The sequence below is a fragment of the Vipera ursinii genome (assembly GCF_947247035.1).
Source record: "Vipera ursinii genome assembly, chromosome: 2".
NCBI lineage: Eukaryota > Metazoa > Chordata > Lepidosauria > Squamata > Viperidae > Vipera > Vipera ursinii.
Genome location: NC_139513.1, coordinates 246,116,692 through 246,260,870, shown reverse-complemented (window position 1 = coordinate 246,260,870; position 144,179 = coordinate 246,116,692). Strand labels below are relative to the sequence as shown.

The window sequence follows — 144,179 nt, the reverse complement described above, 5'->3', positions numbered from 1 at the left end:
TGGCACATGTGCCAGAGGCAGCACTCAGAGCCCTCTCTGTTGGCACGCATGCCACTGCCACCAGCAGCAAGTCCATCAGGCCACCCAGAGCAGAAGCCCCGCCCAGTACAAAGGAGGCGAAGCAGCCGATTAGCAAGCTCGAGTAGAGGTGGTTGTGATTCAGGGTCAGCCTGTGGGTTCGGCAGTTGGGTCGGACGACTCAGAGGAGGAGGGGGGTGTTGAAGAGCTTGCTGAGGGGGTTGAAGAGCTTGCTGATGAGAGCCCTCAGCCAGGCCCCTCCCACCTGGTCACGACGGAGACCCAGCTGTGTGAGCCTGACAGCGTGGATGAAGATGACCCACAGCTGGCCCTGTTCAAGGACGCCCGACGCAGGAGGCAGTCAATCAGGAGTAAACAGAGGAAGGCAATGGGGCACCTCGGAAGGAGGCAGAGAGAAGCCACGCCTTGAACTGTATAAAAGGGGAATGCGTGGGAGGGCTGGTTTGCTGAAGGCAACCGCTTGTATAGTTCCTGTTTCCTAGCTCCTGTTTCATGGTTGGTGTCTTGTTTTGCTCTGTTTTATGTTAATAAATTTGGCAGGCTTAATTCCAGCCTCTTGCCGTTTGTAAAGGGGTTGTCCCTGCCTTTTCTGCAGGGCCGGTAGCAGGCTGGTACAGAACAGTGGTAGAGCAGAGGTCACCAACCATTGTCGATTGGTGGACTGGAAGAAAAGGGAGGGGGAAGCATTTTACATGCGTGCATGCACGCCCAGGGCCACAAGCACACACGTGCTGCAAATGGGGTGGGGCTAGTCTCTGCGTGATATTCACTAGCCCTGCCCTGTTCTTGTGTGGTGCAGCGCCTTGTATCTGCACCCAGTGGCATGGCGGTGGCCATTTTTGCACCTTGCAGCACGGTGGCCCATTTTTGCACCCCTGGTTTTTGCATGCCAGAGGCGGCACTCAGAGATGCCTCCCTGCCCCCCCATGGCACCACAATGCTGATGCGGCCCTGGCACTTTGCGATAAATAAGTGGGCTTGGGGTTGCGGTTTGGGCACTCGGTCTCTAAAAGTTTCGCCTTCACTGATCTATGTAGTTCTTCGATTACTGCTTTTTGCTTGATTTTTTTCTTTAGTATTAATCCCTGTTTATCTGGATATTGGTAGCTGGAGAGGATGTGTTCTTGTCTTTTTGTTTGTTATTTTTTATTGTCTCTTTTGAATAATGTATAAAATGTAGTTCATTTCTATTTATAACTGATTTGTCTGAACTTTTTTTGGTTTTAACTTGGTCTAAGATGCTCAGTTCCCCGGCTGTAACTATGGTGAATCTGTCAAAGTGTTGGGCGATTAAGGAGTTTTCATCGTGTCTTATAAATGCTGGTCAGTGTTCATGGATGCAGTCTGCTAGATTTCTTCAGTCATAGTGGCTGTTATAGTCCTTACACTATATAGATGGCTCCTAGTTTTTCTTCTTAGTTTACTGGATCTTTTGGTTTACTTATGTTTGGGAGAGCTTTGTATGCTACAGCAATGCCATGTAATTGTGATGGTCTGTTGATATTTTGTGCGACATTTTTGATGTATGGCATAGTTATCTTTTTTAAAGCTTGCATTTATTGTGCTGTATTGGATTGAATGATCAGGCATTTTCTGATAACGTTGCATTGGTATCCCTTTTGTTGCAAGATGTTGTATAGGTGGTCTGTTTATCTGGTGTTCTGGGTTGCTGCAATGTATTTGTACTGGTCTGAATAACGTTCTTAGACACAGCTCTTCTTATGGAAGTTTGTGTTGTTACTTTGGTAATGGAGCACCTTTTTTAGTGCAGGTTGTGGGTTTTCTTCTTTTGGAAAAACTGTCTTGTTCAAGTGCTCTTATGTAATCTGTTGAATCTGCCAGTCAAAGTAGGGATTGTTGGTTCTCTTTGATTTTTAAATTTGTTTTCTTTTGGTTTTTACCTCTTTATGATTAACCAAAAGCAACAGAACGTTAAAGTGATTTTCTTATGGTCTCATTAAATTAATTTTGAAAAATGTTATTTACAGAATACATTTTGAAAGTAGTAGCAAAAAAGATTTCTCTGTTTGCCAAATTATGGTAATATGTAGTCATAAGCCAGTTTGGTCTAGTGCAGGGGTAGGCAACCTCGGCTCTTTTATGACTCATAGACTTCAACTCCCAGAAATCCTGAGCCAGCTATGCTATGCTGGCTCAGGAATTTTGGGAGTTGAAGTCCATGAGTCATAAAAGAGCCGAGGTTGCCTACCCCTGGTCTAGTGGTTAAGGCACTAGGCTAGAAACTGGGAGACTGCATTTTACCACCATTTTAGGCACGAAAGCCAGTTGGGTGACTTTGGTCCAATCACCTTCCCTCAGTTCAACTCAGCTCAGACAGTAGTTTTGTTGTAGGGAAAATACAAGGAAGAAGGAATATTAAATGTGTCACTGCCTTTGGTTCTTTATAAAAATAATAAAGATGATAAAAGCATAAAAAAGTAAAAAATAATTCATCAGTAATATTCCAAAATAAAATACTCAATACAACCCACTAACTTCCAAACAGTGATAGAAAAATGTGAAAAAAGTACACTATCAATCCTCAAATTTCTTGAAGTGGGTCCTCAGTATCTATGGCAAGTATTCTGTGTCAAAGAAACAATAACTTCTGGTAACTGATTTCAACTTCCCTGCTAGAAAGAGAAAAAGATCATACAATTTTCACATGTTCCAAAATTCATGAACAGGAAAGTAGGTGGATAAGCACACACACATATACCAACCATGTTAGTCATCAGCCATATATTCAATATGGATAAGAAGCAGCCTATGTAATGTGAAGCATCATGAGAAAAATATTGCCTGAGATACAGGATAAATAATTGTACTTTAAACACAAGTACTAAGGGTCTAGATCAGGGGTGTCAAACTGCCAGCCCCTGGGGCGGATGCGTCATGCAGAAGCCACTTCCACCCCATTGCTGGGGTTTTGGAATGGTCCCTAGCCCTTGCCTTTCCATGCTGCCACAGAACTGAGCCCAGAACGGGCTGTTTGCTGGAGGAAGAGGATGTGTGGGTTGGGTGCTCATGATCGTCGCTCCAGATGGTGATTAGGTGGGCAGGGGGCGGGTCCAGGCAGGGCACAGTATCCATCTATTTAGAGCGCTGGGAGACAGTAGCTCCCAGTGCTTTGTTTTTGCGATTGATGGTTAATGCTTTGTAAGCCAAAGTGTGCCTTTATTTTCCCAGCCTGAATAAACCAGGTTTTCCTTGATCCCAAAGTGACTGTTTTTCTGTTGGGCTCAGGTCTGGTGTGGGACCTTTGACACCCCGGTCTGTGGACTGGCACCGGTCCACGGCATGCCAGAAACCGGTCTGTGCAAACAACCAAAGCCCCATCCACAGGATGCAGGCAGCACGCAAAACCACACCCCCTCCAGTCCGCAAAAAACCTCTCTCCACGAAACTGGTCCCTGGTGCCTAAACGGTTGGGGACCTCTGAACTTTATGATTCCATGAATGAATGCTTTTCAAATAATATGTGTGGTCTATAATCTTCTTGGCTTTTGAATATCTTTTTTTTCTCAGTATGCCTAGCTCCCTCTACATTAGGAACAATATTTTACAAGTTCACTTGGCATATACCTGCATATACTTTTTAATACTTGAATACTTTGACATCAGAGGGAAATTTGCTTGTCTTTAAATAAGTTTCCACTTTATGCAAAGTACTTTCTATGATCATTTCCCCAAGATATGGACTATTCCTAGTATACTCACAATGCCACAATTCACTCAAAAGCATTGCACAAGCTCCTCTGAGACCAACATGTTAAATGATTAATCTGCAAACCAACAGATGATAGCATGCCATCTTGCCTTTGAGTTAGATTATTAATCATCTTCTATTTATAGAATAAAAACATGGCATTTGCACAGAGAATACTAGTTAAGATCATCAATTTGTGTTGATATTAACATAGATCTTAATTATAGATTAATCTTGTGTTAGGAGTTTATAAAAAACTATAGCAACAGCTGAGTCAATGAATGATTCAGATACAATTTCCACTGATGACAACATCTTTTACTTATAAAACTTCCTAAATTTAAATCAGGGAAAACCAAAATTATACTAAAAAATTATATGCTAATTTGTCATCATAAATTATACTGAATGTTAATTCTTCTTCTTCTGCACATTATAGACAGCCATCAACATTAGCAATGATTGTGTCAGCGATTTCTCTGTAACTTGAAGAAAATCTTCCCATAAAGTATCTAGTCATTTGTGGGAAGTCAGCCCCCCAAAGAAGGAAATATTAAAAGGGCAGAAAAATATATTTCCTCAAAGGATCTGAAAGAGGTAGGAAAGCACGCCCAATTTTTCTTAACAGCCCCAGGTCTCCCTCCTGCAAGCAGAAATCAGCTCTATAGAAATGCAGATGTAAATCCAGGCAGGGTGGAGCTAGAAGCTTAGGAAGACAGAGACACCTAAAATCTACATACCCCTCCCAAAGTCTAAGACAGGACATAATAGGATTAACCCACAGATGCCAAAGGGACACAGGTCAAAATACCTGACACAGGAAATACAAAACCTCAAACAGGAACAGGAAATAACCTCCAAACAAAAAGCTCAAGAGGGTATAAAAACCCACTCCCTAAATGTGCTCACCCCTTTTCCTCCTTTTTCTGCCAGAGCCAGCTTTCTGACTGGCTCTCCTCTTCAATAAACTGCAACCCTCTTTCTAAAGCAATCACCATATTTATTCCAAGCTTGGACTAAACCACAATGAAGACTTTTCTTCCAACACATTTCCAGCCCAACTGTCTGGACATGATTGCCAGAAACCTATCTGAGAGTGATAATAATTTCAATTAAAGGCTGAAAAATATCAGGAATTCTACACTATGCAAGACACATTACAATAGCAATATGCAAAACATTTTGGTTTTTGTTTCTATCAGTGGACACATTAAGCACTCAAAAAAATTGAGGTGGGTAAATTATATAGATGAGGTCTGTGGATCAAATATTCTTCCCTTTTATTTACTTATTGGAGTTTCTTAGACCATAAGGGTTATTCTGAAGTTGATGAATTAGTAATAAAATCCAAGCAAATAGAAAAGTAATCTTTTAAAAATTTTTAACAAGAATAAAACAATCTAGATAATCACAATCATGACATCAAATGGTTATTTCATGATTATTGCTGGAAATCTTATATATAATTTATGTCTGCTTTTATAAAGATGTAGAGAATGGCTTGCAAGGTAACACAATCCAAGCAGTAAAGGAAAGGAAATGTCTTGGCTATGTATATTTTAACTTTGCAGCAGTTCAAAGAAATTGAATTGCCATAATAGTCCCTTGACAAATTAAAATCTGCCATGCAATGTTTGTAAAAATGGAGTCAAAATGGGAATGGTGATGGACAAAGAGAGTTGGCATCAAGGTTGCTTTTATCAAAAAAGAAAAAAGGGAAAGAGTTACACAATACTGCCAGGTATTTGCTCAAGTCTAATCATTTGGATGTATAAGAGAACCTCAAGAAGAATCAAATTTAAAAGAACAAGTTGTACTTGATGTGTACTTAGTTTTTACACCGATGTCATTTTGGCTGTACTAGAATCATTATTAGCCAAACAGTGTATCAAGGACACTGGAATAAAAAGGAAGAGCAGGAAAAATTTAAAGAATGGCTATGCATATGTTTAGTCACTAAATTGTCATGGGAGTGTCATTCATGGAATGAAAAATAAGTGAGGACCCATCACAGCTCAAATTATACTTTTTTTTCCAGAATAAATGTGGAAGGAGTAAAAAAAAGAGAGAGGGACAGAAAGCATCCCAGATTATTTTACTGGTTTTATTTGGTATGATGGCCCAGGGATAGGGAAGAAATGCATATGGAAACACCTTTGCCATTCTTAGGAGTGAAAAGAAATTTGTTATATTTAAAGTAATGAATGTGACATAACATTTAATGAGAAACTGTAAGATAGTGAAAAAGCACATTGCACATTTGTTGATTTAGGGAAATATATGATAGTAAATGAGTAAAAATAAATAAATAAATAAATAGTAAATAAATATATGATAGTAAATGAGGGATGTGGTGGCTCAGTGGGTTAGGACGCTGAGCTTGTCGATCAGAAGGTCGGCAGTTTGGTGGGTCGAATCCCAAGTGCCGCATAACAGAGTGAGCGCCTGTTACTCGTCCCAGCTTCTGCCAACCTAGCAGTTTGAAAGCACGTAAAAATGCAAGTAGAAAAATGGGGACCACTACGGTGGGAAGGTAAGGCGTTCCATGCGCCTTTGGCGTCTAGTCATGCCGGCCACATGACCATGGAGACGTCCTCGGACAAGCGCTGGCTCTTTGGCTTTGAAACGGAGATGAGCACTGGCCCCTAGAGTCGGAAACGACTAGCACGCATGTGCGGGGGAACCTTTACCTTTACCTTTTTATGATAGTAAATAGGCTTAGATTTTGAAGAAATATGAAGATTGGTTGCTGATTCCATTAAGAACAGTGTGTCATGGAAAAGCAGGCAGTAATATAAATGGAATCTAGCAGATAGCTCAAGATTGAGCAAAGATAGGACAATAATGTGTGATGTCCACTTGAGTGCTTAATATTTTAAAAAGACATATATAAGCAATCTTCATGGTGATAGTGAATGCAAAAAAATGCTGAGAACTCAAACGATTTGTAGCACATGTTACATACATTGTACTATGGCAGGGGTGTCAAACTGGCAGCCCATGGGCTGGATATATCACATGCAGGCCACACCCATCCCAGCTCCGCAAAGGCAAAAAACATCACGATATGTCACGATACATCACGTGATGCGATCGAGTTTGACACCCGTTAACTATGGGATGAGGACTATGGATATGAAAATTAATGTATTGAAAATCAAAGTAGTTGTATCTGACAGGGAACTATTGTATATAAATAGTGAACAATTAGAGCAAACATTGCACTTAGTGTTAATCTCTTATCACGACACGTAGGCAAAGTAAAACAGTTTCATTGGACATGTGTTAAAAAATTATTGAGATACCCCTAGCATATAATTTAGAATAAAATTCAACAAAAGCTTTTTTGATAAGATTTTGCTGAAACACCTCTTTACCCTTATATTCTATCTTATCAATATTACGTGATCTTTGTTTTTCCCTTAATAAATAAGCTAACCACCTAACCGGCTTTTAGCATTGTTAAAAGTATTATGTTTGGCATATTGTAAATTAGTTGCTACTTGATCTGTCATTAACATATCAAACTGTCCTCTTAGCAAATTAATTACTTCTTTCAACCTCTTATCAAATGGGTTCAAAATAAGAGCTTTCTCTTTCAACTTTATTTCCTCCTCTATTTCTTTACGCTTATATTCCAATCTATATCTATGTTTATTATTCAAATACATTAACACTCCTCTCATATAAGCTTTACTTGCATCCCAGACCATTTCAATGGGAGTACCCTTATGCATATTCATAATAAAAAATTCTCGCATATGCTTTTTACATTCTACCACATTTTCTTCATATCTAAACAAATTTTCATTTAGCCTCCATGATCTTCTATCCCCCTTGCCCTTGTCCAATTCCATCCAAACTGGACTATGATCTGATACAGTTCTTGGGCATATCTTAATCTTCTTAATCCTAGAAAAGAAATCATTAGTAGTTAATACAAAATCAATCCTCGAAAAAGATTGATGTCTATCAGAAAAAAAAGTAAAATCCTTTTCTTCCAAATTTCGTTCTCTCCAGACATCTCTCAATTCCAAGTCATCTTTCAAGTCAAAAAAAGATTTGACAATCTAGCATGGCTTGGAGTATTTTTAAAAGATCCTTTTTTATCTTTCTGAGTATCCAGCACTCCATTCCAATCTCCCATTAAAATACACGATTTATAATCCCATTGAATTATTTTGTTATGAGGCTTTCAGAGCGTTTCTTGCAAATCCACAAGCATCTGCCTCTTTGGCCTAGCTCCTCCCACTGCTTCACTAGAAGTAGATTCCTGACTTGTAGTTATAGAAGACTGTTTCTGTTGCTGTTGTTGTTGTTCCTTACGTCTAGATGCAGCCCGTGTCACTCTTTGAGTCTTAGATTCTTCTAATAAAACCAGGGGTTGCACGGTTTCTGAAATTTGCTGTATTTCTTGTAACTGTCATTCTCCTTCTTCTTTTCCTCTTTTAACTTCTGAAGATGGCGGTGAACCTGATTTCAATACATTAGAATAAAAATCATGTGCCTTCAGGACTGTATTAAGACGATATCTTACTCCAGCATAATTCACCACAATCCCCATTGGTATCTCCCATCTGAACTGAAGCTGTTGTTTTTTTTAATTCATCTGCCAGAAAAACAAAATCTTTCCTTTTTCTCAAAATTCTTGAGGGAATCTCTTTCAGAATCAAAACCTCTTGATTAGCCACTTTAAATCTATTATTGTAAAAAGCTTGAATGATCTCATTTCTGATCTTTCCCTTTGTAAAATACACAACCACATCTCTTGGCAGTTTCCTTTGCCTAGCAATCCAAGAATTAACACGCAATACTTTATCTATCTCCACAAAAAAATCTTCTGGTTGAATTCCCAAAATAGGCACCAGAGCATCCACCAACATCTCCTCCAGATTTTCCTGTGGATTTTCTTTTAAACCTCTTATCCTCAGGGCAAACTCCATGTCTCTATATTGTATCATCACCACTTCATCATCAATTTTATCTATTTTATTCTCAACTTCACACATTTTAGCCCCCAGCATCAGATTATTTTGTTTCACTTCTTCCACACGTTCATCCAGACTCTCAATACAACCTGAGAGCCCCTGAAATGCCAACAGAATATCCTCCCGTATTTCCTTATTTTTCTCTTCAATAAGTTCTGCCACCTACTCAGATATTTTTTCAGACTGAAGTTTTAAAGCATCTTTTAAAGAATCTTGTAAATCTTTTAAAGTCAATACAGGTGCAGAAGCTGCAGAAGATGACATCAAAGATTGAATTCCAGATTGCTGAACAGGCGATGCCCCTGGACTTTTAGAAATGGGAATTCTAGGCGGCTTGGAAGCCATTTTAACACCTAATTAACTTTCGTTACACACTTTCACTTTTCCGCCCCACTTGCTATTGTAGTTTAACTATTAAATATCCAAGTCGTATAATCACTTTTAAACAGCTCCAAAGTTAACAAAATCTTTTAAAGTTTTGAGAATCCACTTTGCATATTCCTCCTCAATATCCAGACAATCACTTTCACTTTGAGAAAAAAAACACCAACCAAACACTTTCAATTCTTGTTACAAAAAAAAATCACTCAGGTGCCATCTTCCCCTTCTTTTTTAAAACGATCGTTGAAACATGAAAAAAGTTGAAGTTCCAGAGTTAAAGTCTTATACTTGCTATTTATACAGCTCCCGCATCTGCTCTGCCTGCTTCAGTTACTCAAGATAACAATCAAATCCAGCAGGAGTGGATTCAGCAATTTGTTTTGCTTATAGCAGAGAAGTCCTCCCGATCCGGAGTATCTCCGGGCTTCGGGGGGGGCTCCCAACCTTCAAGCCCCAGAATAAATATTGTAGGGCTCTAGGGGAGCTCTACCCCTACCCAGATCGCTCCCCTTCCCCTCTTTGCCTGAGGGGAAGGGTTTTCAAGCCGCAGAACAGCTGATCATCGCTGCTCTGCAGCTTTAACAAGATCGAGGGGCTGGCGGTCGATCCCGACCATCCGCGCCGCTGAAGAGCCACCCGGAAGGAAGATCAAGATCTTGTTCAACTTAAAAATTATAGGCCTATATCGCTTTTAAATAATGATTATAAAATATTTGCAAAGTTTTTAGCAAATAGATTAATGGGGGTTATGCAGCAAATGATTTACTCTGATCAAACAGGATTTATAAGTGGTAGGCAAATGAAAAATAATGTGAGACATATTGTAAATTTATTAGAATATTTGGAAAGAAATAATCAAGTCGCTGCAGCACTGATTTTTTTGGATGCTGAAAAAGCATTTGATCAATTGAATTGGCAATTTGTATTTAAAGTTTTGGAGAAGATGGAGTTTGGTGATAAGTTTTTACAACCTATTAGGGCAATATATCAAAAACAAACAGCTCAAATAATAATCAATGGTAGTTTAACAGAAGCTTGTAAAATTGAAAAGGGTACAAGACAGGGTTGTCCGCTGTCGCCATTATTGTTTGTTCTAACATTGGAAATATTGTTGATCAAGATACGTGATTCAAAGAAAATAAAGGAAATTAAAATTAAAGATCAAGATTATAGATTGAAAGCATTTGCGGATGACTTGGTCATTACATTAAGCCAACCAACTCAATCGGTTGTAGATTTAATGGAAATAATTTTACAATATGGACAAGTTTCTGGATTTAAGGTAAATAGGCAAAAAACTGAAATATTGTCTAGAAATATGACTAAAGAACAAAAAGAAGTTTTAGGGAAATTAACGGGATTTGAAATAGTTAAGAAGATTAAATACTTGGGGGTATATCTTTCAGCTTCAAATGTGAAATTATATAAAAATAATTATGAATTGTTATGGTTAAAAATACAAAAAGAACTAGATAGTTGGAAAAAATTACAACTGTCTTTATTGGGAAGAATTGCAGTTGTGAAAATGAATGTTTTACCTAAATTCTTATTCTTGTTTCAAATGATACCTATACTTAAAAAAGACTAAAATTTGGAGGAATGGCAGAGAGGTATTAATAAATTTATTTGGGCAGGGAAGAGACCGAGAGTTAAACTTAAGATAATGCAAGATGTACATGAAAGAGGTGGTCTTAAAATGCCCAATTTTGAATTATACTATGAGGCTGCAGCATTATCATCAATTAGTAATTGGTTTAACTTAACACAAGGGAGATTATTGAATATTGAAGGATATGATTTGTTATATGGTTGGCATGCTTATTTATTGTATGACAAAAATTTGGAATGGAGAAGATGGATTGATTACATTCAGAATAAATATGGGACTAAAAAGTTTCATTTAGCATTTGAATAAGTATTAGATTTATAAGATTTATTATTATTTAGTTATTTTTAAGGAGAGTTAAAGTGTGATAGGATTTAAAGTGTTATTATGGTTAGTTAGCATATTATAGTTTAGGATTGTTAGGGTCAATACCCTGTATTATGCTCTGGGAAGTTGGGGGGGAGGGGGAGGGAGGGGAAATTGGAAAATGTATCTGTAAAACTCTTTAATTAAAAAGAAAATTATTGAGATACTTAAAACACACTAAAAACATAAAGTTATTATTAGAACCGACACATACTGATTATGCAGAGTTATGTTGTTATGCAGATTCCGATTGGGCAAGCAATAAGAAATCACGTAAGAGTACTTCAGGTTATATGATATTCTTGAATGGATGTCCTGTGTACTGGCATGTGCGTAAACAGAATTTTGTTTCTTGTTCATCTACTGAAGCTGAATATGCTTGTGTTTCAGATGCTTGTAACTCTCTAACGTGGTTTGATGCTTTAGTCGCAGATATCTGGACACATCTGATTCGACCGATCACTGTGATGGAAGATAACAAATCTGTGGTTTATATATCTGAAACACGGTTTACAGGTTCAAGGTCTAGACACATCGACATCCGTTATCAAAATATAAGACAAGTAGTTAAACAGGGTTTTGTGGAATTGCAGTATGTGCCTACACATAATCAGATTGCTGATATGCTTAACAAGCCACTTCCTGCAGCCCAGCACGAGTATCTGCGTAAGAAAATGTGTCTTATCTGAGTTCTGCTTTACTGACAAAGAAGGGGTTGTCACTGCGTTTTTATGTGTTTGTCAGCTAAGCACGTTACAGTCTGCTCTTTGCCAGCTGTGCTGTTATCTTATCATTGTAACCATGGTGAGTGTCACATGTTCAACCATGTTTTGGTTTCATGTCTGGCTCTACTACCGTGCACGCATGTCCAAACAAAAGGTTTTTCTTCTTTTTTTCCCCTCTGTACTGTCTGGTGAGATAGAGCATGTGATCAGTTAAGAGTCTTTCTTTGTTTTTCTGATTAAAGTTTTTACAGTAGAATATGTTTTGGGTTTTCTTTCTTTTACCTGCTGTGCACCATGCATCAAATGAACCACGGTTCATCGACTTCAGATATGGAGTTTTTGATTTACTCCTTTGACACCTCCAAGGGACAAGATATTTTTCTCTAAGAGATCAAGATAGTTTTTCTCTAAAAGATCAAGACAACTTTTTGCTAAGAGATCAACATAGCTAAGAGATCAACATACCCATACCCAATGCGTATTTCACTTAATTTACCTCAGACAATAATAACCCTATGAGGAAAACTGGGCTGAAAAAAGTGAGTGGCATAGGGTTGACTGAAATAGGACCATCTGGATCCTAAACCAACATATTAATTACTATCAAGTAAAATAAGTAAGGCTAATAAATCTATCATAATTAAATAGGGATTTGAATATGGGACTGCCTAGACTTAGTGTTCTGTTCCCCCTCCCTCGAGGTACAAACAAACAGACAAGCAGGAACGAAACAAAAGGGTTAAGTCTTTATACCACAATATAATTGCTGTCCGATGAAGTCTTGGCAGCAAGCTACGCACAGTCAGCCAAAATAGGTTAGTTATCTCAAACATTCGCTGACATGAGATAACTACCAACAAGAAAGTACAAGGAAGTCCAGACAAACAAACCGAAAAGCAGAGAAGTGTAGGCATGAAATCCAGACCAGGGTTCACACAGGTAGAGAAATCCGACAGACGTGACCAGAAGCTATGGTGAATTAAATTGTTCATCACAAAGTTCTGAGAGCAGCCACACCCCCTTTTGTACCTTATGGGGTGTGGCTCAATGACTCAGCCTCTCCCTGCCCTCCTACTCGACCTACGTTGCTGCAAACACTTGGCCCTGCGTCTTTCTCGAGGGCCTAGCCATGAGTCATCTTCACTAGACTGTATTTGCTGCACTTGCTCGAGCTCCCTCCCAGCCTGGCTACTCCCAGGCTGCTCCTCTCGGCCTACAGATGGAGACGGAGGCCTTGCCAGAGAGGAGGGCCCCAGCAAGGGAGGCCTTGCCAGTTCCTCCCCATCATCCTCAGAGTCCTCTTCCTTGGTTAGGACAGGTGCGGGGGTCAGGGCCACAACACTTAGTCTGAAATTCTAAACAATACACCACATTGATTTGGGAAAGTTGCAGGACAATATTGTGTTGCAATTCAATTAGCTGCAAAGAGTTAAATCCATTTCTGCTAAATTTCTATTGATAATTCTGTAATAATTGCCTTTATGTTTATGAAATGGATTGTTAGCTGTCTTTAATATATAAATCAACAACACTGTCAGTTTCAAGGATACTGTTAACTTGGTCAAAGAACTTGCAGTGAACATCATACAAATAACATAATTTAGGCGCAGCACTAGCTAGAGATTAGCCAGCATAGCTGTAAACCAATGGGGATTTACAGAACCTGACCATGCATATTTTTGTTAGTAATGTGTCAAGTCCACATTCATTTCAGAGAGCCACAATTTCCAGGTTACCATACAGCAGCTGTCCCTCCCCATTATAATGAAAAATAGTGTACACTGGGAAAAACATTTTGGATTCTCCTCAGCTTTTTCATTTTACCATGCCTAGCTCTGTATGGTAAATCTCAGCCTCTTAGCTTTCTCTAGAAAATAAGACTGTCATCTTCTGAAACAAGATTGTAATCTTGGCTTTGATGCAGGACTTCAGCTGTGTGATTCTACAGAAGCTCCCCACTTGGTGTAATTAAGAATGAAGAATTAGTGGATCTCCAGATACTGCTGAACTACAACTCCTAATCTGTTCATTATCAGCCAAGCTGGCTAGATCTGCTGAGAGTTTGATATCACAGTGTCTGCACAGCCATAGATAACCCAGTTTTATATCACAGAAAATCAATAAAGTTTGATAGTGTATAAACAATTATGTTGTCTATAATTTTGATTACCACGAAAGGTGTGAGGCTCTATAGAGTAAGACAAAGAGGTAAATTTCAGTGCCCCAACTACACATGGCTTAACTTGGCAGCTAATTTTAGAGTTGGATGAAGCCTCTTAGGGATATACCACTGTGTGGAGGCTAGATAAGAGTCTTTACTACAAATTAGAATGAAACTACACTGAACAATTGATTAAATTCTGTCACAATGATAATGGAGGTCCCTTCCTAAGGCAATTTAAACTTGCCTCTTATTCCTGTCTTCTCCATATTTCAAAAGACTTTTGCCTTATACTTCATGACCTTGAAGTTGAACAGTTAGCTGTTACAGGTCTTCCCTGCCCACTGATCTAATAAACTTTGTTCCAAGCTTCTTAGAAATCATGGACACAGCCATGTGTCAAGACTGAATTGCTGTTATGGCCGCTAGCTTCAATTGCTAATCAACTTGCCACAGAAAAAGGGGGAGGGGTAGAAAGCAAAGGGAGAGAATGGAATGCCAAGAAGCCGTTCATGGACTGTGAGAGCCTGCACCATGCCAAGGTAACTACCACAGGTGTTCAATGGAGAAGTGAACTGTTCCCATAACAAAAAGAAATATTACAATTGGACAATGTGAACACCCGGTGGGTGGGGACCATGAGAAACTGCTTTTTAACTAAGCAAGCTTTTGTGTGGGAAAACTCAGAGCTGGTTTAGCTTCTTCAGTTCTAAGATGGTGCAGCCAATAAAGTTTTACCTTATGGGACTCACTTGCCTTGAGTAATTCTTTTTTTGGGTCCCCTGGTCAGATTGTTGACACCATGTAATCTTCAATCATCTACATTGTTTAAGACAATCTTAAACAATGATGTGATCCCCCAAACTAAGAGATGTTTTTCCTGACCATATTATGGGAGAGCTTAGCATAATCCAGTTATGAAGGCCTGAATTTCTTAAAAGAATTGGGGGGGCTTCTGGGAAGGGTGAGGGCCAGAAGACTCTGCAGAAGGTGAGTGAGTAGATAGATGGGGAACTCATCAAATTTGCAAACGACACCAAGCTGGCAGGAATAGCCAACACTTCAGAAGATAGGCTTAAAATACCAAAGGATCTTGATAGACTTGAACATTGGGCTCTATCTAACAAAATGAAATTCAGTTGTGAAAAAAGTAAGATTCTACATTTAGACAAAAAAACCCAAATGCATAGGTACCGTATAAGTGGTACCTTGCTCAATGTAGTAACTGTGAGAGGGATTGCAGAGTCCTAGTGGACAATCACTTAAATACAGTGTGCTGCAGGTGCCAAAAAAAGCCAACACAGTGCTAGGTTACTTTAACAGAGGGATAGAATCAAGATCACATGAAGGGTTAATATCACTTTATAATGCCTTGGTAAGGCCACTCTTGGAATACTGCATCCAGTTTTGGTCACCATGATGTAAAAAGATATTGAGACTCTAGAAAGAGTACAGAGAAGAACAACAAAGATTATTAGAGGATTGGAGGCTAAAACATATAAACAACAGTTGCTGGAATTTGGTATGTCTAGTTTAATGAAGAGAAGAATGAGGGGTGACATGATAGCAGTGTTCCAATATCTCAGGGGTTGCCACAAAGAAGAGGGAGTCAAGCTATTCTCCAAAGCACCTGAAGTCAGGACAAGAAGCAATCGATGGAAACCAATCAAGGAGAGAAGCAACCTAGAACTAAGGAGAAATTTCCTGACAGTTAGAACAATTAATTAGTGGAACTACTTGCCTCTAGAAGTTGTGAATGCTCTAACACTAGACATTTTTAAGAAGACACTGGACAACAATTTGTCTGAAATGGTATAGGGGGTTTCCCGCCTGAGCAGGGGGTTGGACTAGAAGATCTCCAAGGTCCCTTCCATCATTGTTGTTGTTGTTGTTGTTGTTGTTGTTATAAAATAGTGGCCATAGTTGGCTTAAAATGGTGTCAACTGACTGGAGGATGAACCAAATAATTGTAAGTGAATTCCACCCTGAGAAAATAATTTAGCCAATTGTCTTGCTGATTATTAACAATGAGATGGGTGGCAAACAAATTTAATAAATAAAAATAGAATTATTATTCAATCAACGGATCAGTCACCTTAAATGCCATTGCAACTTTAGGCAGAATGCTATAAATTAGTGCGGACATTTAAAAACAAAGCAAGAAAACTTTTACATCAATATTAAATACTAAATTGGGAGAAAACAGCTTCACTACAAAAAAAATGAAAATATCTAGGATCAAATGCAAGTTCACAAATCAGCCTGCCTCAGAACTTGCTGAAAAAGCCAAGCTTTGAAAAATTTCATAAAAGATAGCAATTTTATAAGTCTTGCTTCACAATGTTCATTCCAAAATGTCAAATAAAAAAATTAATTAAATAAAGTGATAGGTTATTATATAATGATATTCTTGAATATCTAAACCTGACAAAAAGGACTGTCTGATTTAAAACCTCGCTTTTAAAAGTGATGAAAGTTGTAATAGGCATTGGGAAAATGTATTATATTCTTCCAACCTGAGAGGATCCCTTATTTAAAAACTCTTTACTGAGTAGCAGGCACAATCCAAAATCTTTAGATTTGGAGACAGTACTCTCTCATTTAAGTAAAATAAGAAGTCTATTTATTCATTATTCTTTCATGCATCCTGGATATTTTGTCAAACTGTAATTTATGGACTTAATCCAGTCAAATCATTTTTCTTCAATAAAATTGACCTATTTAGGACCCAGGATTTCAGCAAAATTCAGTCCATTTGTTGTTATAAGAATGATCAAAAGAAATCACCTTGCAGATGCTCCACTATGTGTAATTATTTACAGATAAAACTGACTGTTTTTGAATGGAAAATTATACGCTGCTCTGCTTATTTACATTGCCTTGACTGTCTGTCATATCTCAGTAGTCTCTCCGCTGGATCCATATAACACAGGCTTTTATGACATTATATAATTAGACTATAGGCAGGATATTTTATCCTTATACTGTAGAGAGCAGCCATGGGTTAAGTGAATCTCACACAGCAACAGCTACATGATTGGTTAATGGGCCTCTGACTTTCTCCAATACGATTGAGGTATGCTTTTGCCTCTGTTTTGGAAAAAGACAGTTTTGCATGGAGCTGAGAAAAAGAGGCTTCAGCAGACTCTGTGCCTGTCTGTCTGTAAATGTTGTTTTTATTTGCTTTTTGTATTCTGTAATCCCATGACCTCTCTAACTTTTGCTTTATTAACTCAATCTGTCTCATAGTATTATTTGATTTGGGAGTACTTAATGCACTTGTTTTAATATTTATTCAGGTTCATCCTACCCATCCAGGAGAGAGGGAGGGGATGCCTTTGAGCAGTCAAGCTGTATAGACCAGGGCTTGTTACTAAGCTTAACACTATTGGATTCAGCTAGGGAAAAGGTGTTTGGGGGACCTAGTGGCAACCTGAATCAACTATATTGACAGCAGGTACTGCCAGGATGAAGCTTGACCAGAGGGAATTTCAACTTCTAGGGCCGTGGTGGTAAACCTATGGCACGGGTGCCAAAGGTGGCATGCAGAGCCCTCTCTGTGGGCACGTGCGCCGTCGCCGCAGTCCTAGGCCTTTAGCTGGGTTTTATAAAACCTTTTTGCTTTCGGCCTCCGATGCCGTGTGCACAAAAAAAAGGTTCAATCAATCAATCAATTTCAACTTCTCGCGGGGGAAAAAAAGATCTCGCAAAGTTGGAATTGATTGAACTTTTTTAGTCCCACCCAGTCTGATGTTACCACTGCAGCCACACCCACCCAATGGGCCACGCCCACACAAAGGGCCATGCACACCCGGCACCCGATGATATATAAGTGGGTTTTGGGTTGCAATTTGGGCACTTGGTCTCTAAAAGGTTCACCATCACTGATCTAGGGAATCTAAGACCAGCCTCTGTTCCCTGGATAGAGCAATATGTCTTACTAGGTTTTGCTTCTTTTCATTAGGAGTTGTAGAACTTCTAATCTAGTCTTTTCCAGATAAAAAGTTTTCAATATATCCTTCTGCTACATAAAGAGTCCTGAAATCTGAATCATTTGTAAAAGAAAGCTCCATCTTCCTATCAGATAAATACAGCAATTATTCACTCGTCTTAGAGTTTATGATAGCATACTTTCATCCAAATCAGGCTATCAATCATATGCCAAATTTCTACATGTTGCTTGATGTAGAATAATAGAATAGAATAATAACTTTATTGTCACTTTGAATGTACACTAATTGGCATACATTAAAATGAAATTTTTATTATCTCATGTATCAGTACTTCTTGATTTTTTTATATTTAAATTTAACACTGAAGACATTTACATTGAACAATTAAAGAACTGACCATTCAGGAAAGTGAGTCAGTGGAAACTAGTTATGCAACTTTCACTGAAATGAATAGCATAGTAAGAAATTGTCTAGAACCTTCCATTTTAATTGTTTAACTTTGTGGTAGGTTTTGCCAAGTATCATAAAATACTTAAGCCTTAATATTTAACATTAAGCATGTACATCTGAAGAAATGTTGCATGGCCCCACTCCGCACCAATATTTATTAATTGTTAATTATTAGAAAGAAGGACTAAAAATTATTAGAAAGGGACTAAAGGCACGGAATTCTCTTGTCATCTAGACTGTAGATAATATTTGTTTACTGTTTCTGTAATTGTCCCATTGCAGATCATGGCTTCTGAATTTCCCACCTTAAATACCCAAACATCTTTGAGCTGTTCCTAGAAAGATCCAGGAAGCAAATGCAGAAAAGAATTACTTAAAATGTTGTTCTCTTGTTCTGTTCTAGAAGTTACTTTTCAACTGCCACATTCTGAAACAGTGGAGAATCATGTGATTTAACAGTCTTCCCCCTCTTTTGAAAATTTTACATTTTGGCAGCAAACAGAGGCTCACTTGGCAGCCTGAGAACTAAATGTTAATTTCAGTCTTGCTACAGATGGAATGCATTACATTTAGAATTGTCTCTGCCCTGAGAACAGTATTGAACTACAGCCAGAAAACTATGAATAACAACCATAAATAAAATAAATATTGAGATTTTTGTAAGTTTTTCTTTTAGAAATGTTCTGTTTAGTGTGACCCTGTGCAGGTATATATAGAAATAAGTCCACTTGCTTCAATGGAACATTATCCCTGGTAAATATATTTAAAGTCCTGTGGCAATTGGTCTACTGAAAATTAACTTTGAGTGTCCTTAGTGAGGTTCATTCTCAACTACATTATGGATAACTTGTGGTCTTGGACTCTGTGGAGTTCAGGATTTTACATTCTCTATTTCTTTTTTTTCTATTCTTTTCTCAAATAGGAAACAATTCTGGATCATTCAAGTAATAATATGCAATAATTAAACTATTATAAAGTAGATAATATGGATGGAGCCATCCACTGTGAATTCCTCCATCTCAATCTATGTGACACAACTTTCAATTTTCAAAGTAAAAGTGCATTAATAAATAATAAAAGCCATTCAAAATGTGACTGACTGCTAAGAAGAAGGTAAAGGTGAAGAAAGGAGAGAAGAAGAAAAAAATGAAAATGAGGTAAACTTCTAAATCATGAGAGACACCAAACGTTATCTGTTGATCTGCAGGAGAATTTTGCAGCATGGAATGTTCTTGCTGTCGACAGGCATCTCTTCCAGAACATCCTTCCAATTTCCCTTCTCTCTGGATTTGCTATTCCCTCTAACTCTTCATGCCAAATATGTTCCATTTTCACTGGAAGTGGGACAGGGAGAATTTAAACAATTCCGAATCTTGGAACCTCCAAAGCCTGTTCTTATCTTCCTTTCAAAATGTTGTTTTGCCTTCAAGGTTCTACAATCAGAGAATGAGGATTTAATTATGTAGTTCCTAACGTATTTTATACACTTATACAAATTAACCAATATGCTATTGATGCTAGGCAACAAAAGCTTATTTTATATATTTTGATGAAATAAGGTTTAAAAAAATGATAGGTGTTAAGTCTAATCATTACAGAAATAACGTTATAGTTATATTTTCCCCACATATATTGCAGTAAGTGTGATGAACTTAGAAAATAGCTATTTTAAGTCAGGTTTCCCATCTGTTTCTCTTTTAAATCAATGAATTACAACAGACTGACAAGACACCATTTATCTGCTGGATGGAAGTAATGAACATTGTAGCCATTGTAGGTAGTGGATAATCTTGCCACTCACTTAATTGTGGTACTATGAAAAATCGTATGTTCCAGAATCTGATGTTTTACCTTAAAAGAGATGCATTACAAGACTGCCAGATTTGTTTCTTTTCACATTCCCTCTGAATAGCAATGACAAAAGGTGAACCTGCAAACTGACCAATGTATTCATTGGTCTGCTTGGAACATAACAACTATTATCAGAAACACTTGGAGAAGGTGCTAACATCTTGATCTTTACACAAGAAAAGAAAAAGAATTCAAGAGCAGCTCTCTTGGATCAGATCAAAAGTCTATTTGATTCAATATCCTGCTTCCCATAATATCCAGGCAAAAGTCTTTGGGAAGCTTGTAAGCAGATCCTAACACCATTCTCCCATCCCCATTAATAAGAAACAAATATTAATGGCTTGTTGCCTCTGAGGTTTGCTTTGCCTTTCAAATGAGATCTATTCTGTTGTGTTACTTTTTTAAGTAGAATACTCCTTTTGGGAGTTGCAGATAGCTAACATGCCCTTTCCCAGCCCACAAGGTCAATGCATTTGGTCCCATCTGGAAAAAACAACCCCTGTTCTCTTTAGTTACTAATACTCCTGATTTGATGGCTGCCTGGTAGGCTCAGATTTTATGATAATATATATACAGTCTTTTTGCAAGTGTCAAAATTTGAGAGAAATTGTTTGAATTTTTAATAATAAATGAAGGTGCAAATGATACGTATTTATATATTTGTATCCCACCTTTATAAGCGAACATATCTAGTACTTCTTCCTCCTTTTACTTTCCCCACAATAACAACCCTATGAGGTAGGATGGGCTAAGAAAGAATGATTGGCCCAAAATGACCCAGCCAGCTTTCATATCTAAGCAGGTCTAGAATTGATAGTTTCTAGCATGGTGCCTTAATACTAGACTAAACTGAATCTATATTAATACTATCTCCTTCCCCTCCTTTCAAGGAAGGCAGCTGTGAAAGGATTAATGTTTATCTTTGTATCCACAATGATACTGCTTTAATAAATTTATGGTTATGGGATTATCTATACTATCCACAGTTTCAAACATCTTTGAGTGTTGGTTTATGTTATAGATTTCCCCAAACTCTTATGCATGAAATGGGACAAATAGTGATTATAATGTTTGAAAGCTGTTTTCCATCCAGTTTAACCTAACTGCATGGAAACTCATCACACTTGTTGCCAGAACTATGTGGTATATAATGGAAACTGTGGTGTATAATGGAAACTGTAGATAGAACTAAGTCAAACCATGCTGAATTTTTGCTTTCAAACAGAGCTGGCAAGGAGCCACACCTTGCAGAAATAATTAGGGAGGCTTGAGAGCCAAACTAGAAGTTAATAGAATCAACAGACCTTTTTGCTGTTGTTTCCCCTATCATCCCCTGATGCAGCTATGAACCTTTGGGTTCCTAAAGCTTGTTGATCCTTCTTGTGGTACTGTTTCAGTTTCAAGGCATTGCACTCCAATAATGATTTCATTATTACTATAAAAATATTGCAAGTCCCTATTATGATGTCATATGGTCAATACTGAGCTCAGGTCATATAAGTTATGGGATATTTTTGTTACATTTAAATAATCTTAAACTCTCTTGACTCCAAACAAAGGTGATTACCCATTGGTGGGATTAAAATATATGAACAACTGGTTCTCTGTGTGGATGCCGTTTCCGGACATCCATTCTGAGCCTGGGCAACAAAAAATTGGCTATCAGTTCTGCCAAAGTGGTGCGAACTGGCTGAATCCCACCATTGTGATTACCCATCATATTTCTATCTCTTGCATGAGGGAGAGTGTTCTTATTATACTCATAAACAGCCATGCAATTTGAAGTCAGCATGCAATAGTTAATGCCAATACACTGGTTTTCTTAATCTAACTCAATATGCATATGACAGATGAACTCTGTTGCTTAGGCTACAAATTTGGAGTGTAGTTTATTGTGCCCCCGTCTTTTCTGCTGCTCTCAACACTCATAATCACCACAGTTTCCTCTCTCTCTCTTTTAATTCTCAATAGTAGCATCTGCTACAACCTAAGTAGCTACTATTATTCCATTAGTGGAGCATCATTATTGGTTTAATAGGGGAAAGCTGGACTAGAAGACCTCCAATGTCCCTTCCAACTATTCTATTCTATTCTATTCTATTCTATTCTATTCTATTCTATTCTATTCTATTCTATTCTATTCTATTCTATTCTATTCTATTCCATTCCATTCCATTCCATTCCATTCCAATCCATTCCATTCCATTCCATTCCATTCCATTCCATTCCATTCCATTCCAAATTTGTGTTGTAAGAAAGATGTATTCAACAGGGTGGTCCAAAAAGCAGCCACCAGTTTGCTGCAACAGTGTCTGTGATTAGAAGCCTTTGCTTCTCCCTCATTAGTCCGAATGGCATTCTGGCGAAAGAACAGGTTAGCATCTCCAACAGTTGACTGCCCAACCTCAGATTGGCTTGGCATCCACAGACACCAAACTGGCCACAATTCCATCATTACACTTCCAAAGCAAAGTGTTTTCTTACTCTCTCTCCTATAACATATCCTTAAAATTGTTTTGGCTAATAACTCTGATAGACTTGCTGACTGACTGACTCTTTAAAACTTTATGCGAAATGTCTCATTACTGCCCTGTTAGGTAAAGAAAAAACAGTTTGCTTCACAATGTAATGCTGTTTTCCTGGTTTATTCCCTGTTTTAATTTTTTTTCTGCCCTCTCCTTTTGTAATTAGTTGCATTCTTCTGTTTTCTTTATTTTCGCTTGTGGTTTGTTCTTGTGCATTTTTTGTAAGTGTGAATTTTTAAATATTTTTCACTTTGTTTTTAAGCTTGAAATTAAATAAATAAATGGCTTCACAATGTAGTGCCATCTTAAATCCTACTATATGTTAGCCATTATCATCACTGAATGAACAGCATCCTAAATTCAAAATGATTCATATTGGCTGGCCTAGCAGCTCCTGTTCCAAAGGTTGTTGTTAGCTGCAAAGTCATGTCCGACCTATCGCGACCCCATGGACAATGTTCCTCCAGGCCTTCCTGTCCTCTACCATCTTCTGGAGTTTAAGCTCATGCCTACTGCTTCAGTGACTCCATCCAGCCACCTCATTCTCTGTTGTCCCCTTCTTCTCTTGCCCTCAATCTTTCCCAGCATTAGGCTCTTCTCCAGTGAGTCCTTCCTTCTCATTAGGTGGCCAAAGTATTTGAGTTTTAGCTTCAGGATCTGGCCTTCTACTGATAAAATAATCTCACAATGAATGAAAACAGACTTTTGGAGTTTTCCTTACATCTGCTTCTTCTCTAGTTTATGTGCTTGTTGCATAATTTCTTTATCTGTTTAGAGGGTTTATTCTATCTTACAAAATATAAATTCTAATTTATATTTCAGTTTTCCTAGGATAATTAAATAGCAATTCACTTTTATAACATGATATAACATATAACTTTTATAACATATATAACTTTTATAACATGATATAGGTAGAGTTTATAACATGATATAGGTAGAGGGACGCGGTGGCTCAGTGGGTTAGGACGCTGAGCTTGTCGATTGGAAGGTCGGCAGTTTGGCAGGTCGAATCCCGAGTGCCGCGTAACAGAGTGAGCGCCTGTTACTCGTCCCAGCTTCTGCCAACCTAGCAGTTCGAAAGCACGTAAAAGTGCAAGTAGAAAAATAGGAACCACTCTGGTGGGAAGGTAACAGCGTTCCGTGCGCCTTTGGCGTCTAGTCATGCCGGCCACATGACCACGGAGATGTCCTTGGACAAGCGCTGGCTCTTCGGCTTTGAAACAGAGATGAGCACCGGCCCCTAGAGTTGGAAACGACTAGCACCCATGTGCGGGGGAACCTTTACCTTTACCTTTTATAGGTAGATCACAGTGCTGTGATCAAGAGTACGGTCTTCTTCTGGTAGCTCTCTAGTTATGAAACTCTGTCCTGAAAGATTTTTTGACTGCCTCCTATTTTCTTTCATCTGTTTCCCCCAAATATTTATGGAATATTTTTAAAAATATGATCTTGCTTTATTGGGATAGCTTTATTTAAGGTTATTTTTTACTATTCTCTTATAAACTGCCTGTGTTTTCTCTGTATGAAAGAGCAGTATTATTATTATTATTATTATTATTATTATTATTATTATTATTATTATTATTATTATTATTATTATTATTATTTGGATTTATTTACCGCCCCTCTCCCGAAGGACTCGGGGCGGTGTACAGGGAAATTAAAACACTATATACAACACATAATATACAAAAATTAAAATAAATTAAACCAAGTAGTATAAGGGGGGAGGGGGAACCAAAGTAAAACTAGTTTTATGTACAGTATAAGGGATGTATATTTCAATGAACCAATTTTTTTCCTCTCCTTTGGTGCCTGCTCATTTCTGATTTTTGTGATATAGTTCTCCAATAAAAGGCCTACAATTATTTTAAACAAGTTTAATACTGCTTTTTTCAGGTAATCACAGAATGATTTAGCAATAATAATCAAAACTGAATAAAAGACATTGAGAAAATATAATAAATGCTCTCTAGCAAACAGAGGTAAATGTCAGATGGAACAAAGATCAGGGTAAAAAGAGTGTCTTAAACCATTGATAAAACATTGAAACTGAACTTTAACCACATCCATTCTGTGATAATCAGAATTATCAATATATGATGCTAAATTATAAACTTTCTGCCACCTAGTGGTTGAGTATCACTGTATGATTACCAAATTGCAAAGGAATCAATTAAAACTCAGATTTATTTTGGGCTGCCTTCTCAAGGGCAACCTAATGCAACACTACATTTGGAAGCAAGTCTGACTAGGTAAACAACTTTAGATTATGTGCAGCATCAAGACTAACTAAATTAACAGATATCCTAGATAACCTGGAGAGGGAACAAGAAAACAAGTAAAAAAAATTAAATGTATCTATCAATCAGTTACTAATCAATTTTTTAGGCTTCCCATCTCATCACAATTTAGGGTGGCATATAAGTTAAAAACAATATTCAATGCAACAAGAACTGTAGAAAAGAACACAAAAACTAAGGGACTAGAACAATTTATTGATAAAACCTCTCCTTTTAACCAGAACATGTACAAATGGAGCCTTGGTGGAGCAGTGGGCGAATGCCTCCTTAAGTAACACCAGCTGCCTGCAATTAGTGCAGGTTCGCATCCCACCAGGCTCAAGGTTGACTCAGCCTTCCATCCTTCTGAGGTAGGTAAAATGAGGACCCAGATTGTTGGGGGCAATAAGCTGACTTTGTAATAATGCCGCTTGGGGTGTGTGTGAAAGCCCTAATAAGCAGGCATATACATAGAATGAAGGCTACTGCTAAGCTTGTAAGCCGCCCTGAGTCTTCCGAGAAGGGCGGGATATAAATGGAATTAAAATAAATAAATAAATAATGTGGTATTCTAGAGCACTGTTTCTCAACCTTGTCAATTTCAAAATGTGGACTTCAACTTATTCTGGCTAGGGACTTCTGGGACTTGAAATTCATATATCTTAAGCCTTAACAAGGTTGAGAAACACTGAATTAGAAAAATAGTCAGGTCTACAAGGTTTATTTAAAGGTGAGAGGTTTGGAGCAACTTGACCCTAGGGATGAATGCTGTTCCCGAGGGCAAGGATCATAACAGGAAAGGTGCACTGCCTACATCCTATCAGATGGCAATGTTTTAAAGAGAGAACGTGAGCATGCCCACTGTACTAAATGTTACTGCATGAGCAGAAAGAATGGGAGAAAGGTTCTGCCTCAAATAGCCAAGTCATATATGCCATAAAAAGCTTTACCTTATTGGTTAAGACCAGCACCTTTACAGTATTTCTTGTGTAGTGGGTCCGACGCAAGGAAGAGACGCTAGCCAGAGTGTGAGTTCGGCTCTTTATTGGAGGGGATGGCCCATTGGGGAATGAGGGTTACCTGGCCTCCTTAAATACCTAGCCAGGTAAGCGGACAGCCAATGGGGTTGGCCCTAGGTTTCCAGCCGAAACTGGGTTTCCCGCCAAAAACCGTTCAGGCCAACGCCCCCTGGTGGCTGTTGCTATGCAGGTGCCTGCATACATAACAGTATTCACACTTAGAAGCTTACTGGTGACCAGGGCAGATCATGTAGCAGATTGCTTTATACCAGGGCTTTCTTCAATATTACCACCTTGCCTTGGGTTAATTTCTATAACTTATTTTTGACTTAGAAAAGGAAGAGGACACGACATTATATTCTTTTAATTCTAACACAGACCTCTCCAACCGGTGTGTTGGCCAGGCATGAGGATTTCAATTCCCAGAATTTTCAGCAAGGTCACGCTGGGTGGAAATTCTGCAAACTGAACCCCGCATATCAGGAAGTCAGTCAGATTCTGGAAAATCCGCCAAGCATTTACTTTACTTATATTTTTCAGAGATAAAAAAGGAAACTGTAAAGTCAAGGCATACACAAATAGAATGCTGCATATCTAAGTTTCTTCATAATACATTGGAGAGAGAGAAAAGCTTTGGAGGAAAGAACTAACAAATTTATCATATTTTAAACAATCAAATTTCAATCTACCTTCAGAGGTCCAGTAAGAACACTGTTTCTAAGGATTTGAGGTAAAGAGCATCTTTGATCATTTAAAAAATGAATACTATTTTAAACCACAACTTGATTAAAAAAGCAGAGGAAAAAGATACTCCTACATGCAGTTTAGCAATGCAGCCTACAAACACTGTCATTTTTCGCATTTTATAGCAAAATCTGGATAACCATATTTCAACTTGTCTAAAAACAAACTCTTTGAACAACCTACTCTTAAGCTAACTGCATTCATCTGTAATATTAAAACCTGCCTACAAGTATTGCATTGAAACATTTATTCTGACAATGATTACATAAAAATAATTTATTTATTGTAGACATAATCCTCTGGTTCCTGGGACAGCATCTCAGATGCTACAGAATTTCTTGGATATTACCCTTTAAGAAACAGTGGACCACCTTTTAAGAAAGATGCCAGTTATCCCTGTCCTTGAAAAGCCCCCCCCCAAAATACGTGTTAGACTTTGGCAGCAAGTATGGAGGTCCTTGAACCCTCTTCCATGCATCTGAATAGCAAGATTATATTTCTTCCCATGAGCAGAAAAGGGCAAAGCAAAACAAAATTTTCCAAGAGAGCAGAGAAATACAAACCTCTCAGTTCTTCTGTGTCACTGCTTAGCAGCTAGACAGATATTTGTTAATGGCAAGATATTCAAAAGACATAACTCTGATTTTAGTCACAGGCTGCTCTGTCAGCCATTAAATATAATACTGTTTAACGCTTCTTGACATAAGCATCATATTATTTTAATCCAATTAAAAATACTATACCTTGTCTTTCCTCTCCAAATAGAGGTCTAAAATGGCTAACACCAATGAACCATAAACCATACCAAAATGAAAGAGCAAACTCAGCACCAAAAGTAATTTTAAGAGATACAGTTTAAAGCTACTAAATCAAATCATCAAAAAACCCAAAATCCATTCAGAAAAAACTGTTTTCAAGCATGGCAATGATAAAAAAGATAACAATTTACCCTTCAGAGTAGGGTCTTGGACATACATTATACAGAAAAGCCTCTGTCAGCCTTTGCTCCAATTCAGCTCAGAAGGCAAACTCATGCAAAAGTGTTCTTCGGACAACTTTAGGAACAGGAAGACTCATCAGTGGCGTAGCGTGGGTTGTCAGCACCCAGGGCAAGGCAAGTAATTTGCGCCCCCTAACCTGCTGGGCGGCCGCTGCACTGTCCCTCCCCCAGATAGTCCCTCGCTCTCTCTCCGCACCGCATCGCACGCCTGGCACCCCCCCTCCACAGTGGACGGTGACCCAGCGGCTCGGATTGGATTCGCACAGCCAGCACTGCTGTGAGAGAGAGTGAGCCAGGCAAGGGCAGAGAGCTGCGAGTGCGAGTGTGCTCCCCCAGATGTTGCGGCCGGTGCGGCCGACCCCCCTTGCACCTCCCACGCTACGCCACTGCAGGGGTCGGCAACCTTGGCTCTTTTATGACTCGCGGACTTCAAGTTGAAGTCCGCGAGTCATAAAAGAGCCAAGGTTGCCGACCCCTGTTACCCAGGGGAATCTCCTTTTGTGAGGAGGACTCATCCCTTCCCAGGCCCAGATAATTATAGCTCTCTCCGCGCTGCAGTTCCCAACCCGCGGCGAGCGGCAACGGGGCGCGCTTCCCTTCTCTAGCGCGCTCCGGAAGCCAGGAGGAAACTGACCGGCTCCTTTTACGGCGAGGGACAAGCCGAGACAAGCCCGGTCCTGCTCCGAGGTTGTCCTGAAGCGCGTCCCCGCCCCCCCTCACCTTCCTGGCCTCTCCGCAGGGCTAGCGCTCGGAGAGGAGCTCTCTGGACAACCGGCGGCTTCCGCCGGGCAGAAAAAGCCGGTTCCGATTGGGCGGGAGAGGACCGTGGGGGGGGGGAGGAGGAGGAGGAGGCGGAGAGGAAGAGAGTTGGGCTTGCAGCCATGAAATGTAAACCCAGGCGGGGGGGAAAAAAAGCCGCTCCGGTAAGTTGATCGCCCCTGCCTTGGCGAAGGCTGTCTTCGGCGGGACTCGGCTCGCCCCGGGGACCGGATGACTTCAGGCTCCAGCCGGGCCTGGCTCCCCGGAGCCTTCTAGGCCGGGCAAAGAAGAGCGCCTCCGACTTGTGGCCTATGGAGTTTCCGGTCGGAGCGGCCCGAAGGAGGAGTCACGCTGTGTGTTTGTGTGTGTGTGTGTGTGTGTGTGGCGCGCCGTGGGGCATCAGGCCCTTCCCGGCTGGGGCTCCGGTGCCTCCGCCCTGCCGGATCCCGGCGCCGTCGAGTGCGCCCCCCCAGATGTTGCGCCCGGTGCGGCCGGCCCCCCCTGCACCCCCCACGCTACGCCACTGAGACTCATGCAGGAGGAAATTAAAGTAATTTGATCCCAATTAATTATTTAAATCTGAAAAGATAACAATTAGCCATTTGGATTACATTTGCAAATTGATTAGCTGTGTAGCTGAGCATAATAAAGGCATGACATAATCCCTGAATCTCACGCATTTTGTTCTAACTGAACTTCTGAAATACCTTCACTAGCTCTGCTATATGTGGACTATACTCCAGTTTTTGGCAGCGTTGACTTCTATCCACTGACACAATTCAGTGAGGACCTGGGGCTCTTTGAAAAGCATGTTCCCACTATGCTGCATTCAAATATCCATTGGGATTATGTATTTTCTGGGGCTTCATCCTGAATCTGGCAGAGAATTTCCTTCTCCTGCTCAAGAATATTGCTGTCCAAATGACTGCTCAGTTTGCTTTTCATTTATAGTGACCCTATATGATACAGGAAATAAATATAAAACCTTTACTCTGATTCTAAAGGTAAAATTCTTTTGCAGCCATATACCCTGGAGTAGCAGTACAAGTAAATCTCCCTTAGCTTCATCAGGATCTTTGGGCACTAAAGTAGCCTAAACTGTTTTAGAGTTCGGGAAAGCCATTAGCACAGACATGTCAGACACAAGGCCCAAGGGCCGGATCCGACCCGCGAAGTGGTTTCATGTGGCCCGCGAAGCCATCCTGGAAACAGTGAGGGAATGGCCCCCACTGCCTTGGCCCTGACCCAGAGACCCTCCTCCTGCCAGAGACCCTCAGATCTGTCCCACTCCTGCCCAGGCCCCCATAGGCACCCTTGATGCGAACGATGTAGAGCTGGCCACGCCCACCCAGTAGGCCATATGCACTCTAGCCACGCCCACCCAGTAGGCCACGCCCACCCTGGCCATACCCACCCGGCCCCCTGAGGGCAACCGCAATGCTGATGCGGCCCTCAATGAAATTGAGTTTGACACCCCTGCATTAGCAAGTCTGCAAGAAGTAAAATGTAGATGCTCACCCATAAAAGATGGTGCTTGTTTTACTGGGGTATTTTGAGGTGTTTTGTGGCACCTCTAGATGTGGCTTGCTAATATTAATTTTTTATCCTATAATAAACTCTGTTACCAAAGTCTGTGGTTTAGAGCTATGGTGGAAGAAGGCTACAGGCCTAAGAAATAAAGTATTATGATTACCCACACAGTGGTTTTAAAAAAGCAAAAGAACCTTACAGTATGAAAAAATGAATCTGAAAATCATTTAGCCCAGCCCTTGCACAATGCAGAATTATATCAATGCAGCATCTCCAACAGTTGACTGCCCAACCTCTATGCTGACAACACCATTAAGGAAAAGTACACCAACTCTGCAAAGTGTAATCTCTTGTCAGTTTGCACCATGAAAAAAGTTTTTGCTAATTTTCAGTCAGTGAAATTTCAAAGGTCATTATCTATTTTTTATTAGTTATTATGCTAATTTACATACATAGGCTGTAATGCTTTCTTCAAAATACATATACACAGGAGTATATTCAGTACATGGACTAGCACTTACCACTCAATATTACTGGACTCATAGTACACTTTGTTGCATACCAATTCCGGCAAATTTCCAGCAATAATTAGCTAGAGGTTTCCATGACAACATTTCTTGCTTATCATCTAGGCCTATGCAAAAAAAAAAAAAATAACTATATATGGAACTGTGGTTGAACACATCTGAAGCCATGGTAAAAATATACAGAAACAGTAGATTATTTACAGAGCAGTACACAATAAACAAGGAATTATTTGCTCAAAAAAGGTTCACTGCTAAAGAACTGAATGGTACAATATAAACTATTTAAAACAAAACACCACACACACACACACACACAACTATTATAACAATTTCATATCTTAAGTGACTGATCATAACTGGCAATTCTAACATTTTTCCTATTGCTCAATAATTTCAATGATATCTAACCATACTTAAAACATACGGAATGATGAGATGAATTATTTCAAAGTAGTGTTGGGAATCTGTTATTTTATTGAATCTTGAAACACATTACCAATATATTCTGTGTACAGTAGCTCTGCTTTCTCAGACTTTTTTTAAAAAACAGCAGAAAGCCACAATCAGACCAGAACGTGTAATGTGACTATATTAACAAGCTATTATTTAAATTGTTAACATCAGTTTTATATTTATGGTGAATCTATATTATGGATGGGGATGGAATGGATGGGGAGGAACAGGCTTCAACTGAACCCGGACAAGACTGAATGGCTGTACGTACCGGCAAGCCAGGATACTCAGAACATCCCATCCCTTAACATCGGGGACGAGTTACTACCCCCTGTTGATAGGGCCCGCAACCTGGGTGTCCTCCTAGACTCGCAGCTCTCCCTGGAAGATCACATAGGAGCTGTGACCAAGGGGGCCTTCTCCCGGGTTCGACTAGTTCGCCAATTACGGCCTTATCTGGACCTGGATGCCTTACGTACAGTCACCCATGCTCTTGTGACCTCTCGCCTAGACTACTGTAACGCTCTCTACATGGGGCTGCCCTTGAGATCCACTCGGAAGCTTCAACTGGTGCAAAGTGCAGCGGCACGGACACTCCTGGGAGCCTCCCGATACTCCCATATCACACCTCTCCTCCGTGCGCTGCATTGGCTTCCGGTTGCCTTCCGTGTGAAATTCAAGGTGCTAACAATGACATACAAAGCCCTACATGGCATGGGTCCGGACTACCTACGGGAGCACCTTCTGCCAATGTCAGCACCCCACCGTCCTGTGCGCTCCCACAGAGAGGGCCTCCTCAGGGTGCCACCGCTCAAGGAATGTCGGCTGGTGGCCCCCAGGGGGAGGGCATTCTCAGTGGGTGCGCCAGCCCTCTGGAACAGCTTACCAACCGAAATCCGGATGGCCCCCGACCTCCGCACCTTCCGGCGCGACTTAAAAACTTACCTGTTCCAGCAGTCCGGCCTGGCCTGATAGCTCTAATTGGGGTCCCAGTTTGTTTTTTACTATTGTTTTTTTTCACTATTGTTCATTCTGTATACCTACCTTATTCTGTACACCGCCCCGAGTCCCTCGGGAGAAGGGCGGTTTATAAAAACAAATAAATAAATAAATAAATAAATATTAACGGAAGCTGGATTAGAAGAAGATTAATGTGTTTTTAAAATTGAAGGAAGAAGCATCAATAACTCATACTATGCTGATGATGTTTATAACAGCAAATGCAAAGGGTCTACATGCCTTAATAATAGAAGTCAAGGAGCATAGTAAAAAAAGTAGGACTAAGATTAAATAAGAAGAACACATTAATTACAAAAGGTACAACAATCTATTATTACTAAAGTGATAGATAGCTTTTGTCTTTTAGAATCAACCATCAGTGGTAATGGAACAAGCAGAACAAGAAATATGCTGCAGACTGGCACTTGATAGAGCAGCCATCAATGCATTGGAAAAAGTATTCAGATGCCATGATGTGTCTATACCTACAAAGGTTAGAACAGTGCAAATAGTGGTATTCTCTATGACACTCTATAAAAATGAAACATGGACTTTGAAGGAGCAGGATAGAAAGAGTAATAATATTTTTGAAGCTTGGTTTTGGAGAAGAAACCTGAAAATAGCTATAGCACTTAGATTTATATACAGCTTCATAGTGCGGTATATAAGCACTGTCTAAGCAGTTTAGGGAGTCAGCATATTATTAATACTACTACTACTACTACTACTACTACTACTACTACTACTACTACTACTACTACTAATAATAATAATAATAAGTTGGAAGGGACCTTGGAGGTCATCTAGTCCAACCCCCTGCTACGGCAGGAAATCCTATACCATTTCAGACAAATGGCTCTCCAGTCTCCTCTTAAAAACCTCCAGTGTTGGAGCATTCACCACTTCTGGAGGCAGGTTGTTCCACTGGTTAGTTGTTCTAACTGTCAGGAAGTTTCTCCTTAGTTCTAGGTTGCTTCTCTCCTTGACTAGTTTCCATCCGTTGCTTCTTCTCCTGCTTTCAGGTGCTTTGGAGAATAGCTTGGCTCCCTCTTCTTTGCCCCCAATAATCTGGGTCCTCATTTAATCAACTTCAAATGGATAGAGGGCTGAGTCAACCTTCAACCAGTCAGAATACCATGCTTAGCCAAGCTAACAAGCCAGTAGTTAAGTGAACAAATCAACCCAAAGTTCTCAATAGATGGCTAGGCACAATTATCCTACTTTGGACACATTACACAAGAACCTAATTCTCTAGAGAGTGGAAGGAGAGCAAAGAAGGGAACACCAGCAGCAAGATGGATGGATTAAATTACAGTGGTGATAGATGCATGCATTAGGATCCTGCTAGAGACACATCCTAATAGAGGATATGTATGAGGCTGCTAAAGTCAACAATGACTTGATGGTATATAATCAATCAAAATCAAACAATGCTGAAATAAAACTATTAATAATAAATATAGTTACATATGGCTAATTACATGCCAGTTATGAATTTAATGTGAATGAACACAGTGAACAAAATATATAGAATGATATGTAGGTTTTTTTCTGTAAAGGAGTAGCTGTGCCCAATATAAAGCACCCTCATTCATCAACTGTAATTATATAAGCAGAATAAATTAAGTACTGCAACACTGACCAGCTCAGAAAGTCATTCCAATGTGCAACCTTAAAATAATATAGCCACTCTCTCTGAGAGACTACTCACAGAAATTTAAGTGTAAAAGAATTTGTAGATATAAAGGCTCTCACTTACGCCCTGTGGTAGATTATTTTTTTAAAAAAATCAGAGATTCTAATACCAGAAAAAAAATGTAATATCACCAATACAAACTTTTAAAACCAGAAAGAGAAGAGAAAATGGAGGGATGGGGGGGAGGAATTTAAAAAGTAATAAAGAGATATTGGTTCCAAAGAACCATACTAAAAATGCATAATTAAATGGTGTGGAGAATGAACTGGCCCCTCCCACAGAGATTACAGCAAAAGCCCCAGGCATGACCCTTTGGGGAAAGCATCATTTTAGATGCTGATCCCTTGAAAGGTCATCTTCCAAATGGCCACATGCTTCATCTCATCACCCAAGGACCTAAGCAAAGGCTTATAATATTTTTAAACAATCATGTGTGTTTTGTCCTGTGTAAAATATAGAAGTCATTGCAAATTTATAGAAAAGCACTTTCATTAAAAAATAGGCTTCCCACAAAACTGATCATGGTCCAAATAACAGTAATTATCATATTTCTTCCTGAGAATCAGGTATCCCACCCACACAGTTCATTATTATAATGTTCTAACCACCTTGATTATTTATAGCATGGCCATCTGTTAAAGTCACAGCATTCTTCCCACTTATAAGATGATACATCAGTTCCAGTAACAGGTAATTAAAAAGAATTGTGGAAGCTCTCTTACTTATCCAAAGGTTTCTTCCTGCTTCTCAGGAATACCATCTGCCTCTTTCGCTCTCTTTAACTAAAACCTTTTGACCCTGAGTTATACTGACACATGGAAAAGTTATGATACAGTAGATGCCAAAACAACAGATGGCCCAGTCAACAAGCACCTACAAAATAGATTAATACACCATGCAATGTCCAAACATGTTGCAAGAGAAGGCAACAGAAAGGCACACTAGATAAAAATGTTGATAAACCTTCCCATAGAAAACTGGGCTAAAGCAAAATTGTGGTCTAATGTACTCTGGTTGTCCTATGTAAATCTCAAAGGAAATTCATTTTTTAAAAAATATACTTCTAATTTTACATCCATTTTAATGTGATGTCTCAGTAAAAATGAGTTAGTGACTGCAAACCTATTTATTACATTTCTATGTCAGGTAGCAAAAGATAGTATCAAAGGTTTAGTTCAGAATCTTAGTATAAATATCTTAAATAAATTGAGATGCTCTTGGCACCTATACCCTATTTCTATTCTCTTCTAGCTTCTTCCCTCTCTGATGCAATGTGACTATTCCCAAGGGTCTCAAATGAATTATCACTTCTTTTTAATAGCTAACTCGGGAAAAATACACTTTCGAAGAGGTAAATAAGCCAAGAGCTTAAAACTACTCTTTGCTTGTTCTGTATATTTGTTTATTTTTAATTTGGCATCTCTGCTAGCTCAACTGAAAGCCAGAATATAAAAGTAATCTATTTTTTTGCTGGGCCACAGTAGATAATAATAATAATAATAATAATAATAATAATAATAATAATAATAATAATAATAATAATAATAATAATAATAATAATAAGAAGAAGAAGAAGAAGTAGTAGTAGTAGTAGTAGTAGTAGTAGTAGTAGTAGTTGGAAGGGACCTTGGAGGTCATCTAGTCCAACCCCCTGCTCAGGCAAGAAACCCTATACCATTTCAGGCAAATGGCTGGCCAGTCTCTTCTTAAAAACTTCCAGTGTTGGAGCATTCACCACCTCTGGAGGCAGGTTGTTCCACTGGTTAATTGTTCTAACTGTCTGGAAGTTTCTCCTTAGTTCTAGGTTGCTTCTCTCCTTGACTAGTTTCCATCCGTTGCTTCTTGTCCTGCTTTCAGGTGCTTTGGAGAATAGCTTGACTCCCTCTTCTTTGTGGTAGCCCCTGAGATATTGGAACACTGCTATCATGTCACCCCTCACTCTTCTCTTCGTTAAACTACACATACCCAATTCCAGTTATTATTTCCAGTGAAATAATATCAAGATACTTGATATTATTTCACTACCAAAAAAAATGTTGGGGGTATTGAAATGGTGATAATCTGCCATGTATTAAAATGTGCTAATATTATATATGATAGGTAAAAAGATAAAGGAGTCCCTGCGGATTTTATTCCACTAGTAGTCATTGCGGACTATAGGGGGCAGTGCTCATCTCTGTTTCAAGGCCATTGAGCCAGCGCTGTCCAAAGACATTTTTGTGGTCATATAGTCAGCATGACATCACAGAGTGCTGTTACCTTCCCACCAAAGTGGTACATATATATATACTTTCATTTGTATGTTTTCAAACTGTTAGGTTGGCAGGAGCTGGGTGAGGACAAGAGGTCACCCTGTCACATGGAGCTAGGCTATCAAACCTGGGCTGCTTTCCAGCTGACAAACCCAGTGTCTTAACTGCTGAACACTGCATCTCCCCATTATATATATGGTACTACAGTAAACAACAATTATAAAGTAAAATAAGACAGATCTATTCAAATTACATGTTAAAAGTCCATTTATTAAAGGGAGAGTCATCTAAATCAGAAAAGGAGGGTGCAGGTAAGAAAACAAAGCTAGAGAAAATTTGAATAAAAATATAACATTTTCATCTGCACGATTCTGTGGGCATCTCACAAGTTGTAAATATAGAAGCAGTTCTGCATACTTAACAGGTAGACCAAAATTAAGACAATCTCACACCTTACCTCCTGGCCCTCAGAAACATCCACACTGACTTAAACAGCTATATGTGTAATGTAGTGGGTCCGACGCAAGGAAGAGACGCCAGCCGGAGTACGTGTTCAGCTCTTTATTGGGGGGGGGGTAGCACACTGCCAGAACAAGGGCTACCTGGCCTCCTTAAATACCCAGCCAGGTAGGCGACCAGCCAATGGGGTTGGCCCTAGGTTTCCTGCCGAAACTGGGTTTCCCGCCAAAACCGTCCAGGCCAACGCCCCCTGGTGGCTGTTGCTATGCAGATGACTTGGATACATAACACCATGGGAGTCAGATATTGAGTCATAAGTAGATATTGGACATCAATCTTTCTACAGGGATACGTTAAACTGCATTTTACATTACAAAGGCAGGAAAAACATCACCTGCTTCCATAATAATGTCCTCATAAGGAATTTGGGTGTGGTAACTTGTCAGAAGTTTTGATATTCCAAGACACTGATGTAGGGAGAATTCTATATTGCAGCCTAAATTGCTTGTTTCCTGTGCTGCTCCCATCTGCTGCTTAAGCCAATTACGGAAATCCCAGTCTAGATTGTAGTGGATTGGCAATTGGCTGGATTAGTGCTTAGTGTGGGCTATGGCCCTCATAAAACCTGACTGGTTATTCCTTTGCTTCTTGCCCTTCCCATTCATCTAGGGAAGGCAAACCTTCCAGGCTGGCTCCAGTGTGGACCATCTACCAAAACCTGCCTTTTTCTTTTAGGAAATATTCTCTCCTCACTAGTCTCATATCCTCCTTTGGTAGATCAACAGATAGTGTACAGCAAGGGAGAACCAATAGTTCATCTTTGTAGAAACTATGTTCCTCTGCTGCAACTTGAATATATAAAAGAGAGAAAAGGAAACTTTGTAAGGGAGGGTGGGAAAGCAAGGGAAGCAAGCTTTATCTAAAACAGGCAGAAACCAAAAGGGCACCCACTGGGTAAAGTAAGGATTGAACAGACCCTTCTAGGATAGTTCATTGACTCAACAGGCCATTGGATAAGCAAACTGCTGTTTGTCAGAGAATACAGGTGCAAAGCAAGCCAGGATAAAATGGTTGCAGGAGGCAGTAACCAGCTATTGAAGGGCTGAGGGCATATCATGCAGTGCAGCAAATTGGAGTTGGAGCTCCAATTGTGTCACATGACCATGTCAGTCAGAAACAACAGTTCCAGCAGTCCTGGTTGCTATCATTAAGCAAGAACCACTTGAGGATCTCAAGTGATCATGACTTCTGATTTCCAGCTGGCTTCCCCATTGACTTTGTTTGGGGGAAGTTGAGAGGGAACTTCAGAAACTATGTTAATGTGACCATGGGGATGCTGCAAAAGGCAGAACTCTGAGGGTTGGTTGTAATTACCACTCATTCAATGCTGTCATAACTTTGAACAATGTCTGAATGAATGGTTATGATCTGAGGACCACCTTTAATTGAACAGAATGAAGTGCTAGAGACCATCTGCTCTGAAGGGCTCAAGACAACTCAGGTTGGAAAACCATTTTCAATCAAAGTTGGAAATCATAGGCACAAGGTCTACTTACAATGGAGGGTGGGAGGGGAGAGGAAGATAATGTAATCCATGGCTTTTCAACCAGTGGTATGGGTACCACCTGTGGTACATTGGCACTTGGCAGGTGGTACGTGACCATCCTAGAAAAGTGGTAGCGGAGGAGGGGAATGAACTGAACCAGTGGCAGCACTGCATAAGCCTGAGTGAGATATGGCTGGAGCTGCAGGGCTGTCAGGGCTCAGTGGAAGTGCCAGGATCACCGCCAGGCTCCAGCTGGAGCTTGGCGTTGATCCTGGCACTTCTGAGCCCAGAAGAAGCACCAATCAGCTGGAATGTTGCAGCATCTCCAGGGTCTCGTGATTTGCATTCAGATGCTTGGCAACTGATTCATATTTATGATGGTCACAGTGTCCCAGGGTCATGTGAAGTGACCAAAACCTGCTGCAACCACCCAGAAGACTCGGGAAATAAAAACCAAACACCCTCCACCCCACCCCCACTGCCAATCCTCAACAGAAATGCTCACAACAATGAAAACCTCGGACAGGTGGAAGAGCGCTGCCGGTTTGGCAGGCAAGTGTCTTGCTTGGCTGTGGCTTGGGGGGCACTTTTTTCAGTGCCATTGTAACTTCAAACAGTCACTAAGCGAACTGTTGCAAGTCGAGGACTACCTGTACTTCATCAACTTTTTCCTTCTTTTTTTTTGACCATCAAGTTTTTGACATCTTGCTAGGCGACTGGTGGTACTCGGATGTTGCCATATCCCAAAAGTGGTACAATGGGTGAAAAGGTTGAAAAGCCCTGATGTAATCTGTTTCTGCCCTGGTAATAGGCCAAGCAAAAAGTGCAGATCTGATCTTAGCCAGAGGACAGGTTGTTCTTTATTTCTAAGTGCTGTTTGTTTCTATAATATTTCCCAACAGATCAGCTTCATAGTCAATAAAAACACAACATTGGACTCACACAGAATAGGAATGAAACCAACATCTTTATTTTGTTGCTTAAATCCTAATTTTAAACCCAGCTCCAGTGCTGGAAATGAATCAACCAGAGGGAAAAAAAAAGGACAAAAAGGGGAGAAGAGTTTTATTCCCATACCGCCCTCACATTCCTTTCAGTAATAAATGCCTACTTTATAGCCAGAATGGTAACCATGTGTTTAACAAACATGCACATGTCTGGCTTAGGCGTTGCAACCCAATCCAATAACCGTTTTAAGGCCCTTGTGGAATAACACAGACTGAAACAGCCTGGGGCAAGCACAGACTGAAGAAAAATTCTACAGCAGCATTCAGTAAAGTTGTAGAAGATATTTTGAAACATGGATAGTCATTACTGTCCTTCAAATGAAACAAACTAACCCTTGTAGATTTGAGCATCACAAGTCATCCAAAAACCTGCAGTTACCTACTGACTAGCTTTGAAACAAGGATAACTAATAAAATAAATAAATAAATAAATAAAATAACATAAAAATCCAACATGGATGTTTATATGCTTGAAAGAAATTCTTGCAGTACGATACAACCTCTTGCAAGTACATTGAACTGTCTACCAAGTAATAAAGGGTTATCCTAACAAAATTAAATGTTTCTATAAATAATTATTCATTTTGAGTACTGTATATGATTTTTGCATCTTCCATTTTCAAACTCAATAAAAATAAAAATAAAAATTTATAGATTTTCTTAATTAGTTTCTCATCGGAGGTTAATAATGTCTGATCAAACAAGGTCTGTTCTTTATAAAATCCATACAGTGTCATGGTTCTGACAGATGAAACCCTTCAAAAGAACTTCAAGGCATTGTTTACCTTAAAGAATGTTTTGTTTGGGAAACAAAGTATCGACACTAGTTGAACCCAAAACTAAATTCCCTTCCCCTGAATATAAAGTAACAAAGCACAATTCCCACCCCCAATAAACAGTCATAAAGCACATTCCCCAATTAGCTTGACGTGCGGGCTTTCTCCCCAGCATTCCAGCCCGCCAAAACGTGATCAGCTCAGGACCCAGTTTGTTCTTGGATTCCCATGGCAGAGTTATTATGATGATTAACTGAACTCTCCTCCCAATCCCCCCTCCCAGCACCAACTAATTCCAAAAGCGTAGAGAAAATTTTCATCTGTTGTCAAAGCAAGAACATCCGATGTTAGCAGCATTGACATCCAGTTTAACATCATATCTAACTTGCATTAATAAGTATGCCCACCATGATAGATCTACACCCTAATTTTCCACCTCTTGCTTAGATTTTAAATTCTCTTCAGAACTTAGAATATCTCTATACGTCCATATTTTTTCAAAGTTAACTAAATTTGGATGTATAAATACTTCCATTGTTGAAATCCATCCTGGAATTTTCAAATATATTTTACATTTTATTTTTCCCATGTTAATAGTAATGTGTTTCTTATAAAGAAACAGTGATAACATGGGCAAAGAACTTCAGATATAATACAGAATTAGAAAAATGGCAAAACTTGTGGAAAAGAAATTATAAACTGACAAGGTCAATTTCTTATAAAGAAAATTTATATAAAAGATTTTTTCAAAGTACTAATGTAACCTTATGGTGATTTATGCTGACCTTGTCATAGGTAACCAAAAGTGCTTTTTCTCCATTTGGCTTGGAAATGACACAATGTACAGTATGTTCAGAATACTTTTGATTATAAGCAATGGTTTCAAAACTATTGTTCATGATTTGATTTGCATAAAATAAAGTGAATGATAAATACATTTTTCCTAGAGAGGTATCAGGAATTTTTAATAATGAGAAGCTGTTCTATTTTTTAAGTGAGAGGGTTTTTTTCCTGTATTTATTCCTAAATATTGGACTTCTGGAGACCCCTGGTGGTTTTGCAAGTAAAACTGAAAATGACAAATTAGGAACATTTTGTGCATAGTGTGTCCTTTTTGTCTACTCATTTGAGCCACTACTTTATTAATTACATAGGAAGCTAATTATTTCAGAATGCAATATTAGGCTCCAGTTCTAGTATACCTACTGAATATAATGCTTATTGAAAGTGGGATTTATATTTAAGTAACTGTGGGAAGTCAGCCCCCCCCCAGAGAAGGAAATATTAAAAGGGCAGAAAAATATATTTCCTCAAAGGATCTGAAAGAGACAGAAAAGCATGCCCAATTTTCTTAATAGCCCCAAGTCTCCCTCCCCCAGGCAGAAACCAGCTCTATAGAAATGCAGATGTAAACCATCCAGGAAGGTTGGAGGTGCCCAGCTAGAAGATTAAGAAGACAAAGACACCTAAAATCTACATACCCCACCCAAACTCTAAGACAGGACATACGGTAATAGGATTAACCTATAGATGCCAAAGGGACACAGTCAAAATACATGACACAGGAAATTCAAAGCCTCAACCAGGAACAGGAAACAACTTCAAGAGTCCCAGAGGGTATAAAAACCCACTCCCTACATGTACTCTCTCTCTTTTCTTTCAGAGCCATCTTCCTGTCTGGCTCTCTTCTTCAGTAAACTACAACCTTCTTTCTAAAGCAGTCGCAATGTTGTTTATTCCCAGTTTGGACTGAACCATGATGAAGACTTTTCCTTCAACATAACTATACTTAGGATCAGTTTACATTCAATTTACATGTAAAACAATGGAACTGAAATAATTTCTTATAAAGACCATATAAAAGTATATACTGAATTGTTTCACGAGGCATACTAAACTGTCCTTTGTTTACCTCATAATGCAAGCCTATCTGGAAATTTAATCCTATATTTTATTTATTTATTTTATTTTATTAAATTTATATACCGCCCTATTCCCGTAGGACTCAGGGTGGTTTACAGGGAAAATTAAAAGCATAACATACAAAAATTAAAATCAGTTAAAACAATTAATTAATTCAAGTCCCCAAAATTTAAAACTAAAACCCAATTAAAATTAAAACCCCTCAGTCTGGGCCAGACAGCTCGAAGAGCCAAGTTTTTAGGTCCCGGCGAAATGAACGAAGGTTTATTTTGTAACTGTTGTAGTGCCAGTGAATCAGGCTTGTCTCCTGACAATATGGACAAGATTGTAATCATCTTCACCTGTCTCCTGGAACAATTTAAAGCTTTTTCATTCACTTTGTCCAATTATTTGTCTTCCTTTTCCTACTTTGGCAATGATGTAGCCTCTAATCTGCCCCATCAGGTATGGAACAGATGTGAGATTCTGCTTGCTGATTAATAAGGGGAAAAATCAGCCTTTATTTGGTACAGGATGAATTGATTAATTCTTTTGTTAGAGATAATTGCTGTAATTGTTCTGAACTTAGTTTCACTTGTATGTGCTTATCCTTTATAATCTTGTCTATCTGAAATTCTTCATTTGGACTTTTTCTTCATCTTCTTTCTCCCTAATAGCACAACATCTTTATTTCTGAGCTGAAGGAAATAAAACTATCATCTTCATTTTTTCCACCAAGTTTAAATTTGCTATGTATTCAGGTTGAGATTATATGTATAAATTTATTTCATACTTCTACACTTCAGTCCTGACTCTTGAAATTAACATAGGGATAGTAAAACATCTATCTGTATGTGTGCATGTAATTTACTCTATTTACCATGCTTGTAAATACTAATAATCCAATTTATGGCACAAAGCTTTAATCAACCCCCTTCAAAAACACAACATATTCAATACAGATGTTCCTTAAGCCTCAGAAGAGCTTGGTTTTTATAATTTTATTAAACAAAATCAAAGTAAGGATAGGTGTAATTTCAATCAGGGGAGTGGGTGCTGCAAATGAAACACAGCAATTGAACTGCAAACTTCTCATTTATCACTTGTTTCTCCAAAACTGACCGTGTTGGTTTGAACAATTCTAATTTGTGGATGTCTTTAGGAGCCAAGCCTCATGGGGCTTTAAAAGACAAACAGCACTTTAAATTGCCATAATTTATTTAGAACACTAGTAGGAGCCAATGCCAATTCTATAGCTGTCAGCCCCACTACCCCCAGACCAGGAAATCACAGGAAGGCTAAAGCTACTTTTATTAAGACGGACTACAACAGAACTTGTGAGTCTGATTGTGCTGTACCTCCTTGTGCTGTATCTTATTCTTCTAATAATTCAGTGAATAAGGAAGGCATCTGATAATACTTTCAAGTTTTAGATTTAAAAAAGTCTTCAACTCCTTTTGCTTCAGTAATAATTCTTGCATATTTAATTTAATTTAATTTAATTTAATAATATTTGTATACCGCCCTTTTCCCTGAGGACTCAGGGCGGTTCACAGGGCAGAATAAAATACTAAATACAAACATTAAAAAAAGATTAAATGATTGCCCAAGTTAAAACAATTGGAATAAAATTCTAAAACACCAAGTTAAAATTAAGACACCAAAAATAAAAAACCCCACCAATCCCCATCAGGCTAGGCCGGCTTGAACAAACAGAAACGTCTTAAGATCGCGACAAAAGGAGCGAAGATCGGGCGCCATCCGGAGCTCTACCGGTAGCTGATTCCACAGCTCCGGGGCGCCCACAGAGAAGGATCTCCCCCTGGGGGCCACCAATCGACATTCTCTGATCGGTGGCACCCTGAGGAGGCCCTCTCTGTGGGAACGCACAGGGCGCAGGGAGCTTGATGCCGGCAGCAGATGTTCCCTAAGGTACTCCGGCCCCATGCCATGGAGGGCTTTAAACACCGTTACCAGTACCTTGAATCTCACCCGGAAGACAACTGGCAACCAATGCAGCTCACGGAGCAGAGGTGTAACGTGGGAGTATCGGGAGACTCCCAACACAACTCTCGCGGCTGCATTCTGTACCAGTTGGAGCTTCCGGGTGGTCCTCAAGGGCAGCCCCATGTAGAGAGCGTTGCAGTAGTCCAGACGAGAGGACACGAGCGCATGAGTGACCGTGCACAAATCATCCCGGCTAAGATAGGGCCGCAACTGGCGCACCAGGCGAACCTGGGCGAAGGCCCCCCTAGTCACAGCTCCTATATGGTCTTCCAAGGTGAGCCGTGAATCTAGGAGGACTCCCAAGTTGCGAGCCCTATCTACGGGGGGTAATAGTTCACCCCCCATAGCCAGAGGTGGAATGTCCGAATAAACCCGGGATGAAGGTATGCAAAGCCACTCAGTCTTGTCGGGGTTGAGTTGAAGTCTGTTCCTCCCCATCCAGACCCGAACCGCCTCCAGGCAACGGGACATCACGTTGAGGGCATCACTGGGGTGGTTTGGGGTCGAAAGGAAAAGTTGGGTATCATCAGCGTACTGATGATACCCAACTCCAAAGCCACGAATGATCTCACCCAGCGGTTTCATGTAGATGTTGAACAGGAGAGGCGAGAGGACCGACCCCTGAGGAACTCCACAAATGAGAGACCTATTTCCGACACAGTTCTGCCACTTTTACAATCAATTCACTGGTTTGTTAAATATGTTTTGGGGGGAAAAATTAAAATGTTTCACAGCCAGGAGATGAATCCGATGAGTGGTATTCCTTACTTGAAGCACTAGGAACAGCTTGAATAAAGATCTGAAATCCATATGAATTTCTACCCCCAAAACAAGATTTGCATCATTCTGTACAACTTTTAGGAGAACTGTTTCAGCAAAACATGTCTTTTGCATGTACCGTAGCTCTGTTCTTACTTCCTCTTTTTCCATCTCATATTCATTTGTCAAATTAAATTAAAACTTTATGCCTGTTCCATAATGCATCTGTTAATCATCAAAAAGACACAAAAAACTTTTCCCCCAGATCATAAATCTCCATAAAAAGGAGACTGTTCCTTGCAAAAAAATACATCTGAAGTTCTCTGTAATCAAAACCATTCTTTTGTGCAACATAAGTTAATTGGCATGACTGCAAGTCACATTTAAAGCCAGAAATTAGGACATCTTTTGTTAGTTTTTCAGAAATGCTTTCTTTTTCTTTTCTGGTTCTTCAAGATCCACACAGGTTTTCCATTAAAACAAGATATAGTTACTTTTGCTGTAAAAACTTGTTTGCCATTGATTTTTCAACTTGCGATATCCTAGGAAAGATAGTAAGCAGGACTTGTGTGATAGAACAGGGGACTCATTTTCACCAAAAAATGAACCAATTTTATAGCTGATCTTAAGAAGACAAAAGGCCGCAATTCAAATTGTTATGCCCGTACAGCTGTTCAATTTTTTTTTCTGGAAGCCTTAGAGCACGGGTCTTCAAACTTGGCCCTTTGATGACTTGTGGACTTCAACTCCCAGAATTCCTCAGCCAGCATGCCTGGCTGAGGAATTCTGGGAGTTGAAGTCCACAAGTCATCAAAGGGCCAAGTTTGAAGACCCCTGCCTTAGAGTTTTGTTTTCCTTGCCACTGAAATCAAAGAAGAGATGATCAATCACGTGGCGGAAAAAAGTATGGAAATTGCGCTCGATATGTTTATTACTTTGAAAACATATATGGCTCAAGTCAGCATTTTTCAAACTTGAAGATGTGTGGACTTCAATTCCCAGAATCCCTCTGAGCTCCATTTTTTTTTAAAAAAAAAAACATATACAGACAGTATAGGCCAGGGGTAGGCAACTGTGGCTCTTTTATGACTCGTGTACTTCAACTCCCAGAATTCCTGAGCCAGCATGGCTGGCTCAGGAATTCTGGGAGTTGAAGTCCACGAGTCATAAAAGAGCCACAGTTGCCTACCCCTGGTATAGGCAGTTTATTACACACAAGAAAAGCATTTCTCTCTATATTCTGCTCTGTGATTTGTCAACCGTTGATAGGAGGCGGAGAAAGCCATCCGTGGCTGACGCAATCCTCACTCCTTCCAGAGGAAAGGGAAGGAGGTTCCGCCCGTTCTGACTTAAGAGGGACCGACCGAGGGCCTTCCTGCCTGCCTGCCTTTCCACCCCCGTCGTTCCGGGCAATGGTTTGTCCTGGAGCAAAAAGCATAAAAGGAACCGAAGACCAGGGCGGACGTCCTTCTCTTTCTGGCGCGCGAGGGGAGCGGAGTTGGCGGTTATGGAGGTAAAGCAGAGCGGGTGAGGAGAGATCTGTGGGCAGCCTGCATTGGCCACCCATCGGTGGAGCCCGCAGCCTGGGAGAGGATGGAGGCAAGACGGTGTTTTTAGGGCCGGAGGAAGATAGAAACCGCTCTGGTAACGTTGCACTGCAACTCGGGTGTGAACAAGCGCGGCGCTTCGGGATTATTATTGGGGGGAAACCCGGCTTGCAGTGTTGCAAAAAATCTCGCTCGCAAGCAACTTGAGCCTCGGGAGTAAAGTTCCGCCGCACGGGCGTTAGGCCCCTGGTCCTTTGCTGGAGCGGAGTTAGGCTTGCAAGGAAAAAGGCGGCCCCATTCCTGCATGCAGCCCCGCTTGAACCGCCGTGAGAACTTACAAGTCTGCGCAAACCTAGCCAAAAAAAATAAAAATTCGCCCGAGCAGAGCCTGAGGTGGCTAAGAAAACGTGCCTCCATTGAGCCACCTCTCCTTTAGGCCAGCGTTTCCCAACCTTAGGAACTTGAAGATGCGTGGACTTCAACTCCCAGAATTCCCCAGCCAGCATAGCTGGCTGGGGAATTCTGGGAGTTGAAGTCCACGCATCTTCAAGTTCCTAAGGTTGGGAAACGCTGCTTTAGGCAACGAAGCGCACCGGGCTAGGCGCATGGCGAAGCCTTGGCGGGTCCCCGGCCGGAACTTGGGAGCGCGGCGACGACGACGACTTCCGGTACCCCTCGTGACGTTGGTCCGGAAAGGCCGCCAGTTGCCAGGCACGTGACCAGTAAGAAGCACGTGGTGAGTCCGAACTCGAAGGGGAAGACCTTTGCATCCCGCCTGATTTTAGACGCTTTGGAGTTACAGCCTCACTTTTCTTGGCAGCGTCAGTATAGTGACGCTCTTGATAAAAAAAAAACTCCACGCACGGAGCAATGTCTTATTTACTGCGTGACGTGCGAGCGTGCAAAGCACCCGCATTTGTGCAGTTTAGTTTCCGTTCTTGCCTTTAGTGTTGCCCGTTCGTTTTGGTTGCTAATGAATGTGGTGTCAGAGAAGGCACAAAGCAGGTTTCCCCTATTGCAGTCTCTTTTCTTGGCAACACAAAGGATTATTCCTTTGGAGTTGGCTGCGTTATGGAACAAAACAATCCCCAAACCAAGGATAACTTTAAATATACCATTGTGTAAGTTGCTTTAAAAAAAATAATGCCATATTTACATATAAAAATAATTTGATTTTGAAAAGACTTCCTAGTGCAGTTTATAAAGTATAAGCTGTTCCATGCTAGGATTGCTGAGGATAAATGGTTGAAAAAGGTCCCCAGTGTTTCACATGCCTACCCTTGCATGTTCTTAATCACATTTTTCCACTTTGAATTTGGATCACTGTACAGCATTACTATAAGGGACGCGGTGGCTCAGTGGGTTAGGACGCTGAGCTTGTCAATCAGAAGGTCGGCAGTTTGGCGGGTCGAATCCCGAGTGCCGCCTAACAGTGAGCGCCTGTTACTCGTCCCAGCTTCTGCCAACCTAGCAGTTCGAAAGCACGTAAAAATGCAAGTAGAAAAATAGGGACCACTACGGTGGGAAGGTAACAGCGTTCCGTGCGCCTTTGGCATCTAGTCATGCCGGCCACATGACCACGGAGACGTCCTCGGACAAGCGCTGGCTCTTCGGCTTTGAAACGGAGATGAGCACCGGCCCCTAGAGTTGGAAACGACTAGCACACATGTGTGGGGGAACCTTTACCTTTTACAGCATTACTATTCATTTTAGATCTTCAGAGTCAGAAAATAATAGGGAAAACAACTGTCCACTTTTACTGAAAAAGCTTGTGATATAGGGATAAGGATTTGGAAAACCTGGATTCAAGAACCTGCTTGTGCACATTATTGTATAGCTTTGGAGCAGTCCACTATTAATATAGTTTACCTCAGAATTGTTGAGTGAATAAAAATGATGGAAGTGCTTCATGTAGACCATTTGTTCACAGAGGAAAGCTGTAATAGTAAATTATTTCCCTGAAGAAATTACTTATGCATATGGCTACTTGCTTGGGCAGTCTTTGAGGGCTCCACCACTAAGGTGGCAATTATATTTGTCAAGGTATTCCTTTCTCCTCTCTCCTTTAAACTCGGGTTGTAACTATAGAATGTTTGCAGCAATACAAACAACTACAGTAATGACCTTGTAAAGATTTAAATTTTTGATGTGCTTTTCAGATGTGAGCAAGAAAAGGCTGCCATTTTGAATGAAAACAATGCTTAGGATGCAGGTATGGATCCTACAAAAACTATTTCTTATCAGATAATAGATTAAAAATTTAGAATTTCAGGATGTAAAATTTTGCCTTTGTGTTGCCCATTCACACTGGCTTTGGTGAATGTGGTGTCAGAAAAGGCATACATCAACTCTAGTTGTAATGTGTTCATGAATATATTACTCATTTTTCTCTGCATTTCAGCTAGAACACACTCCTTTGAAGAATATGCTTCAGCATCTGCAGGAATAGTTAGAGATTTAAATTTTAACATTAGTTCATCTATAGATATGATCCTTATTTTTTGTCTCATTAGAATATATATGAAATGTCTAGTTTGTTCCTATGGTTTTTATTTAATATATATATTGGCATGTAATTAATATTACTGGGGTTGTTTTTTTTCAAAAAATACCTAAATCTTTGGAAATTATTTTTACATTTACAGCTTGTTCTTTTATACTCTTATAACGTGTTGTTCTTTGTTAACATTATACAGTTAAGCTGCCCGGTGGATTCCTTGACCTTTCCATCTTCTAAATTTATACCTTTCGGTGCTATTTGAGTTGGTGATATTAAAAAGTACATCAGGATACAGTTTTGCTGCCTTTCTTTCAGGTATTCTGCCCCAAAACTTTTTTTTTACTTCAGTGTAGTGCTTCTCCTATATTGCTAGCTTTCTACCTATAGCACATACCAGTTGTAAGTTCCTTGACAATCTGCAAACACACCACAGATTTGACTGCCATATGGCGGCATAATTTTGCTACATTTTTCAATTTTTGGATGGATTACCATTTGGAATAGGAATGGTTTGGTTTTGGGAGGCTTTCTACTCCTGTTGCTACCTTACCTTCCTCTTAAACCATTTCCAGGAATGGCACAACATCATGAGCTGTCAGGACTCTGTAATGATCCAGATATGAAGAAAATGTTACTTAGAGTATGCATAGGTATGCCTGTCACTCGTCTTAAATTGAACTTATTTGTCTCCTGAAATTGCTCAATAGGGAAAGACATGTTTAAGGAAGTGCTGAAAATTGTGAAGTGGTTGTTCCTGTTTGCTCCAAATGTTTGCTTTTTTGTTCCTCTCTGCTTTTTCTCGAAGAGGAAATTTTGTATAGGGCTTTTGGAAGCTTAACTGGCTTTCCAATCAGCTAGGTTTAGCTTTGCAAATTCTCTGACAGTTTCTTGGTTTTAACTGTTTCTGTCTGTCTACCCATTTCCTTGCCTCTATTCTCATTTTGGCCTTCCACTGCAAATAAAATTTAGCATGCCTCTTACTATTAAAAGGTTATATTTCTTTTCTAAACATTCACACTTTTTCTTCCTCCCCATACTTCAGATATCTCAAATTGGACATTACTGAGTTAAGTGTGTATTCTTTTTTCTGTTCCTTGTAGTTTGTAGAATGACTGATCCAGAAAATAAAAGAAGATTCATAGCATCTCTGCAAATTTATTTCCCAAGGGGAGGAAAAAAAAACCTTGAAAATGGCTTCCGGTTGAAAGAGGCATTTTTGCCTGTTGCTATTTTCCAAATATAAAGGAAACACTTGCTGCAGTTTGAACATCATACCATGTCTGAGGCATAACTGAGACAATCTTGGACATCAGCCATAAGATACTTTGCAGAAATCTCTTCAAAGATCTGACAGATTTCCCAAGTGGTAGTAAACTTGAAGAAGGTATTCATTTCTGTGAAAGGAGAGCTATTCAAATTCCTGTATTTTTGAAACACAAGAAGTAAAAATAGAATGCTCTGAAAACAAATTTCCTTTTTCACAATTTGACATCTATTAATACTTGAGGGGGGCACCAGCTATGGTGGACAACATTAATGAGTTTATTGCTCTCTGCAACAGAATTAAACATTTTTTATTTTTATTTTGTATCATGAAAAAAAATATTCTGTGCTTGGGTTGTACAATTTATTTTTTTTCTAGATCTTGCTGCAAAAATATGAATTGTACTGGGATACTGAGTACAGGCAGGAGGTCGACCCAATCTGTCTGCTGATACGAGACGTAGCTCTGTAGATAACGCTCCACCCAAAGCCCGACATGCCATTCGTCATACAAGCCAATGCCAGTGACGTTGCAGTGGGAGCAGTCTTACTGCAAAAGAATAGTTGGGACGTTACAGCCATGAGCCTATAGGTCACGAACACTGATGGAGACCGAGGGCCTGGGCCATTTGGGAGAAGGAGGCGTTTGCAGTGCGGTGGTCGCTGTCCACATGGCAACACCTGTTGGAGGGAGCGACGGAACCGTTTGGGGTCTGGACGGGCCATATGTGTCAAATCCCCGTCTACGCTGGGAAACGCAAGCAAGAATGACGACGTAGTACGGTTGACTGCGACAGTACCTTTACTAGCAGGATATCCAAGCAATTGCAAAGTCAGCGTTGGGAGTCACTCGCCCCCAACGCGTCTTTTAAACGTTGCCAATAATTGATCAACAGCCCCACGCAGACCAGCATCCGCCTGAACTGCGTAAAAACCCCACCCCCCTATCCTGTCGCCCCACGCCCTGCTTCTTCCCCTGACGCCGAGGTCCATACAGCGCGAAGGAAGGTGTAAGTCCAGCATCCCCCTCTCCCATACTCTAAAGTCCCTAATGTGCTCCCTTCCACCAACTCAGTATTCCGTGCCACACCCGCAGCCCCCTGGCAAGCCCCATCGTCCAAGCGCAGCTGTAGAGCGCCCTGCACCTCTGCCGGTATGCAAACGGCTGAAACGTCCGGTTGTAGCGGTTGAGGCCCCGTAGGTCTTGTTTCCGACCGCTTTACTATGGTCTCGGCCTGCCGCGCAGCTGACCGGCCAGGCACGGCTCTTGCGCGATGGCCGGGGTCCGCTTCTCGCCGCTGCTCCACTGACTGGGTTGGCGCGGCTCCTGCACGACTGCCGGGGCTCGCTTTTGGCCGCCGCACAGCTGATCGCGCTGGCGCGGCTCCTACGTGACTGCCGGGACCCGCTTCAGGCCGCCGCACAGCTGATCGCGCTGGCGCGGCTCCTACGTGACTGTTGGGACCCGCTTCAGGTCGCCGCACAGCTGATCAGGCTGGCGCGGCTCCTCCGTGACTCGTTTCCGGCCGCCGCACAGCTGATCGGGCTGGCGCGGTTTCTACGTGACCGCCGGGACCCGCTTCTGGCCGCCGAACAGCTGTGCGGGCAGGTGCGACTTCAGCGTGGACGCCCAGGGTTGCCTCCGGCCGCCTTGCAGCTGTTGGGCGCGGTTGTGGCTGAATCCCTCTCCAGGTGTTCCCCTGTGTCCCGTAGTAATGTCGAGCCCGAGGGGCTTGACAATATGAACCTTGTGCTGAAGTGCAGGAGATCCTGGACTTTTGGCCGCCGGTCAGCTGACAACGTGCAGACTTACTGAGCCACAGGACTAATGCTGAGCAGGAGGGCTAACGATATCTGGAAGGCAGGTGGGAGGAGACTGGGCATTTTACAGATGATTACCAGATGCTGGTCTGTGAGGGGAAGGGTGGAGCCGCAGGGGGGGGGTTATTTAGCTCACTGGGAGCAAACCACTCCCAGCGCTGACTTTGTAACCCAGTAAAGCATCTGTTGCAACGTTCCTGTTTGCCAGTCACCTGTTGTTCTGTGTTCGGGTTGGAAGAGACCAGGGACCGGTAAGGACGTTGACAGAATTTTTATTGCACTACTGGAAGATGTTAGCACTGAAGTTGAGAATACCAGTTTCATTCCACAAATGTCAGGTGTTTGGATAGTACTTGGCTAATAAAGGAAAGATAATGGCTGTATTATCTAAATAAATATTTTGAAAACTGATTGAAAAAGATACAAAGTTTCAGCATTGAGCAATTTTGGCTATTGACTTAGCTTCTGTAATTTAATGTAAAACGTTTCTATAAATATGGTCCTGTTTATACAACCACATACTTTTGATTGCATTAATCATTCTGAAGTAAACTATTCTGTCTTATCAGTTAACGTGTTGGATTTTGGTCAGTAACTATAATAATTTAATATTTATAGCTATTTTATAACAGTTCAGAGTTATTACAAATTGGGTGTTTGGCAACCAGCTTGCATTTGACTGGTTGCAGCATCCCACAGTCACGTGATCACAATTTGTAATCTTGCCAGTTTCTAGGAAGCTGGATTCACTTAATGACCATGTGGTTCACTTAATGATTGCTGTAAAAATTATAAAATCATGTCTGACTCAGTTTATGACCTCTGTAGTTTACAACAAATTCTGGTTCCAATTGTGGCAAGTCAAGCACTCTGTATCTACCGGAGAATCATCACTCTGCAAGAAATAGAACTGGAGATCTTAGTTCTTAAAATGGCTCAGTTGTGAAAGCAAATTCAAATCATGATTTCTGGATTCTAGTTAAATCACAAACGTTTCCTTTGCTGCTGCAAATATTAATTTTATTTTTAATTGTTGTATTTGCATGAATCACTTGTCTTGGCTTTAAAATTTATAGTCAGAAAATAGAAAACATTAATTGAGGAGCATCTGGGTGACTGCAAGCTGCTATCTCATATACTCCTAATTGCACTGGGCATGCAGATGACCTGCAGTGTTGATCTTCACAGTCACCTAGGGCTATGTATTTGCAGAACTGCACATCTGTTGTATGTAGAGAAATAATAAACTGATAAGATACAGATTTGGGTAGTCTGCGTAAGTTGAAAGGGAAATTGGTAAATCAAAATCAACACAAATATTTCAATCAACACACATTTCCAGTAAAGCTGTCAAGAATAATCTACATCTATCTTGATTTCCTCTATGCCATGGAATTTATGCAAAGTCCCTTCAGGGATCTTTAGTGTTGTAACTGCATATCAACTTCTGTAATTACCTGTAATAATATAGTGTCAAGTTTTAATTCAGCTTTAGTTACTTCTGGTCGGGTTTAGATCAACTCACTGAAAATTACTGATCAGGTCAGTAGCAAAGGCTGAAAACTACGAGGTTTATTTTTCTCATTTTGTGTGTCATGTTGTATTTATGCACACAGCACAAGCACCCATTCAACATTAAAAAAACATGTTAAATGTGGGTCTTCCATAAATGATCAAACACAAAAACATCTACAAAAATGTACTAAATCATATTTAATAAGCAACGGCAAATCAAGTTCATATATTTTGCCTACTGTTCAAATCAGCACTGTCAAAATTGATGCATTTTGCAAATCTTAATTGGAGACACATCAAAAGTTGAGTTTGCAACTATTTTGGGAGCACTTTTCATGACAGCCATCTTGAATTTGCTGCTCTAAAAACAGCATTTTATAATATCCCTTTCAGATGAAACTTGTATTTTCTAGAATTAATTTATAGTAAGATCTATGCAAAAGCTAGGTTCTCTCCTACATGCAACATGTCTTCCAGTTGGGTTGCATTTATAAATGCTCATCATCAAACCAGAAACGTAAAATAGGTGCATAAGGTAGCAGAATTTTTAATCACATTTCTCTTGGTTTCTTTTTTAAAAAACTCACTTTTCTTCGTATGAAAAGGAAGACAAGTCAACTAATCTATTGGTTCAAGGACATTAAGAAAATGTTCTCTGCATTTTTATTATCTTACCCAACAAGGACTTCAGGAAGATTTTGCACACCATGTATAATCTATTTCTTTCAGTCCCTTCTGGTAATAACCATACTATTTATTTTTGCTGGAGGTGGTCTTGTGAATTAAATAGCAGAATCATTGCAAATATACTCGGGGAATGAAGTATCCACAGTTCTCCAAATCTTTTTGTTATTCCCAAGTGCTACAAAATTGTACTGCCAAAATTCAGAAAGCTACTGATTCTCAGTAGGGAATCAAATTAATTGCAGACATAATATGTCTATCACCCTCCATGACTCTCCCAAGGAGTAAACAGGAAAAAATCAGTCCTTTTTCTTCAGTAACTTCACTATCAGGTCTGTTGCTGAAAAAATTTAGAAATAACAATAAAGTCTGGCTTTACACTTCACTCAAATATGATAACTTGTTTAGAAGGCTGCAACATACCTTGAAGATTTATAAAACTGCAATATATGCTTGCCATAGATTTCAAACAAAACCATGTTCTCTCTATTGGTTACTATTATTCAGTGCTTAGAGAACCAAGTAAGGATATTGATAACTTTGGGAATATACTGAAGTGTATTTTAAAACATTATTTTACTGAGAATTAAAATAATGCATTGAAATAATGCTCTTGGATTAATTCCTTGTATTAAGGATGTTCTATTAGGTAGCAAAAGTTTCAACACTGTTATGAATAATAACGTAGTAGTATATTTGCTAGGCAAGTATAGGCATATGAATTATAGCCGTTATAATAAAAAACATCTACTATTGCACCTTTGAAAATGTACTGTTCCTTGAAAATCTTTACTGATGCTTCCATTTTAAAAAGATATATTTATGCTGTGCGTCTAATACAATCTGGATAATTTGCATTTTAGTTTTATGGTGGCAGCAGCCTTCTTTTACTGAAACTCAAACAGCATCTTCTCCACAGCAATCCAGAATGTTCTTAAAATTATTTTATAGTCTCTTAATTTAAAAAAAATCCACAAACTAAAAGTGTGTATTTAGATTCTTCCACAGTCTTGTGTGTGATAAAAATCAGGTCTCTATCTTGAGCCTTGATGCCGGAACAATTTTTATACTCTTAGCACTGTGTTTTCCATCCACATTGTTGATAGATGTTTGTATTTTTTCTTCTAAAAGGCTGTCCTTAGATCCATTTCGCCGCTGAAGTAAAGGAATATTGAACAAATTAAAACCATGTTAAACATCTTTGCACTTTAAATATTCAAACATGATTAAAAGCCATTACTAACCTGATGAGATACTGCAGTGGTGGGACAATGAGCATCTGAGGAACGGGTAACCAGGAGTGGAGGCACAAGATCTGCTTTGGCACTGGAAAAGAAAACAAATTTCAAAATGCACAGTGCTTATAAAGTAAAAGGAAGGAGCTACAAACCTGCTTGAATTTGTGTAAATCATTCAGTTGCTGATTTTTATCTCTCTTGCTATATTTCAGAGATAACCGCATGTTTTTTACTTGGTTCTATTAAAAATTCTTGACGAGGAGGCCTATCTTTTAATTTGAATGTCTAGCAGAGTATGTTGTTTCTGAAAATGAGGTCCATCACCCACCAATAAGGGTATAGATTCCCTTTCAGTCATCACAGAATGAAAAATTCAGTAACAGGTCACTCCTGGTTTCTAGATCAGAGTGGCCCCTGAATAATTTCCCAGAAAACTAAATATTCCAGCAAATATTCCCAGAGCATTCTGTTGTACTCTGCATGTCTTGTAACTGGCATTGTAATGTTTATCAAACAACCATCCACCTTCCTCGGTGATTAACATGCTTACTTCACTTCTGACAGAACAGATCTCTCCCCATCAGAGCACTGGGATCGTCGATAATGGCGATAGCTTCGAGGAGAATGTGAGTGTCTAATGCGAACAGGATCACCTTGAGTCCTAACGAAGAAATAAAATTTCCAGGATCAAATCATTATTTGTTCATAAGAATTACGAAGATGACTATAATAGAAAAGTATTACATCTATGTCCAAATTCATTTATAAATGGGGTGTGTGTGTGTGTGTGTGTGTGTGTGTGTGTGTGTAGCCAAGTTTCAGCACCAAAATAAAAGCTTCCAAAATTAAGGCATTCCTCATTACACCCTGTAGTTTTTTTAAATATCCAAAGAAATACTTATAAAAATGAAGGTAAATGCCATCGTACAGAATATTCCTTCCTGTGAAAAACAAAGAAATGCTTCTTGGCATTTGTTGCAATACTGATGCATATTACACCTAGATTCAACTCAGCTAGGAGTCTAAGTTGAATTAAGACTCCAGTCATAAAACTCTTTTTGACCTTGTAGCTCCTCTTCAAATACTATGAGAAAGGATGTAGTGTTTGCAAACTGGCACATGAAAAGAATAATGCACATTTCATCAAGGGTAGACTTTGCATTCTAGTTGCAATGAAGCTTGTGTCATGATATCATGCGGTTTGAATTTAGAAAAAATGCATTCCATCCTGTACAGAACTACATAATTTTCCTATACAATAGGAAGAAAGTAATAAAATCAGAAAACAATTTTTTTCCTCTCTTTCACGATGAAGGGAGCAGGACTTTGAATAAAGGCAGTTCTTTCATCTTTGAATCCCCACTTAACTATTAATTGATTTTGTGCCACCAAGTCTGTGTGAATTCTTAAGGGACCACATATTTTTCTCCATGACATTTAACTATAGGGCAACTTGTAATAGTTAGAGTTTGGAAGTATGAGCCACTCAATACAATTTACACTTATTCTTTCAGCCTCTTGCCACATAGAATGTCATATGAAGCTCAATGTTCAAATCAACTGTACAGATTACTGAAAAAGAATATATGAAAAAAGCTTTGGACACTAAAAAAGTAAGGTATGTCTTTAGATTTATATCCCATCTTTCTTCTTAGCTTGAGAACCTCCAATTTATTTCCCTAATACATATGAAAGGGAGAGAGAGAGAGAGAGAGAGAGAGAGAGATGGTGATCGTCCATTGCTAAGGATGGAATTGAATCTGAGTCTCCCTATACCTAGTCCAACAACTTGTTTTCTTCCCATACCCTCTTGGGAGTTTTAAATCATTCATTCTTGCCATTATGTACAGACAGCACAAAATCAAGCAGTGTTGTGGCAAATATTTTCAGTTATTCCAGAACTTTCAGAACAGGCACTTCCTGCCCCCTTTTTTCGTTCCAAGTTAGTTAGTAGGGCGGAAAAAAAATTCTAGCAGTATAATTAAAGCTGCACTTTAGTTGGGTTTGGGCAGTTAACCTTTTCAATCCCCACTAATTTATTCTCATTATTATTACTCTCATTCCTTCCACAGTCACAGGAACACGAAGACCAAACTTCCATTGACAGGGAATGCCTAGACGAGACTCCCATTTTTGCAGGGCTTCCTTGGCAAGGTTAGGAGTAACCAATTTCATAATTGGCAGAGTGAACAGAGGAGTTAGTTAAATGTGCAAGGCTGGGTCTGCTTAGAGCTAGATCGATTTAGAGCTAGCTCTTGGATTTAGCTAACTGGGTCTATTAACTCTTTTTCCAGTTTGTACAACGTGGACTTCCTTGACCCAGTTTACTATAGGAAGCAAGCCTGTACATGATGGGAAGTTGAGATACTGGGTAAAAACACTCTAACAATTATTTTTTTAAAAAAATATATGAGAAAAATGGTGATGTACGGTATCTCTGCAAGTCACCTAGAATCAATGAGGCTATATAAATATTCATTCACTCACTCACTCATAAATTATTCCGTCACCATCCTTTTAGCATTGGCTAAAGTGCAATATTATTATCAATTTTAAAGTTAGAATTTTATACATGCAGCTCTGTTTCTAATGTTATAACATAAATTATTAGGATAAAGGTTTAAATATTTCTTTTCATAAGACCTTTGATCCAAAACTTGTACCTAAGAAAACTGAGTAAACTCTGTAAGTTCTGAAGGCTTAATTTCTCACAAAAAATATGTTTCTGACAGACAGACTTTACCCTGACATTTTGGTCATGATTTTTTTTTTATTATTCAGAACCCACTGAGAAACCTTTATAATTTATCTCAGCCTTAAAAGTCGCTTGTTGTTCACATATTTCCAATAGTATTATCTTGAGATTAAAGCCTTACAAAACGACATGTGCATGCATGCACACTGAAAGATAAATATGCTGAAGGAAATGTTTCATGTCTAGCTTTCATGCCTGTACTATTCTTTATTTCTGCTTTGTGGTGAGTCAGAATCACATTGTGATGCAAAACACGATTCAGCTCCTGTCAGAAGCACTTGTTCACATCACCACATGGAAATCCCAGTTGGCCAATTACTGGAATGAAACTGGAGCTTGATCTGAAAGGACCAACTGTGCTTTGGCAATTAGTGATACTATGCTGAGGAAAGAAGGTCAAGGAAGTCAAAGAGTCAGTTTGGATGATCAGACGAAGAGTACATTTTTAAAAATTTAAAATGGAAGGTAGCTTGAAAGTCTTCCCCCAAGTCTCCATGAATAAAAATTCTCTATTATTTAACAGGATATGTAACAAAATCACAGGAATGTAGAGATACCACTTAAAGCTAAATTTGATGCAATTGTAAATTTGATGCAATTGTACCTAAATCCATTATCTGCTCCGGGCATACAGAAAACAGAGGGGACTAAAGTTGATGTGAATAACTTAAGTGCCTAAGTAAAGATTTGGAGTTTCCCCCCACATTTAATTTATCATGTAATTTACTGCCGAAGGTACTTGTCGTTAACAAATGCCCTCCGGATGCATCGACTTCAAGTCTCAAAATACATAGCAATGACCAAGTTCCTAAATAAAAGATGATTTTCTCCAAACAAAACCCACTTCTGTGCCTGATACTGACAGGAATATCTTTGAGAAGCTTTCTCAACTTCATGCCATTCCAAATATTGGACTACAATTCCCGTATCACAGCCAACCTCAGTTAAGTTACAGGTAAAAAGGGATTTCTGCAATACCATATTTCAGAACTTTTCCCACACAAGTGAAACTCAAACAAATATAAACTAAGTTTATATTATATACTTTTATTGGATGTAATATATATCTTAGGAGCTTAATAATTCTGGGAGGTCAGAAACAGTAGATCTGTGCCTTTTAAAATTTAGTTTGATATTTGCCTTCTTATTTAATCTTGTATGATCAGCCTCAAACTATGTCCTCTTATAGATTTGTACATATTACATCACAACTCCTGTCCAATAAATAAACTCACTCTATTTTAGTATATGGAATCTCTCTTAGTTGTTCCTCAGATAGGCCAGACGGATCCACGAGTTCTTTTCTGGAAAAGAAAAGTTTAAACGTTAATCACATGCATAAAAAATATTATTTAATAGCAGATATCCATGCTTGCAGAAATACTTACTGAATGTGTTTCCACAATACTTCTTTTGCTTGAACATCTGGACTTCTCCTATATGCATTCAAATAGATGATAGATAGATAGATATTATCAATATACATAATAAACAAATACAAAAATTTTAAATTATGACAGCCACGAATAATGATTTACATAATAAATACTTAAGCACAGGAATAATTTTTAAATTTTATATGTGGAAATGGCACTTACCATATTTTCCGGCGTATAAGACGACTTTTTAACCCATGAAAATCTTCTCAAAAGTTGGGGATCGTCTTATACGCCCAGTTGTCTTATACGCCGGAAAATACTATTCACCTCTCTGATCTTTTCTCTTTTCTGCTGGACGGCGGGATCGCTGGGTGAATGGAGGTAGGCAATGGCGACCCGTGGTTAAGCGACCGATGGCGAATGGGTGATGGAGGGCAAACTCTCGTCAGCTCCTGGGGCGGCTACTGCAGCCGCCGCCGTTGCTCTCTGTAGGACTGGCCATGCTAGCGCTTCCAATGCTGGCTGTCAGGTCCCCGAAAAGAGGAGGGGCAGGCGGTCCCCAGAGGCGCGCTGCTCGACAGTAGGAAGGGAGCACCTTTGCTCCTGCCGAGGCACCGCCTGACCCGCGCCGACTGGAAGAATCGCTTGCCCGGTCACAGAGTGTGGAACAGCGGTACTTGGCGCCCCTCTTGCCCGCAGACCATGCAGCGGCCCTCGCCAGCCAGCCTCGGCATGGCCGCCTCAAGCCCGGCTGCTCCGTCTGCAAATGCTATCTCAAAGCCGGATCGCGCTTGGCCGTGCAGGCTGCCGAAAGGCGGGGACTCAGAGTTCCCGCGGTGGTTGCGGCTTCTGGCATGCTGTTTGCAGAGTCTGGCCTGGAAGAGCATGTGGCTTTGCACCATTTGCATCAGACGGGGCTGAATCGGGCTTGTGTCGGACACTTGGCAACTGGCATGTAAGTATTTTCCGGCATATAAGACGAAAAATCTTGAAAATCTTCTCAAAAGTCAGGGGTCGTCTTATACGCCCAGTCGTCTTATACGCCGGAAAATACGGTAATGAGTAGAAAAGTTCTGAGGTGAATTACTATTTGTCTTCCTCCAAAATTCACAAGATGTGTTGAGACTAAACTTTTAATTAAAAATAATTATTTAAGGTGTCTCCTACCTCTCAAAGCTCTGAGAAAGTTAAAAGTGGAAACAACTAATGGTACAATCAGGGTTGACACTATTTTCTAGTTAAGTAAACTTGTTTCTGAAAAAAAATGCCATATAAATAGCTTAATATCCCTTTCACAGAAAAATTACTTGATTTCAAAGCAACCAAGCTAATTATGAATACCAGTAGTCCTTGAATTACAATCACAAATGGGACCAGAATCTTGGTCATTCACTAAGTGAGTAATCAGTAAGTGAGACGTCCATGTGACTGCTTTGCCTAACTACTACAATCCCAGCTCTCCCAGTTGTGGTTGTTAACTGATTGTGTTGGCTGTTAAGTAGAGGCCCCAGGAGAGGGCCTTCTCCCTGCCCAACTATGCCCAGGTCCACTAACTTTTGCCTTTTTCTGCAGCCACCCAATTCAAGGTACAGCCTTCCTTCCAAGGTCACCTTGCACCATCTTGCAAGTGGGCTCCATTGTCACAATTGTAGGAAGGTTCCTTCTACAAACTGCAGAGTTTGGAGAAGGGACCTTCCAAACTATTGTGAGAGTGATTATATTAGCTAGTCGTCTTAGTCTAGGAAGGCTAGAAAGGTAGCAAACACCATTGTTTGAATTATGGCATTCACTAGCTTTCTAGCCCTTGAAAGCTAACAAGTCTTCAGGATTTGAGGTTTGCTCTTGCATCGCACTGAGAAATGTTGTGTGGGAGGAGAAATCCCTTGGAGTGCTGCAGGCATGGACCTAAAATACTCCATCCCTGGAACTTGCACCTTCCCTGCTGGCTTTCCCATTGGCTTTCTGGAAAAGCCAGCACAGAAGATTGCAAATGGTAATCACATGAACAGCCATTAAATGACTGATTGTTAAGTGAAGGACTAACTGTAATGAAAGGTGCATTAAAGAACTGCAAGTCTTATAATTTCATAGAAGTATTTATATTAGGCAAAATATTTCAAAATCAAGAGGAAAAAGAGATAAAACTTTTGTTAAGGTGTGTATATGAATGATCTTAAGTCTCTTACTTAGGTGAGATGGGCAGGGTAGAAATTTGCTAAATAAATTAATAATCTCAACATTTTTCTTTCTTCTTCACTTATTTTTCTGACGTTCACCTTGCTGGATGAAACAGTTCCTGAAAACTTGAAAATACAGGTAGTCCTCGACTTACAGCAGTTCATTTAGTGACTGTTCAAAGTTACAACGGCACTGAAAAAAGTGACACATGACCATTTTTCACAGTTACAACCTTTATAGCATTCCCATGATTATGTGATCAAAATTCAGATGCTTGGCAACTGCTTCATACTTAGGACGGCGGCAGCGTCCCAAAGTCACATGACCACTTCTTGCAACCTTTGGGCAAGAAAAGTCAATGAGGAAGACAGATTCAGTTAACAACTGGATAACTACCGGTAATTTATCAACAGCGGTGATTCACTTAACAACTATGGGAAGAAAGGTCGTAAAATGGGGCAAAACTCACTTAACAAATGTTGTACTTATCAACAGAAATTTTGGGCTCAATTGTGGTTGTAAGTTGAGGACTATCTGTATGATCTGTACATTCAATTGACCTAATAAAGGTAGTGGATCCCTGGTAAGAGAACTGCAGTCCAAATTTTCTTCCCGGGCAAAGAGATATTCTTCATTTGTTTTCAATTTTTTTTTCCAACCTTGGTCTCCTCGCCCCAATCTTTGTACATTCCCTTTTATCTCCTCTGTACTCCTATCTGCCTAAGGAACATTGGTTAGTGCAGGGGTGTGGAGGAGGGAAAGGAGGGTTTAATAGCATTTCTCAACATTTAATGCTAAACTTCTTTCTTTTTTCACTGAGACTCATTCATGCAAAGCAGCAGCTGTGAACTCTGCCCTCATCTGAAGGGATCAGCATCTCTTCTGATTCTGTAATATAACTAGGAACCAAGTACAAACAATCCATACTGAAAGACAGCTTTAGTGAATTGCCTACAGCCACCATTACCCGTCCAAAACAAAACCCTCAGACCTCAGTGTAGTCATAAATTGCATCCTTGGGCTATGAACAGCCTCCCCGCCCCCGCCACCCTCCAAACACAGGACTTTTTACACCTCTTTGCGGAAGAACCATGGGGGGAAGTCACAAGCAAATAATGGATAAAAGATACTCTGTTTTATAATAAACTGTGTAGCCTTATTTATGCGTCTCTGAATAAGTAGCTTAATTAGGTCACATATAGATCCAGTACAACACAAAAAAAAAATGTTACGTATGTCGTCCTCCTCGTATTAGTGACAATAGCAAAATTCAATAGCATCTTTATTACTATTATTGCAAACCATGTAGAAAATGTACTTATGAGTGCTATAGAAACAGTTAAAAGTCATTTTGCGAGGGCTGGATACATTCCACCCATCCTTGCATGACTAAAAGGAACAAATTGGCTATTTAAGGAGAGATACACAAAAACGTATGTTTTTGCTTTGGAAGAACTGGGTTTCATTGTAAAACAAAACAATAATTCCAGGAAATATATCCTTTAATGACTATAGAGAAGGCATCTGTGACCCATGTCTTGATAATATAAGAAATGATATATTTTTAAAGATTTTCTTAAAAAAAATAAAAAATCTTTTTTACAGTTCCTAGTGACCAGAGTCTTTTGATAAGCCAAAGTGACTGATAAAACATCTGAACTAATAACAACTTTCCATTTTAGGTGAAAATGTTATGCCGCTGTAGGTATAGCCATACCGTAGTTTTCTTTTTGCTAGCTGAAAAGCAGCTGTATGTTATTCTGTATAATACAATTGCTACATCAGGAATTCAAGCTTTGCAGAGGTGGAGGAGAGGGACAACATTTTAGCAGGCAGAAATACAGAATGGCTAATACAGAATGTTGATTTGACAAATCATTGGAGAAGTATCTGTTATACCAAAATGTCCATTAAATTGCAAACTTATCATTTTGCAGCAATTCATTTCATTTTCATAATGATGCAAATAATGTAATTTGCATAAGGGTATCATACATTTATGCAAATTATGCCTTCTTCACAGAGATATCATCATGCAAATAACAAAACAAATAAAACAAACTTCATGAACTAAAACAAATGTAATTGGTGCAGACTACTTCAGGTGCAACGGACTTTGTTATTTCAGGAGGATTGTCCAGACGGAAATTTATATCCCAAGTCTGCTAAATGGAGGCCTATGAAATCAAGGTTTTACTGTATTTAGTTAATGGGCTCAGAAATTATACAAGCTTGTTCTTCAGAACATTTGAATAGGTGAAATTCATTTCATGGGGTTAAACAGAAAATCCTGTTTTTTATTCTATTTTTAACAACATATTTAATTTTTCCTAGCTTCCAAAACAAGTTTGTGTATCCAGTCATTATACCTAATCAAATGCAATATAAACCAATAACATGCAACTAGATATTATTCTGAATTTTTTAACTATAGGATTTGTACGTCTGTTAAGTCTAAAAATCCTTTGGCAATACAGATGACCTGTACAGCAATAGAAAATTGAGGGGTTTTATATGTTTGCTTTCTTTTCTTAAAAACATCACTTAATACTTTTCTCCTGTATTCAACCCTCTCAAACAGGACAATTATTATTTTTATTAGACCAAACTATTCTTTCATTGTAGCATTTAATTTTCTTGTTATTCTTTTCCTTTAGGTTTATTGCAATATTGTAGAATAACATCTGGTTTTCAAAAGGTTCAAACTGACCACAAGAGGGAGTCTCTCCTATTGTATTTAACTAACAAGTTAAAATTGTATTAAATAAGCGTAACTTTTCTCATTTTAGATGTCCAAAGAGTTTAGCATTCAACATACGATCGTGATCTGTGCCTGGAACGCCGATAGGTGGGTTCAGATTGGTTTTTTTCTTTTTGTCGCCTCAGCACTGCTTCCCACTGAGGAGCTGAATCAACCATGTCATTCTCTTGTCGTAACCTTTACAAAAATTAATATAATGATAACAATTAGAAATTATGAAAGTTGTAGTTCAACTGATGAGAAAAGTGCCAGATTGGGAAGATAATCTTAATATTCTGAAATTTTAATCCTGAACACAGACAATGTCACAAGATGACTGATTCTAGTAGCTAGAGGTTTTTAAAAAATAAATGTACTACTCTAATGAACTAGCCAGTATATTTAATTATATTTATTTACAAAATAAATATCTGGCAGAGCCACACGAAATCTATATTTTTCAGACTGATTTTTCAAATGATCCAACATTTCCTTGATGAAAACCATTGATGAAATCCATTCACAGACACTTGGTTGGGTTGTGTAAGATACTGATTACTCAGTTTGAATTCCTTCATTAGGAACTACTCTCCTCCCCCCCCCCCCCCGGTCCAAAATTTCCTCTGGATTTTGTCTCCAAACTTTAGGCAAGGAATCAATCTGCATATTAGGTTAGTTCCCTGCATTGGTAAAACATTCCTAAAGATTCAGGTTTTATTAAATATAAAATAGCTGCCAACATTTCTCGTTGTTGTTTTTAAAATGATCGCTTCTGATCTTTCTGTTTAGTTCTTTAATGCATGAAATCAGCTGGAGCCTGGAGAGATTTAATCCTTTTGCCTTGCCTGAGCAGGTTGCAAGCTGTTTTCATCTCTGCTTTTTAAATGAAGACTGGGAAAAAGGCAATTTTCCCCCCCAAAGATAAACCGTAATGCTCATGGGGGATATTCAGTTTAAATTACTCATAATTCTGGACTGCTTCTAATACATAACAAAAGGGAGTTTGGCAACCTCCCTTATTTACAGAAGAAGAAATACAATCTCCCAATTTTTTTCAAGTGAAAATTAACAAGCCAAGAAAATATCATTCAGAGAAGCATTTTTTATTTACACTATAATCTGTAAATTAAGTATAATATGCATTTGGTTCAAAATTTGTGCATTTTTTTTAATCACCTGTGTCTCTTTTTCCTATGTTCCCTATTAGAATTTTCTGATTCACTTCCACTGCTGGTATTGCAACGGGATCGTGATCTAAAAAGGAGAAAAACAGAATTACATTTGCAAAAAATAAACCATAAGAGTATTCTATCCATCCATCCCATTTTATATGGCCGCCCATCGCAGGTGACATACAATAAAAGCAACAAATAAAACACTTTATACAGCCTCTTAACTAATTAAGACATAAATGAGAACAAGTTTGCAAGATGGTTATATGTGATGCAGCCAACGTGTTTCCCAGGCTTGATGAGAAAAAATGTTTTGAGTCCTTTCCGGAAGGCCATAGGGACAAGCTCGCTTCAGCCAGGATGATATTCCAATGGGAGGGTGCCACTGCAGAAAAGGCTTGTCTCCTAGGTTCCATCAGATGGAACCCCTTAGCAGACAGGGCCTGCAACATGCCCCTGCTGCAAGATCTCATGGGACAAGTAGATGCAACTGGGGAGAAACAGTACTTCAAAATGAACTGCACCTAGAATTGCGCTTAGAATTGCAAACTGGCAGCCAGTGCAGCTCACAGAAGTGTAATGTGTGTCCTCCTAGACCTAGGAGCACACATTACTGCCTGTGCCACTGCACTGTTCACCAGCTGAAGCTTCTGGATACTCTTCAAGGGCAGCCCCATGTAGAGTGCATAATTACGCCAAACCTATACATTTGGAAAAGGAAATAATGAGGAGGTTTTCCCTATGAAACAATAACAATTATTGTCATTAGTAATTCACTTTCAGTATTATTAATGTTGCATTACCCTGGAAACCAAAAGTGTTTACAGATGCACAAATTAGGTGACTTGAAAAACTTCCATTATCATTCACCTTGTTAGCAAACATAGCTGATGACTGCCAAAGGGGGAAAAAAAGAATCAAAATAGACCTAAAGAAACCCTAAATTTGCATTAGGAAAGAAGTAGAAAGAAAAGAAAGAAACAGTCATAGAAAATTTAAGGTCAGGTCCCACCTTCTTCTGAAAGGCTGTGCAGGCTCATTTTCACTTCCGCCCGAAGGATGCCGTCGTGAATGGGGAAACTTTGGTGATCTAGTTCGGTCACTGGGAGAATTATAAAGCCCACTAGGGTCAAAGAATAAAAAAAAACCATACCATTTTACAGGGGCTATCACCACATTTTCAGTAGTCCTTGACTCATGACTGGTTACTATTTAAAGTTATGATGGATTTTTTAAAAAAGTAGTTACAATCCATTATCAAAGTTATGATTGTCGCAGCACCCCTGCAATCACACTTTGAGTGTTTGGCAATCAGCTCACATTTACGACCAGTTACAGAAGAGGTCCCCAAACTTGGCCACTTTAAGACTTGTGGACGTCAACTCCCAGAATTCTGCTGGCTGGGGAATTCTGGGAGTTGAAGTCCACAAGTCTTAAAGTGGCCAAGTTTGAGGACCACTGAGTTATGTGATCAGAGTCATGTGATCTCAGAGTCATGTGATCTCAGAGTCATGTGATCATGTTTTGCTACCTTTTTGCCATTTTCCAGGAACAAACATCCATTGCATAAGATGGATTTGAACTTATCACCACTGATGTGCTTAGCTACTATCATAAAAATGTTTGTAAAATTGAATCTGGTCACATGGTGACTCAATTTCCAACCACAATGACTTATGAACAAAATTCTGGGCTCGGTTCTGATTATAGGTCGGGGATTACCTGTAGTCTTATTTTACAATTACTTTATGAACAGAAAGTATTGGTATTTTCTATCCTAACAAATACACTTTTAAAAAAGTGTACAGTCAAAAAGAGGATGGTGATTCTACTACTTTGGGAAAGTGAATACACTGCACTGAACTCTTCCCCAAACATATATATGAAAGAAGCTCTGAAGACAAAACATTAAAAATATTTAGAAATTTACACAATATGATAGCAGATATATTTTCATTAAGAATAGCATTGTATTGAAGAGATAACAGACTTAAAAATTTGCATATTCTTTTTACAGTTAGCTTTCATTAGAACAATTTTCCATAATTATTAACAGTAACAGGATAAGAAAAACTGCAATTAGCAAATAGACTAATAAAATAATATTTGAGAAAGACCCCTTGAATTTTTTTTTCCAATGTCATGCTGAAGATTGTAAGAATATGCACTGTTTTCTCTCCTCCAAAACCGTAAGCATTTATAATTCTTGAGACAGAAATATTGGTATTTATCAACATGTAATATCTATAAAATTGATTTTTTCAAGGTGAGCCGGAAGCTTGTAAAATAGTTGCCCGAGCTTTCTTTGCAGATCCATACAGAGGTGATGGAAAGAATGGGAGTGTGGAAACTCTTTGCAACTAACATTTCATACAGAAATCTCACATATAAATGAAGGCAATTATAAATGGCTTGGCTTCCCACCTCTTTCTTCCTTTATCCCTTCGCTCCAGAAAAGTCAGTATGTTTTCATACTCTTAACCTTTGGAAATAACAACAACCGATAAAAAAGAACAGCTATTTGTCTTGAGGATGGGGTCTAGCTATGTAGTAAACCCATTTCAAATCTCGGTATCAGGTCTCAGCAAGTGATAAAAAGGCACTAACTTTAAGACACTAGAAATAAGACAGCCCTTCCCTCAACCTATGGCTCTTATTAAACAGTAAGGCACCTCTATCATTCAGAGAACTTCCTTTTACTTAACATAATCTCTCTTTACTATTGTGTCAACAACATTTAACTAACTTGCTTTTGGAATGAGGACCCAGATTGTTGGGGGCAATTAAGCTGACTTTGTAATAATGCCGCTTGGGTGTGTGTGTGTGAAAGCCCTAATAAGCAGGCATATACATAGAATGAAGGCTACTGCTAAGCTTGTAAGCCGCCCCGAGTCTTCGGAGAAGGGCGGGATATAAATGGAATTAAATAAAATAAATAAATAATATAACACTAAGCCAGGACTTTTTAAACAAAGACTGTGAATGGTTTAAGAAACTGAGTTTGCAATAATCATGATTTGTTATAAAATGTGGATTGTTTTTGCTTTGCTCTGCCAATGTGTGGATGGCATTCCAAAAGCTCTGTCACAGGCACTTCTTTGCACAAGCTAAGTAAACTTTTTTCTTAAAACTAATGCAGATCCAGCAGTAAAAAATGAAAAAAAAAAGCCAACTTGGGTGGGATTACCATAAATAATTTATTTTAGTCATCTTTTATTCTCTTCAGAGTGTATTATTTTACACCCTGTGGGAGCAATCATCAGGAAATCCTATTTAAAACAATGTTTACTGAGATTTCATAAGGATGTTGGGTCCCCCCCCTTTCTCTTTGCAAAAGATATAAGCACTCTGGTATGGAAAGAACTCTAGATAAAGGAGGAGTTGCTCTGCTAAAGATTCACTGCCAGGAAGAATGTCAGCGATTATTGTTTGGGAAAATTCAAGAGCAGTTTAAATCTGAGAAGTTAGACAATGCAGAAACAAAGAAAAAGTGAATTTGTTTGTAAGCTCAGAAACAATGGGCTGAAGCAAATCAGGACCTGTCAACTAATGTCAAGCAATGCCTTCAGTTTGGATTTAGTAAAGATTCAGACTGACCTTAATCTAAGCAATCGTTTAATCTAAGCAGACTTTGAGTTAGGATTATCGCACAGAGATACCTGCAAATTACTTCTAACACCATGTGTATACTTTGTTCAAAACACAAGCTTACCTTTGAGGACAGTTTTCTTCCCATGGTGCACTGGTTTTACTTCTTTGGGTTTCTGGGCTGCTTTCATTTCTTAACTTTTTAAAACTGGTAAGCATAAAAAAATGAATTTAGAACTATCAACCTGTGGAAATAAGTAAGCATAAATCTCACGTCACAAGCTTAGATATTTATTTCTAGGGAATTTTCATAATGAACCACTTTTGTCACAATTATCTTGAGGACTGTTCAAGTGTAGATATTGTTCAAGCTGAAATGGCTGTTCAAGTGATACAAAACACTATACATTTTTTATACCGTACATCAGAGTGAAGCAGTCTAGTGATGCAATCTATTTTATATGCACGCTTTTAATTTGTTTAAGTCATCTTTGCAAACTTTGTCACTTTTTTTTAGGATTTTGATAATGTAGTAGGATATATTGGGTGAGCAGTCACTCTCTTGCACGCAATAGGCTACGTAAGTTTAATCCAAACTAGACTATTGTCATTGTTAGAATGAAAACTAGGCATCTGGAGCTGAGATGTGCACCCATATATAGACAGGCAGAAACAGAAAAGAACTGACAAGATCAATGGTCTTGAAGATTGCTGAGAGAAACTAGACAGTTGCATCACCATTAATCTGCTTCTCCAGATGTCATTATAAATGCAATCAATACTGTCTCCATACTATCCAGCCTGAGCCCTAATTGGAAGGGGTCCAGATAATCCACTTCCTTCAGGGTCTCTGAAGATGCAAACAGACCACTTTCTCAACAATTTTCACTGAAAAGGGAAGACATTATCCAAAACTGTTGGGTCTACTCACTGCTTCATGAAGAAGGCATACCTCCTTTTTTCAAGGAAGACAGAACCACGTGGACTCTTTTTCCCCCATTATTAACTTCACTATTTCTATTTTCTATTCTGTTTTCTATCTACTTTTTCCTATACCTAATGAAGGTTTTTCTACTTTTCATATAATTCTGCCTGTTTCTTGAAAGCAAACGTAAATTCTTTGATTCTTGCTCTTATATTATTCCACAATATGATATATCATATTGAAGGCCCCAAATGATCTTTAGCCAAACAAATATTTAATCAGATTAAAAAAACTGTGTGAAATTCTATGGTTGCATTTAGAAATCTGATTTGTGTCTTCATTATAAAGTATATAGAAAGGGTGCCAACTGTTTTATAAATAAATGGGCATAGGAACAAAAAAATGAAACTTTATCCTATTTCTTCTTGCATTAATTCTGCTATAATTCTTATTCTGATTGCAATTAAAATAATTATTTCAGTTTTATTCATAAGCCTCCAGTATGTCTATTAACCCTCACCCCCCACTTAAGATTTTCTAAATCCAAAAAAGGCTTATGTTAAACCTAACATCAAGTTAATTTTCTTAAAAAGAAATCAAAGGGTCATTTTTTTTAGCTTTAGATTAACAGATGCTGATGATACCATTTTTCCCCCAATTCTTTTAGCAGTACCTTTTAATTGGTGATGGAGCAATAATTTTGGTTCTTTCTTCATTTTCTCCAGTTTCTTTGTATGTAATAACCTGACTTGTACAATGTGACCCTGAAATGAAAAAGAAAATGTCTAATATTTCAAACTGTTAGTATTCTCTTGCACTTTGGGATATATCTTTTACTATGTATTTTCATTTAATTATATTCTCAATCTCTTTAAGATCACAACTGTTATATATATATATATATATATATATATATATATATATATATATATATATACACATATATATATATATATATATATATATATATATATATATATATATTTGTTATGCAATCATCTCAATTTAGCCCGCACAATGGTTTTTCAATTAAAACCTAAACTACTGATATTTCAAAAATACCAGCAAAGATAGCCTTTTTCTGCTACATAATGCTTCAATTAAAAAAAACACTCAGTACTTATGCAACATAATTTTTTCCATTTCTCCCATAAGAAGCAATCTTTCCAATAGAAAAATAGTATTTATAAACTAAACGCTTCAGCATTGTAACAATAGGGAGAACACAAAAATAACAATAATAACTGAATATGTAAAAATTTGAATTAGATTTTTAAAAAGTATCTCGACACTACGTAAAAGGTTCTTTTATGCATATAACGTTGCACATGGTGTTAGGAACCTTGTTTCAGCCCTATAGAGCCGTGGTGGCGAACCTATGGCACGCGTGCCACAGGTGGCAAGCAGAGCCCTCTCTGTGGGCATGCGTGCCATTGCCCCAGTCCTAGGTTTTCCGCTGGGTTTTATAAAACCTTTTCACTTTAGGCCTCCGCTGCCGTGTGCAAAAAAAAAAAAAGATTCAATCAATCAATTTCAACTCGCGGGGAAAAAAAGTTCTCACAAAGTTGGAATTGATTGATTGAACTTTTTAGTCCCACCTAGTCTGCCATTACTGCCACAGTCACGCCCACCGTGGGCCACACCCACCCCAATGGGCCACGCCCACCCGGCACCCGACAATACGTAAGTGGGTTCTGGGTTGCAGTTTGGGCACTCGGTCTCTAAAAGATTTGCTGTCACTGCTATAGAGTATTGACTGAAATATTGTAATTCACAAGACACATCTTTATTGTATAATGAACAGGGGCAAACTATATTAAATAGAGTTGCTAACAGCATTAAAACAGCTTTCTACTATAAGAATGAATATATCACACAAGATTCCACTACAGTATAGCTGGATATTTGGAGGGTGTCAGGTTGTCTACCTTTCTGGATCATTAAGAAAAAAACACTTCACTTGGTACAGTTTCAAAAAGTCATTTATTAAATACCCAAAGTCATTTCAAAGAGGCATGAGTATGAAAAAGTTGCACATAAATTTCCAGAAAGGTAGAAAATATATACTGCTCAAAAAAATAAAGGGAACACTTAAACAACACAATGTACTGTATTTAATAGTAGGATGTCTTATTTTGTGTTCCCTTTATTTTTTTGAGCAGTATATATTTCAGGATAAGACATGTAGTAGATAAGTTGTCCAAAGTGATTAATTACTAACCCCCCCCCAAAGATAGTTACTAAAACTATTATCAGATGGATAATAATGGCAATAGATGGAGTGGCAATAGAAAGACAGGCCACTGGATTTGGGGAGCAAACAAATTTAAATAAATAATCAAAGTATTAATACACACAGTAAAATTTGTCTAAGTATTTAAATCTCCAAAACTATCAAATTAAAAAAAAGTCCTAAAAGTAGAAATCAGTCATGGTCAAAAGCCAGAAAGTGGCTATGTTACTATATCACCTAAGCCACAGTGTTTAATTGGCTGCATTTGTACAATATGTTCAGCTAAAATGAAACAAATTGGCTTAGTCCAATCTGAAAACTTATTGATTGGATTATTGATTGGAAAAGAAATGTGTGATGGAGGAAAATGTATTGCTTATACATACTGATTAGCTATGGTTCTGTACCCCTGATACAAGCAGCATATGCCACATTTTGTGCAAGTCCCATTTTGTTTTCTTAAAACTTGTTTAAAAACGTTAATGTTGCTTAATAAAAAGGTACTTATTCCCACAACCCAGATACTTACAATATGCTCAAAACAGTGACTTTGGAACAGCCAACTGGTTGGCTAGATGACTTAAAAGTTTCTTTTTTTCTCTCCCTTTTTGATGCTGACAGAATTAAATTTTGCAAAATTTTTCTGCATGTAGCCCAGCCACCTCTGGGCTAATTAATATAGTTGAATATTATATTTAAATTTAAAAACACAGTATTACCAGCTATAAAAATCCACATATTATCATACAAATAAAAAAGAAGCTGCATCAAAATAACGGCTGCTGTTCTGGTGGCCCTACTCAGTGGCAGAGGCAGTGCTGGGGCTGAATAGAGGCCTGGGGGCAGCTGGCCGAGACTGCTGAAAGCCCTGAGCCTCTACTTCATCCTCAACTCCTGCCCAAAAATGCCACTGTGCAGGGTGGCCAAAAGGGAAGAGATCGGGGGAAGAGATAGGTGAGTGGGCGAGTTGCACTGTTTCTGTGTTTGTAAGAGCAGGCAAGCTGCCAAGTGGCCACATTTTTATAACGCAACTATGGGTATGCTGCAATGCCATATTATTTGGGCATGGGTCATAAATCCATTTTGCAGCAGCAACATAATTTCAAACAGTCTCTGAACAAATCATTATTAAACTGAGGATTTTGCTAACAAGTAAAAGGGTCGCTCGTTGTTATCAAACTTATTGATAAAAGATACAGTTAACAAACACTTTCTGAAAATGACAAGAAAAGGAAGTATGCAAACTTAAATGTTGTAAGTGATTTCAAGTGCTCTCCTTATCTGGAGAGGTTTGAAGAGCTGATCTAATGGCCTGCTCTTCATACTTTCCTGCAGTTGTCAGTTCTGCTTTTCACAGAACTATCTTAAATCTGCCTTTTCTTCCTCCAGAAATCCTACAAACGTAGATCCCACACTTTTCTTTTTGCTCTCTTAACTTTCTTTTTATCAACCTCGGTTTTAGAAATAGTTAATCTTCCTGTAAAATGGGATTTACAAGCTCATACTGAATAAAAATAGTAAATACTAATAATAATTTTATTAGGTACATAATAAGAGTCAGGCATATTAAAAATTCTGTTCAAACAATATATTTGACTTTATTCCTCAGAAAAGGGAAATAAATGTGTATATTTTAAAAACTGTGTATATTATATTTTAGCTTTAAAGGGGTCTTTAAATAATATCACTAATTTCTTAAATTTCTTACAAGAAAACTAAAAGATTTCTCTAGTGCTGGGCTAAACAAATTTTTTCCCTCTAGACATAGCTGAATTCCAACTTTCCAAAAGCTCAGCTAGCTGAACCATTCATCGGAGGTGAGATGAGTTACAGTCAGTCAACGGGAGAAGCTCTACAACCAAGTCAGCTTTAATTTTATAATTTTAGCAAACTATTCACAAAATACACTAAATGGCAAAAACAATTAAATGGATTCATTTTTATTAAAAGGTAAAGGTTCCCCCGCACATGTGTGCTAGTCGTTTCCAACTCTAGGGGCTGGTGCTCATCTCCGTTTCAAAGCCGAAGAGCCAGCGCTTGTCCGAGGACGTCTCCGTGGTCATGTGGCCGGCATAACTAGACGCCAAAGGCGCACGGAACACTGTTACCTTCCCACCGTAGTGGTCCCTATTTTTCTACTTGAATTTTTACGTGCTTTCGAACTGCTAGGTTGGCAGAAGCTGGGACGAGTAACAGGCGCTCACTCTGCTACGCGGCACTCGGGATTCGACCCACCAAACTGCTGACCTTCTGATCGACAAGCTCAGCGTCCTAACCCACTGAGCCACCGCGTCATTTTTATTAGTAGATGACAAATATTGTTTTACTAAGTATGAAACTAAAAAAAATGGTAAATGAGACATAGCATAAAGAGGAGAGTTTGCTTTCTTTATAGCTTGATAAATGCAAAGTATTAGAAAAAAGAGCCTTCCAGGAGTCATTCAAAAATACAATATTCTTTTCTCAGTTCCACATACCATAACGGTTGCAAAGAATATTTTTCCATTTATTTATATAAATACTTGTGGCTTAATTTGTAAATGGCTACAATTTATAAATTGCATACCAAAAAATTGGAAAGTCTCCAAATGGATATGATTTATTTTAAACAATTAAATATAAAGCAGCCAGTATAAATAAGGATTGTATTACAAGACTGAGAATTGCTTGTCAAAGCTCTATTAACAACTGAACCTTTGGAAAGAACTGAATGGCATATATATCCTACACGATAAATTGAAAGTAGCCTTATTGTACTACTTTTACAGCATCCAACACTAATAAAATATATTTACTCCATTAATTTGATATACATCTTTGCAATATGGAAGATGTGTTTAATTCTCCACACTATGAAGATGGTTTAGATTTATGCCACTGGTGACATTTTAAAATCTTTTCGTATTTTACAAATTTGCAGCAATTTGGAAATTTACACTTTGTAAGAGAAGGCCTGTGATTTAGACAAATGTGAGACTGATATTGTTTTAATCTACAAAAATGCAGATAGTCAATAGGTCTGACTGGTCCAGTAAGCACTATTTATGACCAATGAAGCCAATATGTCAATTTCAGTCTGATGATCATTTTGGTTTCCCATCTGATAGCTATGAAGATTAGGCCACAATATAAAATGTAAGAGCTATTTTGATTCAATGGGCCACGGATTGCTTGGAGCAGCTTTGATCTGACTATAGCAATAACAGCACTAGAGAAGGAGAGATTAGTAGCTTCTATGCTACTGCTAAATCCAGAGGCATGCATTCAGAAACATCTACAAATTTCATGTGCTGTAAATTTTTTAGCTTTTCCTCTGTATCCTTCCCTTTGCTGAGTTTCTAACTCAAACAGGAGCTCTAACATTTCTTACCAAATTGTTGTACTTTTGATGTTCTTTTTGGATATGTCTTACTGCGACTTCTTTCAACTGTTTGGTTGGGTCGAGGGAGCTGGACAGAAATGTCTTTATACATCTGCAAAGCTGTCTTCCCACTAGAAAATGCAACAAATAGGTTAACTGAAAACTACCAAGTAAAGCATTGCAATTTATGCCTAGTTTTTTGGGGGGATTTTAATTGAAATAAAAGATTTAAGTATCAGGAAGAGCTAAGCAAATAAAATTAAAAAATATGCCCAGTTGGCCTGCCATTTTAAGGCTTTCTGTTACAGTTTCCCAATTTGGTATAAAGCACTTCTATCTCTTTCACATTCTTTTACGACGTACATGGTACTGAAAAAGCACACAGATTTCATGTTTTATGCTTCTTTAGTCTTTTCTTTTTCTCAACTACGTCCATAACAGCAGATATTCAAAAGGATTTTTCTAAGAGGAATAGAGTGAGCCGTTACGGACAAAAACCAGACAATTTCATTGAGTCTTTGCTGCCATCCTTTACCCCCAGATATACCAGATTATTTTGCCATTGTGTTTGTATTGTCTATACATTTTGAAGAATGCAACATTTCACCTAGTATGCAGTAGAGCTTTCAAAACTTAATCGAACAGAGTAGGATTCATGGAACAAGGTGCCTATAAAGTGCCTTTAGACTAAAGTTACCATCTTCACTGCAATCGTCTTCCAAAAGCTGATGTGTATATCTACAAAAAGCTCTTTCATCCTAATCAACTTCTAAGACCTAACAAACTAATCTCAACCCAACAATTACTGTTTAATACAATATGAAGTCCCCTGCTTCACTTATTTAATCCAATGCCTGATCTTCACTTTGTTTGTGCATGCTACAGTTGGTCACTTGGTAAAAGCCTGTCTTCAAGTTCATCCAAATCTGACATGTGACCTTAGGACCACAAACCTTTATCGCAAGCAAGACACTAGTATGATGAATTTTAAACTATGACTGTTTCCAAGAGTAGAAACTGTTTACCCACCCTAGTGATTTCCATAATCAGTCCAATTTACTCTCATGGCATTCAAACCTCATTTCTCACAGTACTTTACCCTTACCTTGCTTTCTTTTCTAGTGGTAACTATGCCTTTAGACACAACTATGTATCCACATCAACATGTTGCAAAGCAGACTGAAGCAATTACTATGTAGGTTCCTTGGCACCAATAGAAAAATGATTTGTTGCCTTCTTCCAAGATATTTCCTTGACTTCCTAGTCCAGCCTACCAAGATCAGTCAAGGTTACCTAGAAACTGCCATTCAGCTGGGCAAAAAGATATACAAGTGGAATATCAGTAGGTGTGGCTCCTCTTCATTCTGAAAGACAAACTGCTATGCCATTCCCAATTTCCATTTCATAATAATCAATTTAGATGGATGCACTAGGTAACCTAGTGCATCCGTCTAAATTGATTATTATGAAATGGAAAGACTAGGATATCTATGAGAGTGTCTTAGAGATATGCTTTCCAAGATTCAAGAATTCGGAGGTCTGCCTTCAGAAATGGTGGTTTGATTTTAGAAGCTTTCTCCGTGTCTATGGATAGACCTCTGGTGCCAAACAGAAGGCAAAGGGAATATGCTGGGAGAGAATGGGGCTCCCTGGGACCCAAAGTCCTCTGGCATAGTTCTGGAAGAACAGAAAGCTATGCCAGAACAAGTAATGGAGTCATTTATTTTCCTGCCACGTGAATCAATGAGATGGCACTTGTTTGTAACCAAATAAGGTAATAACAACAAAACCTGCTACCTTGCTGAAGAGTTCTGTCACTTGGATTCTCCATCTCACACTCCAATTCTCCATCTCACACTCTGCTCATGTTTAACTTCTGCTTAAAGGTACCTATGAATTACTCCACATAACTAGCAACAAAACTAGCTCGCTTCCCTAGGGGACCTTATTTGAAGTCCCAATATTTCTGTTTATAGAGCTGGCTGTACAATATTATTCATAATTCTGTTAAATGCTTCTACTTTTTTCTCTATTTGTTACTTTCTACAGTTATCAAAGAATCTACATAAAGTGCCTCTTGTGTTAAGGGCCTAAATACAGAAACATTCTTTTGAGTATCCTGACTTTATTTCCTAGAATAATTTCTTCGACTATTTATTTTACTAAAATGTGTATTAATAATTATAAAAATTTCACAAAGAAAGTCCTAATTCACTAATAGGAAAAAATAAACTGGAATAAAACAGAGATTCCATCATAAATTATACTAATCTGCTTTATCATTTACTTCCAGAAAGTATATTTATCCAATTTAAAAGTATGTACAGTTAACTAAACTATTTAGTAATCCCAAATGCCTACTTTATTGCAATATATACACATATTAATTTTCAATAGTGATATATTATCTAATCCATAAATAATAAGGGAGAGACAATATGCTCTCTGTATTTCTTTTAAAATAAGTAAAACCAAAACTGATCCAGACCAGTGAGGTAGTTTTAGAATGTGTCAACCCTTCAATATTTTCAAGATAAATTTTTAAAAGCAAGAAGGGAAAAGAAACAGCCATCAATAATTATTTTCTTATTTTTTAATTTATAATGTAATTCATTTGCATGGTGTCTACTGCATCTCAAAATGGTATACAAAGCATTTAACTGGAAAAAAAAATCTATAAAGTGGGAAAAGGGGAAAGAATTCAGACAGACAAGGCTGTCTGGGTCATAAGTATCTGCAGACACTTAAAACAAACTAGAGGAAGCACCTGCTATATTCTGAGCAAAGTTCCAAACAAATGCTATTGAAAAGAAGGCCCACTTGTGCATTATTGTCAGATGACTGTGTAAGACACTGAGCTTAGCAGTACAAAGACTAGTTCATTAACCAAGAGGCCATAATGGGAAATTATCATTTACTTTTGATTATCATATTTATGTATATAGTCTAAGAAGCTTCTTATGATAAAGAATCACAACTCCCAGCAATAATAAACTGTCTGGCCAAGGGTGGGAGATGCTGGCCATGGTAACTTGGGACCACCAGAAAGGCTATAGGCCAGGGGTGTCAAACTCAATTTCATTGAGGGCCGCATCAGCATTGCGGTTGCCCTCAGGGGGCCGGGCGGGTGTGGCCTGGGTGGGCGTGGCCTACTGGGTGGGCGTGGCTAAAGTGCATATGGCCTACTGGGTGGGCATGGCCAGCTCTACATCATTCACATCAAGGGTGCCTATGGGGGCCTGGGCAGGAGTGGGACAGATCTGAGGGTCTCTGGCAGGAGGAGGGTCTCTGGGCCAGGGCCAAGGCAGTGGGGGCTGTTCCCTCACTGTTTCCAGGATGGCTTTGCGGGCCGCATGAAACCACTTCACGGGCCGGATCTGGCCCCTGGGCCTTGTGTTTGACATGTCTGCTATAGGCTATTGGCAGCAGACAGACTCCTACAGGAAAACTTCAATTTGCAATTTCTATCTGACCAATCCTTTCTATCCTAAAATATCTTCAAATCAATGGGCTTAGCAATCAGCAGACTGAGACTCTGTGAACCACAGAAATCGAGTGAAGCTGGCCGGTTTTAACCCCCGATCTAACATGATGTGTACAAATCAAGCATATAAAAAAAATCAGGCCTGGAATAGCAATCTAATAGATATTATTACCAACCAAAACAAAACCTTGAATTTGACTAAGTGGCTAATAGTCAAGAAGTGGAGCTGCTTTGGTACAGATTAATGTTTTCACACCAGATGCAGTGAACAGACCTCCACTTTCTGCACAAGCTGTATTTACAACATTAGCTCCACACACAAATTAGTTAGCAAAATAAATGTCAATTATAGTGCCCAGATTCAACATTTAGTCTCTTAATGTAAGGAAAACTTACAAGAATTTCAGAATTCAAATGATGAACAATGTGTTCTGAAAATACTTTACAAAAACAGTTTAGATTAGAACAAAGAGACATTTTACTGTTAATATGTGCTTTTCCACATTGTTGCATATCTGATCTAATAACCTTTTCAGGTAAAATAAAACAAACTCAAGGCTTTATAAAGCTTTGTTCTTGAATTTTCTTGCAAAATTTAACTTTGTTAGTAATAATTCTCAGTTGCCGCAACATAGAATGCTATAGAATACATGAAAAACATCCAGCTGGATTTATCTAACAATTAAAACTACAATTAAACAGAAAAGAACATCAAAAACACTCTGCAGTTACTGAGATATGTGCATATCCTTGATGGGGAGAGCTATACATTATACCTTGCATCATGGATTGACATATATATATATATATAAAATTTGTCACATACATTTTATTTATAGTGTATTTGATTTAAATCTGAGTTATACAGCAAGCATGAATTAGACTTAACATCCTTTAATTCTATTTTAAAAAAGGATATTATTGTTTAATTTAAAATGTATTAACAAGTGTCCAGGGAATATTTTAATTGGAGTTTCCCAATAGGCAACACTGTCATACCTGTTTTCTAAATTATCTGCTTTGCTTGTTAACTTTAATTATTGAGCAAAATAAATGCCAAACCTCCAACACTAAGTGTGGGGGGGGAGGAGTGGGTGGATGTGTGGGAGGAGGATTATAATGAGAGAAAGAGAAAAGGAGGAGGAAGAGAATTGCATAGCTTCCTTCTAAAAGCATTTAAATCTGAAATAGGTCGCTGTGACCAGTCTTAGCCTCACATTTGTAATTTGTCCCTATATATATTTATTTCACACTAAAAAGCAGAGACATCACCCTGCCAACAAAAGTGCGTAGTCAAGGCTATGGTCTTCCCAGTTGCAATGAATGGCTGTGAAAGTTGGACCATAAGAAAGGCTGAGCATCAAATTGAAGCCTTTGAACTATGGTGCTGGAGAAGACTCCTGTGAGTCCCTTGGACTGCAAGGTGATCAAACAGGTCAGTCCTAGAGGGGATCAACTCTGACTGCTCTTTAGAAGGTCAGATCCTAAAGTTGAAACTCAAATACTTTGGTCACCTAATGAGAAGGAAGGACTCATTGGAGAAGAGCCTAATGCTGGGAAAGGTTGAGGGCAAGAGAAGAAAGGGACCACAGAGAATGAGGTGGCTGGATGGAGTCACTGAAGCAGTAGGCGTGAGCTTAAATGGACTCCAGAAGATGGTAGAGGACAGGAAGGCCTGGAGGAACATTGTCCATGGGGTAGTGATGGGTCAGACACGACTTCGCAACTAACAACAACAACAACAAATATTTATTTTAGCAGAAAGGGTTACAGGTAGTTGTTGACTTAAAACCACAACTGGGACCTAAATTTCCATTGCTAAGGAATATGATCATAAAGTATGATGTCACATGACTGCATTGCTTAGTGACAGCAATCCCAGCATTACCCCATTGCTGCCGTTAACTGAATTCCACTGGTCATTTGTTGAGGATCCACCCCAATCCCTAACATGCTTGATCCTTCCAAGCCCTGACGTTCACTAAGGTAAAGGACTGTCTTCAGCTCCCTCCACCTACCTATCTCTTTTCACATCTCTGCCCTTTTGGCCACACTGGGGTTCTCCAGCTCTATTTTTTTTTAATCATCACCCTTGTCCATTGGGTTTTCTCTTTGTAGAAAACTGCTTATTTGCTCTTGTTAAAAAATCTTTGTTACTCCATCCTTAAAAACAGAAATGTCACTACTTGTTTAATTATTCTTGTACTTTTTCCTCCTCAAACGCCTGTATAAGCTTGCTATAAATAAAAGTCAAATTGTTTTCACGTAGAACATAACACTTCTACCAAGTATTCAAAGCTGTGCATGTCAATTGTGCTAAATCAGATCCATTCATTGTGGTTTATTAAATATTTATTAAATATTAAAAATATTTCTTTTAGTTTCTTTCTCCGGTTGACAAATACACACCATTGCCTTAGATACACAAAAGCAACTTCAGCTTAGGGGTGATCCCTGACTTACAACAGTTCATTTAGTGACTGTTCAGAGTTACAACAGCACTAAAAAGAGTGACTTATAACCATTTTTCACAACCCCTGCAGCATCCCTGTGGTCAGGTGATCAAAATTCAGATCTTAGCAATTCACTCATATTTTTTGACAGTTGTAGCGTCCTGGAGTCATTTGATCATCTTTTGTGACCTTCTGACAAGCAAAGTCAATGGAGAAGCCAGATTCACTTAACAACCATGTTACTAATTCAACAACTGCAAGGATTCACTTAACAACTGTAGCAAGAAATTGGTTAATACCAAGATGTTCCAAAGATGTAAGTTAGACAGCAAAATTTGGAGAAAAATCCTTGAAGACAATAGTAACTTATTTTCATACAGTTGCTTTTTAAAAAAACCCTCTTCAAAATATCTGTAAAATTGCCAGGAGTAAATCTTGACTCAAATAAGTTACCACATGCCACTAGAATCAGCAAGCAAAGTATACATTATAAACAGAACTCTTAAAACATTAAAGCATATTTCAGGTTTCATTTTTACAAACTCTGCAGCTGTAATTTTAATAAAAGCCTAGAGATGAGTTCCTCAAATCCTTTTTAAAGCTGTGCTTATAATACCTGTCTCAAAAAAGGGATAGAAAATCACAGCACACAATACCTAAAATTTAAGATTCCATGAACAAAGAAAAAAGACACATAAATGCATCCTGAAATTAAAGCTTCAAGTCACAATAGTAATATTATCTTATTCTTACCTGTATCGATGTTTATAACCAAGAGATCCAAGTTTGCCAAGTTTTCTTGATAGAGAATTAGATTCATTTTCTGGCATTCTGTTTCAATTTAAAACACATAGTACATTTGTCCTTATAGAACTAGCCACAAATAAAAGAAAATATAGATTGCATGTAGTCTCCTTCTATAGTACTACTGAGGACATCCTCAGAATCAGCCCTCCATTTTGTCACCAACTTCCTACCAGCTGAAGCTGGTCTGAGATACTCTGCTTTCAAAGCTTGATTATTTCAAGAACTTTGCCCACAAGGTTTGCCCACAATTTGCCCACAAACTTTGCCCACAATTGCTCAGATGCAATTGGCCCACTGCAAGATCTTCCATCCTACTGGCAGGCTCTGCACTTCCATGGCCATTTTCACTGTGGCTATCAAAGTGACCAGCAGCCCTCCCATCTCCTCCCAATGATAATGGAAGGGCAATTTTTCACTGCAGTGTTTTTTTTCCTTTGGGAGCTGGAAATCACATAGATTTTTTAAAGTTCTATCCGTACAAATATTAATTTTTAAAACATCGCCCATTTTCACTTCCCCCAAAGAAATATCAATAAGCTGTGGTTTGGATGCTGAATATATGGTACGCTGAGAAAGGCACAGGGATAACTTAACAAGATTGAAGAAGGGGAAATCTTCACTGGGGATGTTTTTTGAGGGTAGCCCAAAGAAACCTCAAGGTCATTTTTCTCTTAAGCGAAGAGACTCTTGTGCATTGCTCTTTGTTTGCCATCACTAGCAAACCTTACTCTAAAGTAATCAATTAACTACAAGTCCATTATAGGTCAGATCCTTGGCAGTATATTTCCACAGAGATGGCGCCTGGTTTTCTTGGGCCAGAACTGAGACTACAGTCCCTGTGTTTCTTCAGGACTGAAATAAAGCCTTCCCACTAGCTGCTTCTGTTCTGTATTCCAGATTTGGGATGATGGACCTGCAGTCATATTTCTTTCTTCTCTTTTCCCTCCATAGAATATGCCATTTCAGGGCAATTTGACAGCAATAGAGAGAAAACTTGTTGAGGTGGAAACACGATAGTCATTATTATCAGGAGCAATCTGTTTGCCTATCCCTATTAATTATTTGGATCAGTAAAATCCAGGCATTATAGGAGCTGTGGTGGCACAGTGGTTAGAATGCAGTATTGCAAGCTAACTCTGCCAGTGCCAGGAGTTCAATCCTGACCAGCTCAAGCTTGACTTAGCCTTCATCCTTCTGAGGTCAGTAAAATGTGGACCCAGATTGTTGGGGGCAATATGCTGACCCTGCAAACCACCTAGAGAGGTTTGAAAAGAACCATGAAGCGGTATATAAATCTAAATGCTATTGCTATTATTAATATATAGTTTAATTGAAAAACACAGACATGGCTGGAAGGAGGCTGGTGGTTCCTTTTCCCAATGTACTGGTTCACATCAAAGGGAAAGATTCTTCAACTGGAGTTTAAAGTCAAAATTATAGGCAAGCAGTTAGAAAGGGAGAATATCAATGGCAGAGATGTATGTTTATTTTCAAGAAAAAACTGGAGGTGTGTGTGGGGGGGCGGAATACAAACTTCTCACAGAATGATCTTGGGAGATAAGAGAGAATGGTCAAGACTGGACAACTGGCAAGTAAAAAGTGTCTCGGTCTACAGAAGGGGGGAGGGTATGAGAAATGTTTGAGAAGGGATCTCCTCTAGTTTTCTGAGGAGTAAAAGGAAAAAAGAAATACTTTCAGAACAGTCTTACAAGAGTCTATTAAGGTAAGCTTACAATAGAATTAGTCCTCATAGTTATGCTTCTTATCTGGACCTTGCAGGGCTCACCATAGCCTACTTCCAGTCACTATATAAATGAGCTCTTAGTGACAACTTTTAGAGACAAATGTGTAAGATCAAAGATTCTCTGAATTACAACAACAGACCACAATGGGAAGAAAAGGCACTGTACTTGTCTATTTCAGAAAAGTCCTGCCTTAATGGCTGTATTGAAGATTAGTTTAAGAATCACTCAATTCAATAGAACAGCACAAGACTACTTTAATGATAAGCTACAAGGCAAAATAACATAAATATTAATACAGAATATAAGAGCCGACCTCAACTTTTTGTTTCAAAGAATTCTACAAATACAATTCTACAAATACAAATCAGACCAATTCATAAGCACAGAATTCCTTAAGTATTATAAAACTGTCATGATCTTACATATAGTTATGAAAACACTTCTAGATTGAGTTATTATTTTCCTGCCATTGGAACTAGCAGTGATAAACTACAGGTAGACCTCAACTTACAAGTACAATCATTCATTTACTGACCATTCAAAGTTACAACCACACTGAAAAATGTGACTTACAACTTGTCCTCACCCTTAAGACTGTCACAGCATCCTCAAATCACATGATAAAAATTCAGGCACTTGGCAATCGGCATGAATTTATGATGGGTGCAGCATCCTGGGATCCATGCTGGCCATTTGCGACTTTCCCAGCCAGCTTCCAACAAGCAAAGTCAATGGAGGAAGCCGGATTCACTTAATGATGTGATTTACTTAACAACTGCAGTGATTCACTTAACAACTGTGACAGAAAGTCGTAAAATTAGGCACGACTCTTTTAGCAACTGCCTTGCTTAGTGATGGAACTTCTGGGTCCAATTGTGGGCACAAGCCAAAGATAACCTGTATTTTCTTTTAAATTCATTCATATCTGAGTGCTAATACCCCTCTAAGAAATTCGGTAGTTTGGGTTACAAAAAATGGACCTCTGACAAGCAGGAAAAAAAGATTAAGTCAAGCAAAATCACTATCGCAGAGCTACCCATTACAGAAATTGGAAATTGCTTGCCTGAGCAGTTGCAGACCAAATCCAGTAGCTATGTATCTACCATTCTTATTTTTGTATCCAAACCAGTCTGATGAAATGGGCACACCTATCCTAAACATAGCTAGACAAACAGAAGAATCCAAAATACTTGTCTTTTAAAACTCTAGATAAATATATCTTCCCTAATCTGCTCAGATATGTCTTTTTTACTATCATCATTCAGTAACAGATTCCTTGGAGCTTCAGCTCACCTACCTGAAGAATGTGTGCTGTTCTACGCAACATTTCCATAAATGCTTGCATGCAGTTTTGTTGTGTGCTTCAAAAAAGAAGGAAGTTTCGTTACACTGAAATGAAAAGGATGATAATATTACGGGGATCATTCTGATGTAAAAGGATTGCACTCAATAACCTGAGCTCATGAGTGCTAAATACACTTTTCATGTCTAGCCTAGATCAAGGACCATTTGTGGTCATTGAGAATTTCACTGAAGTTAGGCCTACTGATAATATGTAGAACACTGATCACTTTACTTTGGAAGATCAACTACTACCTCAAGTACTACTTAAATCATTTTGACTGTTAGTAAGGCATTTGTCTTTTTCTTCAGTTCATTAATTGGAAACCGAATAGATGTACCAGAGTTGCTTTAATTACAAATTGTTTTGTATAGAGTACCAAGATACAGGACTGACCTACAACAAAAGTAATGCTAAAATCATGAATATACAGTATTAGCAGAAATTATCCCAAATACATGTTTATTAACTGTGAGATGTATAGAAAATACTACTAAAGAAAGTTTGTGGCTTTTTTTCAAAAATCACCTCTATCAACAAGATGTCCTAAACATTTTTTTAAAGGGAATTCATGCACAAAAAATACTACCCTTTCAATCACATAAGTTTAATTAATTCATAGAAATTGTAAGTAGAATTAGAGCACCTTCAACAACCAAAGATATCTGCTATATCTAAAACTTGAATAAAAACAATCTTATTATAATGGATTGACTTTTAAAATGAAGAACCTCTATACAACCCTATAAAACACTATTTTTAAAGTACACAGGATTGCAGGATTTAACTTCCTTCTTGAGTATCATTCTTCTAGCCCCACTAGTAAGAAAAATAAATAAATCTACTGTGAATTATAAGATCAATGGGTGCACCTGAAATACTATTTGCATCCTTTGCTTCAAATTCTAAGATACTTGAAATAGAAACTATATATACACTTTATCAAATAAATTCTCTCACATAGTGAGAATAAAAGAATGAAGTCTCCTCTACCAACCCAAGCATACCATTTCTTCTTTGGTATATTGAAAGACTTAAAAGATGAACAAATTCAAGTCAGAATATGGGGTACTGTTTTCCTGTCAAGTCATAATGTTATGAGAATGGTGGCAAAGCTTTTGATCTTCAAGTATAATTCCAACATAGTAGCTAGAATGACTTTCAGTGAAAACAGCATCTCTGGAGGGTTTTTTTTTAAATCTAGCAAACAGAAAACATTAGGAAACAAAGTTCTCATCTCCTTGCATATGATGTTAAATCACACACTAATTTATACTGTAGTTGGCTTTCCTGAAATGTGTTACTCAGAACTGGAAACAATACAGTAAGTTTGGTACGATCAACAGAGGACAGAGAAGAACAATGACTTGTGTGGGTAATTCTGACACTATATTTTTGTTGATTTCAGCCTAGATTTCTTTTATTTGGAGGTGGAGGGGAGGTGCATATACACTATTGGCGCAGGTTCAGCTCATGAGTCACCAAGAGATTCAGATCCTTTATACATCTACTGCTGAATATTATGGTTACACCTCTCTTATCCTTTTGATTTTTCCTATTCAAATAAAGGACACAGTATTAAAATTTTACTTCGTGGATTCTGTCTATTGTTCCAGCTTGTCAAAATTCTGTATTTTGAGACTGACAAAATAGATGCTTAGCATTTCCCTCTAGCTTTTTACTGTCAACAAATTGGATAACATATTTTGTAATCCATCAAAGTAATTTATAAATATGTTGATCAATACAGGGCCTAGAACAAGGACCTGTAGTATTGCCACTTCACATTTCCTTCCATCTTATTGTGAAGTCACTTGAGATATAGAAAAAACTGTGTCTAACTGTTTAACCAGTTCTGTAATTATTTAAAGATAGTATAGCTCAGTCCACATTTTCTACTAGAATTTCATGGGAAAAATTTTTATTCCAAAACAATCCAAATAGATTTGGAAAGCTGATGCGATGCAGTTTGGACATTCATATCAATGCAGAAAACTGAATACATTTGAAAGACCTTATCATTCAGCAGCGTTCCTTTAACATGTTCCTTTTGCAAAAGGAGAAATGAGAAACAGGGTCATCCCATTGAAAAAATCAGAGGAAAGAAACAGCTTAATGGATCTGCTCCCTTCCTCAGGGATGTAGGCCAGACCACTGGCTCATCTAGGATTCAAACATTTGCAGTTCTGGAGTTCTTTCTTTTGCAGCTAGACGTATTCTAATTCAGAAATAATGCTTAAAGGAGCTTCTTTCTTCCTGCCTTATCCCAATCTCTTTATGTGTGTGTGTGTGCAAATGTGTATATTTGAATAAAGATTCAAGGTGCTGGTAATGACCTATAAAGCCCTAAATGGCTTGGGTCCGGACTATCTAAGGGAACACCTGCTGCCGGCATCATCTTCCCATCGTCCTGTGCACCCCCACAGGGAGGGCCTTCTCAGGGTACCGCCGGTTAATGAATGCCGGCGGGTTATTCCCAGGGGAAGGGCGTTCTCTGTGGGTGCGCCTGCCCTATGGAACCAACTACCCACAGAACTTAGGACTGCCCCCGACCTTCGCTCATTTCGCCGGGACCTGAAAACTTGGCTCTTCGATCTGTTTGGTCCAGACTGTAGGGTTGTTAATTTAACTGGGTTTTAGATTTACTCTTGGGGCTTGAATCTAATTTAATTGTTTTAATTGTTTTTAATTTTTTGTATTCATGGTTTTAACTGCCCTGTAAACCGCCCTGAGTCCTACGGGAATAGGGCGGTATACAAATCCAATAAAATAATAAATAAATAAATAAATAAATATTCTGGTTTTTAGACAGCAGGCTTGTAAAAGCTTTCTTTTTTAAAGCAGATCTTTATGAGCTGCTGTGTAAGGTTTTCAGCTGAAAAGCAGATAAAATTCTTGAAATAAATCAACAGGACTTAAAAAAACTACTTCATTTTAAAAAAATAACTTGTAGATATTACACATAATTTTAAGTGTATTTTGGGGATAATCTCTCCAACTAATTTCATCTTACACTTCAATTGGTAATTTATCAACAGCACATCTGTGATTGCTACTTTCTATCCCTTGGGACTGAATTTTAGAGAGTCCATTTACCCAAACATGTTTCAGCAGGTATCAGTACCTGGCTGATCTTGTTGGAAGGTAAGTTGGAAGCTAACAAGAATGAACCTGGTAAATACATGACTGAGAATAACAGGACTGCATGCTAGATTGGGAAGCTGAAGAAATGTCCTGAAAGAAAGTGATTACAAAACACTTTTACACCATGTAGCCCAGCAAGCTACATAGATACCAAGTATCAGATATTTATTGATTCACCTTGATACAGACTCTCTTAAACTTTATGTTATTTGTTGGGTAAATTTGCTTTGTTTCTTATCCATCTCATCCACAAATTGGAGATCTTGGAAGAATAACAGTGAAATTTTTGATCTCGAGTTACTATTACCAAGCAATTTGTTCTATTTATTTTACAATCACCAAATATGGATGCTACCTCACTGCCGTTTAAAATAAGACTCAACTATCATTCTAGCTAACTTTTCTCTGTAGAATGTTTCCAATACCAAAAGGTTTCGGGCAGGCTATGTCTCTATCTTTCTTTATTACTGAATTATTGTGATGGACAGTATACAATCCCAGTTGCAGTACAACAATATAATTCCATCACTTAATTAAAATTAGAATGCTTTTAACCAGGATTAGTAATAAAGTCACATCATATACAGGCACTATTTTTTTCTTGTAATGACCCTGCAACCCCTTGCATTGGGGTGGAGTCGGGTGACTGAATGGAGTTGAGCGTTGGCCGGATGCCCTTGCTGATGCCTATGAGGAGCTCACAGTAGATAGTAGATATTTTCTCTTTGTGCCCAGATAGAGAAAAATCTGCTGCTATCTAGGATCGAATTCACAGCCTCCTGATTGTGAGGTGACAGTTCCACCTCTAGGCTACCACGTCACTCATACAGGCACATTTATTATATACATACATTATACATTAGTCGCCTTACTTTCATATATGCAGACATTACTTACATTTACATAGACATCACAGGCAGTGCAAACACTCTTTTGTAACAGTTGTGTTAGAATTACCACTCTTCTTCCTAGTGTTTTTTTCCTGCAAGTTCAAAGTCCATTTTCGGATCAACCGAATGTAGAGCATTTACCTGTGACTGGAACTGATTGATTGGCTTGTCACCCATGTATGATATTGTGGGTTAAAGAGAGCGACTGCCTAAACCAGAGGTAGGCAACCTTGGCTCTTTTATGACTCGTGGACTTCAACTCCCAGAATTCCTGAGCCAGCCACGCTGAGGGGAAAGGGAGAGGTTTCCATGCTGAGCCATGCTGGCTCAGGAATTCTAGGAGTTGAAGTCCATGAGTCATAAAAGAGCCAAGGTTGCCTACCCCTGGCCTAAACTAAAATCACCCACCTAGTTTTCATGCCTAAGGCGAGACTAGAACTCACTGGTTTCTAGACTGATATCTTAATACTAAATTGGCTCTCTTGTGTTGGAATTATAACTATCATGTCAGGGAAGGCTACATTATAAGAACTTTGAAAGCGCCACCTCAAGTGAAAGAGATAGACAAAAGAGCAGTAGCTGGGGGTATCACTAATTTTTTTTTCTATAACTTTTCCCCATTAATAGTAATAATAAAGTTATGACGGTGCTGAAAAAGGAGACTTACTTGTCCTTGAAGTTCTGGCCATCCCAGAACAGTGCAGTCACATTATCGCAATCTGGGTACTTGGCAATTGGCTTGCAATATCCCATGGTCACGTGATCACTGTTTGCAACCTTCCCTGCTGGCTTTCCAAAATCAAAATCAATGGGGAAGCAGACAGGGAAGGTCATAAATCTCTTGCACTCTCCTCTGCCTGGAAATAGCCAATCCCGACTCTACCACACTGGAGCTATTCGTTGCATGCCCTCCCTTGCCTAACCACTGCATCCTCCAGCTTTCCACATTCCCATGTCTCGCAGGCCACTCACATAACCTACTCTACCTGGCAACATCCATCCCTGGCCCAACACCTTACATAGCTGCCTGCCTGTGAACTGCCTGAGACTTGCTTAACGTGTGATTGCCATTGTTGAGTAATGTAGTCAATGTGATTTCATGCTTTTCTGACCACACTGTTTGGTGATGGAAATTTCTATTTCAATTGCTATCCCTGTCTACTTATAGTTGTTTACAAAATAAATCCTTTGCAGAAATAAATCTCACATTTAATTATATTCTGTATTTATTGGATCTATATCCTACCTATTTTGTACTACTATTATTACTACTACTATTACTACTATTTTGTACTATTATTATTACTACTCAAGTTAGTGTAAATATTCCTGCCTCTTATTTTCCCCACAACACTTAAACTGTGAAGTGTATTGGTCTGGCCCACAATCACCCAGCCAGCTTATTAATGCCTTTTATTGTTTTCACACTTTTTACAGAGTTGACTCCTTCCATAATAGAATTAATTTAAAACTACAAAAATATAAACTTACATCTTTTCCCAAAACTCTAAGTTCAAAGTGAGCTTCTTTGAAGTGGACCCTGGTAATTCTAGGCCTGAAATGTTTTTTAAAAAAAACAAAACATACATTAAGATAGAAATGAATTTATTCAGGAAATATTGAAAGAATCAGTCTAACTATAAAGAGTTAATACAATAGACATTCTTTAATTCCTTAGATAAATATAGGTTTATATATTCCAATTCTCTATAACAAAAAGGCCAGAAATTAATTCTAAATTGGAAATAAGCATTCCATAGTCCACCATCTCTTAAGTTCTATTTTCCCCAAGTTGTTTTATAGCAATAGTTAATGCAAATAATACATTATATACGCAGCTAATAACTGAATATAGTGGTATGCAGGGCTTTTTTTGTCATAGAACGCCCAGAACGGAGTTCCGGCACCTTTTTTGGATGGAACCTTGTAGGGTAGGCAAAGCAGGTTGTATGACATGTGTGAGTTCCAGCACCTTTTTATTTTACAAAAAAAAAACACTGGTGGTATGTATGCAACATAGATTAGAACCTGTTAACACTGTACCAATAGAAGAGAACATTTGTAGCTTAGGGTTGAATTGTGGCACCTCACATTCATATGACTACAATTTACAACTTTTTGCTGAAAACCGTTTTTTATTTCCAGTTTTTGCAAAAGTGCCCTAGAGCAACCAGGGGTTTGCTTAACAAGTGATTCACTTAATGACCAAGTGGTTTGCTTAACAACCACTGAAAGAAAAGGTTGTACAATCAAGTTGGACACGTGATCACCTGCTTTACATCATCACAACTTATGACCATAATGAGCAGGCTCTTTTGCAGTTATAAACGGAGGACTGCGTATGTAGTTATCAAAACATACAAGGGTGTATCCATGGACTCATATCTCAATCAAAGGGAGTTAATTCTTTACCAATCTGAGGAAAAATATTTACTTGGAAGATTAAATAGATGGAAAAGAAGGCACAAAGTGTGCATATGTATTGTTGCTTACCATCCATTATTGATAAGGACTATAGATTTTACTTACCAAAAATACTTTCCTACTTGTTTTTTATTCTTATAAACAACTACTCCTATAGGCTTCAATCCCAGAAAATATTCAGATTTGTTTTCACCCTGAAAAAAATGTTGAATTAAATTAAATTATATTTGTTAATGTGATACTTTTTTCAAAAGAAAAACATTTTTCACATAGATCACTGTGTAGAGATAAAGAAGAACATTTTCTAATCTGGTTCCATCATAGTAGTTGCAACCACAACAAAAAAATCCATTGTCAATATTAAATAAGCTTCCCCTCCCTCCACTTAAGTCTGAGCCTACTAATTATCTATTATTTCCTGTTATTTTGAACTTCTTAAGGACTTTACTCAGATTCTGTTTTACTTTTATAATTTCCTGCCTGAACATATCTGTTGCATGTATATTCCTTTTATCTTCTAGTGACACTTAGAATAAATCCCTCAGATTTGTAATCTTATACTTTTTATAATAGTTAATTGCCTTTTGTATGGCAACGCAACCACAATCTTTAACAGAAAGTTCCCTAATCCATGCTTACCTCAAATATGAATTTTCAAGGATTTAACTTTTGTCTTTAAAAAAAAGTATCTTGTTCTAGAGTAACAGAATTACTGCTTTGCAATAGATTTCAAGGATTGCTGACCCTGTCCAAGATCCAGAGAATTATACAGTATAGTCTACAAGCCTACTAGGCTCAGCCTTCTGAATGTCTTCTAAGCTGCTTTTGGAATGGAAGAAAGTGTAAATAAATTTGTGATTCAGCACTATAATTTGCTTTTCCAGGAAAATAACTCAATAATTCCACTAACACAGGGGTCCCCAACCCCCAGTCCATGGACCGGTCCCGGTCCATGGCCTGTTAGGAACCAGGCTGCATAGCTGGAGGTGAGCTATGAGCAAAGCTCATCTGTATTTGCAGCCTCTTCCTAGCGCTAGAATCACTGTCTTAGCTCCACCTTAGATCATTAGGCATTATATTCCCATAGGAGCGCTAACCTTACTGTAAACTGTGCATGCGAGGATCTAGGCTACACCCTCTTCCTTCTCCCCTCCCCTGTCCATGGAAAAATTGTCTTCCACAAAACCAGTCCTTGGTACCAAAAAGGTTGGGGACTATTGTACTAACTTTGTAAAGTAATCATCCTTTTCAAATTCTTCAAAAGTTTACATATCTTTCCCATGGAATGCTATTAGAAGATGGCCCTATTGACTCTGGGACTCTGGGTGAACAAATAACACCAAAGTTTATTGATTGCTTCATTTATTTTATAAACAACATCATTCAACATAATGAATCCCCAGTGGGAACATGTAACAGTCTTTAAATTCAGAAACTAAATATAGGTAGTCCTCAGATAATGACAACTTGTTTAGCCACCACTTGAAGTCACAACAGTGCTGAAGGGCAGTTAAGGCTGACCCTTGAACTATAATTGTTGCAGCCCCACCATGGTCAAGTGATCAAAATTTGGGCATAGCAGCTTGTCCACATTTATAACTGCAACATGCTCTTCAACTCTCCCCATCTGCTAACTATGTTATCTCTGTTCTTTCATCTGCCCTGCATTCTACCACTTATCTCTGTTGCCCCCCCCCCATCCTCAGCTGATCTCTGCTTCCTCCTGGCAGCTTCCCCAGTAAGATATTGCTATGCAATCAGCTTACAGTATTCTTTTGAAATCTCTCCAAACTTGGAGGGGGAGGGTGGGGAGGGAGAGAAAGGCAAGCAATATCTGTAGGCAATTATTTATTTGCTTGACCCTTTGTCACTGTTGGCACAGCTGCATTGCTGTCAATGGGAAGAACAAACAATTCCTTTCTCTCCAATCTCTCTGCTCTGCCAGAGAGGTGGGGGGGGGGAGAAAAAACCCACCGATCTGGCACAGATAACAAGCACTGAGAATAATGGCAATCACATGATTGAAAGATTCTGTGAAGGTTGCCAATGGTTATTAATGGGCTGTAAAGTGATTTTTTTCAGCACTGCTTTAACTTTGAATGGTTGCTGAACGGATAGTTTGTAGGTGAAAACTTCCTATATCTGTTTCAAATTATATTATCTTCCATAGGGTTCCTTCTTTGAGATCATTTTTTAAAATAATTTCTACTTATTTACAAATATTGTAGTAGAAGCATTAACTATGGTAGATTTCTATGTTTTTAAATCAATTCTTTTTGTGTCATTAGTCTATTTCTTGAGTCCAGAGGTATCATGTTGCCATAAGTAATCTTTCTTGTCCTTGAAATAAAAAGCATTTGACAGTGATGTTCTTTAGTTCTTTCTGAATTCCACATGGCCTCCACACTGCTGTCATTTAGAAGAGCTGTGGGGACTTGGAACTTCACCCAAGCCTTTGAGAAAGGAAAGGGAGACCGTTCATTTCATCACCTTTGCCATCTTTTACCTTTATTTCTCATGTTTTATTGATTTTATTGTAATTTCTTTGATTGTTGTGAGCTGCCCATTCAATCTGTTGAATAGCTATTAAGTGATTCTTAGTTTAGAAGAAGAAAAAATTATGAAACTCAGTCAATTGCATCCCCATGTTACTAAAAGCCTAATAAATGATTAACCAAACAAATAAATAAGGTATAATGAATTGTAACTTTAAAAATATTACTTACATAGACAGGATAAAGATCCACTCCATACATTTCAAGTGTCTTTGCTACTCCTAAGTAATTCAGTTCTGCCTCAGCTGGAACTTGGCCACTGTTGAATAAAATAACATTCTTAGATGTATTTATTCACAACAAAGTCCAGAAATTCATAGGTAAAGGTAAAGGTTCCCCCGCACATGCGTGCTAGTCGTTTCCAACTCTAGGGGCCGGGTGCTCATCTCCGTTTCAAAGCTGAAGAGCCAGCGCTTGTCCGAGGACGTCTCCGTGGTCATGTGGCTGGCATGACTAGACGCCAAAGGCACACGGAACGCTGTTACCTTCCCACTGTAGTGGTCCCTATTTTTCTACTTGCATTTTTTACGTGCTTTCGAACTGCTAGGTTGGCAGAAGCTGGGACGAGTAACAGGCGCTCACTCTGTTACGCGGCACTCGGGATTCGACCGGCCAAACTGCCGACCTTCTGATCGACAAGCTCAGTGTCCTAACCCACTGAGCCACCACGTTCCCCAGAAATTCATACCTGGCAGCTAATACCTTATACAACACATTAAAATCCTTACAAATTATATATGATGTTCATTGGATTATATAATCCAAAACCTGTATGGAAACTTTGATTCCTCAAAGATAGAGTCAATATTTGAAGGAATATATTTAAAATGAGAAAGTGTATGTCCAGTACAGTTCTCCACCAAGAGACTGAGATGATCAAAGTAAAGACTAGCATATGGTTATGTTTTCTTACAAAGCTACTGCCTTTTTTATTGGTTTATGCTCATTCACTCTGATGATAATTTTGAAAGATATTGAAAATCATTCCAGCAGAAACTGAAGTACTCTGGTTTTTCACAAGATTTAGTCTGATAATGTACTTGAACGTAGGCAGTGTCAGTTCTTAAGCAGCATTTGGAAGGGCAGCAAGATCAGTTGGTTCTGCTTAGAGACATATAGTTTGGAGGTTAATCTTCTTTTTTAGGTCAGCAAAATATTTACATCAAATAATTATCTCCAAATTTAGAAGAATTCTAATCTTAACAAACTCTTACTGTATATATTTTCAACAGGTTTTCTTCATAGGAAAAAGTTGAGTTGCCCTTGTAGCACAGGGACTACTGAATCTATATCCCATATTCAGTTGTAATTGTACTTTTTATAAAAATACAAGGTTACATTTTGTACCCCTCTTTCAGTAAATTTTCTAGGCCATTCAGATCTATTTTATGTAATATGTTGCTGTCTCATCACTGCAATTCTCCTTCTCTGAGTGTGGCAAAAATCAGTTTGCTTATAGAATTATCTTGGAATTGACTACACTGCAATACTACACTTGCAGTATTCTTGCAGTATTCTTTGTGGAATACTGATCTCAGAACATATTAAACTTGTTGTTCAATACAAAGAAAAACAAATTACTACTATTTCCATGTGATTAACTGCCCTAATAAAAGAATTTATGTTACTTATGGTTTACAAATAAAATATCAAAAAAGTTTTGTTTCTTTCATAGACCCTTCAATACACAGATGTGGCAACAAGCAAACTGGAACCTCCTCTAATTTTGTTTGTCCTCCCTCAAGTAGGTCTATAACCTCCAGTGATGGAACGCCCACAAACCTAGGAAGCAAGCTTTTCCACTGATTGCTCTTATTGACAGACAATTTCTCCTTACGTCTAGGATGTATCTCTCTTTGACAAGCTTCCACCCATTACTTCTTGTCCTGCATTCTGATGCCCTAGAGCAGGGGTGTCAAACTCAATTTCATTGAGGGCCGCATCAGCATTGCGGTTGCCCTGAAGGGGCCAGGTGAGTGTGCCCTGGGTGGGCGTGGCCTACTGGGTGGGCGTGGCTAGAGTGCGTATGGCCTACTGGGTGGGCATAGCCAGATCTACATCGTTCGCATCAAGGGTGCCTATGGGGCCCTGGGCAGGAGTGGGACAGATCTGAGCGTCTCTGGGCCAGGGCCAAGGCAGTGGGGGCTGTTCCCTCACTGTTTCCAGGTTGGCTTCACGGGCTGCATGAAACCACTTTGCGGGCCGGATCCGGCCCCGGGGCCTTGTGTTTGACATGTCTGCCCTAGAGAATAAGTCAATCCCCTCTTTTTTGTGACAGCCCTTCAAGTTCTGGAAGAAAGTTATCATGTTCCCCCTGATCACTGTCCTCTGATGCACTGTTTCACTCAGGTAAAGATACAAGACTTTTAGTAGTTTATAGATTGATTTCATCTTTTTTTTCACCCCCACCACTTTTGATGAAATGTGTCATTCTTCTGCATCTACAGAAATACAGAATTTCCTACCAGTATTTTTCATGTTTATCTATACCATTTTGTGGCGAGATTTGCACATGATAAATCATGATGTGGCAGGCACATTTGGCATAACATGAAATGTAAATGAATCCATCTGTTTATAAACCATAGTTTAGAAACCTAGCAAAATATACTTATCATTATGAAAACATGAAGCCTCCTTCAAGTCAATTCAGTTGCTGCAATTTCACAGAAATATTTCTGTAATTTTCTTAGTAGCAGCAAAGAAATGATTTTCATTGCCTTAGCCTGGGATATATTTTAACTTCCTACTCTATTTTATAACTCCAAATAGTCACTGACAGTCTCCCATCTAAATAGACCTGCCTAGCTTCCAACTCAGGACAATGTTGTTCAGATGCTTCCACCTAGCTAATTATCTATTGTATGAACCTAGCCATCGGTGTTTTATTAAATAAACCATAATTTTGAAAAGTTAGTTAAGATATTCAGACCAACATCTCCAGTCAGAAATTACAGACATATCCTGGCTGTAATATACATACAAGACATAGAAAATACTAAGCCAAAATGTGTTATACTTATGTTTGTTCTGGATGGACAAGAAAGGGACCCAACACATAAGCATATTTTAAAAAGCAGTCAAAGTAAAGGTCCTTCACAGAGAGGGCTGCTTCTTTAATGCTTTTACTTTGTACAAGTTGTCATTTGACATTACTTAATAAAAACAAATTCTTACATCAGAGTTTTGTGTATTTGTTCTATGGTATCTTCTAATTCTTCTTTCTGGTCAGGAACAAAACGGTACTCCGAAACATAACCTGCAGTGTGCTTGCATGGATCATAGTCTCCAAGTTCAGCTATACAATGCACACAAAAATATGAATTTTTAATTGCATACTTTTGGATAGATATTCACATAAAATATTTTGTTGGAATTACTCAACTAAAAATAATCCAAATTAATCTAGATTATAGCATTTAATTCAAAAAGTGGAAATTAGGAATATGGAAGAGAAAATAAGAACAGAAACATTTATTCACATAGAAAAAATTAAGTATGGATCCCATTTAACATGTTGCATTAAAACAGGCATTTCAGTGAGCATATGTTGTTCTGTGGCTCACCTGTTTTTCTTTTGTACCCCCTTGCATAGAAGAAAAATTGATCAAAAGGGGATTACAAGATAGTAAGCAGGCATACATAAATGAATATACAATGAAAGAAATTTAGTGGTACTAACAGACCCGAGCACAGTGTATTCCCATAGGATGCCTGCTTACTCCTTGTAATTATTTCACCACCAATTTCTTTGCTCTGTAAGGGAAAGATGAGAAAAAAATTGGATCAGGCACAGGAGAAATTGCTTACAAAGATAGCCTGGGGTTTTTTTCCTTCCTGTTTTGCAGAGGCAATTGCCTAACCAATGGAGAGTGGGGGAGGGGAAAAACAAGCAACCTTTGTAGGCAATCTCTCCTGTGTTTGACATTTTTTCCTCCCCCCCCTCCCTCCCAATGGAGACTGGAGAGTAATGGATTACAAGAGAGTAATCATGCACATGATGGGGAATATACCAAGCTTTTGCATAGCATGTTCACAGCTACCAGTACCACTTCATTCCTTTTGATGTATAGGCCCCATAGTGTGTCTCCTTATTGTTTTGTACCTATTCATTTCCAATGAATGTAAATACAGACATTAATTCCCTTATCCCAGTGCTATGGTGAGCATTCCAAAAGGTGGAGGAGTGGGGGGGAAAGAAAGCAGAAGTAAAATTATTAGATGGCAAACAGAAGCTTAAAGTGTGAAACTGATTAGTCTGGTCAGTTATAGATAGCAGCTGCTACGGTAGTTGGCTATCCCATTGCTGGGGTGAGCATTCCAAAGAATGGAGAAGAGGGGAAAAGGAAAGCACAGTCATATGGCTTCCCTTCTTAGTGACTATTTCGCTTAACAATAATGACACATGGACAGCCTCAATCATTTTCAACTGGGAAACTTAACATTTTAGGTAAAGGTAAAGGTAAAGGTTCCCCCGCACATGCGTGCTAGTCGTTTCCGACTCTAGGGGCCGGTGCTCATCTCCGTTTCAAAGCCGAAGAGCCAGAGCTTGTCCGAGGACGTCTCCGTGGTCATGTGGCCGGCATGACTAGACGCCAAAGGCGCACGGAACGCTGTTACCTTCCCACCGGAGTGGTCCCTATTTTTCTAGTTGCATTTTGACGTGCTTTCGAACTGCTAGGTTGGCAGAAGCTGGGGCGAGTAACAGGGGCTCACTCTGTTACGCGGCACTCGGGATTCGACCCGCCAAACTGCCGACCTTCCGATCGACAAGCTCAGCGTCCTAACCCACTGAGCCACCGCGTCCCCATTTTAGATCAAATCAAATAAAAAAATCCTAGAGGATTCCTGAAAATTCATTCAGACGAATCCGCCATCAATAGACACATAGAGATAAACCCCACTTACACACTTTTTAAAAGACATAATCAAAAGTCTAGGAAGGAAAGAACTGGCCAGAATATAACCTCTCTAGCAGCCAACCTCTCTAGCAGATTAGCAGGAAATAGCAGCAGATAAGCAATTAAGGGAGAAGTCACACTTCACCAAGATTGGTGGCAACCTAGTATCCTCCCTTAATAATCCTAACTGAAACGGGCAACTAAGCACTAAGCAAAGCAGTCACTAAATGAGAAATCACATGTGCTTTCTGGCTGGAAAGAGACATAACCATTCAGTTTCACATTTGGCTTTTATTTGACTTCTAACCACTTCCTTCACCCTTTGGAATGTTCAAATGCCCACTTACTGTCTTGCTCATATCTAAAGCAATGCAATTGCACCTGCAAACTGGTGCTGGGAGGTGCAGGTAGGCTATGCAAACAGCTTACAGCACTCTCTTGAAATCTCTTCCTCTCCAGTGTCGAGGATGTGTGTGTGACTGTGTGGAGCAAGCAATTTCTGTAGGCAATGTTTGCCTGAGCCTCCCCCCCTGATGATCTTCAATATCTCCCTCAGTCCTGAAATTCTTCAAAATGATACTCTGAAAAGAGGATATTGGATTCTAGTCTGAAGAAGAAAAGAGTGAAGTGGTGATAAGTCTTATTAAGTGGAAGCCCCAAGGTTACAATAATAAAAAAACAAGCAAAAATGTCAACATTGCCTAACACATTTAAAAGAATGTGCAGGAATTGGATGGCTATATAATTTTTTAAGTGAATAAAATAATAAATTTATTTTATTTATATATTTATTAATTTATATGCCACCCATGTCTCCATCAAGTGACTCTAAATAAAATAAAATAATTACAAAAGCATTTTGGAAACTTTCTATCACCATATGATATAACAGGTTCAATATAGCTGAACATTTTATAATGTGGCCCTACATAAACTGAACTCAGTTTTCTATGAATTAAAACTACATATATTCACTTTGCATATAAATACTAAAGAAGACACAGCTCTTTTAAAGGTTAGCAGATCTGTTGTGGCACCAGTTCTGTGGACTATTACTCCCTCCCCCATTGAAAATTTAATATGGAGTGGATCTCTGATAAAGTAACTATTTTTAGTGTCCCCAAAAACACCCAACAGCCAATTTTGGTGATCTTGAACATTGCCACATAGCTAATCTAGTGGTTTAGTAAACCTAAACCATTACCGTATGTTTGAAACAGGAATCAATAGTTTTTTTTAGGAAACCATGACTAAAAATGCTAATCTTACACTATGTGTGAGTCAATCTTGTGTGAACATAGGCATCCAAAGCATGCATTTATTATCCCTCTGGAATGGATCTTGAAGAAGAAGAAATACATATCAATATACTACATTCAACTCAAAGAAACACAGGTTTTAAGGTATAATCAAACCTGTACTGCAAATAAAAGACAGTATTAAAAAGGAAAATACTGTATCAGCACATACCCTGTATTGCATAAGCTCCCAACTGAGCAGCAATATTGACAGGACAAGGCAAACGCCCTTGTAGGACATCCTGCTTTACCTGCAAAAAGAACTGGTACCTAAAACAAAGAGAAAATGAGCATTAGCACATACAGTTGTAAACTCCTTAACATGCCCATTTTTATATGCAACAGTTTTATTTATACTATTATTGTTCATTAAGTCTGAGATGGGATTGTGCTTTTAGTTCCACATATATTCAAATGTGTACCAATTCCATCTTATTTCCACATTATTTTTATTTTTTATTTATTTTAATTCCATTTATAGCCCGCCCTTCTCCGAAGACTCAGGGCGGCTTACAAGCTTAGCAGTAGCCTTCATTCTATGTATATGCCTGCTTATTAGGGCTTTCACACACACACCCCCCAAGTGGCATTATTACAAAGTCAGCTTAATAGCCCCCAACAGTCTGGGTCCTCATTTTACCTACCTGGGAAGGATGGAAGGCTGAGTCAACCTTGAGCCTGGTGGGACTCGAACCTGCACTAATTGCAGGCAGCTGGTGTTACTTAAGGAGGCATTAGCCTAAATAATTATCCTTAGCATATATTCATTTTGAACGTAATTTTTAAACTGAAAACTACATAAAAGTGTAAATCAAAAGATAACCAAGTTCTGATCAACGTTATTTCCCCACAGTGGAGAGACTGCACCAGTCGCCCTTCACATCTGAAGTGACTCAGTATTTGACACTCTTTTCCCCTTTTGTTTAACACAGGGTTTTTCAAACCTGGCCCTTTTATGACTTGTGGACTTCAACTCCCAGAATTCCCTTAGCCAGCGTGCCTTGCATAGTCATAAAAGGGCCAAGTTTGAAGACCCCTGGTTTAACACCTATATGAACTAACTGGCTAAAATCATTTGTCAATATGGAGTTTGGTATCATCAGTATGTAGATCAGACATGTCAAACTCACGACGTCACGTGACGTCGTGCACCATATTGGGAAGGTTTTGCCATTGCCGGCAATGGGGTGGGCGCGGCTTCCATGTGACGCATCCGGCCTCTGGGCCGGCAGTTTGACACCCGATGTAGATGATATCCGACTGTATATCTCAACCCTGGGTGCACAGCTGAACTACTGATGTACTAATCCTGTGTGTGGAGGCTGTTTTGGTCTGGATGAGGAAGAATATACTAGAGTTGAATCCTGACAAGACTGAGCGGATATGTCTATTTGGACCTCCTGGGTTTTGGATGCTTTTATTTTCAGTCTTGGATGGGGATGTACTTCATGCAAGAACTAGTGCAGAACGTGGAAATCCTCCTGGACAAACAGTTTCTGCTTGATGAACATGTAGTACCAGTAGTTGTGGCCAAGGCAACCTTTGCACAGGTTTATCTCAGCTACCAGTTGTACCTGCTCCTTGACCAGGAGTACTTCAGCTGGTTACTCTCACTCTGATTGGACTAGTAGAATACGTTTATTTTTTAATTTCTCCATGGCACCTTTATTATTTTTATAAATAATTCATGGTAGCAAACATATCCAACCTACCTTCCTCCTCCTATTTTCCCCACAAAAACAACCCTGTGAGATGAGGTGAGCTGAGAGAGAATGACTACTCCAACAGGCTTTCATGGCTAAGGCAGGACTAGAATCATAGTCTTCCGCTTTCTAGCCTGATGCCTTAACCATTAGACCAAACAGTCTACATAGGACTGCTCTTGAAGACCTTCCTAAAACTACAGCTGATCCAAAATGCATTGGCACAAGCAGTAACAGGGACTTCTTGTCACACACCATCTCAAGCAGCATCATTACTGCCACATGGCTACCTGTTGACTTCCAGGTATTATTCAAGGTACTAGTCTCATCTATAAAGCACAGAACCTGGTTATCTGTGAGATCCCCTGTTCCTAATTATTTCTGCCCTCCTGCGCATTCAGGCAAAGTGGTGAGCTCCAGGTTCTCTAAATTAAATGCTGTAATCTTAGGGAACTTAGGAAGTGCACCTTCTCTTTTGCAGTGACTGCTCTCCTGAACTGCATCTTCCAAGAGATATACATATGATGTACATTTTGCTAGGGTTTTGGAAGGCTCTTAAGATTGGGCTTTGTACTCAGGCCTCTGATCAATGTGTTTTGTTGTTTTTATTGGTATGTCTGCTTTGTCTAGGTTGTTATGCGGTGTGGTTGTTTTAAGTTGTACAATGGATATTGTAAACCATCGAGAATCTTTTGTAATGGGACAGCTATAACAAATTTGTATTATTATTATGGTTGGTTGGTCACCCGATCAGCACTGGCTTTGGAATTTTTGTCCACCTTTTGAGTCCTTCCCAAGGCAATCAGATAGGCAAATATTATTGTCACCAGAAAACACAGCCCAAATAAAACTAATGTATATATGCCTATTTAGGTAAAGGTAAAGGTTTTCCCGCACATGCATGCTAGTCGTTTCCAACTCTAGGGGCCGGTGCTCATCTCCGTTTCAAAGCCGAAGAGCTAGCGTTTGTCCGAGGATGTCTACGTGGTCATGTGGCCGGCATGACTAGACGCCAAAGGCACACGGAATGCTGTTACCTTCCCACTGTAGTCGTCCCTATTTTTCTACTTGCATTTTTATGTGCTTTCAAACTGCTAGGTTGGCAGAAGCTGGGATGAGTAACAGGCGCTCACTCTGTTACACGGCGCTCGGGATTCGATCTGCCAAACTGCCGATCTTCTGATCGACAAGCTCAGCGTCCTAACCCACTAAGCCACCGTGTCCCTTATATGCCTATTTAGGAAGGTCATATTTCAGCTATTATAAACAATTAATATTTGGTTTATTTATCTTTAGTTCAGATGCAAATTATTTTCCCTTTTCAAATGTACAGTGAATTTAAGGATGCTGGGCATGGGTATACTTACTGAGAATCCTTTTTATTGTTAATGGTTTTAAATCTTTGTTTGCTTTGAAATCCTTTTTGTGGCTTAAGAGTGCTTCTCACCGGTCCATAGTCTTAGTATTAAGAATTTTTATAGAGAGAGATCTTAGTATTTTAATATTATAGTATTGTTTTGACAATCTTAGTTTTTAGTGATCTTTTTTATGTCTTATAAGTTTCAGCTTTGTTGTTGAAATGGGGGTAATCTTTCCTTATTATGTTTTATGCTGGTCTATGATTAAAGTAAGGATTTAACTGACTGATTGATATGGCACTATTGTATTGTGTGCTATGATTACCATGCAATTAACATTAAGAAGTGAAAGTTGTGTATATAGTGAATAACCATAAAAAGCATCAACTGATTTAAGAGCACTTTAAAACATGTCTGCATTACTAAATTTGAAACATTTGCAAAACACACTCTTCATATAAACCTAACTTCAATTAAGATGACTAAAATGACACTGGTGCCTTCAACCATAACTGTCTGCCGAATAGATTGTTGACCCAGATAATGTAAGTTTCAAGGCTTATGCTAAAGTCAAAACATACCACACTATAAAGGGTTTCCCTTACCAAACAGTTGCACAGAAATCACAACTGTCTGCAGAAACCAAACATTATTTGCCTAATGCTGTAAGGCAGGGGTGTCAAACTGCAGGCCTGTGGGCCAGTGGCAACATATGGAGGCCTCGCCCACCCTAGCTCCGGCAATGCAAAAAAAGTCGTGATGCGTCGCAACACGTCACATGATGCAGCGAGTTTGACACCCACACTGTAAGGAGGAGGACTCATTGTGTATGCTCATCTAGTGAGTATTCTAGATTTACTAATGAAGGATCAAATCTTACTTTGACTTAGCACTTAGAATCCTGGCAAATCATGTAAAGTTTATTGCAAAAATGCTTGATTTCTTTTTTCTGAAATCCATGGTTCTTTCAACAGTACATGCTTCCATCCTTCAGTACATTTGAGAAAATTTCTTGTTTAATGTTTTCCTTAATTAAAGCCGAACAGATGGGTACATAGCCTATTAAATTTCACTTACAAATACTTTTTTCATGTACCATGTTTCCCCGAAAATAAGACCCACCCAGAAAATATGTCCTAGCATGAATTTTAGCGTGTGCCTAATATAAGCCCTACCCCCAAAATAAGCCCAGCCACTCCGTCCCACCGTCTGGTTGCTTGTTGCTGCAATGGGGCTGGAGGCCGTACGACGTGACCACTGCCATGAGTTGAGACAAGGCAAGTGGGGGGATGGAGCTACCCCACCCATCCTGCACCTGTTTATCTCAGGGCCCCCACAGCCAGGCCACTCCCCCCTCGGCGACCTCCCCCCACCCGTTCAATAAACCGGCTGCCTGCCGGCCTCTTCCCTTTCACTCCCTCTCAAGTTGGACTGCCATACTATGGAGGATGGGCACAGGAGGCTCGTCGCCTTACCCGATACCCCTCCGCTGTTTCGGAACCTGGGGGAAGTGAAAGTGAAAGGCCGCCACTGCTGCACATGAGCCGTGTCCATTCTTGGAAGGGTTTTCTTTGGTCCCCGGTGGTGGCAGCTGCCTCCTCCTCTGCCGCTTGCTGCTTGGGTCCTGCAGCGCTGCATTGCGCTGCTTGCTCTCCGTTCACCGCCTGTACTGTATGGTTTCAATGACAGCTGCTCTGGAGGCCAGTGGTAGGCTCTCTGCATCATCCCTGGGCTGGTGGTTTTGGCTATGGGACCCAAGAAACAGATGGAGGAGGAGGTGACTGCCACTGCTAGGCAGGTGAGCTGCCGGCAGACATGGCAGTCCTGCCTAGGAGGATAGTGAAAGAGAAGAGGCTGGCAGGCAGCTGGTTCACTGAATGGGTGGGGGGAGGTACCGTGTTTCCCTAAAAATAAGGCCCACTACAAAAATAAGCCCTAGCCTGATTTTTGGGGGTGGGCCTAATATAAGCCCTATCCCAAAAATAAGCCCAGGGAGGTGTGAGTGTGGTCAACACAAGTGGTAGTGAGCGCACGGGAGCCAATAGTGTCCAGCAGCAGTGGCAGCCCCGTGGCCCCTTGTCTGCGTGTAGTGGCAGAGGTGGGATGGGAAATGTTTGGCCACCTATGGGGCGCTTGGAAACTGAACAATTCACTTGGTTTCCAAGTGCCCCATAGGTGCCCAAATGCTTTCCCCCCAAATGGAGATCTGACGGAGACAAAAAGCTCTGTCTGTTTGCAAGTGGGGTGCTTTGAAATGGAGCAATCTGCTCTGTCTCAAAGGGCCCCATTCACAAACAAACAGAACTTCTAGTCTGTGTCAGATTTCCATTTGGAGAAAAAATGTTTGAGTGCCTATGGGGCATTTGGGGCAGTTCCACCCCCTCCGCAACCTGTCCTACCTCGTGGCGGTAGCACAGCATGGTAGGCCACATAGCCTTCGCCAGAAGCAGCTAGAGAAGGGGACTGGCAGCCACGTGGTCTACTGCCAGACGGTGGCTGTTGGTGCCACTGTCACGAGGCAAGGCAGGTGTCAGGGAAAAAAGACATCCCCCCAAAATAAGACCTACTGCCTCTTTTGGAGGCAAAAAAATGTAAGACCAGGTCTTATTTTCTGAGAAACATGATAAGTGGGTATGGGGCTTGTGGGGCAACTCCACCCCCCCCCATCTGCCTTGCCTCACCTTGTGGTGGCAGCACCGATGCGATGTGTGCTCTCCTGCCCCATTGCAACAGCAAGCAACCAGATAGTGGGATGGAGTAGGCAGGCGGCTGCAAAGTCAGGCATTCCCCTAATGGTCTTTTGGTCCCCCAAAAAATATAAGACATATTTTTGGGGAAACACATTAATTGTTTGCACTTATCAGCTGCTAAACCAGATATAATAGTATAATAATTGTAAAATGTAAAAAGTCGTTTTATGTTACAGAGAGGGTACTTTGTACATATAAAATGCAACAAGTACACAGTCATATTTTGCTCCCTCAAATCTATGCACTGGGGCAGAGAAGGCTGTAAACAGGTAGATGAGCAATAGATATAGAAATACGTCAATTATTCTAGATTTTACATTGCTCTGGCATGATCCTATTGTCAATCATGAAACCTGCTTTTGTGTATTTAGTACAATAAATGATCACGCAAGGTGAAAGTTGCACACTTGAACAGGTCCTTTTAAAATGTATATAGAATCTGATTATCAAACATTTTTTATATATAACTTACAACTGTTTATATGACTTTTGATCTTTCATTATAAATATATATATATTTCTAAAATATTCTAAAATATTTCTTATATAAAATATAAAAATAAAATATGCAAAGTATAAATCTAAGATGTCCATTGTACTTCTAGAAGGATAATGACTAATGCTATGAATGTAATGAATTTTTGCCCTTAATAGGTTTCTGTTAACAAAGAAAAGTGATATATATGTTACTATCAATGTATGAAATTAGACTTTTTATAAAAAGCCTAGGCTATCTATAGAATGTCAAAATGGGATGTCAAAGTATAAAATGTTTAATATTTCACACATTTTTATGTAATACCAAAAGGCAAACCATCCAAGTATAAAATACTCCCACTAAAATGCCATTGTGGCCTTCCTTGTCAATTTTCTTTTGGTTGTTGTTTTTTTCCAGTAAGAAACTCCTGTACTTTATTTTGCATTTCTTCTTATATTTTCATATGTCTTTTCAAGGAATGGTTAAGGTTAGGCTTAGCCTTAGCCTAACCCAGGGGTCAGCAACCTGAAACAGTGAAAGAGCCACTCGGAACCGGTTCCCTCACAGAAGGAAAAACTGGGAGCCGCAAAAAATGTGTGCGCATATGTGTACATGCGCGCATGTGCAGAAAAGGGTTTGACTGAAGAGTGGAGCCAAGGCGAGATATGCACCTACCCTACATATTTGAATTGATTGGTTGAACTTTTTTAGTCCCACTTTTTTTTCTGGACTGCACATGGCAGAGGACTGGGAGCCGCAGGAGATGGCTGAAAGAGCCGCATGCGGCTCCAGAGCCGCGGGTTGCAGACCTGTGGCCTAACCCTAACTCTAACCTTAACCCTAATCCTTTTCATGACTCTCTTTTCATACTTTGCCTAAATAGTTCTTGTTGTTCTGCATAATGCCTAGGTATTATATACAACACCTAGGGAAAATATATGGCATATTAAAATAACACAGAAATTTCATACTTTGCATGAAAACATCACACATTCTATAGATTTCCTAGGCGTTCTATGCAATCCCAGCTTTTCACACATTGTGAACATATATACTGGAATATGAAATTTTTGAATCCCCCATTTATTTCCATTTTATGCACTGTAAATTCCTTCCTTTCCCAAACAATCTTTTCATCAGAGCATCCAACCAACACACACACACACCACAGACACAAAACAAGCAGTACAAAATGCTGGACTGTGTACATATAAAATTAAAACTCATTGCATTGAACATTACTGCATCTCATTGAGACTCATGTGATTTGAGTAAACTATTTCTCACTATTTTTAAAATAAAGTTTTGTTAAACTCTGAATAAATTAAAGCTTCACTACTTTTCCTTTCCCTTCTCTCTTTAACAAATATAGTCAATTTTCAATCTACTTTAAAATAACATTAAGTCTTTTTTATGATTGTTGTTAAGAGTAATATAATACCTGGTGATTTCTTCTTTTAGTTTGCATGGATCTTCTGCGTAGTATTTAACACCAAAATACAATGTGTAAGGTGGACCAGCTATTAGAAATAAGAGAACTATATAAAATTAAATGCATACGCGTACAATTTATATCTGGACATACTTTGAAAACATTTTCTTTGGCACCTTATTGAGTCAAGCATTCACCTGCTCATCTGTAATTTTAATTATATAATAGCTATCTTCCCATTTATTCTTAGAACACTATTCAAAATCCTTTAGTATTGGGGTGGTGCACCAATTGATTTTCTGATATTAAAATTGTAATAATATATACAAGCATGTAGAATTGATACAGCTGTAATATCCCCACTGAATTTTCTTTGGCAGGAATCATAAGCTATCAAGAAAAAAGCTACCAGGAAAAAAGGAACAGGATTAAAATAAGAATATTTGCATATTTTAGCACTCAAATCAGTATGATGTTAAATTTTGAGATTGATCAATATTTCTACATACAAAATAAGCAGAATAATTTGTGTCAGTTTTCTCAAAAAGATTGGGTTTGCAGATGTATTTTCTAAGCCTGTCACTAAACAAAATTTATAAAGTTCAAATTATATACATACTATTTATGAGTTCCTTATGCTCTGCAAGAGTCTTTGTAGGATCCAGCCAGAACTGTAATTATATAAAGAAAGAGTTAAGTTATTAAAAATACATGTCAACATATATGCCACTTACAAGACTTTTAAAGATTTTGCCATAGTCAAAATAAAACAAGACATTATACAAACTCTTTCTATAATTTATATGGATAGTTTTCCTATCACTCTTAATACTGTTGAAGAGATTGGGGAGGATTAAGTTTGCAAAATACGTGTTTTCAGATTAAAAAAATAATGCACCTATTCCGCCCATGCTAAAAATATAAAAAATTGCAGTCCAAAATGAGTGATGTCAGTAGCATGTGGGAGGGGCTCTGAGGGAACTAAAGTAAAGGCTATGTGGCCACATGCAGATGATGATTGACCTTCTCTAATCTATATGTTTATGTGAAAAACACTTAGTTGTCATTGATGACTACTGGTAACCAAACTGTCACGACTAGCCAGTTTGGTCCAATAATTAAGGCACCATGCTAGAAAACGGGAGACTGTGAGTTCAAGTCTCATCTTAGCCAGCTGGTGAATTAGATTAGTCACTCTTCTCTCAGCCCAGCCCATGTCACTGGGTTGCTGCTGTTGTGGGAAAACTAGAAGGAGGTGGTTGTGCTGGTTATATTTTCCATCTTGAGTTATTTGTAGAAATAATAAAGGTGGAATACAAATAAATAAATGTTCTCCAGATATGAAGCACATTTGCACACATTATGTGTCACTTTCTCAGCCTAGTGCAGTGGTGGCAAACCTATGGCACTCAGAGCCCTCCCTGTTGGCACGCACGCCGCCGCCGCCACCAGCAGCAGGTCCATCAGGCCAACACCACCCTTAGCAAGAGCCCCACCCAGCACAAAGGAGGCGAAGCGGCCGACTAGCAAGCTCGAGTAAAGGTGGTAGAACAGAGGTCACTAATTGGCAGACTGGAAGAAAAGGGAGGGGGAAGCATTTTACATGCATGCATGCATGGGGTTGCAAGCACACACGCACGGGAAATGGGGTGGGGCTAGTGCCTGCGTGATACTCACTAGCCCTGCCCCGTTCTTGCATGGTGCATCACCTCGTATCCGCACCCCACGGTGCGGTGGTGGCCATTTTTGCAACTTGCAGCATGGTGACCCATTTTTGCACCCCTGTTTTTTGCATGCTAGAGGCAGCACTCGGAGGCGCCTCCCTGCCCCCCCAATGGCACCACAATGCTGGCACTTTGCGATAAATAAGTGTGTTTTGGGTTGCGGTTTGGGCACTCGGTCTCTAAAAGGTTCGCCACCACTGGCTTAGTGCCTGCTAAACTACAACTTTCATTAACTTTCGCCTTCTATACAATATTCTATGTCTTAATATTTATTAGGGTTGCCCAAGAATTGAACAGTACATATAATGATTTTAAAAATATAGAAAAATAAGTTATATGAATAAATGATACAGTATTTTTAACATAAAGTATAATTAGAGTAGCTCCAACCTTACTTCCCCATTGCTTTCTGACAATAGTATTTTAAAGGTAAAGGTTCCCCCGCACATGTGTGTTAGTCATTTCCAACTCTAGGGGCCAGGTGCTCATCTCCGTTTCAAAGCCTAAGAGCTAGCGCTTGTCCGAGGATGTCTCCGTGGTCATGTGGCCGGCATGACTAGATGCCAAAGGCGCACGGAACGCTATTACCTTCCCACCGTAGTGGTCCCTATTTTTCTACTTGCATTTTTATGTGCTTTCGAACTGCTAGGTTGGCAGAAGCTGGGACGAGTAACAGGCGCTCACTCTGTTATGCGGCACTCGGGATTTGACCTACCAAACTGCCGACCTTCTGATCAACAAGCTCAGCGTCCTAACACACTGAGCCACTGCGTCCCTTTGAGCCACCGCGTCCCTTAATAGTATTTTAGGGATACTAAAAAAATCTATTAAAGTTCATTAGTATCTCATGGATAATAAAATAAACTACGATATTGCTATATCAGTAGAGTTAAACAGAATTAAAATTGCCAGTTGTTCTTGAATGAGAAACATATAATAATATTTTTATTACCCTGTATAACAAAGCAAACAACCCAAAAAAAACCACTCAAAAAGAAAACATGATCTGAAAATACGTACAGTTGAAATATTTCAAGCAAATCAACAAAATTAAAAATACAAATTAGCAGCTTAATATTTGCTACTACATTATTTCATCCATTTTGTAAGTATATGCACAGGTACATCTGTAAAAGCCAAGTATTTTTCTGTATAACTGTTTCTTAAAGTTACATGGAAATCTTAGAAATTATATTAGAAAATACATCATTATTAGAAAATTAGTAAAATGTACTACAATCCCCATAGTGATTGAAACCAAGCAAAAAATTTAGAAGAGATAGTCTTCAGCAAGACATTGATCAAAAAAGTTATTTGAGCTGCTTCCTGTATCAAATTGCAGATTCCAAGCATACCGTTTAAATACATGTGAATATACATTTTGTTTCAGGCAAATAATACATAAATTAGATGCCAAATCATTAGAGAGCTCAGTCAAAAGAAGAAACATGAAAGAACAAGCCTCTCAAACAAATATTCAAGCTTACCAAAATACATTTATCAACACTGCAGCTTCAATAAGGCATTTCTGTATAATTTGTATGAGCAACTGCAGGCCTATCTGTATCATATACAGAATCCTAACGCAGACTTCTATTCTCAGAAAGAAAAGAGGCAGAGCATATTCCATATCGATTATTTTAAACAGAGCTTAGGCTGTCACTTCAGGAAACAAAATTGAAATCAAATAAGAGTACCAAAAATGAGAGACAGAATCATTTGACCAAAATGTTGGATGAGTTTCCTAGCACTGGACCCACTGATCAGATGGATTAGATCTAAGACTCATCTGTCCCTATGCAATATCAATTATTTATTTATTTATTTATATTTGTTTGCCATTCATCTTCCCACGAGATGATTCTGGGCGGCTTACAACAGTAAAAGCAATAAAACCATATAGACCCATATAACTAACTGCAATAAAAATTCAAATTATGACCCTTTTCCCCCAGTCAATAAAAATTGTTCAGTATGATGAAAACATAGAAGTGTCCAACATTTCAGTTTCTCACTTTACAGACCCATATATCTAACTGCAATAAAAATACAAATTATGACCCTTTTCCCCCAGTCAATAAAAATTGTTCAATACGATAAAAACATGGAAATGTCCAACATTTCAGTTTCTCACTTTACCCATCATATCAAGGCTCACAAAGTATATGAAATAATCCAAACCAATCTTAAAATGGGGTTCTGACAGAAGGAAGACAATACAGTGTAATGGCATTAAACATCATAATATTTAATGACATGGAAAATTGTGCACCAGGCCAGATTTTAATATGTAGGTCAGATTTTAACTTTCTAATATATTTCATGACCAGTCCAAGTCACTGAAACATTTTATGTTTACCACCATAAAATCATCTACTGAAGCTAGAGTCATTATTATGATTACTAATTCAACTTTAAATTCAACGTATTAAATGTTTATATGAGACCTTTTGATAAATAAAAAACTTTAATCATCTCAGTCATAAATGTCTTTAGTTCTGTCATTTAAATAGTCATAAATACAAACCCTCCTTTCTTTCTCTCCTTGATCTATTTGTAATGTCCATTTTATTTACCCATTAAAGTAGGAAAAGAAAATGATTTAATTTGATTTATTGGATTTGGTGAAATGGCTTAGCTCCCAGAAGATTCTGGGCAGCATCCAATAACTCCCAATACATAAGATTTTAAAAAATATGTTTTAAAAAAAACTACATAGCTGCCCAGACCAAACAACACTCCCCAACATGCAAAAACTTAGTAGGACCTCTCTAATTGCAGCTTTTATTTCCTGAAACCAAAGAGAGTAGGGGCCATGCCTATTCTGAGAGGGTGCTCTTCCTGAAAATACAAGCGTCAACAGAGAAAGCATGAGCCATTATTGTCTTATCCCCAATAAGACAGTATTTAATTGATGGGACTTGAAACACACCCACTCTGTCTGAAAGCACTGGATGGGAAGAAACAACTGGAGACAGGCAGTCACTCAAATGGCAGTCTCTATACCATGAAGGACTTTGTAGTACCTTGAACTGCACCCAGGAGTCAACTGGAAACCAATGCAGCTCATATAGCAATGAAGACACACTGGTAGAACAAGAAGCATCTGTTATTGCTTGAATCATTACAATTTGAACCATCTGAAGCTTCCAGATGGTTTTCAAGGACCATATATCTATTTGGTCCAGACTGTGGGGTTGTTAATTTAACTGGGTTTTAGATTAACTCTTGGGGCTTGAATTTAATTTGTTTTAATTGTTTTTATTTTTTGTATTCATGGTTTTAACTGCCCTGTAAACCGTCCTGAGTCCTATGGGAATAGGGCGGTATACAAATCCAATAAAATAAATAAATAAATAAAATATAGGACTTCTTACAATTTTAGAACATAGCTGTATGAAGCCAACATACAAACAGAAATTTGTTTTCTTACTGCCCTATATGGGATTTAAACTAGCTTCAACACAACACACATAAAGAGACTACAAGTTACTTCTTATGTGAGCAACATGATATTACTGAACCCAGCCCATGCATCTCATTAAACTTATTTAGTTACTTCAGTCAATTTAATACTGTTCTTAATCTGCTATATTTATTTAATTCTATTTTGAAATACAATGTAAAAATTATGCAATAAAAGAGTGCATTTAAAAGATGTAAGAAAATAGCTGTTTTAATTTAAGTCATAAAACAATTTTATCCCACAAATTTTCATGTGTGTGTGTGTACGAATGTATGTACGTATGTATGTATGTATGTATGTAGCATATATATTGATTGTAATAACGCTTGCATGTGCCATTCATAGATAGCCTGAGCAAGGGATGTATATAGGGTAGTTTCCTTACTGTGCAATTATTTATTTCCCATATCTTTATTCATCTAATATTGCAAATTATATAAGAAAAGTTCTCAAATACCATGGTATCATTAGTATATTAATAAAAAACAGATGTATGCCCATAGAAATGGAATATATAATAATTATTTCATATAGGGGTTTTTCTAGGTAGACAAGTTGAAGTTATCATTGCACATCCCAATGAGCTTCTATTTAATCACTAGAATATTTTCCTAGATAACTGTAAATTCAAGGTCTGTATACTACACTTTCATAATTTTTAATCTGATGTCGTAGAATATGCCATTTTAATCAAGTGTATGTTATCACAAAGGTCTTTATCTTCACTAGAATGTATAACTCATTTCAACATATAATATTATCCAGGTATGAATGCATACAATAAATTATGGTCTTTTAACCATTTTTACTTGAGTTGTTTATATCATTTGAAACACAGGATGTTTTATTTTTGCTTCTTCACCCCATGACAACTATCGACAATATTAGTATTATCTAGTTCTGCCAGTTACATATATATTTCTCTGCAGCACTAAAAGTATTAGTCATATAATTTTAAATCAATTTCCTCTAAATATGGAGCTATTCTAATAATTTTTGGAAGCATGAGCTTTTTACTGTTTTAACAGATGAACAACAGCACAAATACATATGAATTCTGATGTCCTAAACTGTAACATCTAAATCTAGCCTCTAAAATCAGCTTGAAATCAAAACTAGGCCCACTGAATTCTTCCAATAATTAATACAATATTCCTATCATGCTGTTAAAACTTTTTGGGGTAATTTCTTTTGAATAATGAAGTTTTAGTTAATTTAGAACTCGGAAAGCTCATATTTAATTTTCAGGTTAATCATGTGTAACATGCACAATCGTGTTCACATCACTCCAACTGTACAACTTCTTTTCAGCACTGTAATATATGTGGACAATTGTCCTAATTTCAACAGTTAACAAGATAAATTGCATGATGTGAAATTTATTTCCCTATTGTTAAGTATTTCATCTAGAATAATCCTTGAGCTCAGAACAGGATGTGCACTTTTGACTCCCATTGCTATAAAAATCTAACAAATACAAGGATCTATTGAACAGGGAAATTCCAATACATGCTATCCTTCCATACATATTTAGCCTCAAGAGATTATGAGATCAAAAGATGGCTAATCAGACTATGCACTGAGAGTTTGGGGGTACTCAAAAATAACATGCAGGCAACTAAATAACCTCAGCATTGATATAAATCTATTTTAACTGTTAGCTTCCTCTTAGGATCTACTGTATTCCTCTGAATTAGTAAAGGCAATTTTTCTACAGTTAATGACTAACCGTCCCCTCCAAAGGAATTCCTGCCTTAATATTAATTTGCATACTCTAATGGGAAATAGATTTTATCTGTTTAACAACTAACTTGCTGAGACAGCACATTTCAGTGTAAAACAGAACTGTTAAAAAAACGTCACTCTGCTATCTATTCTGTAATATCTAATCTCTTGTAACTTTACTCACCGTCTGGTGACTTCTGTCACAGTACCGCAGTCCAAAATAATCTATCTCAATGAGGTTTAAATGCCGAAAAACGTAGCCCAGGACAACCGATCCTTTCGTTGATTTCTGTGGGAAAGAATGTGCAGAGACTTTTCATACAAATGTTCATTCTTTTGTTAGCTACACAGTGGCATTCATGCATTCAGCAAGATAAGTCTACCAGAGGAGACTGTATTATTAGAACTGGTCTTTAACAAAAATTGCAATGGCAAAAAAGTTTTTTGACTTATTCGCCAGTCATTTTATAGAAAAGATTGAGCAATTATATTGACAAGTTTTTTAATCTCTAATATCATGAGGTCACATAATTATGTACTCAAACTGTGATCTGCAGTAATTCTGCTTATTCATTCTTGCCTGTATTCACACACCCTCAACACTTTGTGATTTCAGGTTCCCTAAGGGAAGAGGGAAAACATCAGGCAAATCCATTGACAGAGTGATTTTATGAATTCAACTTTGGCATATTTATGCATGCATTGCTAGTTGATACTAGTAACGCTGGTACATTGTAAGCACATTAGTATATAGTGGTACCAGCTGCTAAACAACTCAGGCAGCGAGAGCTATGACTACCTGTAAGAAAAAACCAATTTATTTTACTTTGCTAGTAGTACTGTGTAAGTACATACTGTTAGCTAATTTCCTTGACAATGAAGAATGTTGTATGATGCTCTATAATTAAAATATCAGTATAATATCACCTATGTTTCTCTTTATTATACTGTATATTCATAAACAAGTTTTTTAAAAAGGCTAAAACACAAAATTAAACATGAAGAAATGAGAGATACCATGAATTTAGTACTTAATGTGCCAACATGAAAAGAGAGGATATAGGCTTTAAATAAACAATCAAGCACACCCATACAGTTTAGATGTAAAAAAAAGAATCAGAGAAAAATCTCATCTGAAACAACATAAAATAACCATGAAAAAAAGAATCCCAAAGTCATTTTAACTTAATGTTCAAATGTACATAATGTACATAAAGTAACACCTGTCTTTAATTACTTTAAGACAAAATTAAAACACATTATCAGAAAACTAGCCTAAAACAAAGACTTAAAAGCATGAGTATAAGATCAGCTTCAATCTATTTTGAACATTAATATTTTGAAGAAAAAAATATAACTTTGTACAGAGAGCCTTCTACTTACAAACAGGTTACATTCCAAGAAGCTGTTTGTAAGTCCATTTTGTTCATAAAGCCAACCAAGCGTGAAAAGAATACATATAGTACAATTCTTACTTTACATAAAGTTACATTTCTCCGCCCATTCAATCAAGGACCAACCCTAACCCTCATACCCTCTAAGCAGCAGCAAGCACATCAATTTCCTCTTGCCCCTCTTTTGGGGTGAGGCAGCTCAGAGGCATCCTCCTAAAGGTAGGAGAAGGCTGGTTCTGGGTACTGAGGACCTCTCCTGCATTGATCCATTGTGGCTTTGGCTTCTGGCGTGGCCAATCTTTCCATGGGTTACTGAGGTAGGTAAAATGAGGACCCAGATTGTTGGGGGCAATAAGCTGACTTTGTAATAATGCCGCTTGGGGGGGGGCGAAAGCCCTAATAAGCAGGCATATACATAGAATGAAGGCTACTGCTAAGCACATTGATTTGTGCTTTAAATTGTAAGCCGCCCTGAGTCTTCGGAGAAGGGCGGGATTTAAATGGGATTAAAAAAAAACAACAACCAGCAGCTGTCACCATGCAGAACCTGAGGGATGAGTGAAGTGCACTAGAATAGAATAGAGCTGAAACGGACCTTGGAGGTATTCTAGTCCAGCCCCCTGGTCAAGCAGGAGAATCTATATCATGTCAGACAGGTGATTGTCCAGTCTCTTTTTAAAAACGTCCAGTGATGGAGCGCCCACAATTTCTGGGGGCAAGCTGTTCCACTGGTTGATTGTCCTCACTGTCAGGAAGTTTCTCCTTAGTTCCAGGTTGCTTCTCTCTTTGATCAGCTTCCAACCATTGTTTCTCATCCTTCCCTCTGGTGCTCTAGTGAACAACCTGACCCCCTCTTCTTTGTGGCAGCCCCTCAGATACTGGAATACTGCTATCATGTCTCCCCTATTTCTTCCTTTTCTTTAGACTAACCAAACCCAAGTCCTGCAGCCGTTCTTCGTACATTTTGGTCTCCAGGCCTTTGATCATCTGAGTTGCTCTTCTCTGAATTTTTTCTAGACTCTCAACGTGTTTTTTTTTTGTGATATGGTGACCAAATTTGGCTGCAGTATTCAAGGTGTGGTCTTACTAGGTCTTTATAAAGTGGTACTAGTACTTTGCGTGATCTTGATTCTATGCCTCTGTTTATACAACCCAGCTTTTTTTGGTTGCTGCTGCACACTGCTGGCCTGTAATTAAGTGATCGTCCACCAGGACTCCATGGTCCCTCTCAGAGTTACTGCCTCCAAGCCAGGTCTCGCCCAATCTGTATTTGTTCCTTTGGTTTTTCCTGCTTAAGTGTAAGACTTTGCTTTTCTCCACACTGAAACTCATTTTATTGGATAGGGCCCATTGTTCGAGTTTGTCAAGATCTTTTTGGATCCTGAGTTTGTCTTCTGGGGTGTTGGCTACTCCTGCCAGTCATCTGCGAATTTGATGAGCTCCTCTTCAATTCCTTCATCTACGTCGTTTATGAAGATATGAAAGAGTACTGGACCTAAGACAGAACCTTATGGTATCCCACGGCTTACTTCTCTATTCTCCTCAAGGATAAGCAGGGACACATTTGGTGGGGGATTTCCAGCAGTGGGGGAGGCCACGTCCCAATGGGTGTTATTGCAGCATCTCATTTTTGCAGCACAAACCTCTCCATGCTCATGTGTGGCTCAACTTTTTTTTTCTCCCTGACTGACCTTTGTCCCAGGTTCAGCATTCAGGTGAAGCAGACTCCTCCCTGCCTCAGTAACCCTCTACTTACATCCCCAGAGTACTTGGGCCCTCTTTCAGGCACGTCCAAGCCCACCTCCACTCCACACAGCCAAGGCATTCCTTAGTTGTGCAATGTGCCACAAACTAACCCTTTCCTGTCTTTTCCCACCTTCTGGGATCTTCTAGGTTGGAACTGCGGACAGGTTTGTTCACGTTGGAGAAAGTTTCTTAACTTAGAAATTTTTAAGTAGGGGATTGTCTGTACCAAAATGGAAAAGTATTAACTAATATATGTATATATAATATTTTAACAGTGCAGCAGCTATACCCTAGACCAGGGGTAGGCAACCTTGGCTCCTGGCTCGTGGACTTCCAACTCCCAGAATTCCTGAGCCAGCCATGCTGAGGGGAAAGGGAGAAGTTTCCAAGCAGAGCCATGCTGGCTCAGGAATTCTGGGAGTTGAAGTCCATGAGTCATAAAAGAGCCAAGGTTGCCTACCCCTGCCCTAGACTTACTTCTTTGGGACAAAATCAAATGCCCTCTAGATTTTCTGATTAAAATTTTCAGAATTACTCATAGCTGGCTACACTGGAACATTCAGTCCAAAACAACTGAAGAGCATCATGTTGACCTCTTCCACTACAATATTTTTTTTCACCATTTGCATTTGTAATTGTTCCTGTCTTGCCCACAATAATTGTGAATAAGAAAAAATATTCTTCTGTGGGTCCTGCCATGAGACAAAGCTGAACCTAGTAAATCCATGCCCAAGTACAGTCAGAAAAAGACAAGGCCTATCATTTGGGCAAAATAATATTACAGGTAATGCTTGTTTAATGACCAGTTGCTTAGTGCCCATTCAAAGTTACAATGGAGTTGCCCAGAGCTACTTATGACCCATTTTTGAAGTTCCAATGACCACACCCCCTTATAGTCATGTGATCACAGTTTGGGCACTTGGAACTGGCTGCATTTAGTTGTTGCACCATCACATAGCCACATGACTTCAATTTTTAGTATTTTTGCCAGTTTTCAGTTTTTACTTCCAGTTTCTGGCAAAAAAATGCCCATTGGGGAAAATGAGTTTACTTAATGATCACCACAAAAAATGTCATAAAATGAAGCTGTCAAATAATGGTCCACTTAATGACTGTCACAACCTATAAGTGTAATTCCAAGCTCAATTATGGTCCTAAGTCAGGGACTACCTATAGTGCTTCATTTCTTTGTCATGAACATGCATCTGTTCCCAAATTTTCAGCAATTATACGGTTAATGTGTAGTATTATGACTATACTGAATCTAGGTTATGCTTTCTGAGAAAACAGTATCACCACAAACTCATTAACTGATTATTACTATAGGAAGATTCCTTATTTTCCCATGCCACCTAGTGTTATTTGCTCTGACTGACAGTAGCTTTCAAACATTCCAGGGAGAAATCATTGACACTAGTGCTACTAAATTCTTAGCTGTGCAGTTATACTGTATTGCTCCACTAAGCTGCAGCATCTGCATTTAATTAAATGAAAATTCTATCTTGATAAAACAATTCAGATAGAAAGAAGAGGAAAAGAAAATTCTGAATCTATTTCAGTAGGCCAATATTTTATTTTACTTATCTTTATGAGTAAAACCTGTGTTTTATAAGTACATTAAAAGAAAATCAACTAAAACATATGTCACGTTAGTAGAATAAAAATATAATAACTGCTACAGATACTTTTCATATACAATCCACATTACTACCCTATGCTTTAAATGTTTCTGTTGGTATTCAGAACCTCTCACTTGATCTGCATCTTACAGAAATCAGTGAAATTCTTACATGAAATTAAGCTACTTCAGAAATGAGTATTGATGACTATCATGTCGACATTGTATTGCAAAGCATATTCAACCAGTATCAGAGCTTTTTCCATCCAGGGTTAAGACTGTTATAATTTGCATTACTCATAAAAGAGTAGGGCACGTTTGAGCACAGTAAGGTAGAGCACCTCTGATGGCTATAACTTCTTAGAATTCCCAGCAAGCATAGAAAGTGGATAGCAAGAACCATGTAATGATGTAATTAGCATGTTTGTACATTTGCGTAGGTGTGTTCTTTTCCTTCTGCAAAAGTCCTATCAAGACTGGTTGAACAACACTACTGACTCAAGTCATTCATTTCTCCAAGTAACAGACTGAACACTGCTCTACCAGCATGATCAGGAATGATGGACTCAAGCAGAGAGTACTTGCTTTAGGTATCTTCCCAATCCCTACAAAAAGGATGGGGAACTGTCACTTTCTCTAATTATTTTTAGAATCAGACAAAAAATATGCAAATCACTAGTGGCCCAATGGGATTCAACAGTATACCCAGTGCTTTTTTTGTAAAAGAAAAAGGTGCCGGAACTCACACGTCATACAACCCACCTTGCCTACCCTACAAGGTTCCATCCAAAAAAGGTGCCGGAACTCCGTTCTGACCCTTCTATGAGAAAAAAAGCCCTGAGTATACCTATCCCCAACATTTTCTGCTCCTGCTCCATTTTCTTTGGCTGTGTGTGATGGGTATAGAATAGAGCTATTGTGTCTAGAAAACCCCTAATTTTGTGGCACTATCCACTTATCTTTGAGCAGTAGGAAGAGAAAGGCTTCAAGCGCCACTAACTGAACACAATTGACCAATGAAATCTCTATTAATCTTTCCACTCTATCACTGCAGTCAAGTGTTCACATGACACAATAATGCCTCCCCTCCTCTGACTGAATTAATCAAATTATATAAACAAGGTCACTGACTGCATAACACGGCTGTATAGATTTTTTTGAAAATGCCCTGCTTTGTTGAAAGCTGAACTAGAAACAAAACTGAGGCATCCTGCTTCTAAACAGAGTGCAATCCTGATCATTACACACAGTTCGGGTACAAAACTCCATCAGAGTTGGAAGAGAAAAACAGCGAATAACCAATCTGGACTGGGGATATTTCTAAAATTTAAAGAGTTGGCTTTATACTTAAATCTGGTAGAGGCTTACATTCTGATTAGGAAAGATTTGAAAAATCATCAGCAACAGCAAAAAAAAAAAGAATTGTTCAAAATGAGTCATAAAGTTGTGCTTTATAATGCAGCAGCAGTCAAAACCAGAAAGGCAGGTTTCTACCAGCTTCATAAAATGACAGCTAGAACCTTCAGAAAAGAGGCTCATTTTTCGTTTGATAGGACTAAAATGGTACATTAAAATATGGCAAAATACTTAATACTTAAAATACTTAAAATATTTTGAAAAGAAAATGGAAAAAAAATCTGTAAAACAAGCTCGCTAGGGTATGTATTTGAATATTTAGAAAATACGGCAATCTCTAAAATATTAAAGCAACCAAATGTGTTTCCTGACAGCACCTTTACATTTTTAACTGGCTGATACTAGTCAATTATAAAGTCAGTGTGAAACTTTTGTGGTACATATAGACTGAGTGGAAAGGAAAATTCTAGTGCTGAATTTCTCATGTCAGAAACAGGAATATTTATCCAAGAAAAAAAATGAAAAGACCACCTGATATTCTAATTTCAACTGCTTTTACAAATTTTAATTCCTTAGTGATTTATCTTCTAAACTGAGTCACTAATTAAAATACTTGAGTAGAATTGACAAATCATTCGCCAGTGATCATACTCTTCTTTCCCAGTGCCAACGGCAGAGTATCCCTAAATCCTCCAAACATTCAAAAGCCAATTATTCCAAGTTATCTGTCATCCAATTACTAGGAAAGCTGCCCACTCCGAGTCAATTTAAGCCAGCATCATCACCAATTGTATAGTAATTGCAACCTCCCTTTGAAAGTATAATGTGGGATTACAGCAGGTGATTCTGTCAATGCAATAAGTAATTCTTTTTTAGTGTTTTAAAGACTCATTCGTTCTCTTAATGGGAATTAAGAATGCATAATTTGCTCATATCTATCGTTTGTTACATTTGTAACCATTTTATCAATACAGGCATTATTCAACTTATAACCACAATTGGCACTTGGAATTTCTATCACCATTGTCATAAAGTGAGATATCATGTCATCCATTTCTCTTAGCAACCACAATCCCAAAAGTCCTAGTTGCCATCGGAACTCCAGATGTGTGAATCATTAAGTGAAAGGATTGCAGGGATGCACATGTGTGGTTGAAAAGGCCCAGCCTAGTGTGGGTGGGGGGAGGTGCTGCAGTGCAAGCACAGGGAGATCGGGGAAAGAATACACTTAAGCTCCTGAGCCGCAGTACGGTGCAAAGCCACAACCATCCCTGAAAGCCTCCACTGTCCCAGCTCAGGCCACTGTTGCTGCACTCTGGGAAGTGCCAAATGCCCAGGAAGCCCCAACAGTGTGGCGGGAAGCTAAAGCCTAGTAGTGCGGTGCAGTGTGGTGCAGCGCAGCCCAACTAAGCTACCATCACTGCTCTACACTTTGTCAGCCCAGCTGACCCTGGCTATTTTCTTGCTGCTGCTGCTGAGGCATGCCCAGCTTGATTGTAACATATCTGTAATGCGAGGCAACTGTTAGTCATGCCAACTCTTCTTCCAAAGATCAATTATGCCATTCTTCAAATTGCATAAGCCGTTTTATTCCCCAAAACGTGATGCTTTGTTTTCACGATTTTTCACAAAGCTTCTGAGGTCTTCTCTAGGTGGCATGAGAATGGGGGTTGTCTTTGGAGAATGGCAGGCTCCTCATTCTCATGATGCTTTAAAAGATCTCAGAAGCATTCTAAGGGGAAAAAACATATTTTTGTGTTCTATTATTCATTGAATTCCCATCTTACTAAAATTAATAATAATTTTGCTGAAGCTTTCTGCTTTTTGGCAATCAATATCATATCAGAAATCATACCTAAGACTGAAGTTTTTATTGTCATATATTTGAGACTGTTGGAAAGAACTGACTCAAATATTACAGAATTTCAAATTAGATATAATACCACAGGCAAATCTTTAAAAAAGCAACATCAAAGTTTGATTCTAAGGCCAGTAACTTAACAGATCTCAATTTGAAGAATACATGTTCAAGCAAATAGATTTAATTTAAAACTGGATGCTTCTGCAAATATTTACCAAGACAAACAGGTAGAACTTAATTAACGAGTTACACGTTTAAACTTATAAACAAAACTTATAGATTTTAAAGTTGTTAGCAAAGATAATACAAATATGTATTTGTCTGAAATATATTTATGATTAGAATCAGATTAACAGAACAAATAGATTTCTCATGTCTATTATACATGTGGTAAGGTAAAGGTAAAGGTAAAGGTTCCCCCGCACATGCGTGCTAGTCGTTTCTGACTCTAGGGGCCGGTGCTCATCTCCGTTTCAAAGCCGAAGAGCCAGATCTGTTAATTCCTGAAGAAAATAAAATATTACTGTAGTGAACAATACAATGCATGCAATTATCTATTTTACAACTGTTTATGGAAAACACAGGTAGCAGAGAATTTGAGAAATAATTCTGTGATATGCAGTCATGATACTTGAAGAATAATGTGCTGAAAAGAGGTATATAAAATGCTTTGCAAATGCTAAAAGAAATTTCAAATAATGTACTATATAAACATCAGCAAAAATGTGTTAATATAATTAATTTAATGTAGCATTACACAATGTCTTTGAACAAATATACACAATGTTATTCTAAGCAACAATTAAAATATTACCTAACTTGTGTTACATATTTGGAATGCAAAAATTAAATGATCACCAGGTGGCAGCAAAAAGAAACAAAATAGTCTAACTCTTTACTGCAGTCTCATGCTCATTCAAAAGTTTGCAACTCAGTGAAGTCAGCCTAATTTCTGTGAATTCATTGTCTGCACAGACACTACTAATGAAAAATACATTACTTTCCAACATTCAAACTGACAGTCTCTTGGGATCAATTAATAAAAAGCTCTAGGCAATATGTAGTTTCTCAAAGCAGATTAGAACTTGAGGTATGTGGCAAACTTTATTAATTATTTATTTATTTTAATTCCATTTATATCCCGCCCTTCTCCGAAGACTCAGGGCGGCTTACAAGCTTAGCAGTAGCCTTCATTCTATGTATATGCCTGCTTATTAGGGCTTTCACACACACACCCAAGCAGCATTATTACAAAGTCAGCTTAATTGCCCCCAACAATCTGGGTCCTCATTTTACCTACCTCGGAAGGATGGAAGGCTGAGTCAACCTTGAGCCTGGTGGGATGCGAACCTGCACTAATTGCAGGCAGCTGGTGTTACTTAAGGAGGCATTAGCCCACTGCTCCAAGGCTCTCTATTAAATAATAACATTACTAATTGAACAGATAAACCAGTGAAATCTATGTATTATTTTAGTAGGTGGTATTGCTAATTAATATTGAGGCACTAATATGAACAAACAGAAGAATAAAAGTACAAGTGAACATTGAAAGTATACATGTCTACTTTTAATTTTGTTGTTGTTAATTGCAAAGTTGTGTCCGACCCATTGCAACCCCATGGACAACGTTCCTCCAGGCCTTCCTGTCCTCTACCATCTTCTGGAGTCCATTTAAGCTCACACCTACTGCTTCAGTGACTCCATCCAGCCACCTCATTCTCTGTCGTCCCCTTCTTCTCTTGCCCTCAATCTTTTCCAGCATTAGGCTCTTCTCCAGTGAGTCCTTCCTTCTCATTAGGTAGCCAAAGTATTTGAGTTTCAACTTCAGGATCTGGCCTTCTAAAGAGCTGTCAGGGTTGATCTCCTCTAGAACTGACCGGTTGGAACACCTTGCAGTCCAAGGGACTCGCAGGAATCTTTTCCAGCACCATAGTTCAAAGGCCTCAATTCTTTGGCGCTCAGCCTTTCTTATGGTCCAACATTCACAGCCATACATTGCAACTGGGAAGACCATAGCCTTGACTATACACACTTTTGTTGGCAGGGTGATGTCTCTGCTTTTTAGTGTGCTGTCTAGATTTGCCATGGCTTTCCTCCCCAGGAGCGTCTTTTAATTTCTTGGCTGCAGTCCCCATCTGCGGTGATCTTGGAGCCCAGGAAAATAAAATCTGTACTTTTAATTTACCACATGGTTTGTTTTGTAGTAGAATGTTCTTTGAAACACTATATGCCTCAAATTATCCATACTGTTGATTCAGCACTTCAATTTAGAGTACGACTATGTCTAAAAATGATTTTGCAGTGAAATGACATCAGAAATAGCATTACAAAATAAAAATAATATTTCAAGTGTACTTTCTGAGTGTTAATTCAGGTAATACTAGAATCATTAATATGTAGACAAAAGGAAATGTTTGCAGGTGATACTTGTCCCTATATCTCAGCATGTGAAAACACAAAACAGAAAGTGTATATTAAATATCTTTTCAAATTGTTCACAGTAAGTTTGTTATTACAACGCACAAGTTGATTGACATAGATTCACACATTCTTTTGTTATCACTAATCTGGGTGGAAAACTTTATAGTTCTCAGTAGAACAAAGTGAGTATATTTTTATCAATTTTTATATATGCCTGAGATATATATATATATATATATATATATATATATATATATATATATATATATATATATATATATATATCTTACTAGAAAAAACAGTAACTGCTTCATTAATATAAGACCATGTAAAATGAGCCTATATAATGACATCTGAATTTACTACATTAGCCCTAACTATAACTATGGATTGAAATTACCTGTTAGCAATTGTCATTCCATTGTAAATTGCAACAATCAGCAGGTGTTAAATAAACCACTTAATGACAGAAGGAAGCAAATATGAGCAACTAATAATCTAAAAATGCATTTTATAGATATATGTACTTAAGATAAAACTTAAATTGTTTATGCTTCTAATTTACTGAAGTATTAGTCAACTGTCTAACTTAAAGATAACTTAAGAAACAATACAGGATAATAAACTACTATAATTTGTAAGCAATTTAAAAGTGAGAACATGAGAGAAAGGAAAAACAGCACTTGAATGTATTTCTTGAGAAAATCCATTACAGTATTTAAACATGTTATGTCATCAGGGAAGAAATAGAAATGTTAGCAAAGGCATAATTGTAGTGCATAATTTCTGTTCATACCACTGAGCAGTCAGAAGTGTCAAACCAATTATAAAACTCTAGAAGTAAATTTGAGAAAATACAGTAGTGGCTTAGAACTCAGAAAATTAATTCTGATAATCAATTCTGTGCAGATAAAACATGAAAATAAAGAAAAGTTAAACAAGCAATGACAGTACAATTTTAAACTAAACTGTAAAATTAAACCAAGCTGATATATGCAGGCACTGGAATGCAGATTTTGAAAGACTTCTATTTAACCATAAGTCAAAGGATGGCACTATCAGCAGTCACCTCACAGAAAAGATGACAATTATTTTTCAAAGCAATCAAGACATTCAAAAATAAAAAGTGTACAAATTGCAAAATTCCCAGCCTTACTCTCTGGCAGTTAAGAGTACCTCCATTAAAATCAATAGTGTATTCACAGCTTAACCATGTTTTAAAGTGAGAATTATTTTAAACTTAGTTAAAATAGTACTTAAAATAATTTTTACAACTGCAGTGACAACTAGCTGCTATAGACACTGATATATTTATTTATTTATTTATTTATTTTATTGCATTTATATACCGCCCTTTCCCTGAGGACTCAGGGCGGTTTACAGGGAGTTAAAATCAACCATACAAAAGTTAAAAACCAATTTAAAAAAGATTAAACCAACCCTGTACTATTAAAAACCCCAATTAAAATAAATTTCTCCTCAGCCTGGGCCCGAGAGCTCAAAGAGCCAGGTCTTCAGGCCCCAGCAGAATGATCGGAGGTCGGGGGCAGTCCTCAGCTCCACTGGCAGCTGGTTCCAGAGGGCAGGCGCTCCCACTGAGAAGGCCCTATCCCTGGGTGTCACCCGCCGGCAATCTCTTACCGGCGGGACCCTGAGCAGACCCTCCCTGTGGGAGCGCACTGAGCGAAGGGCATTTGATGCCGGCAGCAGGTGTTCCCTCAAATACCCCGGACCCAGGCCATGTAGGGCTTTATAGGTGATAACCAGCACCTTGAATTTCACCCGGAGGGCAACCGGAAGCCAATGCAGCTCGCGGAGTAGAGGTGTTACATGGGAGTATCGGGAGACCCCCATTACAACTCGCGCGGTCGCATTCTGCACCAGTTGAAGCCTCTGAGTGGTCTTCAAGGGCAGCCCCATGTAGAGAGCGTTACAGTAGTCCAAACGGGAGGTCACAAGCGCATGAGTAACTGTGCGTAGGGCGTCTCGGTCCAGATAGGGACGCAACTGGCGCACCAGGCGAACCTGTGCAAAAGCCCCCCTGGTCACAGCTCCTATGTGATCTTCAAAATTGAGTCGTGAATCCAGGAGGACGCCCAAGTTGCGAGCCCTATCAACGGGGGGTAACACCTCACCCCCCATCGTTAGAGGTGGAATAACTTGGTTAACCCGAGATGCCAATATGCACAGCCACTCAGTCTTGGCAGGATTGAGACGAAGCCTGTTTCTCCCCATCCAGACCTGAACCGCCTCCAGGCACCGGGACATCACGGAGAGGGCATCACTGAGTTGGTTCTGGGTGGAAAGAAAAAGTTGGGTATCATCAGCGTACTGATGATACCCCACCCCGAAACCACGAATGATCTCGCATAAGAAATACTTATGTGTAAATGATGTGTCTCTGGTATTAAACTTGGGAACTAATTGCAAAGTTATTTGCAAAAAATAAGTTTTCACAATCAAAGCCATTTGTTGTATTCATTCAATATGCTAACCTTGTAAATTTCTCTATTATCTCCCATGAATAAGAAAGGGATTTTGGATATTACAAAAAATCAGCTGCTAAAGTAATCGAGGGCAAAGATATTATCAAGATGTGCATTTCTGTTAACTTTGCTATCCTCATTGAGCATAGTAAAACACAAAATAATTAAATTATTCCAACTTATGGGCAAGTAAATGCAGGCTATTAGTTGAGATGCCATTTTTGCCTCTAGCTCATGCAAGTAAAAAGAAGCAAAAGAACCAAAGATACATTTATTTCGTGTTTGACAAAGTGTAACTTGCCTGCTCACCTGTTAGCCATCAATTTTCAACAGTCATCCAGTCTATTATTTTGATTGGCTCATAAATATGAAATGTAGAGCATACCATCTCAAAACACAATGTAAGTAGTCCTCGAGTTACAGCCCTTAATTCAGTGATTATTTGAAGTTACAATGGCACTGAATGGACTTTAGACCAGTCCTCGAAGTCCTGGCTGTTGCAGCAACCCCATGGTTATGTGAACAAAATTTGGGTGATGCAACCAGCTCATCCTTATGACCAGCTGCAATGTCCTATAGTCACACGATTGCCACTGCTGACATTCTCTGCTAACTTCCCCCAAACTGGGGGTATAATGGCTAAGCCTCCCAACCAGCCTTTCTCTGCTCGCATGCACTGCGTCCTTCGTCCTCCCTTGCTCACTTACCAGTGCCCTCATTTCCTGGGCCTTCTTGCGTACGCACAATTGCACATACCCAGTAGCGCTGTGTTTCCCTGAGCCTCCCTGCACTTGTATGTAGACACACATCCATAAATGCCTTACTTCTCCAGCATGTTTCTGTTCAGTTTGCATACCCCAGCATGTTCTTTCCCTAAGCTTCCCTGTGCTTACAGACCTTGTACCCTTTTCCCAGCCTCCCTGCTTACACATGCCCTGCACCCTCTTTCCCCAGCTTGCACACACATATACATCCCACTCCCTTTCTATAGACTTCCTACGCTCGCATATATCCTGCATGGACACACACTTTCCGTGGCTTCCCTAAGTTTATACTGTACTGCAGCACTCCAAGTCATACATGGCCTACACTGGGCCTTCCCCACTCCCTTGCAGCACCCCTGTGCTCCTATCCTAAGATTCCCTCCACTTCCCACTTAATAATACAGTACTTGAGTTTAACACAACCTGGATTGTCATCACTAAGTGATGTGGTCACATGACATAACTCGAGGACTGTATGTACTGACTACAATCCAGAAGGGCTTTTTTTCTTTTTAACCTATGAGAAAGACAAGATATATGCCACTATTTTTTCTAAAATTCCTACAGCCAAATACAAGATAATTTTATAAGAATTATCAACAAGGAGTATGTCAGGCTATTAACTGACTGACTGACTGACTGACTTGACTGACTGACTGACTGACTGATTGATTACATGCTCCCAAATCAATGTCGACTCTTAGCAATCAGAACTGGTTGTTCTTCACAAGGATCTTATAAGTGTCAAATGTCTGAATCCATATACCTGGGGTTTCTCCCTCTTCTGTGCCCTCTCCCTCTCTCTCAGATTTTGGCTTCTTTTTCCTTGAATTGCAAAGTTCAAGACATCTATTCTAGGATGAGAATCAGGGTCTTGTGAATCATTATCTCAACCTCTAGATGTACATATTCCTGCTACAATAAAATCAGAATGGTGACCTTTAATCAAAGCAGAACCAAGGATATCAATTAATGCCCAATTAATAAACCAACGCCCCACTAATACTTCAGTAGTTCTTCTCAGAAGTCTTTATTCTAGAAGTGTAATTTATTTATTTATTTATTTATTTATTTATTTATTTGTTTTTATGTACCACCCTTCTCCCGAGGGACTCGGGGCGGTGTACAGAGTAAGGTAGGCATACAGATTGAACAATAGTGAAAAACAATAGTAAAAACAACTGAGACCCCAAGAGCTATCAGGCCAGGCCGGACTGCTGGAACAGGTAAGTTTTTAAATTGCGCCGGAAGGTGCGGAGGTCGGGGGCCATCCAGATTTCGGTTGGCAAGCAGTTCCAGAGGGCTGGCGCACCCACTGAGAATGCCCTCCCCCTGGGGGCCACCAGCCGACATTCCTTGAGCGGTGGCACCCTGAGGAGGCCCTCTCTGTGGGAGCGCACAGGACGGAGGGGTGTTGACGTTGGCAGAAGGTGCTCCCGTAGGTAATACAATCTTTAATTAATACAATCTTTATCACTCAATGCTAAATGGCCATTATTATAAAGTTCTTCTACTATGGAGAAATCAATAAATTGCTTCTGAACTCAGAATTTTCCAAAGCAAAATAGTCCTGTAATTTCTGTATAGTGTTTATGTGTAGGATGGACTAGTAGTATTCCTTAGCTGTACTCAGTCAGGTATTAAGTGAAATCTAGTGTCTACTGTAGGAAACGCTTGCAGCATATCTAATAAAGGAAATATGATTGCCCTCAATATATTTTTAAACCCACTTAACATTGCTTCCTTCAGACATCTATCCCCAAAGAAAAAGTTAACTTATTTAGCCAGTGCCTGCATAATGTTGGGCTGGATGATGGTAAGCAAGCTGAAGTTAAAACCAGGCAAAACAGAGGTATGTTTTTCAATAGGAAAGTAAAAGCCTTTTTTTGCATAGGACTATACCATTCCAAAAAAGTATAGGAGAACACCTTGACTATTTATTTTTAGATCTAGAACAATGCTGCCTCCAATTTTGGGGATAACTGCATGTAGCTTTTCCCAAAAATGTATGCACCACAGTATACGAGTAAGTTGAAAATGCATCTAATAGCAACAGGAGTCAAACTTGTAGGTCTACAAATGGAGAAACAACTCAAGACTTGTCCTAACTGTCTCCACCCAAAATTAGCAGAGGAATGACAAGGTAAATAGGAAAATACTGTGGACACAATGCAACCCACAATTCCTATTTTTCAAAATATTTATAATAGCTATGATTCCGAACTTGGGTGAATTCCTTTCACTATCACTGAAATAACTAGGTTTTACTTGTGCAACTGCCATACAGATAAGTAGACCAGATATTCCTCCAATGATTTAACATAAACTAAAACTGATGTCACCTCTTCCAGAACCATCTCTAATTGATATTCCTTCTTCTGTGGACATTTAGCAAAACTGTTAAACATATTCAAGACTCCCAAAGTCTCTTTGGACAGCAAAATGGTCAGCATATAAATGAAATAAATAGTGCCCAAGCATTTTCAATTCTTTTGTTGGGGAGAATAAAATTAATTAAGAAAGTCATATCTGGGCTGTCCATAAAACATATATATAGAACAATTACACTTTTCTTAGACATTCAAACATTTTGCATGGCATTAGGTGCAATGTATCAAACCAACATTGGTTTATGGTTTTGCATTTCAATAAGGCTTCTTCACAAGATTCAATGAAAAGAATGTGATTGTGATCTAGCAGCAGTAAATATCCTTGTTATGTTCGAAAGCATAGTTTTTGGTACACATTAACAGAAACAAAGTTCAACAAAGCAGTCAGGAAGGAAGCCAAATAAGTTGCTGTTTCAAAAATATTTAGGAAAGGTTGGGTGTGTTTAATAATGACGCAGATCAAGATAGATTTCACTAAATAGCAGCATGACTTGGCAGCATTATATGGCTATACTCAGACTGAAATGGCACCTTTTCAGCATGTTTTTCTTTAAATTTAATAAATAAAATCAAGGAAGCATGCACACAAATTAACTTTGTTAATTCCTAAAAGTTAAGTGACTTCATCGGACTTTTCCTTTATACTAATCCACTGTATACTAAGGAGCAAGGTACATGCAATCTGTGGCAGGACTCTCTGGGACTTTTTAAATTGAAAAAGTAGTTGTGGATGGGAAGAACTATATAAATTATAATGGAACCAGATTTATCACCTTTTGTCCTCACATCAAAATCTAAACCATTTCCTTAAAAATACTGGAAGGCAAACAGACTTTTGAAAAATTGCTGATGTTTTGCTTTCTGCAGCCAAGAACAACAGCATGAAGGGGGAAAAAAGGATATATATATATAAATCATGTAACTAATACAAAAAGAACACAAACCTGTGCCCTGTGGCACCCATCTGCTGCTTTCTTTAATTCAAGGTAGGGAATATCCTGAATTCTTCCTAGTGCTGTGTATGTATGCATGCTTCTGAGTTAAGTGCATACATTCCATCTCTTGGAGGAAAGGGTGGATCTAATCAGGAGAATGTGTCCATTGTACCATATCTTGCCCATTTATGTGCTTCTGCTATTCTCTCATGGTGCTTATCTGCATGCCTGATTCATATAGGAACTAGGAAGTATGAGACTGCTCTGGGTCAGGTGAGGAAGGATGGGGCATAGAACAGATTGGTCAGCAACTTTCCAAATGGTAGCCAACTACTTTTCCTGCCCTGATACATTGAAAAAGTTTTTTTCTGGATTTTCTTTCTACCACAGCACCCAGATGAGTACTGCCCATATTCAAACTTTTTTTTCTTGGTTTCTCCCACCACTCCAAATTTGGTGCCATATTGTTCTGGCTTGTAAGAATATTCCTGTTGATGGACTGATGTAATCCCATGAATATTTACTTAGTGTTTTGTTAATAGTCCATTGAGGTGTAAGGAATTTAAAAAATGAGAGGTGCAGAACCCCACATTTTGTGTTTTCATCTTCAATTCCATTTGTTTTTTTTATACTTCCTTATCCAGGTATTTGCTCGTTCAACAATCCTACTCATGGAATCTACTTCACTAAAAGAGTATATAATAGTAAAATTGAAAATTATAGCTAATGTAGGAATCTTAGTTTTTTTCTTTCTGAGGTTCAAAGTAGGGCCTTTGCTGCAGTTGCATCATGGCTACAGGATAAAATAAGGTAATATGTTGATGAATTTTGCTTTCTAAATTTTAAAATCAGGCTACATATTTTGGTTTTAAACAGTATCCCAAATGCTGATTACATTTCATTAGTTTTGACATCTCTGGCCTGTTCGTTACTAGATTATACTGATTCCTACTAAGCAAGAGACAAATGATAATCAAATACTGAATTGGCAATTTACTGATAGTGAAAACCAAAATAGGTTTGGCATCTTTCACTCTACAAAATATTGTAAAATTTGTCTCCCAACTCATACAGTATTGTCTGCAATCATTAAGAAGCCAGAAATTTAGTCTATTCAATAACAGACTGATTGTCAATTGTACAAACCTCAGACTGGCCAGGAGGTAACTTCGTTTAAAAATTAATGGATTTCTACAGCGTTGTCATGCCAGTTCCATTAATTTAGTTAGATGCACTCTGGGAAAATAAAATTACTTAATACTCATTCATTACATAGTAATTCCTTTGAGAATTCAAAATGGTTGGTCTCATCTGTAAAGATGCAGCAAAAATTAGTAATCTGTATAAAAGAGTGGCAGATTTTAGAGAATGGTTAATTTATGAAAAGTTCTACAAAATCTTTGTGCCTTTCAGCTTTTTATAAATGAGTACCAGAAATATGAAGAGAATTTATGGTATGTACTTCAAAAATAAATATATTTAAAAATTCAGTTTCATCATAAGCATATCCATATTAATAATTAATTTTATAAAAGCTTATGTTCTATTACAATATATTGTTACGGAATAAGATGTTTTCATCCCTTACATTTCTGACTGAGAAAACTAAGTTGCTACATGAAATCCTTAATATTCCCATGGTATCCATCTGCCCTATGAATTCCAGTGTCACTGCTGGCTGCTCTTGGATATTTCTTTCAATAAAATTTAAAATTACGTCCTAGCTTTGTGGTAGTTTAACATAAAAGCACCTAAACAGATGCTATACAATAACTAGGGTTACTGACTCTTCCAGATTTTCAGCTAAGAGAGGCTTGCCAGTGATGCTTTTTGAAGCCTGTGCTATACAGAACATTCAAATGACATAGAACTCAATCAGTGACTTTCAACCAAAGTCTTTCATTTAATCCAGCCTATTATTAATCCAGCCCCCAATTTCAGGTTATAAATAAAATAGGAATGACTCCTATACATGCCACTTTCAGCTTACAAGGTAGCAGGATTTAAATGAATAAATTAAAATAGCATATCTGAACAGACTATCAAACCCAAGACTTTTGTTAATAACATAAGATGGGAGAAAACAGTATGTTTTTACACAAGTAGTCCTTGACATATGACCACAACTGAGCCCAAAATTTTTGTTATTGAGTTTTACCCCATATTACAATTAAACCTTCAGATATTCTAACATTAAACAAAGTAAACCAGTTTTAAATAAACTGTTTCTCTAATGAATTGATGGAATTATTACTTGCAAATATAAGATTTAGACAAAGAAAAATGCAACAGAATAGAAATATCCCTGAAATTAATAATCAACTTATAAACGATTTGTAATGTACAAAAGTTAATAATCACCTAGTTCTTGTCTTGATTTTCTCCTCTCAGATTTGTAATATACTATAAAGGTATTTGTATTATGAGATTTTAGGATGCCATGTTCTTAAATTTATCATCAGATATAGATGAAAAACAATTGCATTCTTCCAAATTTCTCTCATGTAAATCCTCTGTAATAGTTTTATTACAGTATGGTCTTTAAGACTGCAAAACTTTGGATTCAATTCTGAAAAGTTGTTTGGAGTATGTGTGTCATAAGCATAGCAACAGTTTTCAGCTTTTTAACATGGCAGCATATTCTCTAGATCACAAGGCAAAGCAGCCATGAAATCCTGGAAAAACAATGCAGCTACTTTAAAGCGTTTCAAACAGGTATTGCAGTCACATTCATGTGCATTCCAAAGCACCTTTTTGGACAAACCTAAAACATTGACCAGCTCTAATAGCCAATATAATCAAAATACAAAAAATGTGCAAGAGTAGTCATATTTAAAAGGTTACGTATTTTATACTGCCTATCTAATTTGGTTTTCACAATTATCCTGTAATTATTTGTTTTTATATTTAATAAAAAGTAGTTGTAACAAAAGGTATTAGCTATATAGGAATGTCTTTGCATATTTATTAAAAAAATAAAATATCTTCTATAAGAGTTATTCTGTTGAACATGCAAAGGATTGCTCATCAGATTTATTTATTTATAACCCACCTTTATTATTTTTACAAATAACTTAAGGCAGCAAACATATACAACACATCTTCCTATTTTCCCAACAACAATCCTGTGAGATGGGTTGGCCTGAGAGAGGGATTGGCCCAACCCTATCTGATGTTCATGGCTAAGGCAGGACTTAAACTCACAGTCTCCCACTGTCTAGCCTGGTGCCCTAACCAGTAGCATACTTAATTATCAAGAAAAAATCTCCAGAGAATTTTCTGCATCTCACCAAACTTCAGAATGCTTAAAAATAAATTCCTTTAATTTAGTGACAATTAAAATCATTATCACATATAAAGTTCATTTAAATCCCTGCATACTGACCTGTGATTAAATTTCAATGAAGCCTGCAGGATATAAACATGCTGAAGTTTGCACAATTATTGCTTATTATGTACTTTAGTTTCATTTATTTTGGTTATCCTACAAAGTGGCAATCTCAGTTTTCCTATCAAGTTTGATTGCTTGGACAATTATATTTTAAACTCCATGTTTGCAAACATATTAGTTGAAAAGTCACATGTTTCATTGTGCACTGAAATTATCTTAGCTATATCCTTAAATCAGTGGTGGGATTCAGCTGGTTTGCACCACTTCAGCAGAACTGGTAGCTAATTTTTTGTTGCCCAGGCCCAGAATGAACTTCTGGAAGAGGCATCCACACAGAGAACCAGTTGTTCACATATTTGAACCCCACCACTGCCTTAAATGTAATTATGCTAATTCTCATAGCATCCATATAACTGGCAAGTCAGTCTAGTATTATTGTTTTCTACTCCATATGTATATAAAACATATTTTCCTCAGATTTAGTGAGAATAATTTTCCAGAAATATAGGATTGTAAATTCTTCCACCTTTTAAAAACTCAGTTATGTCAACTTCAGACAGGTATAACCCATGATTAAGTTTTCAAGTAAATTATTAAATAAATACCTTACAAGTATATTTGCTACAGATACCGTGATGCATTTCTGCCTACTATGGATTTTGGACATTTTTCTTATAGACTTTTAGAGTTTTATTTTCTACAGGCAAATATACATAGTCATCACTGATATACTGTAAATGTGTGATCCCTTTGCTATTCTCAAGTCTGATATACAAAGCTTATATTACACAGCCAAAGGAAAATATAGATTCCTATATATTTAAGGCTCTTCCAGAATGATCCATTTATTCTCACTCAAAAGAAAGACCTGTTTAAATTCTAATTTTCTGCAGAAATGTTTGTTTAAAACCTGCACTTCATAGTCTGACAGAAAACTCACTGCTCTATCATTTATATTTGTACAAAACTGGAATTTAAAAAATTACTAAAATATTTATATTTAAATTCTTCCTTTCTAATGAGGGAAAGTGGTTTATTATCTTAGAGGAATGTTGAAGCTACTGTCCTCCCCCCCCATTTAGCACTAATAAAAACAATGGATTATTTAGAAGCATTTCAGTTGCAGTAGTATTTTACTGTTTTGTTGACTGAGAGATATTTCAAAGGGAAATTAAGCACCCTTATTCCACTGACCTTATTGGGTAGTTAAAACTTATGGGAAATAAATGAGGCACTTTTGGAAGTCAGCCAGAATCAAATTATACTTAAAAATAATCTGGATCAAAATTCTTGGACCTAAAAGCTAATCAGCAAGTACTGATTAATATTAACTACCATTGATAAGCATGTATCTTATGCAAGCCCTAAGTATAATGTTATTAGTTTTGACATGTCTTTGTGGATATGCATTTTTTAAAAAGAGCTAGTTTTATGTAAACATAAAGCAAGGATATCTAGCTATCATGGATTTGACAATTAGTGAAAATTATAACATGAGGTAAACTATCAAAAGAGAATAAGCCATCTGAGAAAAAAGTGTTTTAATATACAACTTTATACAACTGAGAATTACTAAAAATTTGAGAATTTCTTCCCTTGCTGCAGGGTCTAGTTTATTCACAATACATATTTTAAGGAAAGCAAATCCACCCTCAGTTTTAACACTTTCATCTGTTTCTTGTTTGTTGTTATTACAATTCTTTCCTGGGTCATGGAATGTGATGTAAAGTTAAATGCCACTTGACATGGCCATATCCCTGTAATTAGAAACCACTTTGTTTTGATAAGCAGTCTCTCAGAAAAGGGTTTCCGTGTCCATTTGCCTCCTATTGCTTAGGACTAGACCAGGGGTCGGCAACCTCGGCTCTTTTATGACTCGTGGACTTCAACTCCCAGAATTCCTGAGCCAGCATAGCTTGCTCAGGAATTCTGGGAGTTGAAGTCCACGAGTCATAAAAGAGCCGAGGTTGCCGACCCCTGGACTAGACAAAGCATTTCAAGCACTACTGACAAAGGTAACCTAATAAAAATAGAACAGGCAGCACTTACCTTTATCCCTTGGTGCTGTGTGGTTAAGGTTAATTTGGATTCATCCAGAAGTAGAACTTCACAATAAAATTCCTCAGGCACTGCACAGAAGCAGCCCATGGCTGCTCCAGTGTCTTGATATCAGAGTGCAAACGATAAAAAAAAGAGATGAATGTAACTTCAAGCACAGCAAGGGGGAAACCAAATAACTCCGTTCTGATAGGCAATTTTTATTTCTCTCAGGTCAAAGGTGGAGAAGAAAAGCAGGCTTGTCTTTGTTTTCGACGAGCTACTAAAGAGGGTGGCTTACACCAAAGGTTAAATCTTCATTGGGCATCCTGCAAAAAGGAAAAAAAAAAAACACCAAATTCTTACCACCTTGTAAGTGTGTGTGTGTGTGGGGGGGGGGAAATTATATCTATACATTCATTGCCGAGCTGCCAGAGGGAAATCAAAAGAATAAAGTTGTCAGAGGTAAACCCATTGCAAAGTTTTCCACGCTCCTTAGCCCTGTGGGCTCCTTTGTTCACAGTTCAGCTGCTAGGTAGGAGAGAATCCCTTGGCCTCTGAAGCACACGAGTGCTGTGGATAAGTGGGCAGTTAGCAAGCTTGCTCTGGATACCAATATAAGGCAACCGCAAGAGAAGCAGGTCATCCCCTTCAAGGCCTACTTAAGGGGCCGAGCCTCCAGCGCAAAAGAACTTAGGAAAAGCACTCCGGCCGGGAAAGCTCCAGTTCCTCCACCGCTGCACAACGCCGGGCGCTCCAGCGCAGCTCCTCCAAGCCGCGTCCCTGCGATTAATAATTACCCACGTTCTCCTCCCCCTCCTACCCTCCCTCGGGGATTGCTCTTTTGTATGCCGAGAGAAAAGGAAGGATCCGGGCAGAAGGGAAACCGCCCCGCCTTCAGCGCGCACACACACACACACACACACACACACACCCTACCTCCGCCTTTTCCTAACCGAAATCGGGGGGATACGGGGGGGTTACCTGGAGAAGGGGAAAAGCCAAACCAAGAAGCTGCTCCTCCTCCTCCTGCTGCTGCTGCTGCTGTTAGGGCGTGAAGAGGCGGGCTGGCAGGTACGGACCGTTCCCTGCTGTGGCTAAAGCAGCGTTTCCCAACCTTAGGAACTTGAAGATGCGTGGACTTCAACTCCCAGAATTCCCCAGCCAGCTATGCTGGCTGGGGAATTCTGGGAGTTGAAGTCCACGCATCTTCAAGTTCCTAAGGTTGGGAAACGCTAGGCTAAAGCACAAGCAGCTTGCGCTTTTTCTACTCAGACGCAAGCCGTCTCCTCGGGACACACGCGCCCTTCTCTCCGCGGCGCTGAAATCCGGGACGGCGGCAGAAACACACCGTAGGGCTCTCGTTGCCGTTTTCTCCTGGCCTCGTCCACTCCACGCGGGTAGGCTTTTTTCCCGTCGGGGAAACAGCAAAGACTTCAGGAGTCCTCTTGTCGCCCAACTCCGCCGGCAAAGTTCCCCGCGAAAAGCGGAGCGAGCCCCGGGCGCAGCAGGTTAACAAACGCCACCTGCCCCGGGGTTGGGTCCAGTTTTATTTATTTTATTTTATTTTATTTCCATTTATATCCCGCCCTTCTCCGAAGACTCAGGGCGGCTTACAAGCTTAGCAGTAGCCTTCATTCTATGTATATGCCTGCTTATTAGGGCTTTCACACACACACCCAAGCGGCATTATTACAAAGTCAGCTTAATTGTCCCCAACAATCTGGGTCCTCAGTTGCTTAGTTTCTCTCCCGGCCGGAGAGGCTGAGCGTGCGAGATGTCAGCGCTGCCTCCTCGTCCGACCTTCTCTTCCTCCTCGGATGAGGCTCGTCTTCCCGAGCCACCTTTGCCAGCATGGCCCAGGATGGTGCTGGGCGGATTGCCGGTCGCTTTCCTTGCCCAGCCCGGAGGTAGCCGTGGCTACCCGTCAAGGCGAGAGCAACGCCTCCGCTCCAGCTGCCGGCGCGCCGTTTCCTTCGCGGCTGAGAAGTCGGACTTGCTCCCGGGATGACTGTGGCTCTGACACCTCCGCGGTGCTGGCTTGAGACTGGGCTTTCCAACCGGCGTTTTGGTCTCCCTCCGCCTTTTTTGCTCCCGCCAACCTTTCACCTTCCCTGCCTTAGCGGCGCCGGCAGGGGAGAAGGAGGAGGCGTTAACCGCGCAAGGACAGCAGTGACCCCTACCGGGCGATTCCGCCAAGCCGGACTTGAACGTGATGATTCAGGCAGGGTTCTTCAAACTTGGGCCCTTTTATGACTTGTGGACTTCAACTCCCAGAATTCCTCAGCCAGCATGGCTGGCTGAGGAATTCTGGGAGTTGAAGTCCACAAGTCATAAAAGGGCCAAGTTTGAAGACTCCTGAGGGAACGAGCGGCAGCGTGAGATGAATAATCACTCCGGGAGAGACTTTAGCATGCAAACTACTTCTTATGGAGACAGACATCTCTCATCAAGAGCTGTCTTGGCAAAAAGGAGAGAGAGGCGTCATTTGCCGGCGACTGTTGCTTGCTTTTGATGGATTTAAATCACATCTTTAAAAATGTCCATCGTAGATATTCTTACCAGCTCATTACCTAATGTTTGGAGGAAGGGCTTCCAATTTATAAAAATTGCCCGAGGCCTTTCCTGTGTGCATTCCACTTAAATCGCCTTTCAACTGTACAGTACTGTATGCCTGTATTATTTCAGGGAATGGAGCAAGCAGACATTACCAGACAGCATACCATTCAATTGGTGAAAAAAAATGTGTAGAATTCTGCAAACCTAACAGAGTAGGGATTTGAGGGCTTTGTGCTACACAGGAAGACCACGCCCTCAATCTGAATTTTAGATCAAGTTCAATTTCACATAAAAGTCATGAGGTGGATTGTTTGTGATTAAGGACTCTTCCTCCCATCCTGGAATCTAGCACTAACATCCTTGGTGACTATCTTTTTTTTCTTTCCATTTCTTCATGACATTATCCATGTCTTATTGTGAGCTTTTTTATTTTTTTACTAAATTTTTATGTCACTCATCTCCATGGAACAAATCTTGATGATTTTTGTTAAATAGCAGGTTCTTTAGCGCAGGAATGAAGACGCATAGCCGCAATATATAGTCTAGCCCAGGGGTGTCAAACTCAATTTCATTGAGGGCCGCATGAGCATTGTGGTTGCCCTCAAGGGGCCGGGTGGGTATGGCCAGGGTGGGCGGGGCCTACTGGGTGGGCGTGGCTAGAGTGCGTATGGCCTACTGGGTGGGCATGGCCAGCTCTACAACGTTCGCATGAAGGGTGCCTATGGGGGCCTGGGCAGGAGTGGGACAGATCTGGGGGTCTCTGGCAGAAGGAGGGTCTCTGGGCCAGGGCCAAGGCAGTGGGGGACGTTCCCTCACTGTTTCCAGGATAGCTTCGCGGGCCACATGAAACCACTTTGTGGGCCGGATCCGGTCCCCTGGCCTTGTGTTTGACATGTCTGGTCTAGCCCCTAGGCTGCAGCCAATGGGTTTGAATCAACCATTGCCGCCTGGAGATAGCCAATTGCAGCACAGGAGACTTGTAGTCTGAGTTGCTGGAGAGCTGTTACCTGCTCCAGCAACCCACGTGGTATTCCTCAAGAGCCCAGTACATAACACCTTTACAATATAATAAAAAGTTACAAAGTGTGCAAGACAATTTAAATTAGAGGAATTAAATAAAAAAGCTAAAAGGAAAGATGATGTTTCTGCCTGGTCAGTGAACCCCTACATAGCAGGCCTCTGTTAGTTGCCCCAAGCCAAGCAGCAGAGCCAGGTTTTCAAGCTCTTCCAGAAGGCCAGGAATATGGGAGTGGACCTCACTTCCAATGGGAGAATATTCCACAGAGTGGGGGGCACAGCAGAAAATGCTCTTCTCCTGGACCCTGCCAATCAAAATTCTTTGGCAGATGGGATCCAAAATAGGCCCTTTCCGCTGGAACAAACAGACAAGCCAGTGGGGGAGCCATTGGGGTGAGATGGCTCCTCAGCTACCCTGACCTCATGCAATAGTTGGGCAACTTAAGATTTTCCTTTGTGGCTCCAGTTCTTAAAAAGAAAGCATTTCATTTTTAAAAATATAATTTTAGGAATGAATACAATCTGGTACACTTGAGTGTTTCTCAATCTTGATAACTTTTAAGATGTGTGAACTTCATTTCCCAGAATTCCCCAGCCAGCATGCCAAGGTGAGAAATACTGTATTACACTAATGATGCTGAGCCCTCAAAGTTTAACCTAACTCCCACTGGCTACTTTACGCCGCTGCAAACAAGTTCCTAGCACTTCCCATTGCTGGGAGCTGCTCTCTGTGATCATATTGGCTTGGTCTACAGGAGAGATTAGGCACTTGCCACTGCAGAGATATATGCCTGCTTAATGCCTGACTACAAACATGGGTTTCATACTTTTTGGAAAGAATGCTAGACTTGTTTTCTAAGCAACATTTCATTTTTAAGCTGCAAAGAAAGTTAATTTAAAGGGTGAGAAAGAGCTGCTTTTTTCAACTGTTAGTTCTACAGTATAACCATTGTTTTGCTGCTTCTACCAACAAGGGGCTTGTATAGAGAAGGTGACACCATCTTGCCCACTCTAGTTCAGATTTGGCACTGGTGACTAGGCAGATGTTAACTGTATGATAATTCACAATTCTCTTACAGCATTAGTCAACAATGGAGCATGGTTGTTATTGTTACCATCCATTTCACCCCATACTCATCACCTGTAACCTGTCAGCTGGATTGTTTTTGACATGAGTTTGGCATTCTTCAGTAATAGCTCAACTGAGAGGGACAGGTGAGGGGCTGCACTGAGTAGGAGCAGTGGGAGCATTGCCTCCTATTCCACCTCATGTACCCCTTTGCACTTGCAATCTATTAGTCAGGCAGATGGATAAACCTGTTGTTTTAAGACTCGTTTACATATTCCAAATTGGGCAGTAGTGGGTGGTTTTTTGCCCACTGGGAAATGGGAGGGAAAATGAAGCCAAGCAAATCCAGTTCTCCTGCTTCTCAGTTTGGTATGTGACAAGTGTTTAAGAATACTATTTTGGCAGATTAAGAGGGCCACAGTATTTACACTAGCATATTTTCCTGAAAGCTTAAGAGATTGGTAGGTAGCAGTGTAACACAATGGTGTAGAAAAGCCATTAATTCAACAATCATTTATTAAATAACCTACAAATCAGTGCAATGTACAGACTTCAAAATTGTTTTAAGAATATTAACACATTTTAAAAGACAATAATCTTAGAATCTTACTCTCAACCAATTTATTCCTGTACCTTAGGGGGGTGGGGAGAGACTCATACTTCTTCCAGGACATGGTGCAATCTACATTTTTGAAACTACATTCTTAGTCACAAATGAAAGAATTTGGGTCACAGCCAATTCCATTCTTTTTTACATGACATTATTTAAACATACTTTGGTTGTTTTGCAATCGGAATACAAAATATTTCAAAGTGTTGCTGAGGGTTTGGTCTTTTCTTATTCCAGGAATCATTTCATTGGTCTGTGATGAAATTGTACTGGGATCAGTAATGAAAACTGCTAGATAAGTCTTTAAATAAATAGCTTTTTTAGAACCTAGAAAAACATTTGCTATCATACTTTTAAGGGAAAGGAACCACTCTAAAAGCATGTGAACAAGACACCCCCAAAGACTTGTTCCAATGCTAATCAGTACACTAAGCTTTATTTTTAAATTCCTTTCAAAACAGGACTAATTCTGAAATGCCCTCCCTAAAATGATACAATTTACAATAAGTTTGACACTGTTTTGGCACCTTTTAGCTTGTATAGATAGTCCTTGACTTACAACAATTGAGCCCAACATTTCTGTTGCTAAGTGATGCCTTTGTTAAGTGAATTTTGCCCCATTTTTACAACCTTGCTTGCCACAATTGTTAAGTGAATCACTGCAGTTGTTAAATCGGTAACATGGTTGTTAATTGAATCTGTCTTCCCCATTGTTTGTCAAAAGGCCACAAAAGATGATCACATGACCCCCGGACATTGCAACCATAATAATTATGGGTCAGTTGCAAAGCAACTGAACTTTGATCATGTGACCGTGGGAATGCCGGAACTGTCCTGTGAAAAATATGGTCATAAGTTACTTTTTCCAGTGCTGTTGTAACTTCAAATGGTCACAAAATGAACAGTTGTAAGTTGAAGACTACCTGCAATTGACTTTATTATTTTTAAATTATAATGTTGCTGTAAGATACTATATCCACTACTACAAATGTTAAACATTTAGTTTTGGTTTTTTTTAAAGAAAGACAAGTGGCGGTGAAGCATTAAAATAAACTTTGTAGCAATTCAATAAATCCAATAATTCAAAACCAATAAAAGTATCAACCAATAGAATTAAAATTAAAATAAACAGATACCCATTAATCAATCCATACATCAATTATATACCACTCTAGAAGCTTCTATAACAAAACATGATATAACAATATTTTAAAAGAAATTTATATTCTTTTCCTCAACTGGGAATCCTACTCGTTTCATTTACCTGCTAATAATTACAGTAGAAAAAGGCGTCCTGTTTTTTAAATCTGTAGTATAAAAGTACACAGTGAAGTTCCACTGAGCACAAGTGAAACCTTCAAAGGCTTCTAAAATTTGGCCCACGCATAGCTAATAAAGTTTATGCTTTGCAGAAGCATGCTGTGACCCGTCTACAACAAACTTGCCTTATGCAGTTGTGTTAAGATATTTGCA

The 144,179-nt window shown here is 38.8% G+C and overlaps 1 protein-coding gene and 1 long non-coding RNA gene across 12 annotated transcripts; one reads left to right on the top strand and one right to left on the bottom strand.

Moving 5' to 3' along the window:
- The first annotated feature begins 45,663 nt into the window (after positions 1 to 45,663).
- On the top strand, positions 45,664 to 65,458 carry LOC310633657. 6 transcript variants are annotated; one of them, XR_014491065.1, is made up of 8 exons: positions 45,664 to 45,987; positions 48,181 to 48,233; positions 48,718 to 48,836; positions 55,607 to 55,668; positions 56,557 to 56,655; positions 57,115 to 57,196; positions 64,144 to 64,202; positions 65,302 to 65,458. It is a non-coding gene; the product is annotated as an uncharacterized lncRNA (long non-coding RNA). The 6 variants fall into 6 exon arrangements; XR_014491066.1 differs by having other exon boundaries at positions 56,557 to 56,660; XR_014491067.1 differs by lacking the exon at positions 57,115 to 57,196 and having other exon boundaries at positions 45,666 to 45,987.
- Positions 50,520 to 138,984, bottom strand: EPB41L4A (erythrocyte membrane protein band 4.1 like 4A; the record flags this gene model as incomplete). Of its 6 annotated transcripts, none has more annotated exons than XM_083351481.1 (23): positions 138,803 to 138,984; positions 137,464 to 137,780; positions 115,237 to 115,341; positions 108,757 to 108,808; positions 108,147 to 108,225; positions 100,589 to 100,686; positions 97,395 to 97,515; positions 94,389 to 94,476; positions 91,768 to 91,856; positions 90,730 to 90,793; positions 85,160 to 85,251; positions 82,064 to 82,141; positions 75,383 to 75,504; positions 70,453 to 70,543; positions 68,979 to 69,062; positions 66,279 to 66,389; positions 65,271 to 65,348; positions 64,173 to 64,292; positions 59,186 to 59,233; positions 59,033 to 59,101; positions 55,593 to 55,703; positions 55,049 to 55,130; positions 50,520 to 54,959 (listed from the first exon to the last, which is right to left on the bottom strand). In XM_083351481.1, the coding sequence occupies exons 2-23, from the start codon at positions 137,560 to 137,562 to the stop codon at positions 54,831 to 54,833; spliced, it is 2,010 nt and encodes a 669-aa protein (XP_083207607.1). In that variant the 5' UTR covers positions 137,563 to 137,780; positions 138,803 to 138,984. The 6 variants fall into 6 exon arrangements, with proteins under 6 accessions (XP_083207607.1, XP_083207605.1, XP_083207606.1 ...); XM_083351479.1 differs by lacking the exon at positions 138,803 to 138,984 and adding an exon at positions 138,436 to 138,598; XM_083351480.1 differs by lacking the exon at positions 138,803 to 138,984 and having other exon boundaries at positions 137,464 to 138,166.
- Positions 138,985 to 144,179: the final 5,195 nt, after the last annotated feature.